Here is a 144,179-nt window from a genome sequence, read left to right on the forward strand (position 1 = left end):
CCTAGTTTCCAAATCGAGGGTGGAGTTGTACTTCTGCTTTTGCAGCATGATCAAGTCATTACGCTGACTGACTTAGTAGGCTTTAAAGTGCAGTGTGTGGTTTTTTGCTGTATTGCATAAGATTTCTTCTTTGAAACTTTGAGGTGTGCACAGAGATTAATTCTGTCCCTGTGCCGCTTTGAGGCTAACTGGAATATTTTAATGAAAAGATATTAGACCATTGGTGGTTAAAATGATGGTGAGGTCTGCAGCACTCATTGGTTTGCTGAGAGGGACAAAAAGCCAAAATGTCAACAATTTGTCCCACTCTGGTCTGTGAGGCTGCTTCTCTTCACCCTGCTCTAACATGTCTCTGCTGACCTTGGCTAACAAATGACAACGTGAGCTTTGCTGCTTGTTTTGTCTGTCTGGGAAAGGAGAAGGAGAGAGAGAGGGTAGCTTTGAGCCCCTTTTTGGCAGTTTCCTTTGGGAGGGAGTTTATATTTCTGTATTATTTCTAATGTGTATATAATGGTAAATACTTGTAAATATATTGCTTATATATTCTTGTTGATTTAGCTTCGCTGTAAATGCAGCTTCATCTTACTGCCAAGCTGTCGAGCTAGTCTGGTAAACTCCAGTAGTGGAGAGGAGAAAGTTTGTAGCCCATCACAGTCCCTCACTGGGTCTTACTCTCATGTGAACCACTCCAAATATTATATAATAGATTATAGTAATGGAGCATGATTATAAGCAGCTGCCTACCCCACCTGATTTGGGCTGGGGCCCCTCCTGCACAGTTGATGGAGCTCAGCCTGGTGTGCAGGTGTGGGAGCATAGTGTGATAAGAAGAATAACAAACAAGTGTTGGCCTTGATTTTCCACCTGGCTACCCTATCTGAAGAAAGGACAGATAGTGGACATCTTGTTAATGAGAAAAACAGGGTGGAGTTTATGCAGAGGACTGGGTTGTCCTTGCCTAATTATGACAATGTGCAGGTGTGTGCTCTATGCTCAAAGACCATATAATGAGAGTCAGAACAACCAATAGAGTCTCTGGCATAATTCTCATTGAGTTGGTCTGGAGTCTCTGTGGCATTGCTCTTGATCACACTAACTTCTGTGTAAGCTGTGGCCACGTTCCTGCAGCAACCAGATAGCTGCAACATGCAGGCACTTGAGGTCTCTGTCCAGATTGAGGAACGTGGCTGCTGCTTTCCCAGCTGCAGGCTCAACCCAAAGAGACATCGTGCACATTGCTGTCACACAGCCACATGGCCACGCACACAGAGGAGGCTTGGTATTGTACAGGGTTAACCCTCCAGGGGGAGTGACCTTGAACCTGACCCTAGGTGGTCTTGACCCCTCCCCAGAGGTGGGTCTGAACACCACCAGGTGATTCATGGTTAGCCCACTCCCCCTTCCTGTCTAAAGCTCTATAAAAGCAGGGGGACTTCCTGTTCTTGCTCTCTCTCTGTGCTCCCTACCTCCATGCCTCCCAGCATCACCATCCTGCTCCTGCTTCTCTTTTGTTTTACCATCTGGCCATCACCCACGAGGCTGACAAAACCTCTTACCATCAAAATCTGGTTGTATTTGCACATTCTGTATTTCCCCCCCCTTCCCTATACCTTTGTATCTTCCCTACTTCAGATACCTTTTAAATTCATTGTTAAACTTTTCTTCTTTTAAACTTCCACATCACAGTGAGATTATTTATTTGTCTGTGTTTACCTTTCATCTCTCTACATCTAATTTTCTTTCTTTGGGGTAAGAAGAGGGGAGAGGGAAGGGCACTCTAAAAAGTTGTTATTGGTTCTATCAAATACATTTGAGTCTCTGGGAATATAAATTAGAACTGAGACACTCACATTGCTGTCGCCCCTCACAGAAGATTCACAGAACAAAAAACACAGACAGCCCAAACCACTGCTCCTCCTCCTCCTCTGCTAACAAAGCAGAAGGACACTGGTGCAGCACACGTGGGATGCTCTGCAAGTTCGCAAGCACACACACGTCTGCAGATGCCCCCCAAACTGGCACTGCCCCTCTGCCTACCCAGCATGTTTACCACAATCCAGGGCCCTCTTGCCAGCCCTCAGGGTCTCTGGCTTGCTGGCTACTCCATCTCAATGTTCACTGCAAACCTACAGCACTTGCACCATGGCCTTCCACATTCATGGACCCCCCTTGGCACACCAGCTCACACCACATCTTCTGCCTGCCTTAAAAGTCACTCCTTACCCAAGGTCTCCTACTTGCTGACTGCTCCAATTTGAAGTTTGCTACTGATTACAGACACCCAATGCACACAGGGCTGGAGAGAACAGACACCACTCCAGCAGCTGGCATCAGGCACAAAATGCTGTGACCTGTGGTCCTGATCCAGCAGCTGGTGCTGAGCCCCTCATTTGTCTCACTCATCCTGGTGACCTGAAGAAGCTGCTGGCACTGAATCACAGAATCACAGAATCATGCAGGTTGCAAAATACAGTCACAGAATGGTTTATGTTGAAGGGACCTCAAAGACCATCCAGTTCCAACCTCCTGCCATAGGCAGGGACACCTTCCACTAGAACAGGTCATTCAAGGACTCATCCAACTTGGTCTTGAACATCTCCAGGGAGGGAGCAGCCACAACCTCCCTGGGAAATCTGTGTCACTGTTTCACCACCCTCACTGTAAAGAACTTCTTCCTAACATTTAGTTTAAATTTCCCCTCTTCCAGTTTAAACCCATTACTCCTCATCCTGTCATTACAAGAGCTTGTCAATAGTCCCTCCCCAGCCTTCCTTTAGACCCCCTTTAGATACTGGAAGGCTACTCCAAGGTCTCCTGGAAGCCTTCACTTCTCCAACTGTTTAAGATCACTGAGTCCATCCATAAATCTAACTCTGCTAAGTCAACCACTAAACCATGTCTTTAAGTCATGCATGGACACATCATTCTAAATACCTCCAGGACTCAACCATTTCCTTGGGCATCCTGTTCCAATGCTTTGCAACCCTTCTGGCAAATACATTTTTCCTAATATGCAATCTAAACCTCCCCTGCTGCAACTTGAGTCTGTTTCCTCTCATCACTGTTATTTGGGAAAAGAGATCCAACTGTCATCTCACTACAGCCTCCTCTTGGGTAGGTAGCTGTAGAGTGTGACTGGGACCCCACACTCACTCCAGCAGCTGACAACACAGGCCAGAGAAGCCCACGGCCCTGGTGTGACTATAGCAGTTAGCATCAAGCCCTTGTAAAACCTCCTGGCACCTGTCACCGAGTCCTTGCAGCACTCACACACACTGGATAGACAGTGAGGATACACAGATAAGTAGTTAGGAAAATCTTTTAATGAGGAATGAGAACAGACTGTGGTGATCAGTCACAGGGCTCAGCCAGACAAGCACACTGGCCAGCCACAGTCTATAGACGACCAGCCCCTTTTCTACCTCTCATTTCTTCCTCTCCGGCACACTGCCTCATCAGGTTGGACAGTCCTATCCAGATTCCCCTCCAACAACAGGACTCTCAGCTCTGCACTCTCATCAGCTGCAAAGTCCATTTTCTTGATAGCTGGTTTAGACAGTGTGACTGTTGAGGCTGGCTTCTTGTCATTGTCTCCAGGATGATATGCCTGTCAGGTTCATGTCTCCATATACATTATCTCCCCCTTTTCCCTTAGCATTCCATTTTACAGGACTTCTGATCAGATTACCTTAACAGAATACACGTTATTCCTACACCCTACCTATCCTTACCAATTAGTGTGACTGATAGTTTTAGCTCTTGTGGCTGCCTCCCTCACAATCTGTTGGTCGAGTTCATGTCTCTCTGTGTCCTTGTTTATGGCTTCATCCTTTCCTTAGTATCCCCTTTTGCGTTGAGACCAGAGACTGCAAAGAAGCAGGCAACCTCCTTCCATATATTCTTACGATGAGCATGTCATTGAAAAACATTCACAACTGTGTTACAAAAGAATCTGGAAAAGAGTATATATATTAAAAAACACAACCTTTTTTTTTTTTTATTATTATTTTACAGTTATACAAATAAAAAAACCGATCCCCATAACTGTACTCGAAATAACAGTTTCAAACATGACAATCCTGGTAGAGCACATCGTCGATAATTCAGACCACAGAAACAGTGTTACATATGCTCAGTAGCTGCTGTACTGTGCAGGAATGAAGCTCTCTGCGAACGCTCTTCCTTTAATTCATCTGCAGTTAGAACAGTTGTGCTTTTCCCTACATGAAGTAACAGTACTTGTAAATAAATAACGTGCCATTTCAGAGTCACATCCAGAAATTAGGTTAAGTCTAGATCCCCCACTACATCCTGGATGCCCCCTCCAGGAAAGTCGATGTAAAGAGTGCTCAGCACTTTGCTAACCCAACAATAAAAAAAAGGTACTGAACACGCTCCCCCTGCTCTCTTCCAAACTGCAGTCAGTCAGAGAACAGTCGCCAACGTCACGCACGTGTTGCTTGTGGCTTAATAAAAGAGGAGCACAGTCTTTAGTATACATCAAATTGTGTAAACCAGATGAGGTTTGAAAGATCTGGGAGATGTTGTATCTGCAGAGTGGCTCAGAGCTATGGGAGAAAAAGCTGCCCTGGAGCTGAAAATCTGACAATCAAATGTACTTATCTGTAGTTTTCCGTGAAATATGAAAGGCTGCCACAGAAACAGTAACATCTTGTTAACAAGCAACATACAATTAACTACAGCTCAACGACATTGAGTTGTTCAATTGAGAGGTGTCACAGCATTCAGGCAAACACACAGACTGCTGTCTTCATTTTCTTGTAACTTATGTTTAGGAACCACAGGTGCCAACTGTTACGACCTACGTGAGGGCGAATTTGAGGAACACTCAGCTGGTAGGCATTCTTCAGTTGTTCCTCACAAAGGCAGATAAAATTGCAGCATTAGGAATCCTTCTTCTTATCCTATCTACTTTGCATTAGTTGTCGATAATGTTGGATGATGAAAGCAGTCATTACAGTAAAGCCTGTTTATCTTTCCTCTGTTGTAGGCAGCATGGGACATGTGAATGTGTATGAAAAACAGAAAGTACCCAAGGCAACTATGGAGCCTTGAGGTGCTGACTGCCATCCTGTCAACTATCTGGAGGTGAAAATTACTCCCCTGTAAAGTCCTTGTACAGCAGCTAAGCCTTTGGTACTATGCCCTGGGTCACCTTATGTGAAAAAAAAAAGTCACACAGTGGATGTAGTTTGTCTTTCTTCATTCAAGGTCTAGAGTGCTTTAATGAAAAAAACAGAGATTCCCAGGGCAAAAGATAGCCAAGAGGTATAAGGGAAAGGTTAGGAAGCATCTCTGGAATGAGCCAGTAGTAAGAAGGCTAGCAACAGAGGCCATGTAACCTAACAGGAAAAGCTCTGGGCATCTTCCAGCTCAGGTAGCCCTACAGTAACCAGTAGCTGCTGCTCACCAACCATCTAAAACCAGACAATGTGCATCACAACAAACTGCACACTGGAGAGCCCTAGAATCTTTGGGCTCCATGTGCACACAGATCAAGAGAGACAAAGAGCAACAGAGTAAAATGACTCCCAGTGTTTGCAAAAAGCTTCAAAGATTACAACTGCTATTTGCTTCAGAGGGCGGTTTGAAATCTACCACTCACCACATTACACTTTGGCTCAGAATGAAGCTGAAGTGGGTGAGATGGGCTGGTAAAGAGTCCTGTGCTTCCAGTAGGAAGGCACACCTGGGTGCCTGCTTGAGGGGATAATTGCAATGAGAAGGAAGAGTATGGATGATGGCAGAGAGCCAAGAGAGCATGGCTCATGGTGCTAGAAGTGCACAGTATGGAAGGTGGAACATCTAGAAGACAGGAGGTTAAGGCCAAGTTTGAGAAGGTATGGGCAAACTCTTTTTAAGAAGTGAGTGCTACTGTCATGTCTTGAAGTCGAGCCAACTGGGACAAGCCTTGCCCTGTATCACTCTGCTTTATCAGATTCAGTGATAGGGACTCCACGGCTTGTGTACTAAAACTAACCTCACTTGCACAGAATCAAATGTAAAGCCTCCAAAACAGAGTAAAAAATACTGCTGCTGACTTCTAAAGGCAAACTTTCTCATCGGTCTTCCTCTCTACAGGTCATTGTTTTCATTTACTCAGTTACTCAAGTAATACATATACATGTATTTAATTATCACAGGAATTAGATTGTCTCCATCTAGTCTGCTGTCAGAGAAACACCCAACTGGTGTGCTAAAACCTTTCTTGAAATAAAAACATTGCCTGTCAGTTAATGCTTTAATTTACTTGAGTTCCTTTTTGTGTTGATGGCCTGATACTAGAAAGAAGAAAAGACATTCCCTGAAGGAAAGGTGAACTGATGGTTCTCTGGGCTTCTGTGTGGCTGGCACCTTTATCTCAACAGAAATTCTGTCACTGCATATAAAATATGTTTTAGAAGATCAAGCAGCAGCAAAAGCCTAAGAGAAAGATCAGGAATATTCCCACCTTTCAAAGAAACGACCTTGTCTAAAACTACAAGTTTACACAGTGTACAAATAACACCTTCTGGCTTAGCAACAACAAGTCAGACACATCCCACTCTGCACTGTTGCTTAGTTCCTTGTGATGCCTTGGTTTCAGCTGGAACCACATTAGAACCACATCCCACACCTTGACATACAGCCAAAATAAACTACCCTGGGTAGGACAGGCTGGTGAATAAGGAAAGAAACTGCTGTATTCTGGATAGAGCAGAATGACTTCCAATTTTCCTTAAAATCTGGGGGGGAAAAAAACCCTCTCTGCTGCTAAACTTTCAGCTGCTAAATTAACATCATCACAGACATCTAGTCATGCAGGACAAAATACTTGTGAACTCAGGCAGAAAAATGGGTAATTAAAGTCACTTTCAGCTAGTAAAAGTTTGTCAGTGTTGTGCTACATACCAAGCTGCTCAAGCTAGATCAAAACCTGATGGATACAGTGCATGTATCATATTTGCATGTGGAGAAGCCATGTAGAGCTGAAGATAACAAGGGAACACTCATACACTGCATCCACATGCCTTGTCCTCAGCCTTGCCAGACACGAGAACGGTGGAACCACAGCCTTATTTATCTACCCGCTCCACTAGTGCTAAAGCTTAATACATGCAGACAGGTCCTGTATCTTAGTATTTGCTGAACTAATATGCCACTCCTACCGACCTTCCTGTAATTTCTTGTTCTCTCTTTTTTCCAAAGTAGAGAGTGAAAGAATTCTTGGTTTCACAGGTAAAAAAAGAACACTGCTTAGAAAAGTCACTGAGATAATGCAGCTCTCAGTTATTTTTTCAGTCATCACGCACCAGAGTATCAAGCTCATATAAAAGAGGTATTTTAGAGATTGTCCAACACCACCAATGGAAATGACAATTTTCAGAAGAGCTGTTTAATCTGCAGTTGTTTTCCATTTAATTGGTGAGGTCGTTCTTTTCTTCAGACGTGTTCCAGTGTCACCTGAGATTCTTTAGACCTTGTATTCTCCTTTCAGTCGGGCATAACAACTGTGTGTTGGTATTTGTATGTATGAAACAGTGTATTTACTCCTGCAGAGTCCATAGAGAGGCTTTGCTTTGAGATTCTTAATTTAAAACATCTAAGTAACCTAAGGAATATGTCCCTTCAGCATAAAAGAAACACACTACTAAATTTACACTGTTTCTTTAAGGAAAGGAAAAAAAACCCAAGTAATCTTTGGTACCAAAAATAAGAGACCTTTCCCATGTATCTTCAAATCTGAGCATGACAGAAAAAAAAACACCTTTAAAAATGGATCAAAGTGACCTCTGAGTAGTCCATGTAGTGGGCACTGACAGTGGTAGCTAGAAAAGCAACTGGGACATGAAGGGTTGTGTGACAGCAGGATACAGCACACCAATGACTGGTAAAGTATTTCATGTTTCCCACCACCCTCTCACTCTTACAAATCCTTCTCCTAGGACAGTTACATCAGATGTACACTTTTAATTACTCATAACATCCTCAAAATCCTTTAAGGGCTCCAGTATTTAAAAGCAACAAAACTTAACCAACAGTAAGAAAAAACAGCAACAAGAGCTGAGGTTATAATGCAAGATCAGAAGCTGTCCTCTGACTGAAGGCATTAACTGATTTGCTCAATCTTATGGACTTCACTTTCTCTACTCAATTCCATCACAACCTTTCTTGTCAAAGCCTTGTTTTCAGTTTGCTCACAGAAGTAGACCTCTCGTGGGGATTTCTTTTGTGGGCTGACCACAGTGGCAAGTCAGCAGGTTGTAATTTTTCTTCTTTAATTCAAGATATGTTTGTCATTGGGTCCTGTAAACACTACTGAGTATACATTCAAGCTTTGTTCTTAGAGAAAGTGGCACTTACTTGAGCCCTCGCAATCAGCTCATCTTAGTTACAGAGCACTTTGCAGGTCTAACAGCTGGTTATGTACTTCTGATAAAATTCCTTTTTCCTGATGGCTTAGTGGATAGGAAAACATATCCTCACCAGGATCTCAATGCCATTCCACAACATCCTCATGACCAAGCCTGTATCCTGCACTTCTTATCATACTTCACATGTGCTTTATTGCTTTATGCATGTCCCCGTTGTTAATTTCAGCGCTCCTTTGCTGTGTAATACATACAACGTCTTAAACTCTAATGGCATCCTGTGAGGACTGGAGTTAGAAAAGTAGCGATACTTCAGGTCGTCGTAATAGTGATACTTGACTGGTTTTCCACGTAAATCCTTTGGGAATGGCCAAAATCCATACAGGTGTATTTCATCACAGAATCTGGTGGCAAGCGTATACATAAGCAGGCCTGTGCTGGGTCGTTTGATGCGGACCTTGTTTGTCAGCCAATAGCTGCAAATAAACAGAAAGTGCATTAGGAGACTACTCACACTTCACAGGAATAAATCCTGCAAGCCTTCTTTTCCCTGTTATGCAATCACTTTACCCTATTACACAACAACGACAACAAAAAAAGGCAGCAAAACTTTCTTTCTTATCTCTTGAGATCACAAATGGTGACACTGTTTTGGCACATCTCGACTCCACCTAGAAGAAAAGCAGTATCTTAATTCAGCAGGGTGCTGGAGAAAAGATTACCAACCAATTCAGTCTTCAACCCTAACAAGAGATCAGTTAACTGACCCTCAGACAGATCAGATAAGAGTCTCCTGATAGACACTTCGACCTCTTGCAGTACCCAGTTCGCCTTATCAAGTCAGCCTTAAAACTAATACTTGATAGGCCTAATGGTTACCTCACAGCTTATTTGTCTAAAGAGAAAGTAAATGGGAATAATAAACAGATCAAGTTAAGAATATAACTGTCAGAAGTAAACAGAAGTGAAACTCTAATTTCTTTGCTTTGTATTAAATCACAGGATCACAGGGTGTTAGGGGTTGGAAGGTACCCAAAGAGATCATCAAGTCCAACCCCCCCTGCCAGAGCAGGAACATACAACCTAGCTCAAGTCACAGAGGAATGTATCCAGACAGGCCTTGAAAGTCTCCAGAGAAGGAGACTCCACAACCTCTCTGGGGAGCCTGTTGCAGTGTTCTGTGACCCTCACAGTAAAAAAGTTTATCCTTGTGTTGAGGTGGAACCTCCTGTGCTGCATCTTATATCCATAGCTCCTTGTCCTATTACAAGGAGCAAGGGAGAAGAGTCTGTTCCCCTACTCCTGACAATCTTGCTGCCTGCTAATGGTAGTGTGGTGGAGGGGCAGCAGCCCCAAAGCTGAGGCTTCACCATGCCTCTACATGCCCGGACATGTTCTTCTGCCAGGACCCACGAGGCAGCAAACAGATTGTGTAACACACACATGTCCAGCCCGTGTGCCCCTGAGGTCCAGGCAGGTAATCCCCTATTGGGAGGTCCAGACATGTCTCTACTGCCTACTGGGGCAAGGTTTGGCTTATGGCCAACCTGATTGGTCATTTTAGATGTCCAACGAGCCACGAATCTCGGCCCAGAGCCTATAAAGAGGGGTGCATAGCAGCACCACGTGGTCAGACCGTCCAGAGGTTCAAACCGTTCAGAAGCTCAGAGCATTTAGACTCAGCTCTGATCCACAGCAGCACCCTGCTGCCCTGACCTGCTTGCATGGCCTAGACACAGGATCAGGCCTTACTCACTTGCAAGCATTACAGAGGCTCAGACCTCATGCATTGATCTCAAGGCGCAGCCAAGCTACGTGTGAATCCTTTGAGAAGCAGAGCACATTCATGCCTGCACCATACGTATATGGGGAGCCGAGAACCCCCTGCCTAAGCCTAGAGCTATCTTGATTAATCTACGGAGCTCGTCTCCATGCAGCACGGCATAGACCCTGCTTGCCCGGCATAGATATTGCTTGCCAGCTATTCTGTAACTCTGGAAAGACCCAGGGCCAGCAGACCCCTTTCCAGATGGTCTGCAAACCTGCAAACACAGCCTGCTAGCTGCCAGATCGTGTAAGAGGCTACATGGACAAATCCTTCTCCTGCACCTGGAATTCCTGCCAGCTGATCATCCCTGGACACACACAGCATCCAGAAGCCGCAGCACCGAGGCAGAGCCCACTTCACCCCAGGAGAGAAGGTTGGAGAAATACTGTTACCCCAGAGACTGGGAAACTTTATCATCCCTTGCAAGCCAGGACAGACTCCAGCTGCAAAGACCCCAATACTGGGCACACGCTGAGACAGAATCCCGGGAGGGTGATTAATAATTAATACTCAAGAGCAGCACCTAAGTAAGCTTTGATTCTTTTGTAATATAATTTGTCTCTATCTGAAGAGCACACACAGTTTCAGCCCTTGCTGGGCAAACACTAGAGTTGTTAAGAGGCATTAAGCCTAAGAAAATATTTCTCTCTGTCAATAATTGTTAATAATTTGATATTTCCACTTAACAATCAATCCCTGTAAATATATATCCCAAGCTATTTTCATAACCTTGCATAAGAACCTTGATTTCATAGTGGTTGGGGGTGGTATAAATTTGTAAATATTAATTTTAATAAATAATTTTATAAAAAATCAAAACCGCCTCAAATTAATTTCTCACCTCCCCCTAACAGGGGAGGAATAGAGAAACCCCTCCACAACAGGTAGTTTCCAGAAAAGCAAAATCTCACAGTAATAACTCTAGAAAGGTTTTGTTTTCTACTCACCCATTCACAAATCTGACTGAAACTATGAGACAAATTAAGCCATGTCTGGTTGGGAGTTTAGAAGTCACAGAGGGTGACAGGTGCAAGTGGTGTGTCTATACAGAAGGGACATGGGAACTGAACTTCATCCCAGCATGTTGTGCTGGTTTGAGCCTAGCTGGGATATTTTAGTGAGAGGAATTAGACTATAGGCTGGGCAAAGGAAACAATAGTGATGTCTACTTCACTCATAGGCTTGCTGAGATGTATAAAAACAAGAACACAAACACAGATGACAGAGCTGCTCTCTGGCTCTGGCTGCATGCACTTCTCTCCCTAAGCTGCTGTATGTGTAACTAATCCTTCTGCTTCCTAACCCTCCTGGCCAATTCTCCAAATTCACCTTGCATGTAAGGCAAAGTCTGGGATAAGGTAGAGGGGTGGAAAGAAGGTGGAAGTGTAGTTGGGAGCCCCTCCTGGGGACTCAGGTTTCTGGAAGGGCTGTTGTGTTCCTGTATTCCTTTTTTTACATGCATATTTCTGTCTGTAGCTGTATATGATATGTTGTAAATACCTGCTTGTATATTGTGCTAAGCTGTGAATATAAAGCTTCAGTCTAATTTCCATCTCGGCTGAATCTATCACAGTATCACAGTATCATCAGGGTTGGAAGAGACCTCACAGATCATCAAGTCCAACCCTTTACCACAGAGCTCAAGGCTAGACCATGGCACCAAGTGCCACGTCCAACCTTGCCTTGAAGTGCCCCAGGGATGGCGTGATTTTCACAACAGTGGTGGAGGGGGGGTGAGTAACACCCAAACTGTCCCACATGTACTTCACATTGGTCCCTTGAAAATCTATTACCATTTCTTTATATCCCTAGTCTTTAAAAAAAACAAACACCTTCATTACAATAGTGCCATCTTATTACTGTCAAAATGCTTCTTAGAATCATAGAATCAGTCAGGGTTGGAAGAGACCACAAGGATCATACAGTACCAACTGCTCTGCCATGGGCAGGGACAACCTACCCTAGATCAGGCTGGCCACAGCCTCATCCAGCCTGGCCTTAAACACCTCCAGGGATGGGGCCTCAACCACCTCCCTGGGCAACCCATTCCAGCCTCTCACCACTCTCATGCTCAACAACTTCCTCCTCACGTCCAGGCTGAATCTCCCCACCTCCAGCTTTGTTCCATTCCCCCCAGTCCTGTCACTCCCTGAGAGCCTAGTGAAAGCGATGTCACAAGTGATGCTTGTCTAAGTGGCATTTGTCTCTTCAAAACACACAGTTGGGCTACATTCAGTATTAGATAATTACACACACTAATCTGCAATGCAGTATCTACAGATCCCACAGGATTTCTAAGTAGAAATGACATTAGAATATGACTGTGTATATGTCAATGGATTTTACTCCCTTTCTCTGCACAGCATGGAGTCTGAGGAAACACATTATAAACCCGAGTAACTCTGCCGACTATACACCAATCTGAGCAGCAAGTTTACGTCTAAGTAAACCCACTCCTACACACCTGTCTGTCGCTGAAATTCTGTCCTTTCTGCAACCATCACATGGAGAGAGCACTTCTAGAAAGAGTTTTCTGAGAAATCTTGCATGGTATCTGAAAAGCTAAAACACTAGCATTAACAGCAAGGTGGGGGAAAAGAACTGCGACAAAGAAAACAAAACATTCCGGTGTTAGGAGCAACTGCGTCAGTGGAAGAAGTCAGAGGATGTATGTCACAGTATCACAGTATCACCAAGGTTGGAAGAGACCTCACAGATCATCAAGTCCAACCCTTTACCACAGAGCTCAAGGCCAGACCATGGCACCAAGTGCCACGTCCAATCCTGCCTTGAACAGCTCCAGGGACGGCGACTCCACCACCTCCCTGGGCAGCCCATTCCAGTGTCCAATGACTCTCTCAGTGAAGAACTTTCTCCTCACCTCCAGCCTACATCTCCCCTGGTGCAGCTTGAGGCTGTGTCCTCTTGTTCTGGTGCTGGCCACCTGAGAGAAGAGAGCAACCTCCTCCTGGCCACAACCACCCCTCAGGTAGTTGTAGACAGCAATAAGGTCACCCCTGAGCCTCCTCTTCTCCAGGCTAAACAATCCCAGCTCCCTCAGCCTCTCCTCATAGGGCTGTGCTCAAGGCCTCTCACCAGCCTCGTTGCCCTTCTCTGGACATGCTCAAGCATCTCAATGTCCCTCCTAAACTGAGGGGCCCAGAACTGAACACAGCACTCAAGGTGTGGTCTAACCAGTGCAGAGTACAGGGGCAGAATGACCTCCCTGCTCCTGCTGACCACACCATTCCTGATGCAGGACAGGATGTCACTGGCTCTCTTGGCCACCTGGGCACACTGCTGGCTCATCTTCAGGTGGGTATCAATCAGCACCCCCAGATCCCTCTGTGTTTGGCTGCTCTCCAGCCACTCCGACCCCAGCCTGTATCTCTGCATGGGGTTGTTGTGGCCAAAGTGCAGCACCCTGCACTTGGAGCTATTGAATGCCATCCCCTTGGACTCTGCCCATCTGTCCAGGCGGTCAAGGTTCCGCTGCAGAGCCCTTCTGCCCTCCAACCCAGTCACATCTGCCCCCAGCTTAGTGTCATCTGCAAACTTGCTGATGACTGACTCCATGCCCTCATCCAGATCATCTATGAAGATGTTAAAGAGGATGGGGCCCAGGACTGATCCTTGTGTCCTTTCAGTTGCAATCAAAGTATACTGTAGAGCAGGGACAAGACACAGAGAAACATGACAGAGGCTGACAGAAGAATAAAGTAATTCCATATGAGAAAAGACTAAACAGAGAAGCTTGAGAAAAAGAGGGATATGGCAGAAAGCTCCCAAATCATGTTGTGTGTAAAGAAGGCAAGTGGGAATTTAGTGGCTACTTTAACATGAGCAGTGTGACATAAAGGATATGGACATGGTGGAGTTGTTCAGTAACAGGTCTAACACAAATGGATGGAAGTACTTCTTTACACACAGTGGAACTGATTCCACCAGTGTTTTGGATGGCAATAGCCAACTGACTATGATGTAGCATGAGATACCTGCGTGAGTGATGCTTAGAATTCTTGACAACTACTGTGGGAACTCTGGGGGAGAGTTGTGCTGATTAATGCCCTTCTTATAATGGTGATCTTGGGCCACAGGTAATTTGTTGCAACATCAATGCTAAAAAAAATTGTTTTTTTTTCTACATCCAGTTGGCAGCTGTCACTAGTGGTGTTCCCCAAGGATCAGTGTTGGGCCTGGGCCTGTTCAACATCTTTATTGATGATCTGGATGAAGAGATTGAGTCCAGCATCAGTAAGTTTGCAGATGACACCAAGCTAGGAGCAGGTGTCCATTTGCTGGAGGGTAGGAGAGCCCTGCAGAGGGATCTAGACAGGCTGGATGGGTGGGCAGAGGTCAATGGGATGAGATTGAATATGGCCAAGTGCAGGGTTCCACATTTTGACTGCAACAACCCCAAGCAGTGCTACAGGCTGGGGACAGAGTGGCTGCAGAGAAGCCAGGAAGAAAGAGACCTGGGGGTACTGGTAGATAGTAGCTGAAGATGAGCCAGCAGTGTGCCCAGATGGCCAAGAGAGCCAATGGCATCCTGGCCTGCATCAGGAACAGTGTGGCCAGTAGGACAAGGGAGGTTATTCTGCCCCTGTACTCAGCACTGGTCAGACCACACCTTGAGTACTGTGTCCAACTCTGGGCCACTCAATTCAAGAGAGATGTTGAGGTGCTGGAATGTGTCCAGAGAAGGGCAACGAAGCTGGTGAGGGGCCTGGAGCACAAACCATATGAGGAGAGGCTGAGGGAGCTGGGGGTGTTTAGCCTAGAGGAGAGGAGGCTCAGGGGTGACCTCATTGCTGTCTACAACTACCTGAAGGGAGGCTGTAGCCAGGTGGGGTTGGTCTCTTCTGCCAGGCAACCAGCAACAGAACAAGGAGACACAGTCTCAAGCTGTGCCAGGGGAGGTCTAGGCTGGATGTTAGGAGGAAGTTGTTGGCAGAGAGAGTGATTGGCATTGGAATGGGCTGCCCAGGGAGGTGGTGGAGTCGCCGTCCCTGGAGGTGTTTAAGAAAAGCCTGGATGAGGCACTTAGTGCCATGGTCTGGTTGATTATGATTGGACAGGGCCAAGTGCTAGATTGGATTGGATGATCTTGGAGGTCTCTTCCAACCTGGTTGATTCTATGAGTCTGTGATTCTATTCCTTTAATATAATTATCAGAAATCCCTACTATGCTTCCACTCTGAACAGAATGCACTCCAACGTTACCAGAGCTTGTTCTCCTGATTGTTTGCTGTACCCAGCTAAAAGAATTAAACTGCATCAATACACCCCAATAGGTGTGTTCAACTACCTCAGCAGAAGCCCTCCATCAAAAAAGCTGGTAGCTTAGCAGCAGTTTTTATGATAGCCAGATAAAGTAGCTGCAAAATAGTGAATTTTCTTTGGGAATTTACCCAAGCAGTAAGAGAAGGAGAGATTGAGAGGCTTGGGTCTATTTAGCTTGGATAAAGAGCTGCCTGAGAGGGGATCTGATTAATCCTGACTGACATCTAAAGTGTGACAGTCAAGAGGATGGGGCCAGACTCTTTTCAGTGGTTCCAAGTGACAGGCAATGGGCACAAACTGGAACCCAGGAGGTTCCACCTAAATATAAGGAAAAACTCCTTTCCTGTAATGGTGCGGGTTCCCTGGAGGAGGCTGCCCAGAGAGCTTGTGGAGTGTCTCTCTGGAGAGATAACAAACCTGTCAGGACACTGTGATCCTGGGCCATCTGCCATGGTGGCCCTACTTTAGGATGGAGGTTGGATTTGATGATCTCTGAGGTCCCTTCCAACTCCCACTTCTCTGTGATTCTGTGTTTCTGTGGCTTCATAAAATGTGTTAAATAGGAGCCGTCAGTTGACCAGTAGTAGTATTGACTAAAAGACACAAACTGTTAAAGTTCACTAACAAAGGAGAGCAGTTGAAGCACCTTCTTAAGCGTTTGCTAAGCTGCTAACCATGGGAGCACATGCCACAGGGTAAACACTTGACATCTCCTCTGACTTTTCTTCTAAGCCTCTACGTAGGCACCTGGCACTGTTAAGACCACAAGCTAGGCAAGAGGGATCTAATTAAAAAGACACTTTTATGGTCTGAGACTCAGCATCCCCTTTCTCTAGATGCTAGCTAACATAAATTGCCCAGACTCAGAAGGAATGAAGCCTTTGCTCAGGCTTTCACATCTTCACTGGGATTACATCAATAACACGAACAACTCTTCAACTGACTTCCTCAATTTATGTGAGTGTACTGATTAAATATGCATTCTTTGTCCTCTTCTTACTGAGATAGACCCTGGTCAGGAGGCTGCACAAGGAACTGGGAGTGCAAAAGAAAGCGCGAACAGTAACACTGGGAGAGTGAAAGCAAGTGTGAAAACACTGCTGTGTGTTTGCACAAGATCTGCTTTACAGCTTTCAACAAACGACATTTTCAAGTAGCACTTTGCACTTCCCCTTACTCTCTTGAGCATGCATACTGAATTTAAAACAGCTCTCTCTCTCTACAGTGAAATCCAGAAAGAAATTCACTGATGGCTAGTTAGTAGGCACTGACATTAGGCATAGTCTATTTATTTGACTGTATCAATATTTGCTGTGAATTACAACTGCTGTGCTAGCTTCGTGGAATCACCACTCACCACCCAGCACCCTTTCCTGTGCAGAAGTGGAGTAAAGCAGGTATCTTGACTGTGTGTGTCAGCTGGTGTCTGCACAATAGGGAAAGAATACAGATTTGGTACAACATTTTTGCAGATGACACCAAGCTGGGGGCAGATGTGGCTGGGTTGGAGGGCAGAAGGGCTCTGCAGCGGGACCTTGACCACCTGGACAGATGGGCAGAGTCCAAGGGGATGGCATTCAATAGCTCCAAGTGCAGGGTGCTGCACTTTGGCCACAACAACCCCATGCAGAGATACAGGCTGGGGTCGGAGTGGCTGGAGAGCAGCCAGACAGAGAGGGATCTGGGGGTGCTGATTGATACCTGCCTGAACATGAGCCAGCAGTGTGCCCAGGTGGCCAAGAGAGCCAGTGGCATCCTGGCCTGCATCAGGAATGGTGTGGTCAGCAGGAGCAGGGAGGTCATTCTGCCCCTGTACTCTGCACTGGTTAGACCACACCTTGAGTGCTGTGTTCAGTTCTGGGCCCCCCAGTTTAGGAGGGACATTGAGATGCTTGAGCGTGTCCAGAGAAGGGCGACGAGGCTGGTGAGAGGCCTTGAGCACAGCCCTACGAGGAGAGGCTGAGGGAGCTGGGATTGGTTAGCCTGGAGAAGAGGAGGCTCAGGGGTGACCTTATTGCTGTTTACAACTACCTGAGGGGTGGTTGTGGCCAGGGGGAGGTTGCTCTCTTCTCTCAGGTGGCCAGCACCAGAACAAGAGGACACAGCCTCAGGCTGCGCCGGGGAGATTTAGGCTGGAGGTGAGGAGAAAGTTCTTCACTGAGAGAGTCATTGGACACTGGAATGGGCTGCCCGGGGAGGTGGTGGAGTCGCCGTCCCTGGGGCTGTTCAAGGCAGGATTGGACGTGGCACTTGGTGCCATGGTCTGGCCTTGAGCTCTGTGGTAAAGGGTTGGACTTGATGATCTGTGGGGTCTCTTCCAACTTTGGTGATACTGTGATACTGTGATTTTCAGCAACCCAGAGGGGGCAGACATAGAGCCCTGCCTGAATTATCTTGCTCCTCCCCACACAGGAGAGGTGGGATGAGCAGCAGGACAATCAGACTCCAGCACGCACCAAACTGTTGCCTGGGGACTCCTCCAGGTCCTCTCCACTGTCAGACAGCAAACAATCTGAGGTTGCAATGCATGAAAGAGATATCTGTATGGGAATAATCTAAGAGTGAGCAGTTGATTTATTTTTTTGGTAAGAGACACTTCTACAGTAGTCATGGACTAAAAGAAGTAGCCTTTCACTTCTGCTGACAGGGGTTTGGAACTGAGTGTATGAAACTGCTGTGACACACAGACATATGATGAAAGAAGGCATCTTTAGCCTTTCTTACAGTGGATTAGAGCTGAGTGTGTGAAAATGGGAGTGAAAGTGACTCCCTAACACTAGTAATACAGGAACAACTATGTCTAGTGTGATTGTTCCCTGTTAAAATGCATCTTGGAGAACTGAACTAAGTTTGGGGGAGATCTAATGATTAAAGATAAAATGAAGGTATACTGTAACTAGTGGAGGCTGAACTAAAAATTAGACAATGGCTGGCTCTGTCTGGAAAATGGAACTCCACTTACTAGTGACAGGACAAGAGGGTATGGTCTGAAGCTGTGCCAGAGAAGGTTTAGTTTGGATATTAGGAAGCACTTCCTCATGGAAAGGGTGATTAGGCACTGGAATGGACTGCCCAGGGAGGTGGTGCAGTTGCCATCCCTGGAGGTCTTTAAGAAAAGACTGGATGTGGCACTTGGTGGTATGGCTCAGCTGATGACGTGGTGTTGGGTCACAGGCTGCACTTGGTGATCTCAGAGGTGCTTTCCACCCTCGGTGATCCTGCGATTTACAATTCAATGCTATGTTATAACTGATGTTGTCTTGCTGCTGACATGAAAAATGTGATGAAGTTCTGTGTGTTGATGTTTTCATGACTTGGCAAAAACATGTTCAGTAAAAGTGTGTAATAAGAGGGGATATGTAAACCCCATGTATTGAAGAGACACGGATGTGGATGAGCAGGAAGGTGTACAGATCATAGAGTCACAGAGTTATTTTGCTTGGAAAACATTTGTGCATCTGAGAACCTGTATCAGAATTCCTCAGGCCCATTCAACACTCCTTCAACAGCTTCCAGAGACCAAGGTCACTTTTCATAGAACCATAGAATCAATCAGGTTGGAAGAGACCTCCAAGATCATCCAGTCCAAAGCAGCACCCAGCCCTATCCAGTCAACCAGACCATGGCACTAAGTGCCTTATCCAGGCTTCTCTTGAACACCTCCAGGAACAGCAACTCCACCACCTCCCTGGGCAGCCCATTCCAATGCCAATCACTCTCCCTGGTAACAGCTTCCTCCTAATATCCAGCCTAGACTTTCCCCGGCACAACTTGAGCCTGTGTCCCCTTGTTCTGTTGCTAGTTGCCTGGCAGAAGAAACCAACCCCCAACTGGCCACAATGTCCCTTCAGGTAGTTGTAGACAGCAATGAGGTCACCCTGAGCCTCCTCTTCTCCAGGCTGCACACCCCCAGCTCCCTCAGCCTCTCCTCACAGGGTTTGTGTTCCAGGCCCCTCACCAGCTTTGTTGCCCTTCTCTGGACACCTTCCAGCACCTCAACATCTCTCTTGAATTGAGGAGCCCAGAACTGGACACAGGACTCAAGGTGTGGCCTGACCAGCGCTGAGTACAGGGGAAGGATTACCTTCCTTGTCCTACTTTTTATTTGGTCACTTCTATTATTTATTTTTGATAGAGGGGCTTTATTTCCACTGCTTTTTCTTGGTCTTTGTGAACATTTATCCACTGTCAACCATGACCAGCCACATGGTAATTTCTTTCAGCAGCCAAGGAAGATGCATCTTCTGTTTTATTCTCATGGTACTCTCACCCTGCAAGCCGCATTCACGTCAACTTTGCTTGACACTGATGAGCAAAACTTTCCGTGACATCTGCAGGACACCTCAGCCTTCAGCTTGTGCTTAACTGCTCAACATTCCCACAGAAGAATCTGAACGGGGCTTTCACTCCCTCCTTTCTCAAAGTGTGAGCTTTGGGGAAACTTGAATCACTTCTCTTTTCACTGTGCCTTTTAAGCCACATGAATGAGTTACTGATGCAAGCCTGAGGAGAGGTACACCTGCACTTGCTACTTCTACAACAACTCATCATCTCTGTATCTGCCCTGACACCCCCACAACCAGTATGCAAATCATAGAAAAACAGAATGCATTGGGTTGGAAGGGACCTTTAAAGGTCACCTAGTCCAACTCCCCTGCAGTAAACAGGAACATCCCAAACTAGACCAGAGCCCACTCACAGCCTGACCTTGCTCACAGCCCCTTCAAGCCTGACCTTGCATGTCTCAAAGGATGGGGCCTCCACCATCTCCCTGGACAACCTGTTCTAATGTTCCACCACACTCGAAGTAAAGAAGTTCTTCCTAATGGCCACCATCTCAATCTACTCTGGAGAATATGAACAGGAAGAAGATGAAGGAACAACTATAGGCTGGATGTTTGGAGGAAGTTCCTCGCAGAGGACATTCCCTAATGCTCCTACCATACTAACTTTGCCAAGACTGTTTTTTATCCTCCAACCCTCAAAACACCTCAAACACACTAATACACTACTCGGGTAGTTAGAAACAAAATTGTGACACACCACGCTCAGGAGAGAAAGGGAAAGTAGAAGGTACTTTCTTATGTAGCTACTGAAAACTGCAAACAGTATCCACAAATGTATTTCTAAAGGCATTTAAGTCATTAGGAAGCAGTTCACATCACAAAGAGTGCTGAACTCTTCACAGCAAACTGTTAGCCTTCTGTTGCACAGGAACAGTGGCCAGTAGGACAAGGGAGGTTATTCTGCCCCTGTACTCAGCACTGGTCAGGCCACACCTTGAGTTCTGTGTCCAGTTCTGGGATCCTCAATTCAAGAGAGATGTTGAGATACTGGAACGTGTCCAGAGAAGGGCAATGAAGCTGGTGAGGGGCCTGGAGCACAGCCCTGTGAGGAGAGGCTGAGGGAGCTGGGAGTGTGCAGCCTGGAGAAGAGGAGGCTCAGGGGTGACCTCACTGCTGTCTACAACTACCTGAAGGGAGGCTGTAGCCAATCTGGGAGATGGTCTCTTCTGCCAGGCAACCAGCAACAGGACAAGGGGACACAGTCTCAAGTTGTGCCAGGGTAGGTCTAGGCTGGATGTTAGGAGGAAGTTCTTCCCAGAGACAGTGATTGGCATTGGAATGGGCTGCCCAGGGAGGTGGTGGAGTCACTGTCCCTGGAGGTGTTCAAGAAAAGCCTGTCTGAGGCACTTAGTGCCATGGTCTGGTTGACTGAACAGGGCTGGGTGCTAGGTTGGACTGGATGATCTTGGAGGTCTCCTCCAATCTGGTTGATTCTATGATTCTATGACTCAAACATTTTTCATTGGTTCAGAGTCATGGAAGTAATCAGTTGACACTCATGCTGGATGTGTTCCTCTGTGATCTGGATGTGTTCTGGGTGCTAGCAAAGCACATGCCTCTGCTGAAAAGTGTCACTCAGTCAACTCATGCACAAACCCATTTTTAGGAGTGAAACACTTCTTCATTTTAAAAGTCAGAAATAATTTATGTGGAGGTCACAGGTGTGCTAGATGTGCTTATGGGCATTTTACAGAGAAAGCTAACAGATGAACTTCTGGAGAAAATGTTTTCCTCTCTGGCAAAGCAGCTCCTTTCTGAGTTCTGACAGAAACAGGTATCACTCAGTGAGGTGTTCCAAGTCTACCTTATTTCTGTAACATCACAGAATCACAGAATGTCAGGGGCTAGAAGGGGCCTCAAAAGACCATCTAGTCCAATCCCCCTGCCAGAGCAGGATCACCTATACCAGAAGTGAATCACAGAATCAAGACCAAGTTTCTGAAAGTGTGTGTTATGGCTTAGACAGCCAAAGCCCTGTCCATGGCACCACTGCCTCAGCCATTTATTGATTTTCCCATTTCTGCCAGCCCTTTCAGTCCCTTTCCCCTTAACTGGGAGAATTAATGAAAAGGCAGCCTGTGCTTCCAAATCCTTCACTGCTGCTCCCAGTGCTTGCAGTCTCTCCTGATGTTCTTTGGGTTGCTGTGTCATTGCTGCCCGAGTGGAACAGCAGCAGTGGCTGTCAGCAGTCAGCGGGATGTACAAGGTCTGGCAACTTCCCTACTGCATCCCTGATGTCAGCCCCTGGTAAGCAGCACACTGCTCTAGATGGCGAGTTGGGAAGGCAAACGTGCCTCTGTGCTCCTCAGCAGGGTCACCCACTACTATCACCTGTCCCTGTTTCTTGGTGGCTGCAGTAGTTACATGACAGGGAGTTGGTGTGACCCTCTTGCTTGGGTCACCAACTCCATGTTCACCTTAATCTTGCATTACACACTTTGTCAGACTGTGCCCTGGGGTCCTGACTTCTTCTGGGCTTGGTGAAGGCATGACACAAAGTTCATTAAGGATTATCACATGCAAAGCTATCTCCCACGTCAAAGAGGGGCTAATGGGCTTCTCTGGGAAAGCCATGGCAAATTAGAACAGGGAAAAATCTTCAGTTTGAACACTGGCAACGATTCAGCTAAAGGCTACTAGGGCAAAAAGCACAATGTAGTCTCATTGAGAAGTTGTAATCACAGTAAAGAGCAGCAGACTTGAAGACATTGCCAAGTCCTTTGAAAAACACATGTGACTTTGCCTCTAATTGAAAACATGCACTTCAAAAACCCCTAAGGAAGTCTTACTGGTTTATGAAAATACTGCTACCATTTACAACTGATCAGTCTTTTTCCCATGAAAACTGCAAGAAAATACTACTGGAATAGTGTCATTAAAGTTAATAACTCGCACTAACGTAAAGCTTTCACCATTAGCTCTCCTCTTTCCTACGGATCACCAGATCACAGAATGGCTGTGGTTGGAAGGGACCTTAAAGACCATCTAGTTCCAACTGCCCTGCTACCGCCCACTAGACTGCTGGAATGGTACAGATACTGGAATTTGAAACACTGGAACATAAGCCATGGACAGGTGAGAGTGCACGAGCTCAGAAGTGCTGAGTTAAGATAAAATAGAGGGTTGGGATGACCTCAGAGGATGGTGTAACAAATATATCACAGTATCACAGCATCACCAAGGTTGGAAGAGACCTCATAGGTCATCAAGTCCAACCCTTTACCACAGAGCTCAAGGCTAGACCATGGCACCAAGTGCCACGTCCAATCCTGCCTTGAACAGCTCCAGGGACAGTGACTCCACCACCTCCCCGGGCAGCCCATTCCAGTGTCCAATGACTCTCTCAGGGAAGAACTTTCTCCTCACCTCCAGCCTAAATTTCCCCTGGTGTAACTTGAGGCTGTGTCCTCTCATTATGGTGCTGGCCACCTGAGAGAAGAGAGCAACCTCCCCCTGGCCACAACCACCCCTCAGGTAGTTGTAGACAGCAATAAGGTCACCCCTGAGCCTCCTCTTCTCCAGGCTAACCAATCCCAGCTCCCTCAGCCTCTCCTCGTAGGGCTGTGCTCGAGGCCTCTCCCCAGCCTCGTCGCCCTTCTCTGGACACGCTCAAGCATCTCAATGTCCCTCCTAAACTAGGGGGGCCCAGAACTGAACACAGGACTCAAGGTGTGGTCTAACCAGTGCAGAGTACAGGGGCAGAATGACCTCCCTGCTCCTGCTGACCACACCATTCCTGATGCAGGCCAGGATGCCATTGGCTCTCTTGGCCACCTGAGCACACTGCTGGCTCATGTTCAGGTGGGTATCAATCAGCACCCCCAGATCCCTCTCTGTCTGGCTGCTCTCAGCCACTCCGACCCCAGCCTGTATCTCTGCATGGGGTTGTTGAGGCCAAAGTGCAGCACCCAGCACTGTAAGGGCTGGAGCCTGTGGTTTTCACCTATCTCTGCGGACTTAGATTGCTTAGACACAATGTAGGTGTCGTTGAGAGACTATGATGAATTTCTACATCAATTAGTATGTAATTTCTAACACAAGCACATGTAACCAATTGTAGTTTGATACAGTTTGTAGCCTTCTGATGAAAGGTATAAAAACACGTTTGGAATGCAATAAACGGGTTGGATTGGCTTGCATCAAGTGTCTCCCTGTCTCTTCTGATGCCTGTGGCATCGCAGCCTGTGGCACTAGAGCAGGTTACTCAAAGACTCATCCAGCTTGGTCTCGCATACTTCCAGGGATTAGGTCTACACAACTCCTCTGGGCAACCAAGAGTCTCACCACCCTCGTAGCTAAGAACTTCTTCCCGATGTCTAAAGTAAACCTACCCTGCTCTGGTTTAAAACTACTGCTTCATGTCCTACCGCACCACATGCCCTTTTAAAAAGTCCCTGTGCTAGTTTGAAGCTAATTCTTCCCACCAAAATATTCTAGCTAGCTTCAAACCAGCACAGTCCCTCCCCAGCTCCTCCGTAGGCCCCCCTCGGGTACCGAAAAGCAGCTACACAGTCTCTCCAGAGCTCTGTCCTCTTCACGTGGAGCACACTCGACTTGCTCAGCCTGTCTTTAAAATGAATCTGAGCAACTTAATCAGACCTAAAAGCTATTGATTTTACCATAATAAATCCCACAGCTGCCGCTGAACAAAGAGAAAAAATGGGCTTCATACAAATAAAAAGTAAACCACTTCAGTAAAATGAGGAGGCAGCATATAAATAAAAGCAATCTACTTCAGTCAAATGGGGAAGATCCCTATTACACAAAATCTTTTAGTGCTTAAAAAGCATTCACTGAAGCAAGTGCAAGCATGTGTTGAAGAGACTGATCAGGAGCAATCTGCTACATCACAGCTTAAGGTAAAGCTCAAAAGCAAGAGATTCCCTTATGAAGTCCACTAAACTGTGAAACGATCAATTAACAATACACAGGAGTCCACACCCGAACAACTGTCGCTCACTTCTCACATCCTGTTCAGCTCTAGTTTCACTGCAAACAACGACAACAAAAAGGCCAATTAGAGCAAAGGGAGTCCTGCCAAGCCCACCAACTGGTTTCACAAGGACAGACCAAGAAATGGCTGTTTTCAGTCACTGCTACGCATGGGCAGAAATAAATGTACGATACCCATGTGAAAGGCTGGAGATCCCACAACTGGCAGTAACTTCCCAGCAGAAATTCCTGTCATTTTCAAGTGTGGATGTGTTTCTTCCAGACAGACTTCGTGTCTTTACATTGCTTTTCTGATACGACATCCTGCTGCATCAATTTCTCTTTCCTACTACCTATTTCATAAAGGAGTATGTAGAAATATGACAGAAGATTCTCAGGATTGACTAGTATTTGCTAAAAGCAGAGATGTGTCCTCTCCATTGTACAACCTGTTTTGTTTTGTTTCCATAGGTTTCATGCACTTTTAAACATATCAGTGGAGGCATCTACAGCAGGTAAAGGTCTGCTGCAGATATCAATCCAAGAAACAATAAAGGAATTATGACAAATCATTTAGCAAATTCACAGAATGACAGAATTGCCCAGGTTGGAAAAGCCCTTCGAGATCATTGAGTCCAACCTATCACCTAACATCTTCTAATTAACTAAACCACGGCACTAAGTGCCCCATCCAGTCTCCTTTTGAATACCTCCATGGATGGTAACTCCACCACCTCCCTGGGCAGCCTATTCCAATGCCAGTCAGTCTTGCTGTGAAGAACTCCTTCCTAACATCCAGCCTAAACCTGCCCTGGTGCAGCTTGAGGTTGTGTCTTCTTGTTCTGTTGCTGGGTGCCTGGCAGAAGAGACCAACCCCACCTTTCAGGTGGTTGTAGAGAGCAATAAGGTCACCCCTGAGCCTCCTCTTCTTCAGGCTGCACACCCCCAGCTCCCTCAGCCTCTCCTCACAGGGCTGTGCTCCAGCCCCCTCAATAGCCTTGGTGGCCTTTTCTGGACATGTTCAAGAACCTTTCTGAAATTGAGGGGCCAAAACTGGACAGAAGACTCAAGGTGTGACCTGACCAGTGCTGAGTACAGGGGCAGAAGGACTTCCCTTGTCCTACTTGCCACACTATTCCTGATACAGGCCAGGATGCCATTTGCCTCCTTGTCCACCTGGGTGCTCAGCTGCCAACCAGTACCCCCCAGTCCCTCTTTACCTGGCTGCTCTGCAGCCACTTTGTCCCCAGCCTGTAGTGCTGCATGGGGTTGTTGTGGCCAAAGGACAGAACATGGCACTTGGACTTGTTAAATCTCATGGCAGTGGACTGTGCCCATCTATCCAGCAAGTCCAGGTCCCTCTGTAGTGCCCACCCACCCTCTAACAGATCAACATATGCTTCTAACTTGGTGTAATCTTCAAACTTACTGATGGTGGACTCAATTCCCTCATCCAGATCATCAGTAAAGACATTAAACAGGATATAAACCAGAAAGATATAAACCAAAAGAAACAGAAAGCAAATTAAAAAATGCTCTACATATGAAAAAGAAAGGAAATACTTTTTACTTTCCCAGTTAAGGCTTTTAAGCCTGTGCTAGTTTGAAGCAAGCTGGAATGTTTTGGTAGAAGAACTAGATAACAGGCAGTGAAATCAAAACAATTGATGTCAACTTCTCTCACAGTTACGCTGAGAACTCTGGGAAGAAGAAAGACTTTTTCTCCATTTTGTTTCTCACTCTTGCTTTTGCCTTAGACCTGGTCACATCTCATTAACCCTGCTCCTACTAACCTTGCTCCCTAACCTCTTGGCTGCACCTCTCTTCTTCCTGAGAACTGGGGTAAGGTTGAGAGGGCCGGGGGGAGGTGTTGGGGTGGTTTGAGAGCCCCTCCTGGGGACTCAGGTTTCTGGGAGGGGAGTTGTGCTTTTGTATTGTTTATCCTTTGTATATTTCTGTATATATTGTAAATAGCTGCTTGTAAATTCTGCTAGCTGTAAATAAATTGCTTCATCTATATTCCCAGGGTCCGTCTGAGTTAGCTGGGGCAAGTACAAAGTGTGGGGGGGCGGGGTAACCCCCAAACCTTCACAAAGCCAAAGCTGGACTGTCTCAGTGTCAGTTATTACTATGCTAAAAATCATGGTATATTGCTTTACTCACTTACTGGCGATGTATATAATTCACTGCAATCTGAAGTCAGATCTTCAGTCTGAATTCAAGCTACTCAACTCCAAGCCATCAGTGCTATAGAAATGAAGTGTACTTACAGGTTGGCACATTTCCCAGATATTTCCTGGAGGGGACTTGCTTTACACAAACAAGTTTATAGAAATGACAGACAAAGCCAGAAAGAAGTATTTCCACTTTTCCTTCTCATCGGCTTCACAGGATGATCACAGCATCAAAATAGCAAACAGCGGCAAAGGCTTAGCAATCCTGTAAATTCAAAATCTCAGGGAATAGAAATCACAGCTTTCACTGATGGTCTTTAAGGCCAAGCCCTGTGGGATTTTTTGCAGTACCAGCTTACAGGGATCTCCTGCACCATCTCAGCACCATCTCCACAGCACAGCTTGGCTCAGATATGCTTCTGAAGTTTCACGAAGCCAGGCAGTGTCCCAGCTGATGCTGGCATGCATTTAAACCTTATGGTTAAAAGGAGAACACAGTGTAATGCTGAGATAGGGGGCTTCCTCCTCAATCCCATCTTTGCCAGCCCTCAGGGTTTTGCTTTAGCTATTTAAAAACGACTGCTAACTCAGCAAAGAAAGACAAAAAGGAAACACTGATGTGATTTTCTGAAAGCCTCCCCTCACCGTGAGCTATGTTCTGTAGTCTACCTTCTCTCTGTTGCCTCTCTGTTCCTTAGAGACTAAAGGTGAGAAAGCCCTTATCTGGGATGTTCCTGCCAAACATGAATCTTTTAAATGCTTTGCAAAGCCCAAGGATGGATTTTACATCATAGGAGCAGTCTAGGAGAAACAGGATACTGCCCCCTTAGCCTTTCTGTGTGTTACATTTCACTGGAAGCTGAGGCTTTTGATACGAGCGTAAGAGCTCTGCCATCTCTTGGTTTCAGTATGACTGAAACACTCACTGCCTTCTCTCTGACAGTACTTCCCTTGAGGGTGCCCACACTTACTCGACTATGGAAAAACCAAAAAAAACCCCACATAAGCCTCCAAAATGTCCTGAAACCATCAGTTGCACTTGTTCTCATCTGGGTCTGACCTCAGATGCTTTGCAAGTTTCCTTTGCTTGCAAGTGGCAAGAGAAAACCATCACTCATTCTGGTTGGAAACTCCCCTGTATTACCAGGTGAGTTAGTAAGGTGCAAGTCAAATTTGAAATGAAAAAGCAAGTTCTAGCAGTAAGTTTCTCTATTTGAGTACGTCACTAAGACTGTGCTTCAAAAAAATGGATATGATGACCTGTGTCGATTAAATGCAGATCAGAAAATGCAAATAAAGCTGTCACCACAGCACTCATGAGGTGTTATTTCAATGCATAAATATGGTGGTTTGTGGGTTTATTTTTTTTAAGTTAAAAATAAAAGTAATGGGTTTTTTTTATATTTTAGAAGTAGTGGATCTTTTCTTAATTTTTGCTGTGGCATTTGCTTAAGATTGAAGGAAAAAAAAATCTCAAGAAAAGGACTTTTGATGTAGCAGCCTAGCATTGAACTCATACATGCAATGTTAAGCTCCCACAGGTATCACAGTATCACAGTATCATCAGGGTTGGAAGAGACCTCACAGATCATCAAGTCCAACCCTTTACCACAGAGCTCAAGGCTAGACCATGGCACCAAGTGCCACGTCCAACTTTGCCTTTAAGTGCCCCAGGGACAGCGACTCCACCACATCCCCGGGCAGCCCATTCCAGTGGCCAACGACAGATATGTCCTCATGTTTACACATAAGGACAGCAGGACACCTGAGAACATGACTGACAGGAATAACCTCTGCTGAAAGGGATGTGTAAGACAGCACCGAGTGCCACAGACTTCAGTCTAGCCTGAGAAGCAAATGAGGACTGGTAAGAGATTCAGATCTCTTGCACAGGCACCTAGCAGCTATCTCAGTTGTGGTGTAACACCACGGAATCCAGACCTGTCACCTGATTACTTAGAGATTTTCTTTAAAAACGTGTTCTGTGCTTAAAATACCTGCACTGATCTAAACAGCTGACCTCTTTATCTCCCACGTGTCCGAAACATGGCAATGTTCACCATTTGTCTCACTTTCTAACAGTCTCTTAATTCTTTGATGCAAACTAAACAGATTTGCAGGTGTCCTTTAGCCTCTGCAAAGCTTATACTTGGTTGGCTGATGCATCAAACACACAAATACCTTTCCTCACGTGGTGGATTGACCATGGCCAGCAGCTAAGTATCCATGCAGCTGCTCTTTCACTCCTTGCTCCCTTCTTGATGGGACAATGGAAAGAGCAGGAAGAGCAAATGTATGAAAACTCTTGATCAAGACAGGTTATTAGGTGAATGAAAGGGAGAAAAGGCAGTTAGTCACCACCATTGACTTGCAGATTGAGGACCACCTCATCAGCCAGCAAGGGCCACCTTGGAGCATAACTCCCTTAGAATCACAGAATCAGCCAGGTTGGAAGAGACCTCCAAGATCATCCAGTCCAATCTAGCACCCAGCCCTAGACAATCAACCAGACCATGGCACTAAGTGCCTCAGCCAGGCTTTTCCTGAACACCTCCAGGGACGGTGACTCCACCACCTCCCTGGGCAGCCCATTCCAATGCCAATCACTCTCTCCGGGAAGAACTTCCTCCTAACATCCAGCCTAGACCTCCCCTGGCACAACTTGAGACTGTGTCCCCTTGTTCTGTTGCTGGTTGCCTGGGAGAAGAAACCAAACTCCACCTGTCTACAGCCTCCCTTCAGGTAGTTGTAGACAGCAATGAGGTCACTCCTGAGCCTCCTCTTCTGCAGGCTGAACAACCCCAGCTCCTTCAGCCTCTCCTCACAGGGCTGTGCTCCAGGCCCCTCACCAGCTTCGTTGCCCTTCTCTGGACACGTTCCAGTATCTCTCTTGAATTGAGGAGCTCAGAACTGGACACAGGACTCAAGGTGTGGCCTGACTAATGATGAGTAGAGAGGAAGAATAACCTCCCCTCCTCCTTCCTCTTCTGCTACCGCAGTACAATTGCTTGCTGAGCCTGATGCTGCATGGTATGGCACTTTCTTTGGCCAGTCCATGTCAGCTGCCTGGGCTGTATCCATTCCTAGTTTTTTTTCCCACTATTAGCCTACTAACTGGTGGGGAGAGTGAGACATAGAGAAGGCTTTGACAATGTGTAAGCACTGTTCAGCAAGAATCAGAACAGTGACATGCTACTGAAATGCAGCATCTGTATTTTGACACAGGCTGCCATGACCAAAGTTAGCTCCATCCTATCCAGATCCACGACACATCAGAAAGAGACACAAACAGAAGCTTTTCTCCTACTCGGCAGAGTACTCAAAACCCTGTATTCCTTGTGTGAAAGGAATGGATGGACTGATTCCTCACAAGCTGTGTTTGTAAGGAAGGCAGCTGTTAGCCTTAGCATTTGGCAACTTCAGACACAAAACACCCAAATGCTACTCGGTACTTCCGAGTGGAAGCACTAAAGTCTTTCTCCTTGATACACAATCAACAACCCTGGGACATCAATCAAACCATTAAAATATTCTTGAAGGAACTTGTGAGCACTAAAATGCAAGGCTACAGAAGATATTAAGGCAAACTGCTCCTTCCTATCCTGATAGCATTGCAAGGACCCTGCTCTGGCAGGGGGGTTGGACTGGAAGATCTTGGAGGTCTCTTCCAACCTGGCTGATTCCATGATTCTATGCTTCTAGATGATCTTTTGAGGTCCCTCAAAGGTCCCCTTTGACTGTCCCAATGTATTCTTTCAAGGAAGTACTGGACTATTCATTCACTTTCACAAACAACCCGGTGACTTTGGACTGTGAAGCAACTGACTGCACCTTGTGCCATCATCTTTTCAAGTACTGTGTAGCAGCTAGGGTTGCAACACAGATTTCCAAAAGGAATAAGAACAAGCATGTGTATGCATTTCTGTCTTAGCCCTTTTGATTTGTTTTGGGCTTTTGGTTTCCATTCCAAACAGGTAACAAAGATCCAAGCAGAAAAAAAGAGCTCAGTCTTTGAAAATAACAAACCTATTTTTATAACAACTATTCTTATTACTTTTTTTTTCCAGACAAAGGGATCAGTTTGGAAAAAAGACTCATAAGTATATTTAGAAATGGTTAAATTTGTCATGTTATCATAAGTTCACATGCAAAGGCATTATTGGCCAGACAGTAGCAGGCAAAAACCTGAGAAGGGTTGGTCACAGCTGGGACAGTTCATTGACCAAAAGGAAATGCCACACCATACTGTGTATAAAGTTCTAACTTTGTTTGCTTATTTCCACATTACTTTAGTCATTAACTAAGTATGTGGAGAAATCTATTAGTGGCTGGATGCTCAATACAACTGCTCCTCATCATGAGTTAAATAGACATAGAATCATAGAATCAACCAGGTTGGAAGAGACCTCCAAGATCATTCAGTCCAACCTAGCACTCAGTCCTGTGCAATCAACTAGACCATGGCACTAAGTGTCCCATCCAGTCTTTTCTTGAACACCTCCAGGGATGGCGACTCCACCACCTCCCTGGGCAGCCTATTCCAATGCCAAATCATAGAATCAAAGAATCATAGAATCAATCAGGGTTGGAAGGGACCACAAGGATCATCCAGTTCCAACCTCCCTCCCATGGGCAGGGATACCCTACCCTAGATGAGGCTGTCCAGAGCCTCACCCAGCCTGGCCTTAAACACTTCTAGGGATGGGGCCTCAACCACCTCTCTGGGAAACCCATTCCAGGGTCTCACCACTATCATGGTGAAGAACTTCCTTCTAACATCCTTATCATACTCTCTGTGAAGAACTTCCTCCTAACATCCAGCCTAGACCTCCCCCAGTGCAACTTGAGACTGTGTCCCCTTATTCTGTTGCTAGTTGCCTGGGAGAAGAGACTGACCGCACCCGGCTACAACCTCCCTTCAGGTAGCTGTAGACAGCAATGAGGTCACCCCTTCAGGTAGTACAATTAAAAACAACTAAAAAAAAAAAACAAACAAAAAAAAAAGAGCCATCAGAACTGTTGCTTTGCCTTCAAAACAGCACAAAGGAAGGAAACCCAACAGCACTTCCCTGTTATCATGAACGCTTGTTATCATACAGAATCAATCGACAGCTCACCTCGTGCCAACAAGAAAAGAGAAGCTACCCTCCATCTGAAATATTACCTGCCTAACATGCCTCTAGATGGACTCCAGTTCTAAGTACTTTGGTCCACAAAAACAAACCACAAGAACTGTTTCTGGTTTGTCTCTTGGTTGCACGGAAGCATTTTGTGTTACAGGAGTACGACACAGTCAAATGAGACTTAACGGACTCCACCCACTTTTTTAGTGTTCAGAAACACAGAAAAGTAACAGACTTCATGCAAGGGAAGATAAAATAACTGTAATCAAAAAGAAAATGGAAGAATATTGATAATAGACTAGCAAAATAATAAATCTGTAAATATACTGCAGGATTAAACTCTCTTGTATTTATTGTCTGCTTAGCTGTGTACAGTCACTAGCATTAGATACTGCTGCTGCTCATGGTAGATAAGCTAAGAGGCAAACCCTGAAAATTTGTTATTCCATTGCTATTTTTCTTATGATTAATTCCGTTGCTTTCCTCTAATTGAAACCTAAAACTCAGCTTTAGAACAGCAGGTTTCACAAGTTGCTCGCAATCAGGAAAAAAGCAGCTGGCACAGCAAAAGGGACAAGCGCCCTCTCCTCCCCCCAAATGCCAAACCAAACACAGAGAAATTTATTATCAAAAGCAAATAGAAATAAGGATAATGGTTCCCTCCCCAGAGCTGTAACCAAGCTTTTCATGACTTACTTGGCAGAAGGAAAATAATGAACCCCAGATAGTTTAGTGCACGTTCAGTTTCCCCTTTCTGTTGTCCTCTGATCAATGGAGCAAATACAGCCCCCACTGAGAAAGCCCTCCTTGCTCTCAAAAAGTGATGTATCTCTGTAAGACCCTGCTGAACCTTTTAAAAGAGAGTATCTTGTGCAAAGGAAGTTAAAAGGTCATTGTGAGAAAATCTGAACCAAATGATGAGGCACCCTAAAGAGGTGCACAGGCTCTGCAGCTGGTAATTAGCTGTTAGGCTAATGATCAATCCCAGAGTCTCAGATTTAGGAACAGGAGCATCACCTCCTATTCACCTGTTAGGACTATGTCTCAGGATCCAAAGAACAATGCACAGTAGATTAAGTTCTGGAAATCCAAACTAAATGGCATGCCAGTCCTACCAGCCTGTTCACAGTGGGGCAAAGAATCACAGAATCAAGTAGGTTGGAAGAGACCTCCAAGATCATCCAGTCCAACCTAGCACCCAGCCCTAGCCAGTCAACTAGACCATGGCACTAAGTGCCTCATCCAGGCTTTTCTTGAACACCTCCAGGGACAGCGACTCCACCACCTCCCTGGGCAGCCCATTCCAATGCAAATCACTCTCTCTGTGAGTACAGAGGAAGGATAACTTCCCTTGTCCTACTGGCCACACTGTTCCTGATCCAGGCCAGGATGCCATTGGCTCTCCTAGCCATCTGGACACACTGCTGGCTCCTGTTCAGCTGCTATCTACCAGTACCCTCAGGTCCCTCTCTGCCTGCCTGCTCTCCAGCGACTCTGTCCCCAGCCTGTAGTGCTGCTTGGGGTTGTTGTGGACAAAGTGCAGAACTCTGCACTTGGCCTTGTTCAATCTCATCCCATTGGCCTCTGCCCACCCATCCAGCCTGTCCAGGTCCCTCTGCAGGGCTCTCCTACCCTCCAACAGATCCACACCTGCTTCTAGCTTGGCATCATCTGCAAACTTACTGATGCTGGACTCAGTCCCCTCATCGAGGTCATCAATAACATATTGAATAGGACTGGGCCCAGCACTGATCCTTGGGGAACACCACTAGTGACAGCTGCCAACTGCATGTGGCACCATTCACCACCACTCTGTGCCTGGCCCTCCAGATGTCCTACTTTAACATCCACATATATGAAAAATGGGATTGCATCTAGTAAAAAGATGGAAACCTGACTTTTCTCCCCCTAATACATTGCATACTTGTACGACATGATGCAAAAGGCACAATCATTTTATATGTAGTATCACACTTCAGTCTAGTGACCATTTAAAAAATACTTTGCTTTCTGCAGTGATTATTTACTCATCCATGTGCTACACAGTGCCTTAGAAATCACAGAATAACAGAACCTAAGAGGCTGGAAGGGACCTCCAGAGATCATCAAGTCCAGTCTCCCTGCCAAGGCAGAATGCCCCTAGGGTAGTTTGCAGAGGAAGGCATCCAGGTGGGTTTGGAAAGTCTCTGGAGAAGGAGACTCCACAACCTCTCTGGGCAGCCTGTTCCACTGTAAAGAAATGTATGCTATCAGGACAGTCTGTTAGCAATAAAGGAAGAAACAGAAGTGTTTACAACGTACACTGCTCCTAGCAATTGTTACAAGCACAGGGCACAGAGAACTATTTGAGTTCTGAATGTTTCTCTTTCTCCGAGTAATTTATCTGTAATTACCACCGCAAAGGACGCTGGAGCTACAGTGAAGGTGCATACAAGGTCACCTACATTCAAACAACTGTCTGCTTTCACTAATACAGGATGCAGACTCTGCACTGAAAAGTGAACTTTACATGGGTGAAAGCACACAGAGATTTCAGTGGGAATTCTGCCATGTTCAACACAAGATCAACCCTACAGCTTTCACAGGCAATATCAAGGAGGAAATAAGCTGAGCATAGGCAAATCCCACAGGATGTCCAAGCAATCACTCCATAGCCAAAAGATAGGAAGGAATCTTATGTGAAGCAATTGCAGTGACACTGCTGCTGACTAATAGTTTATGGGATGGGTCCAAAAAAAGAAAAAAAAAACCACAAAAAAGGCCAAGAAGACATTCTTACTCATGCAGATGAGCATGAGAACTTTGTTCTGTGGAGTTGGAGAGGAAGAAAACACAAGAAAAAAACTTCCCAGGAAATCACTGCATTGTTTAAGACTGTATAGCTTGGTGGGGTTGCTTGATGGTTCTTAAATTAACAAACACCCCCCTCCCCCCCCCCCTCAAAAAAAAAAGACCCAAACAAACCCAGAAAAAAATCCCACCCAGCAGTTGCATCCCCGAAGAATAAGAAGAAAAAAAGGAAAGTCAGGAAATGAATTAAACAGCAAAGTTTGAAGTGGAGGACGCAAGATTTAGAGGACAGGTTCAACAGCTTGACAAACCTGTGCAGCTGTTATCAGGTGACGCTGTTAGGTAGAATGTGAAGTTTTACACCAGTTCTGATGGCAGAGCTTTTGCTGCCTTTCTTTCAGAGACAACGCAGGGGCTAACTGCATTTTCTAAACAAAGCCCCCCGGCAGGTCCTCTGTGGTCTAACTGAAAGACTGCACACTCTGAGTTGCTACTCACTTCTATACTTTTGCCCAGATTTTGCAGAGAGCAGCTGTTTGCAAACTGGAAGTTCATAGAATCCTAGAATCAGTCAGGGGTGGAAGGGACCACAAAGATCATCCAGTTCCAACCCCCCTGCCATGGGCAGGGACACCCTACCCTAAATCAGGCTGCCCACAGCCTCAGCCAGCCTGGCCTTAAACACCTCCAGGCAAGGGGCCACAACCACCTCCCTGGGAAACCCATTCCAGGTTCTCACCACTCTCATGCTGAACAACTTCCTCCTCACATCCAGTCTCAATCTCTCCAACTTTGTTCCATTCCCCCAAGTCCTGTCTACCTGAGACCTTAAAAAGTCCCTCCCCAGCATTTTTGGAGGCCCCCTTCAGATATTGGAAAGACACAGGAAGGTCACCTCGGAACCTCCTCTTCTCCAGACTGCACGGCCCCAACTCTTTCAGTCTGTCCTCATAGCAGAGCTGCTGCAGCCCTCTGAGCATCCTCCTGGCCCTGCTCTGGACACACTCCAGCATCTCCACATCCCTCTTGTCCCAGGGGCTCCAGAACTGGATGCAGTACTCCAGGTGTGGTCTCAGCAGAGCAGAGTAGAGAGGGAGAATCACCTCCCTCGACCTGCTGGCCACACTTCTCCTGATGCAGCTCAGGGTCTGATTGTCTTTCTGGGCTGCAAGTGCACACTGCTGGCTCATGTTGAGCTTCTTGTCCACCAGCACCCACAAGTCTCTCTCCTCAGGGCTGCTCTCCAGCCACTCACTGCCCAGCCTGGATTTGTGCTTGGCATTGGCTTGACCCAGATGCAGGACCTTGCACTTGGTCTTGTTGAACTTCCTGAGGCTGGCTTGTGCCCACCTTTCCATCCTGTCCAGGTCCCTCTAGATGGATCTCTGCCCTCCAGCGTGTCTGCTGCACCACACAGCTTGGTGTTGTCAGCAAACTTGCTGAGGGTGCACTCAATGCCTCTGTCCACAGCACCCACAAATACGTTGAACAAGACTGGTCCCAGGACTGATCCCTGAGGGACTCTGCTTGTCACTGGCCTCCACTTGGACATGAGTTAATCTCATCTATTCAATTTGTACACATGCACACAAAAACCCCACTACACCTATCCAGGTGTTACAGGCATTTTCAAATACTCGAAAATTCAACACAACCAGGGCTCACAAACAGATGAAGTATAGCTGCATAACAAAACATCTACCCAAGCAATTGCAGAAGATGAGCAGTTCAGTGAAAAACTAAAGGACTCCCAAATTGCAAAGGCAACACACTAATTTTTTTCAGTGCCACAGGTGGAAACGTGGCATATAGCAGAAGGAGGACGTACTCAAAAGTTCTGATATGCTGAAGAACAACATATTTCTAAGCTTTATTCTCACAGTGTCACACTAAATTAGGATAGAAGTTAGGCCTCATGATGCCAACAGTTATCTCTCATCATGCCTTATGATCTCAACTCTGCTGCTGTTAATAGTAATACTTTTGAGGCAGATACTGATGTGTAAGCAAATGCCAGTACCTTATTGCATCTCCCAAACCTCCCAGACAGAAAGCACAGTTCAAGGAACTCAAGCATCAATAGACATGGCATTTCCATTGTCTTCTCAATGCCTTGTATGCACAGTCCTACACACTCAGTAACGAAGACAGTGAAGGCTTCACCTGGCACTGTTGTTTAATTATGGGGTTAAAAAGGCTTCGCATAACACAGGAGTACCTATTTCTTCAGCAACTGGTTAATATTTTCAGTGATTCTGATCAATGGTTTTGAATTGCTCAAGCACCTTGCCAAACCCAGAACTACAAAAGCCTACACATTTTAGAATGGAGCTCACAATTTTCAGACTTGGTATCTGAATGGTAATTTTTTATCTCCATAGTCTTGCACAAAAGAAGACATAGAATCATAGAATCATAGAATCAACCAGGTTGGAAGAGACCTCCAAGATCATCCAGTCCAACCTATCACCCAGACCTATCCAATCAACTAGACCATGGCACTAAGTGCCTCATCCAGTCTTTTCTTGAAGACCCCCAGGGACGGTGCCTCCACCACCTCCCTGGGCAGCCCATTCCAGTGGGAAATCACTCTCTCTGTGAAGAACTTCTTCCTAACATCCAGCCTATACCTAACCCGGCACAACTTGAGACTGTGTCCCCTTGTTCTATTGCTGTTTACCTGGGAGAAAAGGCCACCCCCCACCTGGCTACAATGCCCTTTCAGGTAGTTGTAGACAGTAATAAGATCACCCCTGAGCCTCCTCTTCTCCAGGCATTCCCCTGATCTCATAATTCATAGATATCCTCTGAATTCAGAGTATTTTTTTCATTAATTTATCACTGTAATGATCATAAAAAAGTTGCTGTGCATAAAAGTGAAAGCCAAACGTTATTGTGTGGCACATTTCAATTGTTTGCACTAGAGCAGGCTAAATGAGTGGGTGACATACACAGACAAACTTCTTTTATCACAAATGCAATGCCTTACAACAGCAATAAACTCCTTTTAACATTTCACAAGAGCTTTTTTTTCTGCCTGGCAGTAACTCTAGATATGAGCTTCATTGTGCCAAAGATAGACCAGTCTTTTCCAGACACTTACCCTCTGACAGCATGAATAAGTCTCAGTGATGGATAGGCCGTTTGCACTTTCAATTTGTTCTTAAGGATTAATGCATTAACCCACTCCACATGCTTCTCTCCACCTTTTACCATGAAAGCAGGGATCCAAAGGACACTGTCATTCAGCATGGATAGCCTGCGCACAAATCTTTCTCTGTCACTCTCCTTCCGAAAGCCTCCAAACGCTCTTTGTACAACTGAGGGGTTCATGGTAATGAAATCAGACTTAGTTCCCACATCGTCGGCAAACTCCACCACAGGAGCCAGATTGCACCTGAGAAGATCAAAGGAGAAGTGAAAATAAACATGAAACTCAGAGACACATTTGCAGGGAGGGAAAGCTGAAAACAAGCACGCAAGCCCACTTCAATCTATCACCAGAAAGAAGTACCAGCATCACAGAACCTTAGAGGACCTCCAGAGATCATCGAGTCCAACCCCCCTGCCAAGGCAGGATACCCTGGGTAATTTGCACAGGAACACATCCAGGCAGGTTTGGAAAGCCTCCAGAGAAGAAGACTCCACACTCTCTCTGGTTCCAGGGCTCCATCACCCTCACTGTAAAGAAGTTTCTCATGTTGAGCTGAATGAAACCTTCTCTGTTCCAGTTTGTAGATGTTGCTCCTTGGCTTATTGCTGCTGACCACCAATAAGAGATTGGCCCCAGCCACCTGACACCCACCCCTCAGATATTTGTACACATGGATCAGATCTCTTAGTCTTCTCTTTTCCAGACTAAACAGCCCCAGGGCTCTCAGTCTCTCTTTGTAGAGGAGATGCTCAAGTCCCAAATCATACTCATGGCTCTCCACTGGACTCTCACCAGCAGGTCCCTGTCTTTCCTGATCTGGGTAACCCAAAACTGGACACAATACTCTATGTGTGGTCTCCCCAGGGCAGAGTAGAGGGAAAGAAGAACCTCCCCAGACCTGCTGGACACACTTTTCCTGATGCAGCCCAGGATGCCATTGGCTTTCCTGGCCACAAGTGCACACTGCTGATGCAGAACTTGCTGCCCACCAGCACTCCAAGGTCTTTCCAGCAGGGCAGCTCCGGGCTATACTGGTGCTTGTTGTTATTCCTCTCCAGATACAGGACCCTGCACTTGTCCTTGTTGAACTTCCTGTGCTTTGCCTTCATCTAGCACTCAGCCTGTCCAGGTCTCATTGGATGGCAGCACAGCCTGAGAGGTGTCAGCCACCCCCCCAGTTTTGTAACATCAGTGAACTTGCTGAGGGTGCAACTCAGTGCCCTCATCCAAGTCGTTGGTAAAGATATTGAACAAAACTGGACCCAGTACTGATCCCTGGGGATCACACAAATGGAAGACTAGCTGACTGAGTTTCCTCTTCCTCACATGCCACATTACTGACACCTTGCAACAATAAAATTCCTAAAAACTGGACTTCAAAACACAATTTTTTTTTGCAATACACCATCAGATTTCACCCATTCACAAACTTCATTGCTGCCTTCCTATTAGTCAACCTGCAAGTAAGTTGGCTGCAGTCAAAGCTGAGCAGGATGCGCTTGCTGTGAGACTGCTAACACTTAGAATACGAGAACAAGTTGTAATTAGCTGTCACAGATAGCACTGAAGGTGGACTTGAGCCATGAAGCAGAGAGCTGTAAACATGAGCATGGAGAATATACCTCCTTATCCTGAGCCCAAACTACTGAGTGCTTCCAGGGCAAATTAAGAAAGGCAGCTTGCCTCAGCAACAACAATTTTACACAACAATGGATTTCATTATTTTCATTAGCTCCTTAGGTTTCTTTATTTTTCCCCCATAAAAATTCACTGTAAGTGTATTTTTAAAAGCTAACAAGCATATGGCTACCTTGTGTTATTATTTTACTTAATCAGAAGCTCTAGCTCCTTGTTTTTCCCCTTGACCTAAACTAGCAATTAATTATGAGTCATCATTTGGTCTCCTGCTTCTTTTAAGCACTACCTACTATAGAAGTGTGCAGAAACTGAACGCTCATTGGAGTTACAGTGTTGGTAATTCTCACAGAACCACAGAATCAGTCAGGGTTGGAAGGGACCACAAAGATCATCCAGTTCCAACTCCCCTGCCATGGGCAGGGACACCCTATGCTAGATCAGGATGGCCACAGCCTCATCCAGCCTGGCCTTAAACACCTCCAGGCATGGGGCCTCAACCACCTCCCTGGGCAACCCATTCCAGCCTCTCACCACTCTCATGCTGAAGAACTTCCTCCTCACCTCCAGTCTCAATCTCCCCACCTCCTGCTCTGTTCCATTCCCCCTAGTCCTGTCCCTCCCTGAGGGCCTAAAAAGTCCCTCCCCAGCTTTTTTGTAGCCCCCTTCAGATACTGTAAAGCCACAAGGTCACCTGGGAGCCTCCTCTTCTCCAGACTGATCAGCCCCAACTCTTTCAGTCTGTCCTCATAGCAGAGCTGCCACAGTCCTTTGAGCATCTTTGTGGTCCTTCTCTAGACACCCTCCAGCATCTCCACATCCCTCTTGTAATGGGGGCTCCAGAAATGGATACAGTACTCCAGATGGGGTCTCAGCAGAGCAGAGTAATGTTGTGATTGGTAGTGTCATAGGCAATAACACAACAAAGTAACCTCAAATTAATACTACAGGTCCTGCTAACCTCATGACACCAGCCCAGATAACATCCAAATCCTCAGTGCAGCCATGTCTGTGAAGTAGCTGGCCTAAGCCTCCTGTCACCTATCCATTTACATGACTTAGGTAACCAGTGTGTTTCCATGGCCACCTAATTTACACAGCACTTGTGTTGCGTTGTGATATGGAAAGGCAAATAAGTCTATAAAATATGCAGAGAGAGAATGCAGATGTTCCACACAAGAGCTTTCAGTGTGACAGCAGAGCCTTTTCAGCAGGTACACAGGCTGCAGTGCTACCACTGAAAGGTTATCTGGCATAAAAGGCAAGAAAAACAGTTCAGGTCTGAAGTACCACACAGTACTGAGGGAGCTGCAGAGTAACTGAGATCCTAAGGTACACAGACCAAAATATTTCAGTGGCTGAAATCTAATTTCTTCCACAACTGTCTACTGTTTGTGTCAGTTACAGTAGGACATAACCATGAAAAATGTCCATGAGATGTGGACATGAAAAAAGTGGGCAAAACCAAAACCCACCAATGTCTGGAGGTACATTCCATGAGAAAAGAGTGGAAAGTGAAGTGCTGCTGTGCCACACCTACACCCATGTAACACAGCCTTGTGAGGAGAGGCTGAGGGAGCTGGGGGTGTTTAGCCTGGAGAAGAGGAGGCTCAGGGCAGAGCTCATTGCTGTCTACAGCTCCCTGAAGGGAGGCTGTAGCCAGGTGGGGTTTGGTCTTTTCTGCCAGGCAACCAGTAACAGGACAAGAGGACACAGTCTCAAGTTGTGCCAGGGGAGGTCTAGGCAGGATGTTATTATCTGACTCTAGTTTAGGAGCCTACATTTAAAGACTTTTCACAATTCTAATTACTGTAGCAACATTCTTTGAGAAGTATCTTTACACAGAACTGAGCATGCTAGAACTTCTCAAAGGAAGATGGACAGTTATTAGTGACTCTGGATGCATTTCAAAGGCACTAACTGATAGTCTCAAACTATGCCATCTACTGACATTCTTCTTTACCCTTACTAAAACCAGACACACAATGCCAGACATCGATGAAGGCATAGACTCTGCTCAGCAAGTTTGCTGATGATACCAAACTGGGAGGCTTGGCAGAGACACCTGGAGGCTGTGCAGCCATTCAGTGAGACTTGGACAGACTGTGAGCTGGGCAGAGAGGAACCTAATGAGGGTCAACAATGAGGAGTTCAGAGTCCTACACCTGGGAAGGAACAATAAACTGCACCAGTACAGGCTGGAAGGTGATTTTCTGGCAAGCAGCCCTGTGGAGAAGGACCTGGGAGTGCTGGTGGACAAGAAGCTGTCCATGGCACAGCAATGTGCCCTTGTGGCCAAGAAAGCCAATGGGATCATGAGGGGAATTAAGAGAAGTGGGCCAGCAGGCCACAGGCCTCAATACCATGGGTATCACAAGAGATGGGGAGAAGGCTTAACATAAGCAAGTTCCAAATCCAAATCTGTTTATTGCATTCCAAACATGGGCTTATATACTTTCTATCAGAAGGCTACATAGCCTTCTGATAAGCCCTTGAAAACAAAGGGGTCCAGGAAGGTTGGACCTACTTCAGGCAAGAACTCCTGAAGGCACAGGAGCAGCTGTGCCATTGTGCCAGAAGATGAGCTGAGGGAGGCAGCCAGACTGGATGGGCAGGGAGCTGCTGAAGGCATTAATGATAAAAAAGAGAGTGTATCACCTTTGGAAAAGAGGGGAGGTGTCCCAGGAAGAGTTCAAGGAAGTTGCTAGGTCTTGTAGACGAAAAATTAGAGAGGCAAAAGCCCACTTGGAGCTTAGGCTGGGCACTGCTGGTAAGGAGACTAAAAAATGTCTCTGTAAATATCTGAATGGCAAGAGAAGGGCCAAGGACAACCTCCAGTCCTTGTTAGATAGAGAGGGGAATATAGTGACAAAGGATGAGGAAAAGGCAGAGGTGCTTAACACCTTCTTTGCCTCAATCTTCACTAGTGGGACAGGTTGTCTGGACTCCTGAGCTGGCAGATGGAGTCAGGGACCAGTACAGTCCCCCTCTAATCTATCTATGATAGCAGGGTTACAAATCACATTAGACTCTGATTGGTTACATACATTTAGAACAATAGAATCATAGAATCAACCAGGTTGGAAGAGACCTTCAAGATCATCCAGTCCAACCTATCGACCACCCTGTCCAACCAACTGGACCATGGCATTAAGTGCCTCATCCAATCTTTTTCTTAACACCTCCAGGAACAGCAACTCCATCACCTCCCTGGGCAGCCCATTCTCAAAAAAATCCTTGTTCTGAAAAAAATTATGGCCAGAAAGCATTACCAAGGACATTATAACTTCACCATTGCTGACCAAGACTCTCATCCTGACTAGGAGCCTGAAAAAAACACAAAAAGCCTATCTTCAGATTTTTACCATGAAGAGTTTTCCAAAACACCACCTGTCCAGTGTAACATCACTGAGTCACCATTTTAACATGGAGCAATTCCAATTTGAGCTTGACTGGAAAATATTTTAAAATCAGTGTTAAAATATTAAAATAATTAATACTATCACAGTTCCAGAGAGATAAACTCCATTTTAGCAAAAAAAAAACCAACCCAAAAAACCAAGACATCAAAAGACATCAAGTGAAAACCTGCTACAGAAATTTCCATAGGAATTAAGAGAAAAAAAAATTAGTGCATTTAAACTTCTAAAATCTAATTGTGAAGACAGAGCAGCCAGTTTCATTTAGATGGATATTTTCCAGTGGGCCCTGAAAGGGAGTGGATAATTTTGAATTCATATTTCTCCTTCAAAAAACTCACAGTATTTAGATATTACAAGAAAAAGTCACTTGTATTTTAAGTAATTGTCTGTGTAAAGGCATTATACTGACTGGCTTCCATGGCTCTATCTTTGCTTCTTTCAAATCTGAAGAATGAATACAAGAAAAAGCTAAAGTGTTTAGAGAATTCAGATTAAGCTCTCACCTTCTCTCTTTCTATGATGTCCAGAAGCCTACCTGGAGTAGCACAGAGTGTATTACAGCCTAGCACAGAGTGTATTACAGCCTTGCATCACCTGACAAATTGAATGGCCTCTTTGTGTACCTCCATACATCACAACAGGCCTTATACAAGTCCTGTACGCAAATTTGTGTTAGACTGTGCTAGGATTACACAGGAATTAGCATAGACATTCTTCATATTCTCTCAGAAACACATATATTGTGTCTAAACCTGGAGAAGAGGAGGCTCAGGGGTGACCTTATTGCTGTCTACAACTACCTGAGGGGTGGTTGTGGCCAGGAGGAGGTTGCTCTCTTCTCTCAGGTGGCCAGCACCAGAACAAGAGGACACAGCCTCAAGCTGCGCCAGGGGAGATTTAGGCTGGAGGTGAGGAGAAAGTTCTTCACTGAGAGAGTCATTGGACACTGGAATGGGCTGCCCGGGGAGGTGGTGGAGTCGCCGTCCCTGGAGCTGTTCAAGGCAGGATTGGACGTGGCACTTGGTGCCATGGTCTGGCCTTGAGCTCTGTGGTAAAGGGTTGGACTTGATGATCTATGAGGTCTCTTCCAACCTTGGTGATACTGTGATACTGTAAGCAGAGATAGGAGAAAACCACAGGCTCCAGCCTTACATTTGTTTAGATTTGTTACACCATTCCCTAAGGTCATTCCAACCTTCCACTTTATCTCTAACTCAGCACTTACTGAGCTCATGCACTCTTGCCTGTCCATGGCTTATGTTCCACTCTATAATATTCCAATAGCTGTACCACAGGCAGACAATTCTATAAAATCACTGCATTTAATATTACTATACCCAACACCCCACCCCCTCTACTCTGCCCTGGAGAGACCTTATCTGGAATACTGCCTTCAGTTTTGGGCTCCTCAGTTCAAGAACAGGGATATACTTGAAAGAGTCCAATGAAGGTCTACAATGATGATGATGGGCCTGGAGCATTGCCTAATGTGGAGAGGCTGAGGGACCTGTGGCTGTTTAGTCTGGAGAGGAGAAGGTTGAGAAGGAATCTAACCAATATTTAGAAATATTTGAGGGCTGGGAGTCAAGAGGGAGGGGACAAACTCTCCTTAGTTTTGCCCTGTGATAGGACAAGGAGCAATGGGTATAAAGCACAGCACAGGAGGTTCCACCTCAACATGACGAAGAACTTCTTTACTGTAAGGGTGACAGAGCACTGGAACAGGCTGCCCAGAGAGGCTGTGGAGTCTCCTTCTCTTGAGACTTTCAAGGCCCATCTAAAAGTGTTCCTGTGAGACCTGAGCTGGACTGTATGGTCCTACTCTGGCAGGGGGGCTGGATTCGATGATCTATGGAAGTCCCTTCCAGCCCCCAAGATCCTGTGATCCAGTTATTATTAACATACTTATGCCACGTTTACAGGAGAAGTAGAATTCAGAACACTGAGGGGTTTGCAATGTAATGCAAATATTAAGATATGCCTGTTTTGTCCTCTGCACTTTCACAGATCTTCGCTCTCAGTTTTATGATGAAATTAAGAGTATCACAGGTGTTACTATCCCTGCTCTAAGAAACAGCTCAAGAACACACACTTTTGTTTCCAATCTGAGAAAGAAAAAAGCAGCTGGGTAACATATTTAACTGGACTAGTATGACACACTTGTCACAGTGCATAAGCATAATGCACTCACTGCCAAGAGGTTCTGCAAAAATACTGTTTATCAGCCTATTCACCTAGCTGCATAGAGTACAAGCAGTAACTGCTTTTCAGAAAACCATCAGGTGGCAAGCAGAATGGGTTCATTTTATTTCTGGAGAAATCAGTTTAAAGCAAAGAGAGTAACACAGGATCAAGGCATATTTTAATACCACAATCCGAATGGAAATAGAAGTGAGAGGCTACCAAGTGTGGCAGCATCATCAGGTCACAGGACTACGTATTATGGTGCATTCAACTTTGTAAAAGAGAGGTGGAACAAGGAAGGGAACTGTAACTGGAGGACACTTTGGCTTCAATTAAAAATATAGAATCATAGAATCATAGAATCAACCAGGTTGGAAGAGACCTCCAAGATCATCCAGTCCAACCTAGCACCCAGCCCTAACTAATCAACCAGACCATGGCACTAAGTGCCTCATCCAGGCTTTTCTTGAAGACCCCCAGGGACGGTGCCTCCACCACCTCCCTGGGCAGCCCATTCCAATGCCAATCACTCTCTCTGGGAAGAACTTCTTCCTAACATCCAGCCTATACCTACCCTGGCACAACTTGAGACTGTGTCCCCTTGTTCTATTGCTGGTTGCCTGGGAGAAGAGACCATCCACACCTGGCTACAGCCTCCCTTCAGGTACTTGTAGACAGTAATAAGATCACCCCTGAGCCTCCTCTTCTCCAGGCTAAACAGGCCCAGCTCCCTCAACCTCTCCTCATAGGATTTGTGCTCCAGGCCCCTCACCAGCTTTGTTGCCCTTCTCTGGACATGTTCCAGCACCTCAACATCTCTCTTGAATTGAGGAGCCCAGAACTGGACACAGCACTCAAGGTGTGGCCTGACCAGTGCTGAGTACAGGAGAAGAATAACCTCCCTTGTCCTACTGGCCACACTGTTCCTGACCCAGGCCAGGATGCCATTGGCTCCCCTGCCCACCTGGGCACACTGCTGGCTCATCTTCAGCTTACTATCTATCAGTACCCCCAGGTCCCTTTCCTCCTGGCTGCTCTCCAGCCACTCAGTCCCCAGCCTATAGCACTGCTTGGGGTTGTTGTGGCCAAACACATTAATTACTATTTACTTTAAAGAGATCTTATAAACATATGCACCACCTGTCCAGGTCACACATAAATACGTATCACACACTTTAACATATGAGATAATCTGTGAACTTCTAGAGTCTTTCAACCTTGATCTGCAAATCCAAAAATTCCACAGTACTAATCTTCCCCACAGGCTGCAGAGTCAATTACTCTTTTCCTGGGACCTTAAAGACTATTGATCATAGCACTGTCAGACTAACTAGCTGCTATATTGATCACTTTGCTAGCCACATGAGATATCTCTCCAGTGTAAATAACTGGTCAGCAGCAACAGCTTCCTGGTGTTTCTACTGAGCTTCACCATTCTTCCTTTTTACCCTTCCTTATTTTTCCTTTCTCTGCAATAGAGCAGTAAATCCCCCTTTGTTATGCAGCATTCCACATCCCTTCTTCCCACCCCCCCCCCCCCCCCCCCCCCCCCCCCCCCCCGCTCCATCTCCAGAAGTTTGAATGGGGGAAGAAGAAGGTACACAATATTGCTTTCCCTACGCCCCTTGTGGGCTTGAGGAGGGAAGAGCAAAAGGCACCTTTGCCACTCGTGTACTGACTCATGGGAAAGCCCACGCTGGGACTGGCTGCATTCTTCACACCCAGTATACATATGGCAACAGACACAATGTGTAGGAAGCTTATAAATAGAGTGAAGAAAACAGCGTGGCCTCTGCTCTTGCACCGTTCTGTGCAGCTCCACTCCAGTCTTGCTTTTGCACTGTTCTGTGCAGTTCCACTCCAGTCTCACTCTTGCACAGTCCGTGCTGCTCCCTCACAAGTCTGCAAGTTCAGCAAGTCCTTAGGTCCATTCAAGAGAGAGCTGCCAGCGGCACCCGGACCTGGCTTCTCTCGGACCGCTGCATCCTGACTTCCTGCTCGCTGCCCTGAGCTGGGGAACTCAGCAGCAGTTTGGCTCTTTCCCTGTGCTGCTAAGACAGTGCCTCTCCATGATCTTTGCCTCGTGGAAGCTGTGTCTGAGACACTTTGACAGGATTTTATTTGCATTGGACTTATTGCCGCATGGATCCATGATTGGACACAGCTTGCAGTCTCAGAGGCTGCTGCTGAGAAATCCAGCAGGGATCATCTCTAAAATCTTACTTCACCCCTGTGAGTAAAATCTGCTGTTCCCTAGGTTCTCTGCTCAGTCTGATTTATAAGTTGAGTAAAGCTGTCTTGCAGCTTAGCCATTTCCACTTCCTGACTTTCCTAAATCACTAAATTGCCCATAAGCATCCTTGTGAAGATTTCCCAACCAAATTAGAACCTGGAAATAAACCTTAACCTGTTCTGTATATACCTCAGTATTTTATGGAGTTATCCATAAAATAAAATAATTCTACTTTTCTAATTCCTGGCTGGGCCAATTAATCCCCAACCAAATCAACCTTATCTCAACTAACAGCTGTGCCTCCCTGGCCCCTCCCCACCCCTGAGAAGGGGGAAGGAGGGTGTGGGGGAGGTGTGTGTGTGAGAGTGAGCTGTGTTAACCCAATGCACATACACACATTTTTCTTGTTGTATTTAAAGACTACATTGCCTGAATCAGTTAAAATCTCCTATGAGACATCATCACCTAGTGTCATAGATGGTTAAAAGATGGAGAAGAGCATAGATATGACTGCTAAGACATTCAGCACACGCTTTAGTGAAAGCATTCACCTTGCCTTCTCAAAGCAAGTTTTTGCCAGGAAAATTTAGTATCTAAATTTTTTGTCAGTCCTGCTCAATGAATCACACCTAATCTCTGAGAGTATGTAAAAGCATGCCATGGGCTAAATGTGGTTTTAAGATGTGGTATTTATTTTTTGATTCCTTATGCAGTGAGAATGTTAACTCGAAAGACTAGTGGGAAAGGGAAAATAAATGAGGAAGATGAAAGATTGGTGTGTTACTGTTTCAGCTGCCACTTGCTGATACACCTCTCAAACAAAATATGTGTATCTTGTTTTGGGTTATGTACTGGGAAACATTAATTTTTCTGTTACATATCTTTTCTTTTGACATCATGTTTCTTTGAGGTGAGAAAAGGCAAATAATCTGCAATGGCAACTTCTATATTGCTTTCTGTCACCACTTGTCTGTTTTATTCCCTTTCATCCTTCTCAAACCAAACCAAATATAACTTTTGCTTCAAAAGCAAAAGCGATGATCTCTTGCCAGGCCTTCTGTAAATGTATGTAATGCCAGACTGCCAAATGAGGTCAGCTATTCCTCTTTATTCTCTATTCATATGTCAAGTCCAAAGCTATTCTACTTTGTCTGTTTGAAGAACGAATTAAAAGTGAAGCATATCAACATTTTGTCTAACCTGCAGAGACACATTTTTAGGGCAATGTTAAGGGACTGATATGCCTGACTTCCACTTACCTTAGTGGCAGACATCTGCTTGAACATAGAACATAGAATCAACCAGATTGGAGGAGACCTCCAAGATCATCCAGTCCAACCTAGCACCCAGCCCTAGCCAATCAACCAGACCGTGGCACTAAGTGCCTCAGGCAGTCGGCTCTTGAACACCTCCAGGGATGGTGCCTCCACCACCTCCCTGGGCAGCCCATTCCAATGCCAATCACTCTCTCTGACAACAACTTCCTCCTAACATCCAGCCTAGACCTCCCCTGGCACAACTTGAGACTGTGTCCCCTTGTTCTGTTGCTGGTTGCCTGGCAGAAGAGACAAACCCCACCTGGCTACAGCCTCCCTTCAGGTAGTTGTAGACAGCAATGAGGTCCCCCCTGAGCCTCCTCTTCTCCAGGCTGCACACCCCCAGCTCCCTCAGCCTCTCCTCATAGGGTTTGTGTTCCAGGCCCCTCACCAGCTTTGTTGCCCTTCTCTGGACACTTTCCAGCACCTCAACATCTCTCTTGAATTGAGGAGCCCAGAACTGGACACAGCACTCAAGAAGTGGCCTGATAAGTGCCACAGGTTATCAGAATAACCTCCCTCATCCTACTGGCCACACTGTTCCTGATGCAGGCCAGGATGCCATTGGCTCTCTTGGCCACCTGGGCACACTGCTGGCTCATCTTCAGTTGCTATCTACCAGTACCCCTAGGTCCCTTTCTTCCTGGCTGCTCTCCAGCCACTCTGTCCCCAGCCTGTAGTGCTGCTTGGGGTTGTTGTGGCCAACAACTGCTTCAACACCAGTACACCACACTGAAATTTTATTCCATGCTGCACACAGTTAATGTAGCAATTTACAACAGGCCATCTTTATTGGCCAAGAAAGAGTATTTTTGAAAGAGAAAGCATTTTGCACTTACTCAAAAGAGACCTCCAAAAGAATGTTTTCTCTGGAATAAATACAATATACAGCAAAAATAACTACCACAGACCTCTGTCCTGAGTTACACTTTCACTGTAGATCTAATCTTCTTGGCAACGAGAGGGACACACATTTAAACCTGGGGAATCACACAGTGAAGGATGCCATTTCTGATCAATTTCAGAGGACACTTGCAGTCTGTTTCACAGATTGAAACACTTCTCCTAGCTCTTCTCCAAGAAATATAGCAGGTGGTGCCTTCAACACCAGATGAAAACTCACCTTATTACAAAGTCATGGCCATCAATCTCTTTGCCACATCCACTGTCCAGAAGGATGCCAGAGTTCCCAACAACTGCACAGGTTTTAAATCGTCGATTCTTCATTGGGGAAACTTCAGGAAGAAGACTGTGCAAATCCCGAGAAATGTTTAGGGTGCGACGTCTGTCCAGTACGTAATGGATTACATCTCCTGGCTTGAAGCTGCTTTTAATCACTGAGACATCTCTTTCAGCATCCAAAAATCGAAGAATGTTCTTTCTGGGTTGACAGAAAAAGGGACAGATAAAATCCAGCGCTCACCGCTCACAAGCAGTCATCTAACCTATATCTAACCTGTATAGACTCTACAGACTCTACATACAGACGAGAGTAATGGACTATGGTAATTTCCAATTCTCTGGGATGGAGTTGGAGCAAAACTGTTAGGAGAGAGTTCAGATATTGATTACACTGTAGCACAAGTACTACAGCAATAGAGCTGAATCACAGAACAGAATCACAGAACTTTAGAGGTGGGAAGGGACCCACCATCATGGAGTCCGACCTCCCTGCCAAGGCAGGATCCCCTAGAGTAGTTCACACAGGAATGCATTTAGTCAGCTTCTCTCTCCACAAAAGGAGACTCCACAACCTCTCTGGGCAGCCTGTCCATCATCCTCACAGTAAAGAAGTTACTCCTCACATTATGCTGAAACCTTCTCTGTTCCAGTTCGTACCTCTTGCTCCTTGTCTTATTGCTGCTGAACACCAAAAAGAGATTGGCCCCAGGCACTTGACACCCACCCTTCAGATATTTGTACACACTGATCAGATCTCCTCTCAGTCTTCTTTTCTCCAGTCTAAACAGCCCCAGGGCTCTCAGTCTTTCCCTGTAGGAGAGATGCTCCAGGATGACGAGTCCCCCAGTCATCCTCGTAGCTCTCCACTGGACTCTTTCCAGCAGGTCCCTGTCTCTCTTGAACTGGGGAGCCTAAAACTGGACACAGTATTCCAGGTGTGGTCTCACCAGGGCAGAACAGAGGAGAAGAATCTCCCTAGGCCTGCTGGACACACTTTTCTTGATATGGCCCAGGCTGCCTTTGTCTCTCTTGGCCACAAGGGCACATTGCCGGCCCATGCAGAACTTGCTGCTCACCAACACTTCAAGTTCTTTCTCTGTGGAGCTGCTTTCCACCAGGACAGCCTCAACCTGTAGCAGAACAATCCCCCAACCTGTATGATTTTATGCAGATAAGGCACTGACAGACCAGGAGAAGATGACTCTGGAAATTCTTCTGTATTTTAGAGATCATAGCAGTAAATGCATCTTTGAAAAAGAACCAAGACAGTTATTTTTCACAGAAACAATGTATAAGGTATTTATAATTTAGGAAATAAGTTATTCACCACAACCTCTCACAAATAACCTTCGTTCAAGAATAGGCATAGTTTTTAATACACTCTTATTCTGCCCTAAGAACAATGTTTGGTTTAGTATAAGCTTGCTCCTAATTAATTCAAGTCCAGTCAATATTATGCTCATTAACTTAAAATAAGAATGCTCACAGCCTTTTGTACCAATTTAAACAAAATCAGCTTAAAAAAGACATTGCAAATTAAACTACTGAAGTTCAGGCTCTAGTGAAGCTATCAGCTGAAGTCAGAGAAACACTTACAGAACCTCTTGTCACTTTAAACGAGGTCAATCCAAACCTTTATTTTGCTTCTCTGCAATTAACTGTTGTAACTATTAGCTGGGTTCAGACACACAAAATTAGCAAAGCCCTACAAGCTTCTGTCCAACCCTGCTCTGCAAATGTTAGATGTTTGCAAGGAGGCCAAATCTGAACTTAAGTTCACACTTCAGTACAATATATTTCTGGCCAGACAGCGAATGCTAAATTGGGGCAGAGTATTCACTAGTTGATAATACAGATAGAAACTTCTGCCTCTGCAACTTCAGTGAGACAAGAAAGAATCCCAGTGACTTCATACTTTTCACTGTTGACAGCAGGTAAGGTGGCATTTAATACAGAACAGGTATTTTGTTGAGTAAGAGAATGCTATTTTTACATTGCAGCTTTCTAGAGCAGAACTTCCTCTGAGCAGATCAAAACAGGAAAAGATAACTAGAGATGCCACCCCAGCAGTTGCAACGCCCACTCAGAGATAAGAAGGGGAAACAACTCCCCCCAAAACGAAAAGGGATGAGCACCATGATTACCAGCCAGCCCTTCTGTGACTGCATGAAGAGAGAAGAATATGCCTGAACCTTGCAACCAGTGACACAAAACACTCACCCTGAAACTGAGTTTAACAGCCACAGTGGAAGTGAAACATGATAAAAATAAAAAAATGTTTCCTCTCATTTCTTAAACTAGGACACACCAAAAAAAAAGGCAAGAATATCTTGGGCTGTCTGTTACAGCTGTGATGTACAAAAGAGCATCAGAACACAACCAGCTCGTGCTGAGGCATGTAAGGGACTCAGAATGTAGAAGCAAGATAGACAAAGATAAAATCCAGAGTGCTGGAAGCTTTTGGTAAGGTCAGGCAAGGTATTTCTGTAAGAGGAAGATGAAGGCAGCCTTTAAGCTGAGTGGATTTCATATCTCTCCATAGGCTTGATAACTTTCATTTTGTGGGCACTCTACAAGAGATTTAAAAACTGCTACACAATGAAAAAGAGCAGGAAAGAGGGCAGTTCCCAATCCAGCAGCATTAAAAATGACTGAAATATTTCATTATCTAAGAACTCAGCTACCAGATCTGTGGTTTTAAAAGATGAGGTCATCAAAACTCAACAACAGCATTAGGCAAAGCTATCCAGAGATTGATTTCACGTGCACTTTGACGTGAGAAGCAGTGACCACAAGTGAGCCTTATAAACCAAAAGAAATGGTGTGAAATACATCCAGAATCTTAAGGGTCTGAAAGTCATCTGTAATCACCAGTGGTGTGTGCTTTAAATTACTAATCACTTCAGCAATTTAAAGCGCACACCCCTGATGTCTAGAATGAACGGGCCTAAAATTGTTCTGTTAGCAAACAATTGGCAGCATTAGTGCATGAACAGGGCATCTTGTGTGTTATTTTAAATAATCAAAGTATGCAACAGTGTCAAAAAAATCAAAAGCACCTTCGCTTCCAATATGAAGTTGATTACTAAAGGTCAAAGCATATTTATCTACGTGCTTAGAGATGCTCCCAGAAGCCCTCCAAAGGCTTTGGAGTGTACCTGAATCAGATTCAGATAATGTGACTAATAATGCAGAGTTTGTGTTCGTGTTTTCAGTTACTCTGTGCTACTGACTCATTTGTAGCACGGGGACAGTAGTACTTTCGATTTTCACAGAAGTGCTAAGAGAAAAAAAATTACTATGAGCAGCAAGCTCTGCATGGGCCAGCAATGTGCTCTTGTGGCCAAGGGAGACAAAGGCAGCCTGGGCCATATCAAGACAAGTGTGTCCAGCAGGCCTAGGGAGATTCTTCTCCTCCTCTGTTCTGTCCTGGTGAGACCACACCTGGAATACTGTGTCCGGTTTTAGGCTCCCCAGTTCAAGAGAGACAGGGACCTGCTGGAAAGAGTCCAGTGGAGAGCTACGAGGATGACTGGGGGACTCAAGCATCTCCCCTACAAAAAGAGATTGAGAACCCTGGGGCTGTTTAGACTGGAGAAAAGAAGACTGAGAGGAGATCTGATCAGTGTGTACAAATATCTGAGGGGTGGGGGTCAAGTGCCTGGGGCCAATCTCTTTTCAGTCAGCAGCAATAAGCCAAGGAGCAAGAGCTACAAACTGAAACACAGACGGCTTCAGCTCAACGTGAGGAGAAACTTTACTGTGAGGGTTGTGGAGCCCTGGAACAGGCTGCCCAGAGAGGTTGTGGAGTCTTCTTCTCTGGAGACTTTCAAGCGCTGTCTGGATGCATTCCTGTATGAACTACTCTAGGGGATCCTGCCTTGGCAGGGAGGCTGGACTTGATGATCTCTGGAGGTCCCTTCCCACCTCTAAAGTTCTGTGGTTCTGTGATATGGCAACAACTGAAAAGTACATACTTAAGTGTGTCAGTCTTGGTGCTGGACAACAGTAAGAAATTGTTTAAACCTCTCTTCTCTCCCAGAAAGAGCACTGAAAATAGCACATGTTTACTCTGACTAAACAGATATGATTATTCTAAGTAAGTGCTAATCCACATCCTGCTGCACAAAAAAAAAAAAAATCAAGATAAATCAGTTAGAGGAAGGAAAAAAACCAGCATTTTTTTCAGTAAACTTTGGAGCTTCAGCCTTAAGCTGATGTCTGTAAAGAAACGCTTAATTGAGGTGGTCTTCAAATTTGTTTGGATAAACAAAGCTTGTACCTGAGGTGTGGTCTCAGCTGTTTACAGGAAGGCAAGGCAGAAGTGGCTCACTATTATCTGAAGCCAAGCATCTGTTTATGATATGACCTCATCCCAACATGACACATTTACTTGTCTAGATTTGTTAAAAACACACTTAACTGCACCTCACAGGATCACAGAATGTTAGATCAAAGAATTCTTTACATTTTGAATGTCTTAGTCCTTTTTTTCCTGCTGGCCACAGAAGAGTATTCACACAAGAGTCTCGAGTTGTGCCAGAGGAAGTGCAGGCTGGATGTTAGGAGGAAGTTCTTCAGAGGGAGAGTGACTGGCATTGGAATGGGCTGCCCAGGAAGGTGGTGAAGGCACCGTCCCTGGGGATATTCAAGAAAAGGCTGGATGAGGCACTTAGTGCCATGGTCTGGTTGACTGGATAGGGCTGGGTGCTAGGTTGGACTGGATGATCTTGGAGGTCTCTTCCAACCTGGTTGATTCTATGATTCTATGACATGTAGAAATGCATTGGCTGGGAGGAGAGGGCAGGTTAAGTGCACCAGCATAGCCAAAAACATAGAATCAAAGAATCAACCAGGTTGCAAGAGACCTCCAAGATCATCCAGTCCAACCTAGCACCCAGCCCTAGCCAGTCAACCAGACCATGGCACTAAGTGCCTCAGCCAGGCTTTGTTTCAACACCTCCAGGGACAGTGACTCCACCACCTTCCTGGGCAGCCCATTCCAATGCCAATCACTCTCTCTGCCAACAACTTCCTCCTAACATCCAGCCTGTACTTCCCACGGCACAACTTGAGACTGTGTCCCCTTGTTCTATTGCTGGTTGCCTGGCAGAAGAGACCAACCCTACCTGGCTATGTCCTCCTCCCTTCAGGTAGTTGTAGACAGCAATGAGGTCACCCCTGAGCCTCCTCTTCTCCAGGCTGCACACCCCCAGCTCCCTCAGCCTCTCCTCATAGGGTTTGTGTTCTAGGCCACTCACCAGCTTTGTTGCCCTTCTCTGGACACCTTCCAGCACCTCAACATATCTGTTGAATTGAGGAGCCCAGAACGGGACACAGTACTCAAGGTGTGGCCATGGGAATGGTAAGGAGCATATTGAAACAGTGGCTTCAGTTAATGCGTACTGAAGAATGGAGACAGAAATTCAAGGTCTGTTTTACTTTAAAGTGAAAAGGGAACATACCAATGTTACAGTTCCAGGTTTTAACTTCAAAGTAAAAAAATACTGAAATGACAAAGAACTAAGTCTTGCAGTTGTAACTGATTAAAATGAGTCACAGGATCACAGGATATTAGGGCCTGGAAGGGACCCAAGGAGATCACAGAGTCCAAGCCCACTGCCAGAGCATGGTAATACTGTCTAACACAGATCACAGAGGAGCACATCCAGACAGGCCTTGAAAGTCTCCAGGGAAAGAGACCACGAAGAACCACACAAATAGAAATGCCATATTATAGGAAGCTGCTGTTTGGCTCTGTCTATTCTATTCCTTCCTGTGCCCCTTTAGGGCATCCCATTCTCCCTGGATCAAAAAGGTCACTTAAATAGCTGAAGCACACGCTATAATTGGGCATAAATCTCCAGTCAGCATGCAAAAGGAAGACAGCTTTTAAGTAAAGTGTGACTCAGCTACTGCTAACCATATGAAGGCCAGCCATGTCACCTTTTCATGAAGTCAAGCATGTCAAGAGTTAAAAGAAAGGAGCAGAAGGAGTTAAAAATCCCATCTGACAGCGAACACGGACTTTTTGGTAGAGAGAAGCAGGGAGACTTACAGTTAGAAACTTTCCCAGTAGTTAAGAGAAATTACCCTCTAGACTTCTAGATAAAAATAACAATGAGGCCCTGAGCAGGCTAGAGCAAGGAAGATGGCACAGCTGCAGAGAACAAATGGGTTAAAACAATAAGGAGTCACACACTAGGCAGTTGGCCAGAACATCAACAAGAGACTGTAATATTGTTGGAGGGTCAGAAACTGTCATCTGACACTGAGAAGTAAAAAGACTTTATCTATTTAAATGACTGCATGCATATGCAGACAGTTTCCCAGAAATGCAGTGAATATGTATTGCTGCAAGTCTATATAAAGCACGTGGAAAGCATTTTTGGTTATGAGAACTGCAAGGGCTATCCCTTCCCATCTGGCGTGGTGAATGTCTACAACATTGCTGTCCACAACTACCTGAAGGGAGGCTGTAGCCAGGTGGGGGTTGGCCTCTTCTGCCAGGTAACCAGCAACAGAACAAGGGGACACAGTCTCAAGTTGTGCCAGGGGAGGTCTAGGCTGGATGTTAGGAGGAAGTTCTTCAGAGAGAGAGTGATTGGCATTGGAATGGGCTGCCCAGGGAGGTGGTGGAGGCACCGTCCCTGGAAGTGTTCAAGAAAAGCCTGGATGAGGCACTTAGTGCCATGGTCTGGTTGACTGGCTAGGGCTGGGTGCTAGGTTGGACTGGATGATCTTGGAGGTCTCTTCCAACCTGGTTGATTCTATGATTCTATGAAGGCAATACCTGGCTTAGGTTTAGCTACAGGCTATTAGGTTCTGATTGATCTCCCCGTGTAGGAGGCACACACACGTGAAGGTTTATTGTGATCTAAAGACTGAGAAGCTCCAGTTTGCATGTCTTAAGACACAGAAGATCTGACTGAAACAGCGCTGCTGGCCCCAAAACGTTGCTCCAAAAGCTTCAGAGACATTATGCTGTTTCATTGCTATTTCAGAATTTACTGCTTATATTTCAGGGGCTTAGAACTGCTTCATACTAACCTGAATAATAAACAATAATAATAACCTAAACCTTTCTAAGGAGGAAGTTGCCTTTTTTTTTCTTTTCACTTTCTTTCTCATGAGGCTGTTAACATCTTACATATGCTTTTCTGACTGGAAATTTCCACTAATCATGTTCTCTGTCACATGGCAAAAAGACAAATACATCCTCAACTTTTTTTTTTTTTAATCTTTTTTAATTTCCTTTTTTTTTTTCTTGTCCCTGCAATTCAAAACCTTCATCTCCTTCTTCCAACATCTAATAAAAAATAAGGGGAAGAAGAAAGTCGTGCACTAAGATGTCAGAGTATACTTCATTTCACACAGGTCACAGAAATGTTGGCATCAGTCCTGTGCAGAAAGCTTCCCCTGATAGATTCATGCCATGAAGTGTCTTTATACTGTACTCCAATGGTTTCACAATTGTTTTTCCCACTGCTAAACTCCAGCAATGTTTATATATTATTCAACAGTTGCTAACATTCTTTCTTTGTTTTTTTATTACTATTATAGAATCATAGAATCAACCAGGTTGGAAGAGACCTCCAAGATCATCCAGTCCAACCTATCCCCCAGTCCTATCCAGTCAACTAGACCATGGTACTAAGTGTCTCATCCAGGCTTTTCTTCCTGGGCAGCCCATTCCAATGCCAGTCTCTCTCTCTGGCAACAACTTTCTCCTGACATCCAGCTTAGACCTCCCCTGGCACAACTTGAGACTGTGTCCTCTTGTCCTGTTACTGGTTGCCTGGCAGAAGAGACCAACCCCACCTGGCTACAGCCTCCCTACAGCTGTAGACAGCAATGACCTCTGCCCTGAGCCTCCTCTTCTGCAGCCTAAACACCCCCAGCTCCCTCAGCCTCTCCTCACAGGGCCTGTGTTACATGGGTGTAGGTGTGGCACAGCAGCACTTACTTCGCTTTCCACTCTTTTCTCATGGAATGTACCTCCAGACATTGGTGGGTTTTGGTTTGCCCACTTTTTTCATGCCCATATCTCATAGACATTTTTCATGGTTATGTCCTACTGTAACTGACACAAACAGTAGACAGTTGTGGAAGAAATTAGATTTCAGCCACTGAAATATTTTGGTCTGTGTACCTTAGGATCTCAGTTACTCTGCAGCTCCCTCAGTACTGTGTGGTACTTCAGACCTGAACTGTTTTTCTTGCCTTTTATGCCAGATAACCTTTCAGTGGTAGCATTGCAGCCTGTGTACCTGCTGAAAAGGCTCTGCTGTCACACTGAAAGCTCTTGTGTGGAACATCTGCATTCTCTCTCTGCATATTTTATAGACTTATTTGCCTTTCCATATCACAACGCAACACAAGTGCTGTGTAAATTAGGTGGCCATGGAAACACACTGGTTACCTAAGTCATGTAAATGGATAGGTGACAGGAGGCTTAGGCCAGCTACTTCACAGACATGGCTGCACTGAGGATTTGGATGTTATCTGGGCTGGTGTCATGAGGTTAGCAGGACCTGTAGTATTAATTTGAGGTTACTTTGTTGTGTTATTGCCTATGACACTACCAATCACAACATTACTCTGCCCTGGTGAGACCCCTGGCTAAGGAAACTTTCATCACTTAAGACCACCACTGTTCACATTACCTGTTGCACTAATAGCATATTAATCATCTTCGCAGCTTACACAGTGCAGTCAATATACTTTGGAAGGCTGAACAGTTAGTTTAACCATGAGAACACTTCAGGTGCTAGATACATTTGAAGTTAGTCCTCATAGGTCCAGAAGTGTAAAAATATTTCACAAAATCACATAATTAACCAGGTTGGAAAAGACCTTCAAGATCATTGAGTCAAACTTATCATCTAAAACCTTGTAATTAACTAAACTATGGCACTTAAGTGCCCCTCATCCAGTCTCTTTTTAAACATCTCCACCACCTCCCTGGGCAGCCCCTTTCAATGCCAATCACTCTTGTTGTGAAAAACTTCATAACATCCTGCCTAAACCTGCCCTGGTGCAGCTTGAGGCTGTGTCCCCTTGTTCTGCCACTGGTTGCCTGGCCAAGTGAGACCTACCCCCACCTGGCTACAACCTCCTTTCAGGTTGTTGTAGAGAGGAATAGGGACTGCTGTGAGCCTCTTCTCCAGGCTGCACACCCCCAGCTCCCTAAGCCTCTCCTCACAGGGCTGTGGTCCAGCCCTGTGACGGTTTGGGTGTTCCCTGCCTCCCCACACTTTGGAAATTACCCAGACTAGACTCAGACAGCTCTGGAAATTGAATGAAGCTATTTATTTACAGCCAGCACAATATACAAGCAGATATTTATAGTATATACAGTTATGGACTGAAATATATAAGGTATAAAGGTAACACAGAAACACAACTCCCCTCCCAGAAACCTGAGTCTCCAGGAAGGGCTCCCAACTGCCCCTTCACCTTCCCCCTACCCCTTCTCAGCCTTACCCCAGTCCCAGGGAAGAATGGAGGCTGGCCAGGAGGTTAGGAAGCAAAGTGGATTGGTCAAAGAAATGGAAGGTATGGTTAGAGAGATGCAGCTCAGAGCTCCCCAGCAGCAGAAGAGAGTGCCTTATCTGTGTTTTGATTCTTATTTTTATACACCTCAGCAAGCTACTGACTGAGGCAGATAACAGCCTTGTTTTCTTTCCACAGCCTACAATCTAGTTCTTACCAAAACATTCTATCTATGCTCCAAGTAGCATGAGCTCACTCACCAGCCTTGCTGCCCTTCTCTGGACACCTCTTTCTGAAACTGAGGGGCCCAGAACTGGACACAGTACTCAAGGTGTGGCCTAACCAGTGCTGTGTACACAGGCACAAGGACTTCCCTGGTCCTGCTGGCCACACCATTCCTGACACAGCCAAATAAGATGCTTTTGACTGCTGTGTCCAGAAGGAAAGGTGTATAGAAAACTGCCTGTAAAAGTGAAAGAAGAGTGCACATTATTCAGTCAAAATTAGAGTGGAGCACATATCAAAGCAGCTGCATGTGGCTTCCTCAGGGAAAAGCATGTCAAACTTCCTTCCCTCACAGCTGAGTACCATAACTGGATATGCTATGAATGTCAGCAAAAGGCATTTCTGGAAAGAATACGACAGTCTGGTAGCACTAATTCATCTCATGTATTTCATGCCCAATCTTGATGTAAAACTTTCACTGCTCAAATCAGTGTACAAGATGCTTTAAAAAAAATAAATTCTGCTATTGAGACCACAAAAAGAAAAATCCTTCCCTGTAAAATTTCCTTTAAAAACACTACATAATAACAATATGCTTTTAAAATGCATATTAATAATTTATAAAACTTCCCCTGCCTTAGCTAACAGTGAGGAAAAAACTGATTTTGAAACTCATAATTATAGCTGATTGAGATGACACATGCAGCAGCAGGCTTAGGGAAAAAAAAATCTAAAGCCTTCTCTACTGTTTTACCTCTTTATAAGTGATGTATTTTGCTTCTGAAGCAGGTGGAAAATGAGCATAACCTGTGCTTCATTTTGTCTCCTAATTTTAATCAAAAAGCCATTTCAATATTTCTACTTGTTTGGCTTGAGTAGCAATGTGCATGTGTGAACTGGCACTGAAGTATGACACTTAATTCTTCAATGAAATGACCAGAGAAAAGTGCCCTCTCTCTAATTAACGCCCGATGGTTTCAGAATCAGTCTGTTTCACAAGTGAAACAGTGCAGCATTGTCAAAACCATAGCCTATTATTTGGAATTTCAACAGCATTCTTCTGAAATCACTCCAGCAATAAGCAATGGGCTATATGCATACAAATTTAAAATACTGGAATACTGTTACAGGTAGAGAAATTCTGCTTATCTTTCCAAGACTACTTTACAGCAAAACTTAGCCTTCACACAGAACAAACTTACAGTAGCATCTAAATAGGCAGCATCTAATCAGACTGGAGAGCTGGGCACAGAGGAACCTAGTGAGGTTCAACAAGGACAAGTGCAGAGTCCTGCACCTGGGGAGGAATAATAAACTGCAGCAGTACAGGTTGGGAGGTGATCTGCTGGAGAGCAGCCCTGTGGAGAGGGACCTGGGGGTCCTGATGGATAACAAGTTGTCTCTGGCACAGCAATGTGCCCTTGTGGCCAAGAAGGCCAACGGGATCCTGTGGTGCATTAAGAAGAGTGTGTCCAGCAGATCCAGGGAGGTTCTCCTCCACCTATGCTCTGCGCTGGTGAGACCTCATCCGGAGTACTGTGTTCAGTTTTGGGCTCCCCAGTTTAAGAGGGACAGAGATCTACTGGAGAGGGTCCAGTGGAGGGCTACAGGGACGATTAGGAGACTGGAACACTGACAGAGACTGAGGGACCTGGGGCTTTTTAGTCTGGAGAAGACTGAGAGGGGATTTAATACATGTTTATAAATATCTGAAGGCTAGGGGTCAGGAGGGAGGGACAGGCTCTGCTCACTTGCTCCCTGGGACAGGATAAGGAGCAATGGATGTAAGCTGAAGCACAGGAGGTTCCCCCTCACACAAGAGGGAACTTCTTTACTGTACGGGTCACAGAGCACTGGAACAGGCTCCCCAGGGAGGTTGTGGACTCTCCTCTGGAGACTTTCAAGGCCTGTCTGGATGTGTTTGTGTGTGACCTGAGCTAGATTGTATGGTCCTGCTCTGGCAGGGGGGGATGGACTCGATGATCTATGGAAGTCCCTTCCAATCCTTAACATCCTGTGATCCTGTGACAATCCTGGAAAAAACTCCACTCCTCAGTTGCATGTCAGCTGCATTTTAGGTCTTCACCAGTAGAGAAAACGAGTGCCTAGGGAGCATCCAACTGTCTGAGTCTTGGTCTAGGCAAGGAGGGAATGGGGACTCCACAGAGCTCCAAACAGCACTCGCCAGGCAGCTGACACACAGCTACAGGCTCCACAGTATTAATTTGATGCCTGCTCAAATCCTGCCATTTTTCCATCTCTGATGACATCTCAGCTTTCACACTGGGCTTGTGATGTCCATCATACCACAAGTCCTTCCAGAACATTTCTGAGCTACTCATATCTTAGGATCATAGAATCAACCAGGTTGGAAGAGACCTCCAAGATCATCCAGTCCAACCTAGCACCCAGCCCTATCCAGTCAACTAGACCATGGCACTAAGTGTCTCATCCAGGCTTTGCTTGAAGACCCCCAGGGACGGTGCCTCCACCACCTCCCTGGGCAGCCCATTCCAATGCCAATCACTCTCTCTGGGAAGAACTTCCTCCTAACATCCAGCCTAGACCTCCCCTGGCACAACTTGAGACTGTGTCCCCTTGTTCTGTTGCTGGTTGCCTAGCAGAAGAGGCCAACCCCCACCTGGCTACAGCCTCCCTTCAGGTAGTTGTAGACAGCAATGAGATCACCCCTGAGCCTCCTCTTCTGCAGGCTAAACATGTTATGGACATAATGTAGTTGTCTGAGTTTTTTTAAAGACTGGTAATTCTTTATTCAGAGAAGCCATGCTTCTGCACACGGAAACACTGACTGCTTATGGGTTTTGTAAGCTGCCCTTTAACTAACAAAAGTAGAATGAGAAATGAGACAGTGACCACGCTGTAATCAAATCAAATACCTGTTCAAAATCTTAACATTCAGGAAGTCAACTCTACCCTTGTTATGTGATTGGTGCTACAAACATTTTCCATCACTTTTCACAGCATGTGACACTGAGTCCTTCCCACTGCCAGCCCATTCTCCATACACTCCTCTCACCAGCCACCACCCCAATTAAGACAGGAAAGACATGAGGACTACACAACCATTATTACAGGTCTTCTCTCAATCTCCGAGGTGAACAGACCCACTACAGCTACAGACACATCAACATTGTTACTTACTTTAACTCCACCACTGTGTTTTGATCTTTCAGCATGAGCCCAAGGCTCTTTTTTGGCCTCTCTCACTTAAGATAAGGGTCTTGTCAACATACCACCTTGTGATTTGGACCAGACACAGACTGGGTTGGATTCAAAACACTTCACATACTAGCAGCTTCACTCCTGTCTCTAAGTTGTCTACACAAGCTCCCTTTGCAGTTAAGAGAGAAAAACTGGCATGTTCAGGGCATTTCCATCTGTTTCATTTCAGGGTTTTGGATTAGAGGAAATCAAGTCCTAAAAGTGTCAGTTTCCCAACACTGATTGGAAAAGACTTCTGAGCAAGCAGCTCAACTATGGACATGCAGAACACTGAACTGACTGCACAGGTCTGGCTGACAATCACATGAAAAAAAAATACTTATGAAGGATGATGACTTCACTTTGGAATCTAATGTAATTTAGTTGCATTTAGCAGTGAATGTAATATGTACAGTTATAAACAGCCACCTGCAACTGTAAATCAAATCACTGTTTTCCAGAACAGAAGAATTACAAGTAATTAACTGCTTTTCATGTAAGACACTTACCTTATTTCCAGTACCAAAGAAGAATTGATTTTCCAACCTTCTACAGCATGATGGAAGATAGAGGAGCTGCCCTTCCGAATTATCTTATCAGAGCTATTGATCATCGATCTACTCAAACTCAGTTCAACATCTCTGCAATGCAATACAGAAAACACACAATTACATTAAGGCTAACCCTAGCTTTGAGTAATTTATGTCACAATCATCAATGGTATTTCCTTTTATTGACAATAAAACCAAGCAATTATCTCTCTGCTTGACAAAGCAAATAAACTGTACCTGTAACAAATCCACCAGACACTCATATCAAATACTTTAACATGGAATTTAAGAGCTTAAATATGTTTACACTTGTAATTAAACAGCTATTAAAAAAATGGAAATATACTCAAAATTGCAACCCTGGACTAAAGTTTATTGTGTTTATGAGGTAGATTTGTCACCTCCATGTTCCACATTTCCAGTACTAAACTAAGAATTGTTAAGTTTCAAGTCTTCACTCAGCAATTGCTCATGTTCTAAAACAACTGCCTCATAGACTCACTTTGCCTCCTTTTGATACTAAAAGAATTTCATGCACAGAATTCTGGAATTTAAGGGCACATGTGCCACAAAATTTCCTCAAGAATTCCTGAAACCTTTGTATGTACATGTCCAAACAACCCCAGCTGTCTCCCATCAGTCTTATCATAATCATAAAATTTGGAAAAGTAACCTTAAAAAACAAAGAAAGAAAAAAAATGTAGTAAGCTGTCACAGATAACCACTGAACATCTGATGAGGTATCATATTAGCTGTTGAGTAATATTAGTCAATAGGTTCACACAAAATGTGACAGAGAAGCTAAAACACCACAAGCACAACTTAAGGTGCTAGGTCTAAAATCTGGGGTTATCTCCTCACGCTTGCATTATCTTCCAGAGTGTTTCCACTTGGGCACCAAAACAGCACTCCTTGAAGTTCAAATATAACTGTTAATTACAAATACATCAGACTTGTCAGATACAAGGCATTCTGCATTGTAGAACGTTCTATCTAAGGAGCACCTGTAACAGGAACCAAAATCTCTCAGAAGTAAGCATGCTCTGAATACTCGCAACAGCAATGACCTCATCTAGCTTTCAAGCACAATTTTCAACCACTTTCAACCAACAAACCAGAAAGAATGTGATACTGTAAGCTTTCTAGGGAGTAGCTTATTCTTCTTTTTCCTGTGGCTTTAAGTTCTTAAAACAAGTGCTTCCTGGCCCTTAGCAAGAGCTGTCAACACAACTGTTGTATGTTTGTATTAATATTTGGCAAATTACATGGCAGATTAGACTCAAACTAACGTGCAACGGGACGTGACTTGAGTAACAAAACTGGCAAACATGCAGTAATTTGCAAAAGCCCCTGTAACTAATAAACAAGTACTACACACTTCACCAAATCCAGCCCAGCATTATTAGCAACATTCTCTCTCCCTTATGCCCCTGAAGCCCAAAGGTGCAGCACCGATGTTGCCCTGGCTTATAGGTCTGACTGCCACCTACTGAAAAACACAGCAGTTGTGTAGGTACAGGACCTGTGAGCAAACGACTAAGATTATGGTAACCTGAGAGGATGCTGCAGAAGTCCCTAAGTTAGAACATAAGTACTACTTCTACGTATTTAGAAATATTTTATCCTCTATGTTATCCATAATGGCTGCAAATGTATTTATTACATCTGTTTTCCCACATGCATTTTACAGATGCATGGAGCTGACGCATCTAAAGGCAAATCAACAAAATACTAGGCAAAATACAGAGTATTAAAGTACTTCAGAGATGTTTCTAGTTTGTGCTAGGTTAAACATTATCCAGCACACACAGCTGACAAAACTCAGCCCCCCCAGTTTAGGAGGGACATTGAGATGCTTGAGCGTGTCCAGAGAAGGGCGACGAGGCTGGGGAGAGGCCTTGAGCACAGCCCTATGAGGAGAGGCTGAGGGAGCTGGGATTGGTTAGCCTGGAGAAGAGGAGGCTCAGGGGTGACCTCATTGCTGTCTACAACTACCTGAGGGGAGGTTGTGGCCAGGAGGAGGTTGCTCTCTTCTCTCAGGTGGCCAGCACCAGAATGAGAGGACACAGCCTCAAGCCTCGCCATGGGAAATTTAGGCTGGAGGTGAGGAGAAAGTTCTTCACTGAGTCATTGGGCACTGGAATGGGCTGCCCGGGGAGGTGGTGGAGTCGCCGTCCCTGGGGCTGTTCAAGGCAGGATTGGACGTGGCACTTGGTGCCATGGTCTAGCCTTGAGCTCTGTGGTAAAGGGTTGGACTTGATGATCTATGAGGTCTCTTCCAACCTTGGTGATACTGTGATATTGTTGCCACCACCTAAAGCACCATAGCATTTGAAACGTCTTCCACACTGAGAATTTACATCTGCAGTGAGCTACACAAAAACAATGTTAAATTATGCTCTCGTGAGATAAAAGGCCCTCTGTGTTAATGTTCTAATAAGAATATAGAGGCATTCACTCACAAGCCCCTTGCCCTTTCATTAGTATTGTTTTATTCACATTTCCCTTGAAGTAGTGTTAAATAAACTAAAGTATATTGGGTTTGTTCCAGAAAACTCCTCACTGCGTAAACAAGCACGAAATAAATTTAGGCTATTTTGTCTTCAAGAACTGCTGCAAATACTCTCTGAATTAAAGGAAACACCTGCTCTGTCGTGACAACACAACATCTGTTGTGACAACAACTTGTAGCTACTAGTGTCAATGTTCACTCTTCATTGCCTTGCCTTGGTGAGCAATTAGACCAGTATGATAAACTCTCTGTTCTCCAGCAGGATGTTCCCTAAATCTAAGTGTCTTCAAGCATATCAGCAGAAGAAACACTGCATTTCACAAAATACACATGCTTCATGACTTCCTTAAGTAATATGGAGACATCACCATTAAGAAGGGCATGCTTTTGCAATCCCTGTTCTAGAAAACTCTGCTATGAGAACAGAGATGATTTAAGGCTTACTGTATGCTTCAGAACTGCTAATTTTGGAATGCTTGGGATTTACCTGCCGTGTCACTAGTAATAAAACGGGCCACCTTGCACATTCACAGTTCTGCATTAGTAGTAGCTCCATCAGTAAAACATTACGTGGAAAACTGATCTTGCTTCCCCATGGTGGCCAGCAAAAAACTACCAGACAGCATGACCTTTCCTTCAGGATGATGGCAAATGTAATGTCAACAGTGGCAACAGATACCACTAGTTCTCTTTGGGGTTATTGTTTCTTTCTTTGTGGGGTTTTCTTGGGCGTGTTTGTTTGGTTTTTTTTTTTTCCCCCTGTTTCACATGGTAACAGATGGGACAGCTGGCTGGGAAAAGAAACTGCATTCCAACATCCTTAGCAAAAGTGAGCAGCACCATGCGGCACAAGAAGTCTCGCTAATAACAAAGAGACAGAAGTGTCACTAAATGACCTGGCAAAATTACATTCCTTCTGATTTTTAAAGGACACACATATTTAGACTAAATATACTTATTTCCTATCATTTCATATGAAATAATCAACTAATTTTAGCATCTTTTAGTGCACGTCAAATACTGTATTGCAAGCTGGAAGGGGCAAAAAACTGCATACACAGATTCTATCAGCTAATTTCTGAAGCATTTTAACAGCTACCTTCGGTCTGACAGAAACGAATACACATTAAAAAAAACCCTTGAGAACCTTTAATGCTAATTCTCGTGTGCACATTTGCTTTCCTGTACATTTTCTGCACACCTACAACCCTAGAACGTTAAACTTTTGTACGTCTCCTAAGTATGCTCACACTACAGGATCGTGGCAGAATCTGGGCTTACACCAGGACTGAAAAAGAGGAAAAGCTACCACTAAGTTGTGAAAATCTTTAATGCCAAGGGAAGCAAAGATCAGGTCAGTAACCACACACACACAAACAGGCGAGGCCTCCTGGGAGGTGCCGGGGCCACTGCAGCCCAGCTGCACCCAGCTGCGTCCCACCCGTACTGGCTTTCCTGAACAAGAGCCGGGGAAGACGGACGCCCTTTCTGCCTTTAACTCTGGGACCGAGGGGACGAAGAGGCACTGATTTGTAATTGCTCCACTAGGCTGTAATTGCTCCAGTTTCCTTTCGGCTCCCGTGGACATTTACAGCCTCTCCTCCTCAAAATACGGCAAAGCCATAGCCTGAAGGACGAAAACAGCATCTGACCCCCTCCATCGATTTGCACAGAGTGCGAGACTCTATCCCACGCCTTTCCTGATTTCACTTACGCCACAGAGGCGTTTATGCATCCCTCCTGTGAAAACAATGAATTATACTCCTCCAGGGAAAAAGAGACTTGGCTGAAAACCCAACATCTTCACAGGGCAACTGCAAGCCAGGATAAAAAGGAAGAATACAGGGACAAACGCATTCGAGACAAAGAGAAAGCAGAGATGCAAACAGCAAAAATGGCAAGGGGCTTTTCGCCTTTTAATTTCAATTTAAGACAATCAGGAGAAAAATATGTTAACAGGTCTCAGCGAGGAAGCAGTTTCCAGCGAAGGAGCCTCGGGATATCCAACACATCTGCAGAGCAAGCATCCTTTGAGAGCGCTGAAGTTAAGCACAGCCCCAGGCAAACTTCAAGGACGGGAGGCAGAAGCCAACCTGAGCTGTCGGCGGCCGCATACCCCAGCACAATCAATTCTGAAGGACTCCCAAAGCAGGAAACCAAGACACAACGCGTTCCGGCGAACGTCACCTCCTCCATCTCCAGCCACTTCAGCGTGGCGGAAACACCCGTGGAGTGGCGAACTTGCCCAGGAGTCCTTGTTACTGAGGCTCGGTGGGAGCAGCATCTGCTGCAACCTTGACACCGGGCAACTCACTGCTTGTCCCAGCCCGCGGCCACTGAGCTGCCAAATCCGCTTGTAACGCGTCCCGCGACTGTACCCTCGGCCCGCATACGCCCCCTTTACTCTCCCGCCCCTTCCCTCCGCCGACCAGCCAAGGCGCCAAATTGAGAAGACACGGTTGGGGTCAGTCACGGTGCGGGGAGTGCCGGAGGACGCAGGTGAGATCACGGAGAGGACCTCACGCAGCGACATCGCCGAGGCGCCCCCTCGGAGAGCCCTCCCTCCGCGGCGCCCCCACAATTACCCTGCGAGAGGTGCCTCTTGACGGTCCTCGCTCCGCGCAATTTCTTTCGTCTTGTAAAAGATGAGGAGGAGGCTTATGGTGCATACAGTCCATCTCTTCTTGACTGAACGCATGTCTTCTACGAAACGCAGTCCCCCTCCCCCTTTTCCTTTGTTTGTCAGGGGTATGCGGAAAACAACTCCATACGCGGCACAAATTGCCAACAACACAGTAACTGAGGTTTTTCCCTCGAAATTGTTTTAAAGGAAGCAGGCGGACCCAGACGCTGGAGATCGCTCGGTGTTTGGGCTTGTCTTTCTTTCACCCTGCTTCCCCTCGCCCGTAAGCCGGGTTCGCAGGCGGCGGCCGGGTAGACAAGCCCGTGATGCCGGCACGCCGCGTCTGCGGAGCCACGCTTCGCCCTTCGCTCTCCGCTCTAACCCCCGCTCCGCTGCGGCCCCGTTGGAATAGCGGCAGCAACAGCCCGGGCAGTCGCTGGCACCTCCCTCCCCGCGGCGGGGCGGTGGCAGGAGGAGCGCGGCCAATGGGCGCCGCGCGGGGGCAGGCGCCCGGCGACGGGTAACGGTAAGGAGCCGCGGGTGGAGCGGGCGAGGGCCTGCGGAGGCCTGCGGTGGCGGGAAGTGCGGGCAGACGGACAGGAGCGTATGGGAGGCACCCGCTGGACGCAGGCGGAGGGCTCCTCCTTTTGTAGCCCTGCCGCGTTGAGGAAGAGGGTGCCTTCTCTCCTTAAGCACGTCGACGGTGTGTCGGAAAGTTTGAGTGAGGAGTTCTAGTGTCGCTAGAAGGAAACTACACACACTTGCTTTTCTGGGAAGGTTAACACTTTTGTTAATTTCTAGTGTCTCCCCTGGTGGAGCGTTCTCAGTTTCGGAGTGCCGCCTCGGCTCTGCTCCAGCTGCGGCGTAAGCGAGAGAACGCAGAGGGCCGGGGAGCAGAGAGACGCAGCGCAGGGACCTCTGCCCTCTCGCTGGGAGGTTAAGCCCTCTCCACCTCCTAACCCCGCTCCCTCGGTGTCCTGTTTAATCTACACGGTCGCAACACGGATCTGACTTGACGATTTCTGCTAGGACCGCCGTGAAACGTATTAAAATTCCCACCCAAAACAAACTGTGAAATGCATCGGTGAAAACGAGATAATGAGCTGTATATATCGACTTAGCTCAGTGTCGTCTTCATGCCTCGACTGTCCTGGACCACCTTTATGCTGCGTGACGGGGATCTGTCGACGTGCATCTGTCCGTAGCCCTTAAGTTTTCAGTTATGGAGCAAGTTTAAACACCATAGGAATCCGGGAAGGGTTTGTGGCAAATCTAAGTGTGACTCCCCTTAGGTTAAGAGCAGGAGCTCAAGGGATAACAGGACCCGCAATGGATCAATATTTGGTCTGATGTGCTCTTTCCAAAACCATTCGGTAACAGACATTTCACAGCAAGGCACAATCAAATTTGGAGATAAGGACGGATTTTTCTTTCCCAGGGGAGTATTGCCTGACAGGAGTTAGAACTGAAGAAAGGTTGAAGAAAGCCTTGAGAATGTCAGGGCTGTTAGTAGTTGCTAGGCTGTAAAAATAATATTTCTTTTTAATAGGAAAGTTTTAATTCAGCCTAGACGAAATGGAAACTTTGCAATTTCCTTCCACACAAGCCAGATCAGGCTGGTTTTTGTTTTTTTTTTTTGTGTGTGTGTGTGATTTTGTGCTGTGCCTCTGATAACCCAGTCTGTAAAAGTGACCTTTAAATACCATCAGCAGCAAAAGAAGAAGAAGAAAAAAACCCCATTCTATCTGTGTGAACTTCAAATTTTACTTAGTATAATTAATGTCAGAAAGTCTCTTCTGCAAAAAAAAAAAAAAAAAAGCAACATTCAATGCAAACCTCTATTTAATACCATGGTAAAAACTGCAGCAGTTGTTCACCTTAAAAGTTAGTCTTCCATCAGTCTTATCAGCCCTGTTGAGTGTTTGCAGTAGTCTCTTTTATAAATTATATTATTTCTGTATATCAGATTATACTTAGATGAACTCATCAGCAACAAATACTGAAAGTTTGTGCAAAGGATTTGAAATTCACTCAGTGGTTTTACTCAGTTCCACCTGCAACTACCAAGAGCAGCTTGTACTGTCAGCCACAGTAGCTCTTGGTTTCATGCCAGGCCAAGTGCACTATTGCTGCCCTCTATCCCCATATCACAGTATTATCAGGGTTGGAAGAGACCTCACAGATCATCAAGTCCAACCCTTTACCACAGAGCTCAAGGCTAGACCATGGCACCAAGTGCCACGTCCAATCCTGCCTTGAACAGCTCCAGGGACGGCGACTCCAACACCTCCCCGGGCAGCCCATTCCAGTGTCCAATGACTCTCTCAGTGAAGAACTTTCTCCTCACTTCCAGCCTAAATCTCCCCTGGTGCAGCCTGAGGCTATGTCCTCTCATTCTGGTGCTGGCCACCTGAGAGAAGAGAGCAACCTCCTCCTGGCCACAACCTCCCCTCAGGTAGTTGCAGACAGCAATAAGGTCACCCCTGAGCCTCCTCTTCTCCAGGCTAACCAATCCCAGCTCCCTCAGCCTCTCCTCGTAGGGCTGTGCTCAAGGCCTCTCACCAGCCTCGTTGCCCTTCTCTGGACACGCTCAAGCATCTCAATGTCCCTCCTAAACTGGGGGGCCCAGAACTGAACACAGGACTCAAGGTGTGGTCTAACCAGTGCAGAGTACAGGGGCAGAATGACCTCCCTGCTCCTGCTGACCACACCATTCCTGATGCAGGCCAGGGTGCCACTGGCTCTCTTGGCCACCTGGGCACACTGCTGGCTCATGTTCAGGCGGGTATCAATCAGCACCCCCAGATCCCTCTCTGTCTGGCTGCTCTCCAGCCACTCCGACCCCAGCCTGTATCTCTGCATGGGGTTGTTGTGGCCAAAGTGCAGCACCCTGCACTTGGAGCTATTGAATGCCATCCCCTTGGACTCTGCCCATCTGTCCAGGTGGTCAAGGTCCCGCTGCAGAGCCCTTCTGCCCTCCAACCCAGCCACATCTGCCCCCAGCTTAGTGTCATCTGCAAACTTGCTGATGACTGACTCCATGCCCTCATCCAGATCATCTATGAAGATGTTAAAGAGGATGGGGCCCAGCACTGATCCCTGAGGGACACCACTAGTGACAGCTGCCAGCTGGATGTGGCACCATTCACCACCACTCTCTGGGTCCGGCCCTCCAGCCAGTTCCTAACCCAGCACAGAGTGTTGCCATCCAAGCCATGGGCTGACAGCTTAGCCAGCAGTTTGCTGTGGGGGACAGTGTCAAAGGCCTTGCTGAAGTCCAGATAGACCACATCCACAGGCCTCCCCACATCCACCAAGCGGGTCACCTGATCATAGAAGGAGATCAGGTTGGAGAGGCAGGATCTGCCCTTCCTAAACCCATGCTGGCTGGACCTGAGCCCTTTGCCATCCCTCAGGTGTGCTCTTATCACCCCCAAGATAACCTGCTCCATCAGTTTCCTTGGCACTGAGGTCAGGCTGACAGGTCTGTAGTTCCCAGGTTCCTCCATCCGACCCTTCTTGTGGATGGGGACCACGTTGGCAGTTTCCAGTCTCCTGGGACCTCTCCAGTGAGCCAGGACTGCTGGAAAATGATGGAGAGCAGCTTGGCCACCCAGCTGCCAGCTCTCTCAGCACCCTGCTACAACTCCTTCCTTCCTCCTCCTGAAGCTTGAAACCCAGCTTTCCTGATGCTTCATGCGGACTAATCCTCAATTCTCATTCCATATAAGGAGGCTTTACTTGCCTCCAGAGACTTGAGGACAGATGTTGATGGGTGTCATGATGTGCCTTGTCTGGCAATGCACATTTCTCTCTGTGCTCTTCAGTCTGCTTGTAACAAGGCTGACTGAAACTGACCTCTGCCACCTGGAAGAGGCCGTAAAAGTTGTCTGCAAACTGACTATATGCAGATAGCCACAGTACCCTTGTCCAGGCAAGTGAGCACTTTTGGGTTTTTTTATGATTACCTGTTTTTTTATACCATCAGTAGTATCAGCATGCACTTTATGATACTCCCAGGACTCTTGACAAACCTATCTAATGCTGTAACTACAGGCTTTAAATCATCAAGACTCAAAACATCTATTCAGTTGTGCAAATGTAAAACTACGAATCTTGAGTAAAATATGAAGAAAAAAAAACATTAAATTCAGTCTATTCCTGTGCCTGTCATTCTGCTGCCACTGTGTCCAAAGCAGGCTATAGGAGTCTGAAAAGTAATCTAACACATTCCCTGTCACAGAGCAGGATTTGTTGTATCACTCATTAACTTGATCTGTATCAACTTACTTGTTCTTGAAGGCTGATCTGACCCTGCAGTGATTCACTGTCTTTGCCTTAGGATCATAGAATCATAGAATCAACCAGGTTGGAAGAGACCTCCAACAGCATCCAGTCCAACCTAGCACCCAGCCCTGTCCAGTCAACCAGACCATGGCACTAAGTGCCTCATCCAGGCTTTTCTTGAACACCTCCAGGAATGGTGCCTCCACCACCTCCCTGGGCAGCCCATTCCAATGCCAATCACTCTCTCTGACAACAACTTCCTTCTAACATCCAGCCTAGACCTACCCTGGCACAGCTTGAGACTGTGTCGTCCCCTTGTTCTGTTGCTGGTTGCCTGGCAGAAGAGACCAACCCCCACCTGGCTAGAAATGTCCCTTCAGGTAGTTGAAGACAGCAATGAGGTCACCCCTGAGCCTCCTCTTCTCCAGGCTAAACAGCCCCAGCTCCCTCAGCCTCTCCTCATAGGCTTTGTGTTCCAGGCCCCTCAACCAGCTTTGTTGCCCTTCTCTGGACACCTTCCAGCACCTCAACATCTCTCTTGAATTGAGGGGCCCAGAACTGGACACAGCACTCAAGGTGTGGCCTGACCAGTGCTGAGTACAGGGGAAGAATAACCTCCCTTGTCCTTCTGTACATGCTCTCATGAGATCTGAGGTTATTTCTGTAGCAGGGGGACAGACTCAGAGGAGTTGCTTAAAGGCTGATACAGGGCAGGTGCAGAACTTGTTCAGTGCTCTCCTAAATCAGTTGTGATCTTTATTTCAGAAATAGCCTTACAACTGCTTCTACAGCGAGGAAGATCGCCTTTCATACCTGTTAGGACCAGATTTCCCTCCTAATATAATCTTATTTGAGCTGCCTCAGAAGTGGTTGGTGCTGACGCACAGCTTTCCCTGGCATTTCCTGAGTGCTGGGCTGGACGTTCAAAGTGAGGGTTTCCTCTACACACCCTGCAATGATGGCATGTAGAGAAAGTGACTCGTACTGAGAACACAACAGACTGGAATAGGGAGCTCTAGCTAGCTCCCTGAATCTTGGAAATGACCACAGAGTGGCCAGTGGGCAAAGATTTCAGGCTATTGCTAGAGGAGAAGGAGATGGTAATGTGCTGAAGATGCCCCAACATTTAACAGCCAGCCCACATAATGAAAAGTTGTATGCCCTATGGACATAATGGGTTCTGTGATATGGGAAAACATGGAAGACTGCTGCATGATGAGTCACTGAAGATGCTGAAGGAACTGGTGAGTGAAGATTATTTCCCCCCTCTATTCACCACTTGTGAGGCTACATTTGGAGTGTCTCATCTAATTTAGAACTTTCTTGTACAAAGAAAAAAAGTATTGTTCTACTGGAGTGCATCTAGCAAAGAGCATCAAATGTTCAGGAGACTGGGAAATGTAAAGTGCAAGGAGGGGCTAAGTCCAGTAGTTTTTGTCTGAACTTTAAAAATAGAAAAGTGAGATATTAATCTGGATGATCTTGGAGGTCTCTTCCAACCTGCTTGATTCTATGATTCTGTGTCATTTCTCTTCCCCAGTATAATTTGTGTCATTCTGCTACAGAGTATTTTTGCTGTTTCTTCTTGTCTTGTAAGCATTTTGATCCCCGTACATCCCTTATTTTATCTGTTTTTTAATAGGTTCATATTTTCCCATTTTCTGCCTTTTCTCAATGCATCTGGCACCTTTGAACTGTAAGTTCAGTGCAAAAGACAGGCATTTCTGATGGCAACTTTAATCACTACTAAATATCAATCAGATTTTCCAGTTGGTCTGTCAAATGCAACCTGTCATTTCAAGTCTACTGACCATAGCAGGACACTACATTTTGAAATGAAACAATCTGGCAAATTAAAATTGAAAAAAAAACCAAACCCAAAACCTAGCAAAGATTGAGATGCACAATCAATAGGCAAGAACCACTGCAAGTGGATTCATCAATCTCACTGATTTTAGGTGCTTTTTTTTCTGTGTCTATTTAGCCATGGTAAACAAAACATGAGAATTGGCTTCTTATATTACTAAGTTTTATTGACCAAGTGGTAAGTGAAAAATGAAGTTACAAACATTTGAAAGAAAGCTTGTTGAGGATGCCCCTGCTGACTGCAGACAGGGTTGGACTGGATGAGCTTTGGAGGTCATAGAATCATCATAGAATCAACCAGGTTGGAAGAGACCTCCAAGATCATCCAGTCCAACCTAGCACCCAGCCATCTCCAGTCAACTAGACCATGGCACCAAGTGCCTCATCCAGGCTTTTCTTGAACACCTTCCAACCCAGACCATTCTGTTTTCTCTTAGGTTGGCACTGAGATCTGATCTGGTCCTAAAAAGTAGCATCCATGTTTCTAGTCACATTTACTGTCATAAAAGTTGAGGTACTGGAACATGCCCAGAGAAAGGCAACAAAGCTGATGAGGGGCCAGGAACACAAGCCCTATAAGCAGACACTGAGGGAGCTGGGCGTGTTTGGCCTTGTGAAGAGGAAACTCAGGAGTGACCTCATTGCTCTCTACAACTACTTGAAGAGAGGCTGTAGCCAGGTGGCGTTGGTCTTTTCTGCCATGCAACCAGCAACAGAACAAGGGGACTGTCCTGGAGTCCTGTATACCGCTAAATTCCTCTCCCTCTGTGGCTTGAATGGGAAAGGAAAAGCCGCCTGTTTCCCCCCCTCCCCAGCCTTGCCCTGGAGGCGTGAAGGGGGAGAGCAAGGGGCCCTACTGGCACAAGAGGTGCCCATGCAGTGCCCGCGCTGGCATCGGGCTGGGATTGGCTGTGCCCTTCGCGACTAGGCAGTGGTAACTCTGCTCTTTGTCTAGAGAGGGTATAAATATTGGGGGACCTCCCGCCTTTGGGGTTCCCACCTTAGAGGTCGTGCCTGCCTGAGCGTTCCTGCCTGCCTGAGAGTTCTGCCCCCCGTGCCTGGATAGATTCTGCAGCAGGAGCCCCTGGCGCTCTGTTCCAAAGGACTGCTTCACCCATCAACACCTTTTGTGCAGACCTGAATACCTCTTGTACGGCTTCAGAAGAGAGAGGGAGAGGACAGGCCACTGGACCAAGTCAGCCTGACCGTGGGTGATTTTGGCTCAGCTTTATTAAGTGGGAAACGCTATTCATTGAATAGCTCAAGCCTTTTCCAACTTCTGATTTCCAAAATAGTCAGATTATCGATGGCATCCTGTAGATCTTCTCAAATGAACTGAATCTGATAATTAAAACTGAATTAATTTCTATATATAGTTTTGGGGGTGGGCTTTTGGGAAAATAAAATAACTCTATTTTTCTATAACATTCCTGACTCGGCCACATTAATTCCCTGCCTCCACAACAGGGACACAGTCTGAAGTTGTGCTAGGGAATGTCTAGGCTGGATGTTAGGAGGAAGTTATTGCCAGAGAGAGTGATTGGCATTGGGATGGGCTGCCCAGAGAGGTGATGGGGTGGCCATCCCTAGAGGTCTTCAAGAAAAGTCTGGCTGAGGCACTGAGAGAGCCAAGTCAGACAACAGGACTCATTTTTGAAGCAGCTGTTGGAAGGACAAATATTGGAAATATGCTAGCTCAGGTTCTGAACCAGTGCAACTGGGTGAAGGCTCAGCTGTCTGTGTTGTGATGGGATCAAAAAGGAATGTTGGCTGTTGCTGGGCATGGCCCTGACATTCCTTTTTGTCCTGCTTGCCTCTTTCTAAAATCCATCTCTTTCAGAATTTCCCACTGACTTCATGCAACGTTTTAAACTGGCACAGCTGGCAGAATTGCTGTGGATAACCTTCTGCAGAAAGGTAAGTGTGCCCCATCCCAGGAAGGGGTGGAATGCACCCCAAGATTTTGGATGTATGAGGGAAGTAGAGGAATAGGAAAGGGAACTGAACAATATAGAAGTAAAAATGTAATTAAAAAAGGAAATGGAAATGGTAAGGGGGTAATTTGTGTAATTTGTGCTGTTGGGAGCTTGTTCATCCTTTGCACAAAAGGAAGTCAACACTGTGGGATCAGACTGCACATGTGGAATTTACATCTCTATTGTCAGAGAGTGAGTTTTGGGACAGAGGCATGGGGCAGAATGGAAGCAGGAGTAGATGCTCTTTCCAGTAGTTTTTCAAAACTGCTATCTGTGTCTGAGAAATGGTCTGGGACACAGAAGAATTGGCTGCAAGGCAGATTAGATAAATTGTTTTATCAGCTCTCACAAGGTTATCTCCTTAGTTTAGTCCAGCACATCTGTAAAGTGCTAAACTGTGAGGATCCCGAGGCATGGAAGGGACACAATTGGCATGATAATGATCTGGAGGAAGAATCTGACCCTGCCTCTGAACCAGTACAGGTTCAGCCGTTAATTAAAACTGAAACTGCTGATCATGGGGATAGGGAAGCTTACACTGCTGTCTCATCATCTCCCTCTACAACTACCTGAAGGAAATGAGGAAAGGATCAGCCTCTTTTCCTGGATCTCAAGCCACAGGACTGGGGCTCACTGGAGAGGTCCCTGGAGACTGGAAGCTGCCAATGTGATGCCCTTCCAAAAGAAGGGGCAAGGGAGGAACAGGGAAATTCCAGACCTGTCAGCCGGACCTCAGTGCCCGGCAAGGTCATGGAACAGATCATCTTGAGTGCCATCACAAAACACCTACAGGAAGGCCAAGGGATCAGGCCCAGCCAGCATGGGTTTAGGAAGGGCAGTTCCTGCCTGACCAGGAGATCAAACTTTTGTGATCAGGTTACCTTCCTGGTGAATGTGGGGCAGGCTGTGGATGTAGTCTACCTGGACTTCAGCAAAGCCTTTGACACTGTCTGCCACAAGAAGCTCCTAGCCAAGCTGGCAGCTCATGGCTTGGACAGATTCACTCTGTGCTGGGTCAAGAACTGTCTGGATGGCAGAGCCCAGAGAGTGGTGGTGAATGGTGCCACATGCAGTTGGCAGCTGTCACTAGTGGTGTTCCCCAGGGGTCATTGCTGAGCCCAGTCCTGTTCAACATCTTTACTGATGATCTGGATGAGGGGATTGAGTCCAGCATCAGTAAGTTTGCAGATGATACCAAGCTAGGAGCAGGTGTGGAGCTGTTGGAGGTTAGAAGAGCCCTGCAGAGAGACCTTGACAGCCTGGATGGGTGGGCAGAGGCCAGTGGGATGAGATTTATCAATGCCAAGTGCAGGGTTCTGCACTTTGGCCACAACAACCCCAAGCAGCACTACAGGCTGGGGACAGAGTGGCTGGAGAGCAGCCAGGAAGAAAGGGACCTGGGAGTGCTGGGAGAGAGGAGCTGAAGATGAGCCAGCAGTGTGCCCAGGTGGCCAAGAGAGCCAATGGCATCCTGGCCTGCATCAGGAACAGTGTGGCCAGTAGGACAAGGGAGGTTATTCTTCTCCTGTACTCAGCACTGGTGAGGCCACACCTTGAGTGCTGTGTCCAGTTCTGGGCCCCTCAATTCAAGAGAGATGTTGAGGTGCTGGAATGTGTCCAAGAAGGGCAACAAGGCTGGTGAGGGGCTTGGAACATAAACCCTGTGAGGAGAGGCTGAGGGAGCTGGGGGTGTTTAGCCTGGAGAGGAGGAGGCTCAGGGGTGACCTCATTGCAGTCTACAACTACCTGAAGGGAGGCTGTAGCCAGGTGGGGGTTGGTCTCTTCTGCCAGGCAACCAGCAATAGAACAAGGGGACACAGTCTCAAGTTGTGCTGGAGGAGGTCTAGGCTGGATGTTAGGAGGAAGTTGTTGTCAGAGAGAGTGATTGGCATTGGAATGGGCTGCCCAGGGAGGTGGTGGAGTTGCTGTCTCTGAAGGTGTTCAGGAAAAGAGTGGACAAGGCACTTAGTGCCATGGTCTGGTTGATTGTCTAGGGCTGGGTGCTAGGTTGGACTGGATGATCTCAGAGGTCTCTTCCAACTTGGTTGATTCTGTGATTCTGTATGTAGGTGATATAGAGTGACCTGTGTTTGGCTAAGATGGGGTTAATGTCTCACAGGAGGCTTGGAAGTGACACACTTTGGACAGCTAACTAAACCAGCCAGTGTGATATTACATACTCCATTGATTTCCTCCCTGCTACATAAAGGGAAGGCTGACCCAAGCAGGTGCTGCTGGTTTTGATGAAAGTGGCATTTCATTTGCTGATTGTTTCATGTCACTCATTCCATGTATTACTTTAATTAGTAACAATTACTGCTATTGTTATTCCTGGTGGTTTCCTCCTCTCCCTTTTTTCTTGTGTCTTTGGTAGTGGTCTATTAAATTCTTCTCATGTCAGCCTAGTGGGTTTAACATGTCCCCATTTTCCTTCCCAGTGCACCAGCAAGTCGGGGTGGGGCGACACAACTCTATGAGTGGCTGTGTGGGACTCACCTCCCGGATGGGTTTAAACCATGGTGATAAGTACATGGTGTATGTATACATATATATATATATATATATATATATATATATATATATATAAAACATAATTGAGCCATATGGTAGTTCCATTTGCATTCACAAAGGTTATTATAACACAAAATTAGTTTTTTGTGTATAGAGAATTTAAATGTTCGTATCTAAGCACTTCACCAATTCCTCTTTTTGCATGCACCATCAACAGTGCTTCACAACTCTAACAAGCTATCTAAATTATGCCTTGAAATTATTTCCTCTTTCTCACGTAATCTAATGATATTTTAATCATGAACACAGTTTATATCAAAGAATATGGCTCACTTAATAGGAGTTAAAGGAGTGGTGTAGCTCTGTGAACCCAGAAACACGTTCAGTAAATCTTACTTCATGATAGCTGGTGATGACAGTGAAAACTCTATCATGAAGGCTACTGGAAGAGCAAAAATATGAGTAATACAAGTAATCATGCCTTTAAACATTACTTATTTCAGAGTGTTAATTAGTCACTACTCAAAGAGTTCTTGAAAGGCTACATTTCATACTGAGAAATGTGGCTAGAATTTCACAGAATCATAGAACTCCTTAGGTTGCAAGAGACCTTAGAAATCGTCTACTCCAACCTCCCCACCTTGGGCAGGGATACTTCTCAGCTGGACTCAGCTGCTCAGGGCCCATCCAAACTGGCCTTGAACACCCCCAGGGAGGAGACATCCACAACCTCCCTGGGCAGTCTGTTCCACTCTTCCACCTCTCCCTTGTCTTAAAAACATTCCCTCTTGTCCTATTACTAGATGCCCTTAGGAAAAGTCCTTCTTCAGCCTTCCTGGAGGGTCCCTTCAGGTGTTGCAAGGCACCCTTGGAGTGTTCTTTTTTCTAGGCTGAACAACCCCAGATCCCTCAGCCTATCCTCATAGCAGATCTGTTCCAGCCTTTAGATCATCTTTGTGGTCCTCTTCTGGACTTGCTGCAACAGCTCTGTGTGCTTCTTGTGATGGGTACAACAGAACTGGACACAGTACTCGAGGTAGGGTGTCACAAGAGCAGAGTACAGGGGAAAAATCACCTCTCTTATCCTGCTGTCCACACTCCTCTTGATACAGCTTAGGATGCAGTTTGCCTTCTGAGCAACATGAGCTCACTGCTGGCTCATGTTGAGCTTCTCATCAATCTCAAGTCTCTCTCTTCAGAGCTACTGTCAACCTGCTATGAACTCATCCTGTATTTGTGCCTGGGATTTGCCCAACCCAGGTGCAGGACCTTGAACTTTGACTTCTTGAACCTCATGCAGTTGGCACTGGCCCACTTCTCAAGCCTCTCAAGATCTTTCTGGAGGGCATCCCTTCAGATGGCCACATCACAAAGCTTGGTGTCACCTCCAAACTTGCTGAGGGTGCACTTGATGCCACTGCCCGTGTGACTGACAGAGATGTTAAAAAGCACTAGACTCAGTACAGATCTCTGGAGAACTCCACTTGTCTCCACCTGGACACGGAGACATTAATCACAGCCCTGTGATTTTCCTTGCACCTTAGCACAGTTACAAGGAAGATCTGCTCCATGATCTTACCTGGCACAGAGGTGAGACTGCCTGGTCTGTAGTTCTTGTTTTTTTTAATTTGCTGTGACAGTTTGGGTGTTCCCTGCCCCCTCCCTGCCCCCCGCCCCCCCCCACTTTTAGAAATCACCCAGACTAGACTCAGCCTGCTCTGGAAATATGAATGAAGCTATTTATTCACAGCTAGCACAATACACAAGCAGATATTTACAGTATATACAGCTATAGACAGAAATAGACAAGGTAAAAGGTAACACAGAAACACAACTCCCCTCCCAGAAACCTGAGTCCCCAGTGGAGCTCTCAACCACTCCTGCACCTTCCCCCTGCCCCTCTCAACCTTACCCCAGTCCCAAGGAAGAAATTGAGGCTCAGCCAGAGGTTAAGAAGCAAAGTGGGTTAGTCCAAATGGAAGGTGAGGTTAGAGAGTAAGATGTTGCTCAGCCAGCAGCCCAAGCCAGAGTGAGTGAAAATGGCCAGAGTGTTATCTGATGTTTTCATTTCTTATTCCCATGCTCCTCAGCGAGACTGTGAGGGAAGTAGCCATCACCATTGCTTTCCTTTCACAGCCTGTGATCTAGTTCTTCTCACCAAAACACTCTAGCTAGCTTCAAACCAGCACATTTGCCTTGAAATCTCTCACAGAGAGAGTGATTTCCCATTGGAATGGGCTGCCCAGGGAGGTGGTGGAGGCACTGTCCCTGGGGGTGTTCAAGAAAAGACTGGATGAGGCACTTATTGCCATGGTCTAGTTGACTGGATAGGGCTGGGTGCTAGGTTGGACTGGATGATCTTGGAGGTCTCTTCCAACCTGGTTGATTCTATGATTCTATGATTCTAAATATCTATGTTTGTTAAAACCTATTACCGTATAAAGTCCTTTTTGCATTAAGTATTTCATGTCGCGTGTGGTGCCCAGAAATATCTTCTGACTTAATTCTGCCCTTTTTATCACCAAGAATGCAGAAACACAAGAAGAGCTTGCCTGGGGAAGTTGTCGTGTTTCCATCACTAGATGTCCTTAGGTCCATGAATCTCTTGATTCTCAAAGGATGAATGAGGTCACTTTTTCAAGTTCCTTCTAATTGTCTTTTAAATATGTAATTGCTCAATTTAGAGCAAGTAGTGTTTTCTGATGCCTTTAACAGAACACTCAGTACTGTAGAAAGGTTCTGTGCTTCTGTTTCAGGAACAGGTCTGACTGGTGCCTCATTCTTGCATTTCATTAGCACCTTTAACTCTGGTGTATTCCTATGCACTTTGTTTAATAGCATTATATATTCAACTTTTGTTGCAAAAAAAAAAAAAAAAAGAGGGAGACATCAGTTAAAATAATGAATGGTTCTTTGAGCAGTTTCTAAGTACAGCTAACACTTAGATCTGTTTTTGTGCAGATGTCAGTACCCTTCACTATTTTTGTTAATGGCTCAAGCAAAGACACCAGACATCTCCATCATTTGTGCATATTAACATGCATAGAGCACTAATACTTTGGAGAAGTTCTCTGACAGCCAAGATTTTAATATCTTCTCTGCTTCTATTTGTCATCATCCACACATGCTTTCATTAAAATGCCTTCCTCTTTGAAATGTAATCTGCTTACTGTAGTAGTAGAAGTATAGTCATGTATTAAATTATTTACCATTTAAATATGTCAGCTTTATCATGCAACAGCTTTTTGAAAGGCAGAAGTACAGAAGATGCAGTGAACTGCAGTTTTCTGTAATCATACTGTATGGGACTCAAGGTTTGACTTGGTGGTGCTCAAATTTCCCTTGCTGTTTGGAGAATCCAGGATCCATATTCAGATTCACCTCCTTTTTGTGACTAGTGTGCAACAATGATTTAGTGTTTGCAGATGCCTTGTAGGACAACCACAGGGTCAGTAACAAGGAGACGGTTGCAATAAGCCTACCTGGATCTCTCAGGTGAGTTTATTGCCGGCAGGAAGGATATATTAGTGTGGATGATTGGGAGAGAACATCTTTTTCTCTATGAGAAATGCTACAGTAATTCCTTGAAATCCCAATGCAGCCATGTTCTCTGGTATACATTCTTTTGTGCAGAGGTCCTCAGCTGAACTTGCAGTGTAACTGCAAGGGAGGATGTTTAATTTAGGGACACACAGTGCTGCATTACAGACTTCCCTGATCCATACACACTTCTATATAGTAGTAAGAAATATAAACTGTGTCAAGTTCTGGGCCCCTCAATTCAAGAGAGATTTTGAGGTGCTGGAACATGTCCAGAGAAGGTTGACAAAGCTGGTGAGGGGCCTGGAACACAAACCCTATGAGGAGAGGCTGAGGGAGCTGGGGGTGTTTTGCCTGGAGAAGAGGAGGCTCAGGGGTGACTTCATTGCTGTCTACAACTACAGGAAGGGAGGCTGTAGCCAGGTGGGGGGTGGCCTCTTCTCCCAGGCAACCAGCAACAGAACAAGGGGACACAGTCTCAAGTTGTGCCAGGGGGGAAGTACAGGCTGGATGTTAGGAGGAAGTTGTTGCCAGAGAGAGTGATTGGCATTGGAATGGGCTGTCCAGGAAGGTGGTGGAGTCACTGTCCCTGGAGGTGTTCAAGAAAAGCCTGGATGAGGCACTTAGTGCCATGATCTAGTTGACTGGCTAGGGCTGGGTGCTAGGTTGGACTGGATGATCTTGGAGGTCTCTTCCAACCTGGTTGATTCTATGATTCTATGATTCTATTAATGTTTCCAGGACAATTATCAGATAGAGGCCAGTCTAAAAGAAGACATTGTCAGTTATCATCCTGATATGACATGGGAAATTGCAACCGTTCCATACATGGAGATTGTAAATATGTAGATCTGCTACTTCAAAAGGGTTATCAGCTGTCATGCCTTTCAAGAAGGCTAAAACCTCACTGCTTTAGATCAGAATGGCTACCACATTCCTAGAGGCTATATGCATGAATTTTGATGATGGTGATCTGCACAACTTCTACCCTTAGGGAAAATAATCATCCTATGTTTTTAATAACTTAAGTGAGCAGAAAAAATGGGGGGAAAGAAACAGCAGTTAGAGAACACCAGGAAACATACAGAAGGGGAATAAAGAGGAGGAAACAGGTATATAAGGATGGGTTTAGAGATTAGTATTAGATTTGTAGCCACTGAGAATCTTCTTAGCCTTAGAAGTGGCATTTCCATGTATTTAGCCCTGAATAGGTGCCCCCTGTGGGATAATTGCTGAAATTGCAAGGAGGTTTCCCGAGGTGAAGTTTTTGTGGTTATTTGTACCGAAGTTTCCACAAGGTCACACCTGCCTAATACAATTATGCCTTCTACCTATTACATATTCATAGAGTATGATTCATTGAAGCATTTGGACATCTGTCCCCACACAGACAGCCTACCCCCCCTTTCACAAGGCCTCTTCACAGTATCAAACAGTATCACAGTATCACAGTATTATTAGGATTGGAAGAGACCTCACAGATCATCAAGTCCAACCCTTTACCACAGAGCTCAAGGCTAGACCATGGCACCAAGTGCCACGTCCAATCCTGCCTTGAACAGCTCCAGGGACGGCGACTCCACCACCTCCCCGGGCAGCCCATTCCAGTGCCCAATGACTCTCTCAGGGAAGAACTTTCACCTCACCTCGAGCCTAAATCTCCCCTGGCACAGCCTGAGGCTGTGTCCTCTCGTTCTGGTGCTGGCCACCTGAGAGAAGAGAGCAACCTCCCCCTGGCCACAACCACCCCTCAGGTAGTTGTAGACAGCAATAAGGTCACCCCTAAGCCTCCTCTTCTCCAGGCTAAACAATCCCAGCTCCCTCAGCCTCTCCTCGTAGGGCTGTGCTCAAGGCCTCTCCCCAGCCTCGTCGCCCTTCTCTGGACACGCTCAAGCATCTCAATGTCCCTCCTAAACTGGGGGGCCCAGAACTGAACACAGGACTCAAGGTGTGGTCTAACCAGTGCAGAGTACAGGGGCAGAATGACCTCCCTGCTCCTGCTGTCCACACCATTCCTGATACAGGCCAGGATGCCACTGGCTCTCTTGGCCACCTGGGCACACTGCTTAAGACTATATCTCTCTCTCTCTTATCTGTGTTAAACTCACACATGAACTGAAGAAAAAAGCTTGAAAGTAGCACATGAAAGAAATACACAACTTGTGAGAATAGATATTCTAGGTATTCCAAAGCAAGAAAGAAAATAAGAGAGCCATCTGAAATAGCCAGAGCTTTTGAAAGGGAAAGGAAAAGGAAAGGAAGGGAAGGGAAGGAGAGGAAAGGGAAAGCAAGGCAAGGCAAAACCAAAAGCCTTCGAACTACAAACTCAGAGTAATAAAACAGGCTTCTAGCCTGTTGTCAGGGTTGACTGCATTAAATTTGTTCTGTTTTCAAGTGGCTTCAGATCAGTGATCTCAGCAGAGTCCCTTGTTATATGGGACATCAGGAAGACCCCAGACTATCTGCCCAGTATTAGTCCTACAATGTTTCCAGTGCATCTCTGTTGCAAGCTGTCTTTAGAGGAAGGATTCAGAGAAGGTTCTTTGGGGATACCTAAGGAGTGAGGTAAGGCAAAGTGACACTGAAATAGATGGAGTAATTACAGATGTTTCAATTACGTGTTCATGCAGATCACTGTGATCATGAAGTGCTTCTTAAAGCAGGCAATGTGATTACTTTGTGTGTGCCAGAGAGAGAGAGAAGTCAGATAAGATCTGCTGGCCAAAGAATCTGTAGGACAAAGCCCCAGAGAGAAGTGGGGAGTGGGGGGAAGGACAGCTGGTCCTCATTCAAGGATCACCTTCTCTGTGCCTAGGTGTGTCGACAAAGAGGAAGGCAGGAAAGAATGTTAGAAGACCTAAGCAAGATGCTCCTGGACAAAAAGAAACTGTGAAAGGTGTGGAAGACAGGAGACTTAGTATGGGTGGGATATAAGGAGGCTGTCTGAGCAGCAGGAGAGCTGGTTAGAAAAAGCTAAAGCCCAGTTAGAATTAAATCCAGCCAGAGAGATCAAGGGGAATAGCAGAAGTTTCTATAGGTGGATTAATGGCAAAAGGAAGACTAAGGAAGGTGTGAGCCCCCTCAGAAAGGAAACAGGAGAACTGGTGACAAGTGATGTGGAGAAGGCTAAGGTTCTCAACTATGCTTTACCTCAGTCTTCACTGGCTAGGGCTCCAGGCACACTCCTGAAATCACAGAAGAAAATGACAGAGGTTGGAAGAAAAAACTGCCCACTGTGAGTGAAGATGAGGTTTGTGACCACCTGAAGAACTTGAGAGCATACAAATCCATGGGGCCTGATGGGGTAAACTGACAGGTACTGAGGAACCAGCAGATGAGGTCACTGAACTGCTCTCTGTTATATTCCATAAGGCCTGGAAATCTGGGGAAGTCCTCCCTGACTGGGACAGGGGAAACATAACCTCCATTTTCAAAAAGGGAAAGGATGAACAGAGGAACTATGGAAAGGGCCATGAGGATGATCAGAGTTTAGCCAAGTCATTTTAGGGGTGCCTACTCATAGTGTTGTGGTGGTCACAGAATCATAGAATCAGCCAGGTTAGAAGAGACCTCCAAGATCATCCAGTCCAACCTAGCACCCAGCCCTATCCAGTCAACTAGACCATGGCACTAAGTGCCTCATGATGAAGTTTCATACTGTTGTCTGTAAGGAGAAAGTCACCACAACAAAATGTCCAGAACAGGAAACATGTGTGCTGCCAATGTGTGGCACAGAGCCACAGAGGAGCTTTGAACTATTTCCTGAACAGTCAGAAAATAAGCAGTAGTGTTGCTGCCTATTAAAGCTGGTAAAAATATAACAACCCCCTCCCCCCCCGCCCCTGTAGGGACTAGGTAAAATAAAGTTATGAGCCCAGTGTTAAGAGGGGATGATAAAAACACCTCAGCATCCACTAGAAAATGAGTAAACCACAGTATCATGTGTGCAGAAATATACAGAAAGCACATGCACTAAAGCAGAAAAATATTCACAATCTTCAGATAAATGCAAATACAAAAAGAATTCCAAGAACAGGGAGGTGTTTGCAAAAGGGCAGGATAATATAAACCAGTAAACCCAGGTTCCCCCTCTCCCAGCATCATGCACAGCACAGACAGGTAGCCCATGAGTAGCCTACGTGGAACTGAGGATGAGCAGAGCATTGGCTTGTCAGATGACCTCTCTATGTCTGTGTCTGCTGCACTCTGGGAGCACAGTTGAGTGACAGCAGGAGGGCAGAGGACAAACCAACTGCAGAGCAGAGAGCACTCCCAATATTCTGAGTGACTACTGCTTCACCTCTTTTTGCACGCAGTTGTGAAAGTGGCAGCAACTGCCTGGAGTTGTCAGAGCTGTAGGCACCTAAGCAGTGTCTGAACCACAACATCCTGTTCCTGGGGCTGACTGTGTGGCAGGTACAAACTGCACCCCAATGAGCACCAAGGGCTGAGGCTTGCTAGGAGGTGATAAAGATCAACTCAAGGACCCCAGACATTAGCTGGTGTCTCTGGGCCCAGAAGTTCCTTCCTTGTGGTCCTCAGACTCATAAAGAAGTTGACCAACAGATACACAACTTCAAGAGTATAAATGGTGTCCTGCTATGGAGAGGGTTCTCTCCACACAGAGGCAGCTTGGCAGTCAGATCATCTTTCCTCAGAACTAGACTTTGCCTAAGGAGTTCTCAGGCCCATCTTGGTGAGTGTATATGTGTATCTTCTGGGTACCTGTGGGCAGGTTTTCCTTTTCTAAGTGAGTGTGTGCACATTTTGCTTCATCTCTCCCTACACAGTTTTGCAGCAGTGTATTCCCAACTGGTGTCTGACTCTGTGATTTTATTGTGTTGGAAGGAGAGCAGATTAATTGTAGCAAATCCACAGTCTTCAGGTGGCAGTTCCTGCCTGTTTTGTGGGTGCCTGTGTGACAGACTGTCACTGTTGCTCAAATACCAAGAAAGGGGAGCAGTTTTTTTACAGAAATATAGCTCCCCTGGCTTCCAAATACTGGAAGTGAGACCAGACTCAGGCTGATCATCTATGTTCTTGCATGCTCATTCAACATGACAAAAATTTTCTATCTGGTTTAGAACAAGCTCATTATTTGTCTTCTGTTCTTATGATTTAGGCAAGCTTCCAGAGCTGAAACACCTGGAATCACTGCAAAGTGATTCTTAGGCTTCCACACAGCCCAGATCCTTGCACAAAATACAGTACCAAGTTATTTATTCAGAAACCAAGTTAATTGAGTCTGCTTGAAATGGTAGGTTCTGCATAGCAGGCAAACACAAGACAGAGAGCAGTGTATTTAATTGTAGGTAAGACATGTCAGCACATCTACTACCAGACTGTGGTGGCTAGGGAGTTGCTTTTCCTCCCCACCAACTTCAAATCACCAGGCTAACTCAAGACAGCTAGAAGTTAAAATGAAGCTATATTTACAGCACAGCACATATTTACGAGCGTGTATACACAATATTTACAATTACATACAAGTTAGAAATAGTACAGAACTTCAAACCCCTTCCTGAACAGCCAGACTTCCCAGGACAGTTCCCAATCAACTCCCCTTCTGTCAAGGTCCAGAGAACAGAGATAACAATATCTCTGTCCAGAGGAGCAAGATCTATTCTTACAGATTTCTGTGTTGTCAAATTAAGGTGCAAGCAAGACCATAGATCACCACAAAATTATTTATTAAAGGGTAAAGTTTAACAGAGCAGAGGGAGAGAGAGAAAGGGGGAGAGAGAGAGGGAAGAACAGAGAAAAAGTGAAGAAGCAGGGAAGGAATCGAGCAGGGATTATATTACCATCAGCTGAAGATGGTGGGGGCAGAGTGGGGAGACAGAGAGGTGTGTGTGGCCCAGGGATGTTCTTCTGTTCTTCTGTGGAATTTGTCAGGTGTTCTTCTGGAGTTGTTCTGTGGGAGTTGTTTCTGAAATTATTCTGGTGGAGGTGTTCTGGTGGAGGTGCTTGCCCTGGCAGGCATTGCTCATGTCTTTTTATGCAGTTTTTCAGATCAGTGTCCAGGTGCAGCTCCCCAGGAAATCTTCTTGTGTATTCATGCATTTGCAGGTGTCCAGTGGCAGCACCAGAGAGGGCCTCCACCCCTTCCCTGTGCTGTTTACCTGTCCATACCTTGAATACACATAAGCCTTTTCTCTTTGGGGTAGCTGATGTAAGGTGTGGGCATCCTGGGCATTCAAGCCAGGCTGAGGTCCAGGAAGTCCACAAAGGCACTGTCTGTTGATTTGCATCCTGAGCTTTCAGCCAGGAATTTGGGCTGAGTCTGGGGAGTCCCCAAAGGTGCTGTATTTCTGTTGATTTGCATCCCTGAGCTTTTGGCCAGGAAGCTGAGCTGAGTCCAGGAAGTCCACACGGGCACTGTATCTCTGCTGATTTGCATCCCTGAGCTTTCAGCCAGGCACCTTGGCTGAGCCCGGGAGTGTAAAAAGACAACCTTTATCTGTGTTGATAAATAAGGGAGAGACGATTTAGACTCTCACACCTTCTCCTTCCCACTCTTTGTTATCTCAGAAATAACTAAATAAGCCCTCATTGAGTGCTTATGTGATTGATCTATGCAGATAAGCAGGGGTGAGATGCCAGAGCCAGTAAAGGGTTAGAAGGAAATTATTAGATCCAGTTAAGTAGGTTTTCAAGCGAAGAAGTGAAGGCAAGATGCAGTCAGGCACACAGACTGAAGAGTGAACAACGTAGTTATTGTTATGACTATTTATACCTCTCAGCAAAACCAGTGACTGATATAGACATCACTATCATTTTCTCTTCACAGCCAATGCTCCGATGTCTCTCTTTAAAATACTCCAGTTAGTCTCAAACCAGCACACAGACCCAGACTACTCTTCATTTTTTACTGCAGAAAAGGTGGTTAAGAAATGGTGTAACAATCTGAATGACATAATAATACTTGCTTTGCATTTGTTAATGAGGGGCTTGCATCTTGATTTTATTTTTAAAGAGCAATCACAGATATAAAAGCAAAGGAGATGCAACATTACTCTACTTTCATTTGAAAATCTGTGCTTCAGCTTCATTTGTTTGTAACACTTCATAACTCCTTACTGCATGCAGGACATTTACTAAACATGTTGTAATGACAGTATGAGAGATAGCTGCATGAAATGTCTGTAACTGAGAAATAAAGATTTTCTGAGAAGCTATGTGGTGGATTTGTTGGGTTTTACTGTATTTTGATAACAGTGAATGGCCTCTCACTGAGAAACACCATTTAACTAATAGTTCCCAGCAGGATATCCACCTATCTGTTTGGAGGTGGGTAAAGAAGCTTTTTGTCTGAATCCAAAGCACAGCAGGAGCGTGCAGAAATCAAATCTTTCAGAACTAATTCCCATTTTTATCATTTCACTTAATTCAATGATGGTTAAACTGTCTACAGACAGATGCTACAAAATTGCCTGACTTCTTTGTTTTGTGTGAAATAAAGTCACACAAAAGAGCATCCCATATACATTCAACTGTATTTTTAAATCTATCTCTCTTTGACAGTAACACTTTGAGGCTGGTACCAAGACTACAGATTTTTTTTTTTCTTTTTTTCTTCTATTTTGAAAGCTGTAGTTCATGGAATCATAGAATCAACCAGGGTGGAAGAGACCTCTGAGATCATCCAGTCCAACCTAGCACCCAGCCCTAGCCAACCAACTAGACCATGGCACTAAGTGCCTCATCCAGGCTTTGCTTGAACACTTCCAGGGACGGTGCCTCCACCACCTCCCTGGGCAGCCCATTCCAATGCCAATCACTCTCTCTGTGAAGAACTTCCTCCTAACATCCAGCCTAGACCTCCCCTGGCACAACTTGAGACTGTGTCACCTTGTTCTGTTGCTGGTTGTCTGGGAGAAGAGACCAACCCCCACCTGGCTACAGCCTCCCTTCAGGTAGTTGTAGACTGCAATGAGGTCACCCCTGAGCCTTCTCTTCTTCAGGCTGCACACCCCCAGCTCCCTCAGCCTCTCCTCATAGGGTTTGTGTTCCAGGCCCCTCACCAGCCTTGTTGCCCTTCTCTGGACACATTCCAGCACCTCAACATCTCTCTTGAATTGAGGGGCCCAGAACAGCACTCAAGGTGTGGCCTGACCAGTGCTGAGTACAGGGGCAGAATAACCTCCCTTGTCCTACTGGCCACACTGTTCCTGATGCAGGCCAGGATGCCATTGGCTCTCCTGGCCACCTGGGCACACTGCTGGCTCATCTTCAGCTACTATCTGCCAGCACCCTCACGTTCCTCTCCCTGGCTGCTCTCCAGCCACTCTGTCCCCAGCCTGTAGCACTGCTTGGGGTTGTTGTGGCCAAAGTGCAGAACCCTGCACTTGGTCTTGTTCAGTCTCATCCCATTGGCCTCTGCCCACCCATTCAGCCTGTCCAGGTCCCTCTGCAGGGTTCTCCTACTCTCCAACAGATCCACACCTGCTCCTAGCTTGGTGTCATCTGCAAACTTACTGATGCTGGACTCAATCCCCTCATCCAGATCATCAGAAAAGATGTTGAATAGGACTGGGCCCAGTACTGATCTTTGAGTATTCATCAACATTTTGTGGCATCTTTCTAAGTTTCAGCTAAAGGAATCTCTGTGTCCCAAACGGAATTTCTGGTCAGCAGGACAGGAGAGGCCTAACAGTCATTTACTCTGTTCTGCGCTCACTTGGCATATAAAAGATGTGAACTCAAATACCTGTCAGAGAAATTTTTGGCAGTCTTCAGCAACAGCTTATAGACTTTATTATGGGCAACTGAACAAGCACGCCCCTTTTGTTGATAGTTAAGGGACATCAGTGTGGTCTCACTCGTGCTGCAGACAAAATAATTTCTGCAAACTCTTAGTGTATACCAGAAGACATAGTATACCCTCTGATGTGGTAACTTGCTTGTGATGCTCTACTCAGCCTGCATTGCTACGATCAAGGGTGTTTTTCATGACAGTTTTGTATTATGAGTGAGAAAATGAAGCATACACCATTGGCCATTGCTTAAAACAGGAAGCCTGTCTGCCATCTTCCAAGCAAGGTCACAGAATGTGAGGGGCTGGAAGTGACCTTGAAAACTCATGCAGTCCAACCCCCCTCTGCCAGAGCAGGATCACATATACCAGATCTCATAGGAACACATCCAGGCAGGTTTTGACTATCTCGAGATGGAGACTCCACAACCCCCCTGGGCAGCCTCTTCCTGTCTTTTGTCACCGTCACGGCAAAAAAATTCCACCTAATGTTTACATGGAACTTCCTATGCCTCAGCTTCCAACCAGTGCCTCTTGTCCTGTCGTTGATTGTCACCCAGCAGAGCCTGGCTCCATCCTCCTGGCACTCACCCTTTACATATTGATAAACATGAATGAGGTCACCTCTCAGTCTCCTCCTCTACAGAGCTCTAGCTCCCTCAATCTCTCCTCATAAGAGAGATGTTCCATTCCTTTATTTATCTTTGTGATTCTGTGTTGGACTCTCTCAAGCAGTTCTGTGTCCTTCTTGAACTGAGCAGGGGGGTAGAACTTGATGAGATATTTCAGTGTTAACCTCTTCGTGACATGCTGCTCTCAAAAATGCAATCATAAACTTTCCAACCTTTCCCTTCTTTTTTATCCCCCCCCCCCCCCCCCCCCCCCCCCCACTTTGAAAAGTAGCTCTTTGCATTTCATTCACAGATTAGCAGAGTCTTAGGTATTTAAAATACCATAGGAAAGGCCACCTGAGAGATGACTGTCCACACAGATGCATAGACCAACCAAGGTAAGAAAGACCCACAAGAAAATGGGATTTCCCATATATCAACCAGGTCAGAGGGCAGACATATGATGCAGATTTGAGGTTGAGTTTCTGACTCTGACAGAGCAGATGCTAAAACGCTGATTGCTACCTGAGGGGAGGTTGTGGCCAGGAGGAGGTTGCTCTCTTCTCTCAGGTGGCCAGCACCAGAACAAGAGGACACAGCCTCAAGCTACGCCAGGGGAAATTTAGGCTGGAGGTGAGGAGAAAGTTCTTCCCTGAGAGAGTCATTGGACACTGGAATGGGCTGCCCGGGGAGGTGGTGGAGTCGCCGTCCCTGGAGCTGTTCAAGGCAGGATTGGACGTGGCACTTGGTGCCATGGTCTGGCCTTGAGCTCTGTGGTAAAGGGTTGGACTTGATGATCTGTGAGGTCTCTTCCAACCTTGGTGATACTGTGATACTGTGACTTCAGAAGGATTAGGTTATCATTTCAGCTTTCCTACCTTCCAATCCTATGTTCAAAATAGGAAGCTGCTAAATGTAGCAATGGATCAAGAAATATATTACCTCATTTTACTTAGTGCATAGCCTATATTCAAAATAGGAAGCCAATAAATGTAGTAATGGACCAAGAAAGATCCTACCTTATTTTACTTAGTGCGTATCTGCTGAGGTTGAGCAGGGCTGAGTAACTGAACAGGCTGAGAACTGATAAGAGGTGCAGCTGCAGGGAAGTGGCCTTGGGTAGAAGCTGGGCAAGTTTAGCTGCTGTCTGTAAACAGAGCTGGGCGAGGGGGCCTCGGAGAGGGGGCAGGCTGGTCAGCTCTGGGAACAAGCAAATGTTGTGGCTAGCTGCACAGAGGGGGATTAAGGGGGGTAGTTGGTCAGGTCTGCCTCTATGTGTGTGGACAGCCCATACTCTGCTATGTAAGCCTATCAGAAGTACAGGCCCCTGTACCGAACTCCACGGTATAAGCATCACACTTAGCTTCAATAAATGGATTGACCTCCTATGTACCATGTTGGTATAAGCTTGTGTCTTTATTGCTCCCATGCAGCCAAAGTGAGGCCAGCTCAACACATAGCCTATAGTCAAAATAGGAAGCTGCTACATGTAGCAATGGATCAAGAAAGCTACTACCTCATTTTACTTAGTGCATAGCCTATATTCAAAATAGGAAGCCAGTAAAAGTAGCAATGGATCAAGAAAGATACTACCTCATTTTACTTAGTGCATAGCCTATATTCAAAATAGGAAGCCAGTAAAAGTAGCAATGGATCAAGAAAGATACTACCTCATTTTACTTAGTGCATAGCCTATATTCAAAATAGGAAGCCAGTAAAAGTAGCAATGGATCAAGAAAGATACTACCTCATTTTACTTAGTGCATAGCCTATATTCAAAATAGGAAGCCAGTAAAAGTAGCAATGGATCAAGAAAGATACTACCTCATTTTACTTAGTGCATAGCCTATATTCAAAATAGGAAGCCAGTAAAAGTAGCAATGGATCAAGAAAGATATTACCTCATTTTACATAGTGCATAGCCTATATTCAAAATAGGAAGCCAGTAAAAGTAGCAATGGATCAAGAAAGATATTACCTCATTTTACATAGTGCATAGCCTATATTCAAAATAGGAAGCCAGTAAAAGTAGCAATGGATCAAGAAAGATACTACCTCATTTTACTTAGTGCATAGCCTATATTCAAAATAGGAAGCCAGTAAAAGTAGCAATGGATCAAGAAAGATACTACCTCATTTCGCTTACTGTATTTCAATAATTATTATCTCCCAGGCAAAACAAAACAAACAAAAAAATTTCAAATGCTACAAATTTATGCCAAATAAATTGCATTAATAATCTAATCCTATTGCTTGTAGTGTGCTCAAAGATAGATTAGAGGGAAATAATTTTTTGCATATTTTAATGACTCAGGAAAAATGCAGCAGTCTAAAATGTAAAGGATTCTAAAGGATCCTAAGGAGTGTAGAAGCTGTTTAAGGTTTTTCAGTGCTAAGACTTTTTCATGTGAGACAGTAGCAACACTGTGTCAACTTCAGACACATTTTCTTATGTCTTTTGAGACTATGATTTACATTAAATCAAAAGCAGAATTTTTAGTTTCTATCTTTGCTTAGAAAACTTTATCTTTTCCTGCCTTTTAAAGGAAAACTGCATCGCAAAGTGAAAAGTCCCTTTCAATGGAAACGAATAGCACAACAGTTTTTAGAGTTCAGAGAAATGCTGTGGAAAGTAAATCTGATTTACCAGTCAAAACTGTGACAGACTATAAACCTGTAACATTAAAACAAAATAAATGCTTGAGTTTTAAATCACTGGCTCACCCCTGACAGCAGTGGAATGATGGGTGAAGAAAGGAATACATATGTATATGCATAGGCACACACACACACAGAGGTAAATGCTGCAAGTCATCAGATGTAAATATTTTCTGGTTGTAGAGGAAGGGACAAATCTGATTCTGAAGTTCTTGTACAGGAAATTGACGTCTACCTGGATAGAATTTTGAGAGCTTTTCACAGAATCACAGAAACATCCAGGTTGGAAAAGCCCCTCAGGATCACCAAGTCCAACCTATGAGCCTACTCTACAAGACTCGCCTTAAACCATATCCCTAAGAAACACATCCAAACCACCCTTAACACATCCAGAGTCGGTGACTCAGCCATCTCCCTGGGCAGCTCATTCCAGAGCCTGACCACTGTCTTTGTGAAAAGCTTTTTCCTAGTGTCCCATCTAAACCTCCCCAGTCTCAGCCTGAGTCATTCCTCTTGTTCTGTCTCCAGTTACCTGTGAGAAGAGACCAGCAGCAGCCTCTGCACAGTGCCCCTTCATGGAGCTGTAGACAGCAATGAGGTCTCCCCTCAGGCTTCTCTTTTTCAAACTAACCATCCCCAGCTCCCTCAGTCACTCCTCATAAGATTTATTCTCCAGGCTCTTCTCCAGCTTCATTGTCCTCCTGTGGACCTGTTCAAGTACCTCCACATCTCTCTTTTAATGCAGTGCCCAAAACTGAACGCAATACTCAAGGTGTGGCCTCACCAAAGACGAGTACATGTTTACTTTGGGTGACTGAAGAGTGGAAAATCTGTCTTGGTCCTAGGCTAGACAAAATTACATGATTGATATAGTTTTGTGCCCAGAAGCAGTTGATTTGAAACTAGTTTCCCCAGCTGCTGCAATGTTCTATAGTTGGGTTGTGTCATCGCAGTGGAGGATTTCCCCAGTGCTGAGCACAAGAGTGCCATGTCCAGGCTTGTTCTTTCCCTCCACATGCTTGCCTAAAAATAGGAAAATGCCAAGCAGAGGGAAGAGTAGACAGAAAAGAGCAGTAGTATTCCATCCTCTCTTGGCAAAGACTGGAAATATCTTTGAAGCCAGATCCTGCCAGCCTAAGCTGTGGTAGGTTGCACAGATAAGAAAGGGCTTAGGAAGCCCCTTTGTCTATAACAAAGAAGACTTAGTGGGGATCTAATCAATGTTTATAAATATCTAAGGGCTGGGGGTCAAGAGGGAAGGGACAAACTCTTCTCAGTTGCACCCTATGATAGGACAAGGGGCAATGGGTATGAACTACAGCACAGGAAGTTCCACCTTGACATGAAGAGTTTCTTTAGGGTCACAGAGCACTGGAACAGGTTGCCCAGAGAGGTTGTGGAGTCTCCTTCTCTGGAGACTTTCAAGACCTCTCTGGATGCATTTTGGTGTGACCTGAGCTAGATTGTATGGTCCTACTCTAGCAGGGGAGTTGGACTCAATGATCTATGGAGGTCCATCCCAGCCATAACATCCTGTGATCCTGTAATGAGCTCCAAGTGGCACTTGTTTCCCCAAAATCTTGCAGATTTTATAGTCTAATATGGAGATATCTTTCAGTATGAATGTAGTGACACTTAGGTTTCATAAGAACCTGTGATGCATTAGGATGTTTTGACCACACCATTGCAAATGGGATTTAGCAACAGCTTTCTCAGAATCTTTATCTCACCACCTTAATGCTGGATGTTCCTCAACATCTGGAATGGGTTTAAACTGGAAGAGGGGAGATTCAAACTTGATGTTAGGAAAGGATTCTTTACAGTGAGGGTAGTGAGACACTGGAACGGGTTGCCTGGGGAGGTTGTGGCTGCTCCCTCCCTGGAGGTGTTCAAGGCCAGGTTGGATGAGAACTTGAGTGACCTGTTCTAGTGGGAGGTGTCCCTGCCTATGGTGGGGAGTTGGAACTGCATGATCTTTGAGATTCCTTCCAACATAAACCATTCTATCATTCTATTATTCTATCTAGGACTTCTCTTAGTATTTCTGTCAGCAGCTCACATTGTCATAATTTGGTCTGACATTTTGCAAAGCAGTATTCTCAAGGTGATGATTTTAGAAGTTAAGCTCATGATTTTCTATAAAATGAGCTTATTTGTAGTGAGGTTTGTATGTTTATAGTCTGGGGGAAGCAATCGATTTGGTGATGAATATATGCATATTCTTGCTGCAAAAATACTCTTTGAGAGGTCAGCTTTTATGCCAGATGTGATACTCATTTGAATTCCCTGTGAAATTCACTGAATCACAGAATCATAGAATCAACCAGGTTGGAAGACATGTCCAAGATCATCCAGTCAAATCTATCCCCCAGCCCTAGCCAGTCAACTAGACCATGGCACTAAGTGCCTCATCCAGGCTTTGCTTGAACACCTCCAGGGACAGTGTGATGGTTTGGGTGTTACCTTTCCCTGCACACTTTGGAAATCACCCAGACTAGACTCAGTGGCTCTGGAAATTGAATGAAGCTTATATTTACAGCTAGCACAATATACAAGCACATATTTACAGTATATACAGAAATATACTAGGTGAGAGGTAATATAAAAACACAACACCCTCCCAGAAACCTGAGTCCCCAGGAAGGGCTCCCAACCACCCTTCCACCTTCTCCCACCCCTCAACCTTACCCCAGGTTTTGCCTTGTGCCCCAGGGAAGAATCGAGAGTTGATCAGGGGGGTTAGGAAGCAGGTGGATTAATCAGAGAGGCAGAGGGTGAGGTTAGAGAGAAAAATGCATCCCAGAGCTCAGGCAAAGAGTGATTCCCTTATCTGTGTTTGGATTCTTGTTCTTATACATCTCAGCAAGGCCATGAGTGCAGTAGACATCACCATTGTTTCTCTTTCTCAGCCTCTAATCTAGTTTTTCTCACCAAAACATTCTAGCTAGCTTCAAACAAGCACAGATGGCAACTCCACCACCTCACTAGGCAGCCCATTCCCAAGCCAGTCACTCTCTTTGTCAAGAACTTCCTCCTAACATCCAGCCTAGACCTCCCCAGCCACAGCTTGAGACTATGTCTCTTTATTCTGTTGCTGGTTGTCTGGGAGAAGAGACTGACCCCCACCTGGCTACAACCTCCTTTTGGGTAGCTGTAGACAGCAATGAGGTCAGCCCTAAGCCTTCTCTTTTCCAGGATAAACACCACAAACTCCCTCAGCCTCTTCTCATAGGGCTGTGTTCCAGGTCCCTCACCAGCTTCACTGCCCTTCTGAATGTCCAGGCTTCCCCCACCCTTCTGCTGATGATGGAAGCAAGGGCAGGAGGAAACCCCCAAGTGCAGTTTGAAGAAATTAAATCTTTCCAGATGGAATACTCCCTTTTTGTTCAGGGGTGACCTTATTGCTGTCTACAGCTACCTGGAGGGAGGCTGTAGACTTAGTGCCATGGTCTAGTTGACTGGCTAGGGCTGGGTGCTAGGTTGGACTGGATGATCTTGGAGGTCTCTTCCAACCTGGTTGATTCTATGATTCTATGATCTTTTCCTACAGTCTAACAATTCTTCTAGGTTGTGTACAGAATGTTTTTTTCCCTGTGTCCTCACACCCTAAATCTAATCAATGGTTTGTTTTGCTTTGTCTGCTGTACAGCATACAAAGTTTCCCCATTAATTCAGGTGTGTCTGTTATCTGCTTAGTTTCAACTTTAGATTTTTGCCTTTCTGTCTTCCTAAATGCTGGAAAGTATCTTGGAACTTCTACAGGATTAACTGCATCCTTTACCCTTCAAGCAAAAGTAAATTTCCATAAGGTAAAGCTTTTATAAACGTGCTGTGAGTGATACTGCTTAACAGCATTTAAGCATAGCTCACTCCTTCACCAGAGCAATGAAAGCAGAAATAAAAATGCTAAACTTTAGATTGCTTTTCAGAATTTCCCCTTTTTACCTAAATTGTGCATGTTCTATAGAGGCTGACAAGCTCATGCAAACTCTGCTGCATTTCTCACATCATTTCTAATATGTGCCAAGTAATGCCCTGGTTTGCTGTCTGTCAATGATAGACATATCAGGTACTTCCATTTCTGGATCAGAATGTATTGTTTAAACCAACTTGACCTTGTAATCATTGGATCAAAATCTTGTTCATTCTTGTCTCAAAGTTTCTTCTTGGTCCAGTCAGTTTTAAGCAGGTTTAATCTATCTGTCTGTTTTAATGAGTTGCTCATGTTTCAAATACTGTCATCTCTCTCAGGAAGTACAGGCTCTCTCAGGGGGACAGGCTCTGCTCACTGCTCCCTGGGGTAGGACAAGGAGCAATGGGTGTAAATTGCAGCAAAAGAGGTTCCGCCTCAACACAAGGGAGAACTTCTTTACTGTAAGGGTCCCAGAGCACTGGCACAGGCTGCCCAGAGAGGTTGTGGAGTTTCCTTCTCTGGAGACTTTCAAGGCCTGTCTGGATGTGCTCCTCTGTGATCTGTGTTAGACAGTATTACCATGCTCTGGCAGTGGGCTTGGACTCTGTGATCTCCTTGGGTCCCTTCCAGGTCCTAATATCCTGTGATCCTGTGATTCATTTTAATCAGTTACAACTGCAAGACTTAGTTCTTTGTCATTTCAGTATTTTTTTACTTTGAAGTTAAAACCTGGAACTGTAACATTGGTATGTTCCCTTTTCACTTTAAGTAAATCAGACCTTGAATTTCTGTCTCCATTCTTCAGTACGCATTAACTGAAGCCACTGTTTCAATATGCTCCTTACCATTCCCATGTTTTTGACTGTGCTGGTACACTTCACCTGCCCTCTCCTCCCAGCCAATGCATTTCTACATGTCTTGTGTGAACACTGGTCTGTGGCCAGTAGGAAAAAAAAGCTAGACTAAGAGATTCAAAATGTAGAGAATTCTTTGATCCATTTACAAAGAGTTGGATTCAGGGATAATTGCAACTGTGAAATTGCAAACTCATCTTCCTACGAGTCTGTAGTATAGTTGAGTCATAATCTCCCTGATGTAAAAGTTAGTGTGAGGAATGAGACTTGCTCTGAAAATCCCAACGAAAGCCTCCAAAGATAGTGAAAGCTGTGCTTACCAAATACTCTTGTTAGAAGCACCACCTAATTAAATGTGAGTATTACAGGGGGAAAGAAAATAAAACACAAAAACCCAAAAGGATAAATCACTGACTGAAAAAAATGCTCTCTGTGCAATGAAAGGGACTGCTCTCAAAAGCTAAAAGCATCGTGGAGAAAGACCTTGGAGTGCTGGTGGGGAGTAAATTCTGCATGAGCCAGCAATGTGGCCTTGCAGTCAAGAAGGCCAATGGTGTCCTGAGCTGTGTCAAGAAAAGTGTGTCCAGCAGGTTTGGGGAGGCTCTTCTCCCCCTCTACTCTGTCCTATGGAGACCACACCTGGAATACTGTGTCGAGTTTTGGACTCCCCAGTTCAGGAGAGACAGGAACCTGCTGAAAGAGTTCAGTGGAGAGCTATGAAGATGACTGACGGAGTTGAGCATCTCCCCTACAAAGGCAGACTGAGAGCCCTGGGGCTGTTTAGTCTACAGAAGAGAAGGCTGAGAGGAGATCTGATCAATGTGTACAAATATCTGAGGGGTGGGTGTTAAGTGCCTGGGGCCAATCTCTTTTCCATGGTCAGCAGCAATAAGCCAAGGAGCAACAGCTACAAACTGGAACAGAGAAGGTTTCAGCTCAACATGAGGAGAAACTTCTTTACAGTGAGGGTGATGGAGCCCTGATACAGGCTGCTCAGAGAGGTTGTGAAGTCTCCTTCTCTGGAGACTTTCCAAACCTGCCTGGATGCATTCCTGTGTGAACTACCCTAGGGGATTCTGCCGTGGCAGGGATGTTGGAGTCGATGATGTCTGGAGGTCCCTTCCAACCTCTTAAGGTTCTGTGATTCTGTGAAATGCTGAGGTGTGCAGGTCAAGAGACAACAGATTGCAAAGTCAGTAAAATCAGCATTTAAAATGTGCTATTAACACACACACACACAAAGCCACCCTCCTCCAAATTTCTGATGAAAATAGCAAAGAATTTAAGGTTGGTAGTAGTGCACCATGATTTTTTTTTTTAAGGAGTTGTTGCATATATATATAAATATATATAAAAATGCATCCTGCAGTTAACACAATTATCATAGCAAGCTATGTCACAAGAGGCAGTGTGCTAGTTTGAAGCTAGCTGGGGTATTTTATTGAGAGGAATTAGATTACAGGCTGTGAAAAGGAAACAATGGTGATGTCTACTGCAGTCACAGGCTTGCTGAGATGCATAAAAACAAGAACACCAACATAGATAACACAGTTTGCTCTCTGTCTCTGGCTGCTTCCCTTCTCTCCCTAACTTGCTGTCTAACTAATCCATCTGCTTCCTAACCCCCCCTGGCCAATTCTCCAAACTCACCTTGCATGTAAGGCAAAGTCTGGGATAAGGTAGAGGGGTGGAAGGGAGGTGGAAGGGTGGTTGGGAGCCCCTCCTGGGGACTCAGGTTTCTGGGAGGGCTGTTGTGCTTCTGTATTACTTTTTAACCTGTATATATCTGTCTGTAGCTGTATAGATTGTAAATACCTGCTTGTATATTGTGCTAAGCTGTAAATATAAAGCTTCCTTCCTTAACTTCCAGCTCAGATGAGTCTAGCCTGGGTGATTTCTTAAGTGTGTGTGGGGTGGGTAACACCCAAACCATGATAGACAGGTTTCAAATAAAGACAGTGATTAAACTGTTTGAAGACAGGCTACCCATAAGAGACTGCCCAGTCAATAGGAGAAAATGTAGATTTATGTCTTGCAAAATATTAAGGAAAAGAGGGTTCCATTCTCCTTGATTCTAAATGTGTGTTGTTCAAAAATGTTACTGTAAGTGCAGATGGGCCAGATTTAATTTACAGTTTGACTTGGAGTTCTCAGGGTTTTGCAGAGCTAAGACTTAAAGTTATCTTTTGCGTGGACATATTCTGCTTTTTTTTTTTTTTTTTTCTTGGTGGTAGGTTAAGCTGTTTTATCACTCAGGACTTCAAAATGTTCTGACATTTTAGGAAAAAAAATAGAGCTGAGTTCATTCCAATATTTTTTTACCATTGGCAGACCTAAATCAGTTTGCCATACAAAAGATAGTGGATACTACACTGTTTGAGAAGAACTTCTGTTTTAGGAGAGCACAGAATCACACTATCACAGCATCACAGTATCACCAAGGTTGGAAGAGACCTCATAGATCATCAAGTCCAACCTTTTACCACAGAGCTCAAGGCTAGACCATGGCACCAAGTGCCACGTCCAATCCTGCCTTGAACAGCCCCAGGGACGGCGACTCCACCACCTCCCCGGGCAGCCCATTCCAGTGTCCAATGACTCTCTCAGTGAAGAACTTTCTCCTCACCTCCAGCCTAAATTTCCCCTGGCGCAGCCTGAGGCTGTGTCCTCTTGTTCTGGTGCTGGCCACCTGAGAGAAGAGAGCAACCTCCTCCTGGCCACAACCACCCCTCAGGTAGTTTTAGACAGCAATAAGGTCACCCCTGAGCCTCCTCTTCTCCAGGCTAACCAATCCCAGCTCCCTCAGCCTCTCCTCGTAGGGCTGTGCTCAAGGCCTCTCCCCAGCCTTGTCGCCCTTCTCTGGACACGCTCAAGCATCTCAATGTCCCTCCTAAATTGGGGGGCCCAGAACTGAACACAGCACTCAAGGTGTGGTCTAACCAGTGCAGAGTACAGGGGCAGAATGACCTCCCTGCTCCTGCTGACCACACCATTCCTGATGCAGGCCAGGATGCCACTGGCTCTCTTGGCCACCTGGGCACACTGCTGGCTCATGTTCAGGCAGGTATCAATCAGCACCCCCAGATCCCTCTCTGTCTGGCTGCTCTCCAGCCACTCCGACCCCAGCCTGTATCTCTGCATGGGGTTGTTGTGGCCAAAGTGCAGCACCCTGCACTTGGAGCTATTGAATGCCATCCCCTTGGCCTCTGCCCATCTGTCCAGGTGGTCAAGGTCCTGCTGCAGAGCCCTTCTGCCCTCCAACCCAGCCACATCTGCCCCCAGCTTGGTGTCATCTGCAAACTTGCTGATGACTGACTCCATGCCCTCATCCAGATCATCTATGAAGATGTTAAAGAGGATGGGGCCCAGCACTGATCCCTGAGGGACACCACTAGTGACAGCTGCCAGCTGGATGTGGCACCATTCACCACCACTCTCTGGGTCCGGCCCTCCAGCTAGTTCCTAACCTAGCACAGAGTGTTGCCATCCAAGCCATGGGCTGACAGCTTAGCCAGCAGTTTGCTGTGGGGGACAGTGTCAAAGGCCTTGCTGAAGTCCAGACAGACCACATCCACAGGCCTCCCACATCCACCAAGCGGGTCACCTGATCATAGAAGGAGATCAGGTTGGAGAGGCAGGATCTGCCCTTCCTAAACCCATGCTGGCTGGACCTGAGCCCTTTGCCATCCCTCAGGTGCGCTCTTATCACCCCCAAGATAACCTGCTCCATCACTTTCCTTGGCACTGAGGTCAGGCTTCTGCTTTGAGTTAGAACAGTACTAACCCTGTTCAGTAATTTTATTTTTCAGTTAAGCCTCTTCTAAGCAGCTGCACTTCTGAAGGTAATGACATATTTTCATAGGCACATTTTTTGTCTAGAATTGATAATGCTTGATGTTGATAGTTACCAACAATGATTGGTGCGCAGAAGGGTCTTGTTTACAGTTGCTCCTATGGAGACCAAGGTCTCCATGTTGTGTAGCATGTTGAGGGTGCAGAAATTAAAAGGTTGCGCCTGTGAGGAGGATTGGATGGAACAGGTGGCCCTTGTGCTAGTTTGAAGCTAGCTAGAATGTTTTGGTGAGAAGAATGAGATTACAGGCTGTGAAAAAGAAAACAGAATGATGTCTACTTCCCCCATAGGCTTGCTAAGAGATACAAGAACAAGAATCCAAACATGGATAGGGCACCTTTTCTGGGGGAACAGACTGAGCTGCTTTTCTCTCTAGCCTCTCTGCTGTCTCCCTGACAAATCCACTTTGCTTCCTAACCCCCTGGCCAAACCTCCATTCTTTCTTGGGACTGTGGTAAGGTAGAGAGGAGGGGAAGAAGGTGGAAGGGTGGTTGGGAGCCTCTTCTGGGGACTCAGGTTTCTGGGAGGGCTGTTGTGTTTTGTATTACCTTTTAACTTGTATATTTCTGTAGATAACTGTATGTACTGTAACTATCTGCTTGTTATTGTGCTAAGCTGTAAATATAAGCTTCATTCAATTTCCAGAGCTGGCTGAGTCTAGTCTGGGTGATTTCCAAAGTGTGCAGGAGCAGGTAACATCCAGACCATCAGCCCTCAACTGACCAACAAGGTATTCTATTCTGTATACATAGTATTCAGTATAAAGTGGTGGGATCAAAAGGGTTAAGCTGCCATTTTCACTGGTAAGCATCTGAGGAGGACATTTAGCTCTGCATTCGTTCCCAGTCTGTATGTTTCAGAATCCAGGTCTGCAGCCTCTTGAATCTGCTTCCCATATATTGTTGACTCAAGTTTCAAGAGTTCCTCAGTGCCTGAACACAACATCAATTGTGAAGATAATTTAACTGCAGTCAAGGAGGTTGAGTATGATACTGATTTGCTATATACATTTAGTTTTAGTGCTACCATTTTCATTAACTGTGGTTTAGTTTCCTAATCCATAAACCTCCTATTCTCACTCCTTTTCTACAAGCACCAAGGACCCAAGCTAGCTAGGGGCTGGAGCCCACAGACATTAGCTGGTGTCTGTGGACCCAGAAGTTCCTTTGTTTGCTTGGAGAACTCAGCCCTCCACTAATTAAGAAACTGACCATCAGTACACACTTGTCAAGGGTATCAATAGAGACAGGGAGAGTTCTCTCCACACAGAAACAACGTAATGTAAAGAGTATTATTTAAATTAAGACCTATGTAATGATAGGGAAGACCTGGTCTGACTTGTATTAATCAGAAAGCAGCATATGAAGACTACTGGGTTTGTGCAATGAAGCTGACGGGTAGAAATTTCTGTTTAATTAGAATTTCTAAAGGTCAAAATAATTCACCTACAGGTGGATACTGTCAGGTTTCTTCAGGTCTTTAATTTTTACTTACTTTGGGCAAATAAGCCCTTGCAGTACATAAGTTCAAGACTCTTAAACAAAGTCTGTATGCAAGAGCTCCATCTTAGGTTTTAGCAACACTGACAGTTTTTGTTAAATGCCTTGTAGTGACAGGAAGAGATGAATAGACATATCCATGGTCTCTAATTGATTACCTAGTTTGTTTTTTCTTACTGTTAATGTTGTGTGTCATGATTTCTCTCTGTAGAGGCACTGGCAATGAAACAGATATAATTTGTTTTACAGATTACAGGCAGGCACTATGTGCATCCACGTATTAGTGAGTGTTTGTGTAGTGTCATCATAGAATTGTAGAGTCAATCAGGGTTGGAAGGGACCACAAGTATCATCTAGTTTCAAGACCCCTGCCATGGGCAGGGACACTCTACCCTAGAGCAGGCTGGCCAGAGCCTCATCCAGCCTGGCCTTAAACATCTCCAGGGATGTGGCCTCTCACCACTCTGATGCTGAAGAACTTCCTCCTCATGTCCAGTCTGAACCTACACATCTCCAGCTTTGCTCCATTCCCCCTAGTCATATCACCACCTGATATCCTAAAAAGATATCCTCTTCTCCCAGGCAACCAGCAATAGAACAAGGGGACACAGTCTCAAGTTGTGCCAGGGTAGGTATAGGCTGGATGTTAGGAAGAAGTTCTTCACAGAGAGAGTGATTGGCATTGGAATGGGCTGCCCAGGGAGGTGGTGGAGGCACCGTCCCTGGGGGTCTTCAAGAAAAGCCTGGATGAGGCACTTAGTACCATGGTCTAGTTGATTGGCTAGGGCTGGGTGATAGGTTGGACTGGATGATCTTGGAGGTCTCTTCCAACCTGCTTGATTCTATGATTCTATGATTCTAAGTCCCTCCCCATCTTTTTTGTAGGCCTCCTTCAGATACTGGAAGGCTACAAGAAGGTCACCTGGAAGCCTCCTCTTCTGCAGACTGAACTGCACCAATTCTTTCAGTCTGTCCTCATAGCAGAGGTGCTCCAGCCCTCTGAGTATCCAGTTGGCATGTAAGCACCACACCACACAGCAACTCGCTCAATCTCCCCTGCTGAGGTGGATGTTATGAAGGGGAAATTAATGTAAGATTATATTTTTTCCAAAATTAATATTGTTTATTAATGTTTATATTCAGAACTCTCACCACCCCCAGCCAGTAATTTTAATAATAATTGGTTCTTTGCATGGTCATGGAAACATTTTACAGATAATAACCAGATCTAGTAATAACAAACAAAATATATACACATCAACTGAACTGGAAGAGAAGGTTCCTGTGGTCAAATGCTGCTTGTGGTCAGCACACTGCTTGCCCACCAGATGGACTCAAGGAGCTCTTTCTGCTTATGGCAGAAGGCAATGCAGAATTGCAAAGAGGCTTTTAAGCATTTACTCATGAAATATTATCTCCCAGCTTGCAGGGCAACCTACAGCTTCAGATGTTGCCCGGACACTTTCAAGGAATTCTGTTACTCTCTTGTCAGCTGCTGAGACTTGATTCTTCCCAGGCTTCTGGGGAAAGGAGGCAGACAATCTCTGATCTTGTCTCCTGGCTCCTCTGGATGATCTGTGCATCTCCAGGACTTCTCGTCTTGGCAGGAGACTTTCAGGTGCAAGCAGGATGTCTTGCAGTCTCAGCACAATGTCACACTGGCTATGCAGGCCAATTGTGTGGAGGCATTTAGAGCTGTCCCCAGTAAACTCATGACAGTGGAGTTTCCAGGCAAACAATAAGGCAGTAAGCAATAGCAGCAGGCAACTGCAGGCATGAATAGAATGGCAGAGCATGGCAGAACGTGGCAGAGCATGTTGTTTACCTGTGTGTCTCCTTTATCAATGTGGGCCAAGAGTAATGGGCCTTTGGACACAGAATAACCAATCAGAGTGGCAGTTAGCTAAGCCTGACCATATCAGGTGAAGCCGTAGGCTTGCTTTACCCAAATCTGGGAAAAGCATAGGCCTTGCACAAGGCAGGCACAAGCTAAGTGTGTATACCTTGTTTACCACAGAGAAACAAGGCTGGGCAGTCCAGAGTCCTTAGACTCAGTGGCTCCAGGTTCTTTTGTCTTTTTTCCTGTGGTTGCTTCTCCTCTTTGTAGAAGGAGGGAAAGCAGAAAAAAATGCCTGGGCAAGCCAGGACATGCATAAGCCTATTTTGGGCCTATCAGTGGGGGAGTGAATAGAAAGAGTGAAAGTGAGAAAACTTGTGAGCTGAGATAAAGACAGTTGAATGGGTAAACCAAAAGCCATGCACATAACCCATCAGCAGGCAACACTATTTTTAGTGCAGTCCCAAAACATAGTATCATACTAGTTGCTATGAAGAAAATGAATGTTACCCCAGTTAAAACCAGCACAAATATTTATCTGCAGTCTGTGGTGGGTTGATGCTGGCCACAAACTCATGTTTGTTGCTTACTCACTTCCCACCCCCTCTACAGTAAGAAAGAAGATCTGAAGAGCAGGGAAGAAAATTTGCTGGTCAAGATAAAAATAGTTGAGTAAGGGAAGGAAAGAGGAAAGTAACAAGCAACACAAAGGAAATCACCCATCACCACTTATGAACAGACCACTCTCCTGCCAGTCTATCCTCAGTGCCCACTTCAGAATCCCAAAACTCCCCTTCTTCTTCCTCTGTCACAGGTTTCAATGGTTTCTGGCATTATATGGCAGAGAATACTCCTTTGGATCAGCTGTCCTGGATACGTCTTTTCCCAGCTCCTTGCCCAACCCTGGTGTGGTGGAGGGTAGCTCACCTGGTCTGCTCACTGGGGCATCATGCAGCATGATGGCAGAGTATGAAAAAAGACAAAGCCTTGAGGATGTACAAGGATGTACTGTTCAGCAACAGCCATAATATTTGTTGTGCTAGTTTGAAGCTAGCTAGAATGTTTTGGTGAGAAGAACTAGATTACAGGCTGTGGAAAGAAAACAGTGGTGATGTCTACTTCACTCATAGGCTTGCTGAGATGCATAAAAACATAAGTCAAAACATAGATAACACACTTGGCACCACTCTTGCTCGGGCTGTTGGCTGAGCTGCATCTCTCTAACCTCACCCTCCATTTTGGACTAATCCACTTTGCTTCCTAACCCTCTGGCCTAACCTCCATTCTTCCCTGGGACTGGCGTAAGGTTGAGAGGGGTAGGAGGAAGGTGCAGGGGTGGTTGAGAGCCCCTCCTGGGGACTCAGGTTTCTGGGAGGGGAGTTGTGTTTCTGTATTATCTCTTACCTTGTCTATTTCTGTCTATAACTGTATATACTGTATATATCCTCTTGTATATTGTGCTACCTGTAAATATAAGATTAATTCATATTTCCAGAGCCGGCTGAGTCTAGTCTGGGTGATTTCCAAAGTGTGTGGGGGGGCAGGGAACACCCAAACCATCACATTAGTGTATTTTCAGCACTGTTTTACTCACAAATACAAAGCACAGCACCTTATGAACAGCTATGGAGAAGACTATCCCAAACAGACTCATTAGTCAGTAACATTAGCAGTCTCTCGTGGATTGCTAGTCCTTAATAATAGAACCAAGTGAAGTGTTCACATGGTGTGGAGGATATTTAGGAAGAAGACTAACTAGAAACAATTTGAAAATTGCTGTGAAGTACCCAGACAGACTGGTAAAACCCTAACAAGAAAAAAAATAACAACCCATCCTCATTGACTGATATGAATGGATCAAAAATGAAAAGTAAATACAGCCCACAGAACTGCATTGCTGTAGCTAGACTACTTTAACTTGTACCTCACCCCAAATGCTAAAGGTGTGCTAAAACTAAGTTCTGTGAAGCTTTTCTATTGGAGTAAAGCCTCTTCTCTGCATTACAGAACAATAGTAACTCTGCAGCATTACACCTCTCACTCTCACTGCTCAATCCATGAGGTGTGCTGGAAAACTTTTGAGATGCATTCTCTCTGAGTACCACCAGCAGTAATTAACTACTATCGCAAAATTGAGTTAGATCTGAAATCATAAAATCATAGAATCAACCAGATTGGAAGAGACCTCCAAGATCATCCACCCCAACCTATCACCCAGCCCGGTCCAATCAACCAGACCATGGCACTAAGTGCCTCATCCTTAAACACCTCCAGGGATGGTGACTCCACCACCTCCCTGGGCTGCCCATTCCAATTCCAATCATTCTCTCTGGCAACAACTTCCTCCTAACATCCAGCCTAGACCTCCCCTGGCACAACTCGAGACTGTCCCCTTGTTCTGTTGCTGCTTGTCTGGGAGAAGAGACCAACCCCACCTGGCTACAGCTGTGCAGTGTTGTGTATGGCAGAGGGCAAGCACCTTGCTGAGTATTCAAATATTCTACAAAATACACACACAAAAAAAAAAATCCCTAGCAAACCCAAAAGATTACAGGGACAGCAATTATTTCATGCTGTAATGAATATAACCATGGGAGTCTGGATTGCCTGCTGCTAATTACTAATTTAAAATTTAAATTTTTTTTCAGAATTACCCAGGTTGGAAAAGCCCTTCAAGGTCATCAAGTCCAACCTATCACCTAACACCTTCTAATTCACTAAACCATAGCACTAAATGCCTCATCCAGCCTCCTTTTAAACAACTCCAGGGATGGTGACTCCACCATATCCCAAGGCAGCCCATTCCAATGCCAGTCACTCTTGCTGTGAAGAACTTCTTCCTAACCTTCAGCATAAACCTCCCCTATCACAGCTTGAGGCTGTGTCCTCTTGTTCTGTTCCTGGTTGTCTGGGAGAAGAGACCAACCCCTTCTGGCTACAGCCTCCCTTCCTGTAGTTGTAGACAGCAATGAGGTCTGCCCAGAGCCTTCTTTTCTCCAGGCTAAACAACCTCAGCTCCTTCATCCCCTCCTCACAGGGCTGTGCTCCAGGCCCCTCACCAGCCTTGGTAACTTTCTTTGGACACATTCAAACACCTCAACAACTTTCTGAAATTGAGGATCCCAGAACTGGACACAGTACTCAAGGTGTGGCCTAACCAGTGCTGAGTACAAGGGCAGAATTATCTCCCTGGTCCTGCTGGCTGCTCTGTTCCTGATACAGGCCAGGATGCCATTGGCCTTCTTGGCCACCTGGGCACACTGCTGATATGTTCAGCTGCCAACCAGTACCCCTAGGTCCCTCTCTGCCTGGCTGCTCTCCAGCCACTCTGTCACCAGCCTGAGGTTGTTGTGGCCAAAGTGCAGAACTTGGCACTTGGCCTTGTTAAAACTCATGGCATTGGACTGTGCCCATCTGTCCAGCCTGTCCAGGTCCTTGTGCAGAGCGCTCCTACCCTCTAACAGATTGACACATGCTCTCAAGTTGGTGTCATCTGCAAACTTACTGTGCTGCAGTCAATCTCCTCATTCAGATCATCTATTAAGATATTAAACAGAACTGATCTCTGAGCCACACCACTAGTGAGTGGCTGCCATCTGGATGTGCCTCCATTCAGCACCACTCTCTGGGCCCAGCTCTTCAGCCAGTTCTTAACCCAGCACAGAGTGTCCCTGTCCAAGCCAAGGTTCTGCCAGCTTGGCCAGGAGTTGGCTATGGCAGACAGTGTCAAAGGCCTTGCCTGAAGTCCAGTTAGACTACATCCACAGCCTTCCCCATGTCACCTGGTCATAAAAAGACATCAGGCAGGTCAAGCAGAACCTGCCCCTCCTAAGGCAATGCTGGATGGGTCTGATCCCTTGGCCATCCTGTAGGTGCTCTGTGATTGCACTCAGGGTGATCTGCTCCATCATCTTGCATGGCACGGAGGTCAGGATGGTGTCCTTAAAGCCTGTCTGCTTTCCCTTGGTAGGAACAACAGCATATTATAGGAATAATAACACTCCAGGAAACAGTATCATAAGACTATTACCCAGGCAAGAAGTTTTAATTACAGTTTAGAGATGAGAAATTAATGATCATTAGAAAAAAAAATCAAACCAAGAAGTCTTTATCTCTCTCTCTCTTTTTGAACAGAAACTTATGAAAACATATCTGGTTCCAGAATGTACAAATCCATACCTTGAAATGTATCTGGAGAAAATATGATTTGGCTTTTCATTATAGAGTTGTCAAGATTTCACAGGGGAAATTCATGTGTTATGAGCAACATCAACAAAGGACCACTGTAAAACTGGTTTGTTACAGTAATAAATCAAGTAGTATCAACAGCTAAAGCAGATCAGACAGTGTAATGAATAAATATATTTGGATTTAAAATATATTGATGATGCCACTGTTAGTAACTAAACAGGTAACTTTACTAGGCTGTGGTCACAAATGAAGAGTTGTTCAGTGAGATTGCTTTACCTTTTCACAGGCTTCTCTGAAGCTGCAGCACAGAATATATGCTGGTATTTATCCACATAATGCTTCTGAAACTGCTGTTTATCTAGTTGCGCCAGGACCTGGGGAAGAGAGATGTTGAGGTGCTGGAACATGTCCAGAGAAGGGCGACAAAGCTGGTGAGAGGCCTGGAACACAAACCCTATGAGGAGAGGCTGAGGGAGCTGGGGGTGGTTAGCCTAGAGAAGAGGAGGATCAAGGATGACCTCATTGCTGTCTACAACTACCTGAAGGGAGGCTGTAGCCAGGTGGGGTTGGTCTCTTCTCCCAGGCAACCACCAATAGAACAAGGGGACACAGTCTCAAGTTGTGCCTAGGGAAATCTAGGCTGGAGGTTAGGAGGAAGCTGCTGGCAGAGGGAGTGATTGGCATTGGAATGGGCTGCCCAGGGAGGTGGTGGAGTCACTGTCCCTGGAGGTGTTCAAGCAAAGCCTGGATGAGGCACTTAGTGCCATGGTCTAGTTGATTGGCTAGGACTGGGTGCTAGGTTGGACTGGATGATCTTGGAGGTCTCTTCCAACCTGGTTGATTCTATGATTCAAGTTAAGCCAAACCTGTCCCTTGAAAAGGTAGGGAGTTTCTGCATTTCAGTTCATCAACAATAACAATCAGGAAATTGCTCAGCTGTAGGAACGTCGTGAGGATGACTTCAACCTGGTCATGCAGGACTGTGAGGATAACTTCATAAATATGATAAAGACAGCTCTGCAATTAGTAAAAATAAGTAGCATGTGTACGCTGCTGCAATAATCTAATCAAGTGCTTCCCTGTCTGAGGCAGAGAATCTGGGAGGTGCACACCATGGCTCACCATGTGGTTTCACTCGTGTGACCATGTGGGGGGATGTGAGGAAGTGGGATGGAAAACCCACTCCAGTCCTAGCTGTGCTAGTACATTAATTACAGAGGAACTCTCCCCCAGAGGATTTCTAGTTTCTGGTTGTCCCAGGTTGAACTATAGGGTTAAAAGAATCCTCTAGGGACTAGAAGATTGTTATTTAATCCCATAATTCTGCTATCTCTTTATAAACTCACAGCAAAGCCAGCTCGTTCTCCTTTCCTTCTCCTCCTGCCCTGTGTCTGGCGGGAGCCACTTTATCAGGAAAAAACATGTAAGCAGTAGGCCTGTTTTGGGGCCTCCAGAGGCTTGAGTTTAGGCCTCTTGGATGGCAGAAGTATTGGGTGGGAGGGGGAGAGGATTGGAGCATTGGGGAGTATAGATTTAGTTTTTGGGTTGGGGGAAAATTCAAGGGGGTTTGCCAGGGATGTGATAATTGCTTTGTAATGTCTTCTCTGTACCTCCCTCCAATAAGCACCTGGCAGCAGGCCAAACCACACCAAATAAGGAAAGGGTCCATAAGTCTGGTACCCCCAAATATAGGAAGAGCATAGGTGGGCCACACGCTAAGTGCATGGGCTTATGCAACCTGTTTACATCCACCATATATAACCAGGGCAGGCCAGACTTTATGGCACCAGGGCTTATTGTGCTCCTTTTGTCCATTCAATGTATTTACCTCTGGTTTGGGCAGAAAAACACGTTTTGTTGGGAAAACATGTCCAGGCAAGCATAGGCATATGAATAAGCCTATTTGGGCTTATGTGACCCTGCACTACAAGGCCACACCTTGAGTACTGTGTCCACTTCTGGGCTCCTCAATTCAAGAGAGATGCTGAGGTGCTGGAACATGTCCAGAGAAGGTCAACGAAGCTGGTGATATGCCTGGAACACAAACCCTATGAGGAGAGGCTGAGGGAGCTGGGGGTGTGCAGCCTGGAGAAGAGGAGGCTCAGGGGTGACCTCATTGCTGTCTACAACTACCTGAAGGGAGGCTGTAGCCAGGTGGGGGGTGGCCTCTTCTGCCAGGCAACCAGCAACAGAACAAGGGGACACAGTCTCAAGTTGCACCAGGGGAGGTCTAGGCTGGATGTTAGGGGGAAGTTGTTGCCAGAGAGAGTAATTGGCATTGGAATGGGCTGCCCAGGGAGGTGGTGGAGTCACTGTCCCTGGGGGTCTTCAAGAAAAGAGTGGATGAGGCACTCGGTGCCATGGTCTAGTTGACTGGATAGGGCTGGGTGCTAGGTTGGATTGGATGACCTTGGAGGTCTCTTCCAACCTTGCTGATTGTATGATTCTGTTTGATTATGCAGGCATGGTGAGGGCAGCACAAGACAGCTGACATATGGTGCTAAGCCCTCTATCCCTCAAGGCTTTGCTCCAGGATCCACAACAGGAGGAGGAGATCCAGAGTTAAACTTACCTGGCAGGATTTATGCCCTACCAGGACAGCAGCTCAGAGAACTGTGGCAGTTTACAGCGGAGGCAGGGTCCTTCCAGCTTGGGGATAGTAAGTATGAAGCCAAGATAGGCTGGGTCTGAGGAGACCCAGGTCTGTGTGCTGCAGGCAACTCTCTTGAGTGGACCTAATGGCCTTGCTGGACTTGCAGCCTTATCAGACTTGCATGAGAGACATGAGAGCAAGCTGTGTGTGCATTTTCCTCACTCTATTTAAGATCTTTCCTAGACAATGTGTCTAGTGCTAATATATACTGGGCCTGAGGAATCCAGCCAATCACAATCCCGGATTCTAGCGTGGGCTTTCCCACGAGTCAGTACACGTGTGGGAAAAGGGCAGCTTTTGCCATTCCCTATTCAGGCCCTCAAGGTGGTGGGGAAAGCAGTTTCATGACTTCTTTTTCCTCCATTTAAACCTGCACTGATGGAGCTGAGGGGAAAGAAGTTTGGACTGCCCCACAACACACTTGGAGGGGTGGAAGGAGTCACTGGAATCAACTGCCCCAGGAGTGGAAAAACAGCCCCACCATTTGGACTGGTCCAAATGGACTGATCCAGACTGTACTGCAACAGGGTGGATCTCAGAGCATTTTCAGTGAGAAGCCTTTTGTGTACTGCAAAGCGAGGCATGATGTATGATGTATGTCGTTTGACGTTAACTGTTGCTAGGCATGACATAGATGGTACAGAATAAGGGGTGGAGAATGTCATGGGTTAAGTTGAATTTGCTGATGATATTCAATCTGCTGCTGCTATTCAATTCCATGCTGCTGAAACGTTCTGGCTGAAGCAAAGTATTATGGGGCTTGAAGTTCAGATTGTAACACGAGAGACTCCCTGTTCTGCTTGTTGCTTTTGGGTTCTGTGTTTTGGGTGTTGGCTTTCTTCCACTGAGGTGGCAGCCAGACTGGGAGGGATGAGGGTGTAGTTCTCTGGCTTGGGTCTTTAGCTTGCTTGTTTCTGCTTGCTGCTGCTTTCAGTTGTGCTTTTTCTGCAAACAGTCTAAGGTAGTTGTCATTATGTTATCACATTTATATTAAACTCTCTTTATCTCAACACAGAGGCTTTTTTGGTGTACTTCTGGTTTGGGGGGAAACAGGCAGATTAACCTGTTACAGTATGTTAGCCTGTTACAAGACCTCACTGCAACATCTGTTCAGGTAGTTGTAGGACGTGACAAGGTCTCCCCTCAGCCTCCTTTACGCTAAGAACTCCAGTTCCCTCAGCCACTTCTCATAGGACTTTTCTCCAAACTCTTCACTCTTCATAGCCCTTTTCTGGACATGCTGCAGCATCTTGATATCTTTCTTGTAGTGAAGGTCCCAAAACTGAACACAGTATTCAAAGTGTGGCCTCGCTGATGCTGAGCACAGAGGAACAATTGCTTCTTTACTTCTGCTGGCCACACTATTCCTGACACAGGCCAGCTTGGTATAGTATAGGGTTAACCCTCCAGGGGGAGTAACCCTGAACCTGACCCTAGGTGGTCTTGACCACTCCCCAGGGGTGGGTCTGAACACCACCAGGTGATGGTTAGCCCACTCCCCCTTCCTGTCCCACAAAAGCAGGGGGGCTCCCTGTTTCTCTCTCTCTGCATCATTCCCTGCTCCCTGCATGCCAGCATTACCATCTGTTTCTGGTTTCTCCTTTGTTTCACCACGTGGCCATCATCCACAAGGCAGACAAAGCCATCACCATCACAATTGGGTTGTATTTATACATTTTGTATTTTCTTTCCCTTCCCTAACCTTTTGTAACTTCCCTACCTCAGATACCTTTTAAAGTTATTGATAAACTTCCAAATTGAGTGAGGTTTCATTTATTTGGGTGTGCTTACTTCTCTCTCTCTCTCTCTCTCTCCATCTAATCCCTTTCTTTTGGGAGAGAAGGGGAAGAGGGAAGGGCACTTTATAAAATTGTTATTGGTTCTATCAAATTCATCTGAGTCTCTGGAAATTTAAATTGGAACCAAGACAGGTATTGGCTTTCTTGGCCACCTGGGTGCACTACTGGCTCATATTCATACAGCTGCCAGTTAGTACTCCTAGGACTGGGTAGCTTTCCATCCAGTCTTCCCCAGTGATGGAATACTGCATGTGTTTGCAAGACATGGCCTTGTTGAATCTCATACAATTAATCTTGGCCCATTGATTGAGCCTGTCCAGGTCTCTCTGTAGATCCTTCCTATGCTCAAACAGTTCATCAGTCCCTCCAGCTTAGTTTCATCTGCAGTCTTACTGAGGGTGCATTCAATCCCCTCATCTAGACCATTGATAGAGATATTAAAGAGAACTGTCACCAGTACTGAGCCATAGGGAACACTACTTGTGTCCAGCTGCCAGCTGCCTTTATTTCCATTCACTACCACTCTTTGGGCCAAGCCAACCAGTTCTTTACTCAGCAAAGCATCCACCCATAAAGGCCATAACCAGCCTGTTTCTGCAGAGGGAAGACAGTGCAAAAAGCTTTACTAAAGTCCAGGTAAACAAGATCTAAAGTCTTTCCCTTAAACCCTGTGTGGGTCACCTTGTTGTGGAAGGAAAATGCTCCTCACTGTTGCCTATGATCTTATCAAAATTCAAGAATTTCTTCAACTATGGCTTTTGTGATTGAGTTTTGACTAGTATATTTCAAACTAACCAATATTTCAATTCTGCTTTGGCCTGAAGTATCTACCAGACAGTTCTGGTACCTACTGATCTGTACCTTTAAAAAAAAATAAATTATCATTGTTCCTGGGGAGTTTTGAAAAAATAATCCTTTCTAATGCACTCATTCTTAAGAAACTACTTCCATTACAGTAATGAGCATTCAAATTCAGACTGGGCAGAAGTTGAATAAAAAGATGATTGGATGTCCACTGGAAAAAAGAAATCAAAAGTGATTACAGCAACAGCATCAAAAAAGAACTTTTCTCAGTTTCATTACACTTAAGGTTTCATGGCTCTGCAGCTACTCCACAAAACTTTGAAGACTTCCCTACAAATTACGTCTCCTACTTTCACTCCATTGAAATACCCACCAGACATTTTGGAGAATCAGAACTGAGTGTAAAGAACTTCAGCAAGATCTATTGGGCTAGCGTAATTACATAAAGCTTCTGTAGCATATGGCATGACCATCTCTTTAAGTTAAATTTATCTCTATTTCCCTCTCCCTTCATAGAATTAACCAGCCTGGAAAACACCTTCAAGATCATTGAGTCCAACCTATCACCTAACACCTTCTAATTAACTAAACCATGGCACTGGGTGCCTCATCTAGTCTCCTTTTACACACCTCCACTGGATGGTGACTCCACCACTTCCACAGACAGCCCATTCCAATGCCAATCACTCTTTCCATGAAGACTTTCTTCCTAACATCCAGCCTAAACCTGCCCTGGTGCAGCTTAAGGCTGTGTTCTCTTATTCTGTCCCTGGTTGCCTGGGAGAAGAGACCAACCTCACCTGGTTACGACCTCCCTTCAGATTGTTGTAGAGAGCAATAAGGTTTGACCTGAGCATTCTCCTCTCCAGGCTGAATAAAACAAAACCATAACCACCCCACCTCCTTGAAATGCATGCAGACCAGCGAGTGCTCGTTTTTCTGTCAGTAAAGTGTCTGAGATGCTGATATAGGAGAAGCTCTGCTATATGAATCTGTGTGCAAACAGGCAACAAAGATCATAGAGCACTGATGCTGGCTGTGTCCTGAGAAGCTTCCTAAACAAAGCCTTGCACAAGTTCAGGCAGGCAAGCATATCATTGTCGTTCCCTCTTCTGCAAAGCAGATGCATTCTCCTTCTAGAGGTGCATTGCAATCTATCTTCTGTGCCACCAGGCTGGATTGACATCTTAAGGACTAGCTCAGCTGAGAAGCAGTGACTTGCTTCAGTCCAGCAGTACAGCACAGAGCTGCCAATGGAAGTGTCTATGATAGATAGACCAATCTAACCACTTCATTTTGCCAGCTAAAATATATCAAAGCTTCAAGATTCCTCTGGCAGCTTGAACCCTGCCGGAGAACTAAGTGGTGCTTCTCTATTTCTCAGTATATCAACAACCTGAGTTTGGCTCACTACTGCTTTGCTTTTGGAGCTCTGCTCCCCAGGAGCACAATTATCTCACGATTATCTGAGAATTCACAAATTGGTCTGATTTTGGGATCCTCAGTTCAGGAGAGACAGGGACCTGCTGAAAGATTCCAGCAGAGAGCCATGAGGATAACTGGGCAAATTGAGCATCTCCCCTACAGTGAGACTGAGAGCCCTGGAGCTGTTTAGTCTGGAAGAGAGGAGACCTGATCAGTGTGTACACATATCTGAGGGGTGGGTGTCAAGGGCCAATCTCTCTTGGGTGGTCATCAGCAACAAGACAAAGAGCAACAGCTACAAACTGGAACAGAGAAGGTTTCAGAGCCTGACTGGGGAAGAGTGGATCTGCGAATCTGTGAGTTGCCAGCTGGAAGCCAGCTACAATGCTTTGGTGAGAAGAATTAGGTTATAGGCTGTGAAAAGGAAGCAATGGTGATGGCTACTGCACCTCTAGGCTTGCTGAGATGATGAAGAGCAAGAACATAAACACTGAGAGCACAGTCGCTCTCTGGGCTCTGTGGGCTGCCCATGGCTCTCTCCAACCTCACCTGCCCTCTCTGTGACTAATCCCTCTGCTTCCTAAGCCCCCTGGCCGCACTTCCAATCTACCTTGGGCCTAAGGCAAAGCTCTGACTCCAGCCCGCCTGGGGAAGAGAGCAGGACCGAGGCCAGCTCCGCTGACAGGGGCTCTTGCCGAGGCATTGCCCACGTTTCCCCTTCGCTCTGGGCTCTCTCCGCCGCAGACAGCCAGGAGGGGGCAGCAGGCGGCAGGCGCTGGGGCTGAGGCCGAGGGGCGGTGCCTGGCGAGCGGGCGGTGCCAGCGGGGAGCGGCGGCGGCGGCGCCGGAGCCTGGGGCGGGGCGGGAGCGGCGCCGAGGCTGCCTGCTCTGCCGAGCCCGGCCGCGGCGCGCCGGGAGAGAGCGAAACAACGGCGGCAAAAACCCCTCCACACCCACACCAGCGTCCGTCGGTGCCTCGAAGGACGGGAGGCATGGTGCAAACTCGGCCAAACCCTTACAGCACTTGTACAACTGCGGGCACGCAAACAGAGCCCACCGCAGGCACGCAGGCGTCCAGGCAACTGGCTGAGAGGAGTGCTGGAGCCTGGCACTCGAAGCCGAGGGTGGCAGAGGCAATGGCTGCATTAGGTGTGAGCAGATGAATAGTCTGCTTAACCTGGTGGCTGAACGGAAGGGCGAAGGGAAAGGCTTAGGGCTGCAAGGCAATGTGAAGGAGAGTTGGACATACGGCACCGTGCGCTGCAATCCCCCTCACCAGAGGGAGATGAACCCAGAAACCAGGGAGGATGGATGCAGCTGCCTGCCAGAAGGGGCCAGGACAACCCTTCCAGCCATCCTCACCTCCTCAGCTGCCCTTACACAACAGATAGAGGGCACTAGAGGCTGGGGGTGAGTTGGTTTGGAGCAGGCAGAAGCATCACCAGCTGGGGGGCGACCGAATGGGCAGGGAGCTGCTGAAGGTATTAAAAAAGAGAGTATATCACATTTGGAAAAAAGGGAGGATCCCAGGAAGAGTTCAAGGAAGTTGCTAGGTCTTGTAGAAAAAAATGAGAGAGGCAAAAGCCCACTTGGAGCTTAGGCTGGGCACTGCTGGTAAGGAGAATAAAAAATGTTTCTGTAAATATAGTAATGGCAAGAGAAGGGCCAAGGACAACCTCCAGTCCTTATTAGATAGAGAGGGGAACATAGTGACAAAGGATGAGGAAAAGGCAGAGGTGCTTAACACCTTCTTTGCCTCAATCTTCAATAGTGGCACAGGTTGTCTCCAGGACAGCTGGACTCCTGAAGTGGTGGATGGAGTCAGGGACCAGTACAGTCCCCCTCTAATCCATGAGGAAGCAGTAAGGGACCTGCTGAGACACTTGGATCCTCACAAGTCCATGGGACTGGATGAGACCCATCCTAGGGTGTTGAAAGAGCTGGCAGATGAGCTGGCCAAGCCACTCTCCATCATTTATCAGCAGTCCTGGCTCACTGGCGAGCTCCTCAAAGACTGGAAGCTGCCAATGTGATGCCCATCCACAAAAAGGGCTGGAAAGAGGAACCAGAAAACTACAGACCTGTGAGCCTGACCTCAGTGCCAGACAAGGTGATGGAACAGGTCATCTTGAGTGCCATCACAAAGCACCTACAGGATGGCCAAGGGATCAGGCCCAGCCAGCATGGGTTTAGGAAGGGCAGGTCCTGCCTCACCAACCTGATCTCCTTTTATGATCAGGTTCCCTGCCTGGTGAATGTGGGGCAGGCTGTGGATGGAGTCTATCTGGACTGCAGCAAAGCCTTTGACACTGCCTGCCACAAGAAGCTCCTGGCCAAGCTGGCAGCTCATGGCTTGGACAGATTCACTCTGTGCTGGGTCAAGAACTGACTGGATGGCAGAGCCCAGAGAGTGGTGGTGAATGGTGCCACATGCAGTTGGCAGCTGTCACTAGTGGTGTTCCCCAAGGATCAGTGCTGGGCCCAGTCCTGTTCAACATCTTTATTGATGATCTGGATGAGGGGATTGAGTCCAGCATCAGTAAGTTTGCAGAAGACACCAAGCTAGGAGCAGGTGTTGATCTGTTGGAAGGTAGGAGAGCCCTGCAGAGGGACCTGGACAGGCTGGATGGGTGGGCAGAGGCCAATGGGATGAGATTTAACAAGGCCAAGTGCAGGGTTCTGCACTTTGGCCACAACAACCCCAAGCAGCGCTACAGGCTGGGGACAGAGTGGCTGGAGAGCAGCCAGACAGAAAAGGACCTGGGGGTGCTGGTAGATAGTAGCTGAAGATGAGCCAGCAGTGTGCCCAGGTGGCCAAGAGAGCCAATGGCATCCTGGCCTGCATCAGGAACAGTGTGGCCAGTAGGACAAGGGAGGTTATTCTTCTCCTGTACTCAGCACTGCTCAGGCCACACCTTGAGTCCTGTGTCCAGTTCTGGGCTCCTCTATTCAAGAGAGATGTTCAGATACTGGAAGGTGTCCAGAGAAGGGCAACGAAGCTGGTGAGGGGCCTGAAGCACAGCCCTGTGAGGAGAGGCTGAGGGAGCTGGGGGTGTTTAGCCTGGAGAAGAGGAGGCTCAGGGGTGATCTTATTACTGTCTACAACTACCTGAAGGGGCATTGTAGCCAGGTGGGGGATGGCCTCTTCTCCCAGGTAACCAGCAACAGAACAAGGGGACACAGTCTCAAGTTGTGCCAGGGTAGGTATAGGCTGGATATTAGGAAGAAGTTCTTCACAGAGAGAGTGATTGGCATTGGAATGGGCTGCGCAGGGAGGTGGTGGAGGCACTGTCCTTGGAGGTGTTCAAGCAAAGCCTGGATGAGGCACTTAGTGCCATGGTCTAGTTGACTGGCTAGGGCTGGGTGCTAGGTTGGACTGGATGATCTCAGAGGTCTCTTCCAACCTGGTTGATTCTATGATTCCTTGCTGTCTACAACTACCTTAAGGGAGGCTGTAGCCTGCTAGCTTTGGTCTGTTTTCCCAGGCAACCAGCAACAGAACAAGGGGACACAGTCTCAAGTTGTGCCAGGGGAGGTGTAGGCTGGATGTTAGGAGGAAGTTGCTGCCAGAGAGAGTGATTGGCATTGGAATGGGCTGCCCAGGGAGGTGGTGGAGTTGCCATCCCTAGAAGTGTTGAAGAAAAGCCTGGATGAGACACTTAGTGCCATGGTCTAGTTGATTGTCTAAGGCTGGGTGCTAGGTTGGACTGAATGATCTCAGAGGTCTTTTCCAACCTGGTTGATTCTGTGATTCTATGACCTGGCCGATGCATCCATGAGTCCTGAAGGAACTGGCCAGTGTGGTTGCTAAGACATATTCTATCATAGTTGAAAAGTGGCATTCAGATGAAGTCTCTGCTCACTGGAAAAAGGGAAATATTGCTTCCACTTTTATAAAGGCCAGAAAGGAGAACTCTGAAAACTACCAGCCTGTCATTCCAATGCAACCTGAGCCTCAAACCCTGCGTTGAGACAGTGCTGTGCTGGATTCTGAGATCCCCTGTGGACAAACAGAGTTGAATTAAAGCACTGTGCAACTGTTTAACCCATGTGAAGATTAGAAGAAAGAGGAGGAGAGAAGGAAAAGAGAGGAAGGAGAAAACAAAAAGGAGAAAGAGACATCACCCCCCAGGCTCCAGGATCTTGCAGCATGGTCTCATATCTGGGATTCCAAGGTAATGGGGCACCATCCTGACTGGTCAACTTTGCACCTTTTGTAGTCCCATGTCTTCTGGGGTCCCAATTTGAGTGGAGTTTGCTGGGCATGTGCATTATCTCACTTTGGAGTAGTCTTCAAATGGGTCTGGGGCACTATGAAGAGAACATGTGCTGGTTTGAGGCTAATTGGAATATTTTAATGAGAGAAATTACATCATGGGCTGTGAGAAGAAAACAATACTGATGTCTGTATCACTCATTTGTGCTGCTGAGGAACATGAATAAGTCAAAATATAAGATAAGGCCCCCACTGCTCGCTTCTCCCTTTTTGGTCTGTGTGTCTAGTTGCATCTTGCCTTAACTCCTTTGCATGAAACCTATGCAACCCAATCTAATATTTTTTCCTCTAACTTCCTTGTTGGCTTTTGACATCTCACCTCAGATCTCTGAGGATTTATCACATCAGCTGTATGGAGATTTATCTGGTTGTTTCTAAGATCAGGGGTGGGGTGGAAAGGTTTGGGGGGGGTGTTGGTTGGGAGTCCTCCTGGGCAGCTGGGCAGTCTGGGGTAACTTCCAAACCACAACAAAACAGAGGACAAGAACACCTCTCATATGAAGAAAGACTGAGAGAGGTTGGATTGTTCAGACTGGGGAAGATGGATGTGATCAGTCTCTGAAATCAGCATCTGGAGCCAGTCTGTCCCTGCAGCAGTTTGGCAAAGCAGCAGCTCTGCATACAAGGTTACACATTGCAAGGTGAGCAACCTCCCATAACCATGCCATCCATTCTCAGCAGGCTATTTAAATGCCTCAGGGGTGATCAATGTACACTGCAAGCAGCTAAATAACCTGCTCAGCCTGGAGGCTGAGCTGAAAGAGAAAGCTGAAAAGCTGAGGACTATAAGGTAGTGTGAGGGAGAAATAGACATGTTGCAGCCAGACTCTGCTTCCCATTTCAGAAGAGCTTTTAAATGTCTTCCTCTCTGTTCTTCATTTAAGCTGCATTTAAAGATGCCTTGTAGTAACTGAAATAATTCACCAAACCCTCTCAGTCTGTATACTGAGTTTCCTCATTGCATTTCTGAATTTGAGAGGGCACAAAATAGTGAAACCCAAGATCATAGAAAGGAAAGAAGCAAACGTTTCTGATTGCACACTGCTTCATCCTTTGTTAGGCCAGAAAATGGAGTATTTCTCACAGGAAATACAGGTATTCTGAAAGCTGATTTAGGAAGATGGTGTCAAGCACTAACAGCTTCATTTTTTTACATTTCTTTCCACTAGTCTTGTTAGTTTAAGCAATCACCTGACAACCTGTTTTAACCACTGCAGTACCAGATTTAAACCTCCCCAGCGTGCTTCTGTGACAGCCTTCATGGCAACGTGTGCTAATGTCGAGTGTTCACAGAGGATTACTGAGAGCAGCCTTGTCATTAAGGGCTCTCATTAACACAGTTCATATGGAAGCATGAACACAAGTAGAAGGAGGAGAAGGAGAGCAAAACCTTTTCATTTATTTTTCTTTTTAATGATCTCTTCGTAAGGGATTTGGGATTAACTGCAGCAAATGTCACATTAACAATATGTGGCACAAACCCCAAGTATTTCTGCACATGGATGTGCCTTTAGACATTTAGGCACTGTCAAGGGATGGTCATAATCTTCAACGTTCAGAACCTTACAGAAACCTAAGTCAGGCTGCCAGTATTTTCTCACTTTGATAGTGGCTTCAGCTGCTACCTATAGGCCTAACTCTGTATCAGTTCAGTACAGGACTTTGTGTTTCAGATAAGCCAACCCAGAGTGGGCTGGATATATTGTTGGTGTACTGTTTGAAAAGTCTCAGTGAAAATTTGTGCTCCTCTCAGAGGCACATCCTGCAGTTTGTCTTCGTGGCTGCTGTTGCAGCAGCCTGGCTTTCCAGGCTTCTTCTGATTTTGAGTAGTGCCCTCCGGGGCAGGGCAGGAGAAGTCTCCAAGGTGTGGAAATGGCACATGGCTCACTGAGGCAGCAAGCTGGCAACCTGTTGAGTCTGTCTGAGGACAGCAGAGCACACTTGCTCCAAACACAAGGGACCTAATTAACTTGAACAAACACATTTGTCTTCGTCTGTAACAGGCGCATGTGCGGGGGACTGGGATTTTTCTTAGAGGAGACAAGAAATGATATGAAACTGCTCTTGATGCAGTCTGATTTAATAACTTCTACAGGCCACTACTGAACCCTTAACATGTTGATCCTTCAGGTGTTTCCCTCGCTGGATCCCTATAAATTAATGCTCTCTTTAAACAGTGTAAGACATTTGGTAGAGAGAAGAGCTGCCTTGGTGTGACACTCATGAAGAAATGGCATAGACCATGTTTGTTCATCTGTGGGTACCTGCGTCTCCACCAATAGGTGCAATAAATATATCGTGCTGATAATGCACTTGAATACTGTTAACAGTGGGGGTAGTGCACACAAATATTACTGGCAACCACGAAGCAGGTCAATTAAAGATGTAAGAATTGGTTATGTGGGACCCTAGACTTGGACACTGCAAACTACAATAAATAAAAGAAAATTCCCTCACTACTTTGTGTCATCTTTGCTTTTTCCTTTGCAAAGCCTTTTATTTTGTGCCAGTATTCCCTAGACAGGGAAATACTGCTAATACCTGATCTCTGTGGAGGAAGGCACAACAGAAAATTTGGAGGGAACTACAAGTGAAGAACAGGTTCTTGATGAGTATGTTGAATAACAATCTGATTCCATACAAGAACCATCCACTGTGCAGTGTGTCACAAATGTTGCGATTGTGCAAGAACAATGGAGTTCCTCACAGAGGTGTTTTTCTTCCCTTCACAAACCTCTTTTTCAAGTAAGTAGAATGTTTTGTATGTTTGATCAGACTGCTAATTACTGTTAAATTAATGCAGTTACACAAATTCTAGTTTGCCTTGAGTCCCATAACACAAAATGACATTTTAATCCTCTTTTGGCAGCGGGATGACACATTGTTCATGCAGCATTAATTGGAGAAGTAAGAGAGCTTCATCATTGTGATGGCTTCTTTCTCAGGTGGCATTTACAGTCTAGAAATAGATTTTCACACAGAAACACAGAAATATTCTGATTGGAAAAGCCCCTCTGGATCACTAAGTCCAACCAATAACCCTACTCTACAAGGTGCACCCTAAACAATATCCCCAAGTACCACATCCAAATTATTTTTGAGCACATCCAGTGTTGTTGTCTCAGCCACCTCCCTGAGCAGCCCATTCCAATGCCTGACCACCATTTCTTTGAAACTTTTTTCCTAATGTCCAGGCTAAACCCAACCAGGGCAGTTTGTGGCCATTTCCTCTTCTTCTATCACTATTTACCTGTGAGAAGAGACCAGCAGCAGCCTCTCCACAACGTCTTTTCAGGTAGCTGTAGACAGCGATTAGATCTCTCCTCATTCTCCTCTTCTTCTAACTTACCGTCCCCAGCTCCCTCACTTGCTCCTCATAAGATTTGTTCTTCAGGCCTTTCCCCAGCTTCCTTGCCCTCCTCTGCACTCAATCCAGCACCTCCACATCCCTCTTGTAATAAAGTCTCCAAAACTGAACAAGACACTCAGAGTGTGGCCTCACCAGAGTACAAGGGGCAATCACCTCCCTGCTCCTGCTGGACACAGCATTTCTAATCCCAGCCAGGATGCCAGTGGCTTTCTTTGCCACCTGGGCACACTGCTTGCTCATATTCAATTGTTTGTCTATTACAATCACCAGATCACTTTCTGGCTGTGCTAATTTGAAGCAGGCTAGAATGTTTTGGTGAAAGAAAGTAGATAATTCGCTATGAAAGGAAAACTTTGGTGATGTCTCCTTCCCTCACAGTCTTGCTGAGATGTATGGGAACAAGAAAGTAAACATTAGATAACACTTTTCGCCATTTTCTCACTCTGCTTTTGGCTTCAGACTGAGCTACATCTCCCTAACCTCACTGTCACTAACTTTGCTCCTTAACCTCTTGGCTGAACCTCTTTTTCTTCCTAGGATTTGAGGTAAGGTTGAGAGGGGCAGGGGGAAGGTGTAGGGGTGGTTGAGAGCCCCTCCTGGGAACTCAGGTTTCTGGGAGGGGAGTTGTGCTTCTGTATTACTTTTACTTTGTATATTTCTGTCTATAACTGTAAATACTGTAAATATCTGCTTGTATATTGTGCTAGCTGTAAATAAATAGCTTCATTTATATTCCCAGAGCCCGTCTGAGTTAGCTGGGGTACCTTCTAAAGTGTGGGGGGCGGGTAGCACCTAAACCACCACATCTTTTATTTGGTTTGTTACAGTAATAAATCAAGTAGTATCAACAGCTAAAGCAGATCAGACAGTGTAATGAATAAATATATTTGGATTTAAAATATATTGATGATGCCACTGTTAGTAACTAAACAGGTAACTTTACTAGGCTGTGGTCACAAATGAAGAGTTGTTCAGTGAGATTGCTTTACCTTTTCACAGGCTTCTCTGAAGCTGCAGCACAGAATATATGCTGGTATTTATCCACATAATGCTTCTGAAACTGCTGTTTATCTAGTTGCGCCAGGACCTGGGGAAGAGAGATGTTGAGGTGCTGGAACATGTCCAGAGAAGGGCGACAAAGCTGGTGAGAGGCCTGGAACACAAACCCTATGAGGAGAGGCTGAGGGAGCTGGGGGTGGTTAGCCTAGAGAAGAGGAGGATCAAGGATGACCTCATTGCTGTCTACAACTACCTGAAGGGAGGCTGTAGCCAGGTGGGGTTGGTCTCTTCTCCCAGGCAACCACCAATAGAACAAGGGGACACAGTCTCAAGTTGTGCCTAGGGAAATCTAGGCTGGAGGTTAGGAGGAAGCTGCTGGCAGAGGGAGTGATTGGCATTGGAATGGGCTGCCCAGGGAGGTGGTGGAGTCACTGTCCCTGGAGGTGTTCAAGCAAAGCCTGGATGAGGCACTTAGTGCCATGGTCTAGTTGATTGGCTAGGACTGGGTGCTAGGTTGGACTGGATGATCTTGGAGGTCTCTTCCAACCTGGTTGATTCTATGATTCAAGTTAAGCCAAACCTGTCCCTTGAAAAGGTAGGGAGTTTCTGCATTTCAGTTCATCAACAATAACAATCAGGAAATTGCTCAGCTGTAGGAACGTCGTGAGGATGACTTCAACCTGGTCATGCAGGACTGTGAGGATAACTTCATAAATATGATAAAGACAGCTCTGCAATTAGTAAAAATAAGTAGCATGTGTACGCTGCTGCAATAATCTAATCAAGTGCTTCCCTGTCTGAGGCAGAGAATCTGGGAGGTGCACACCATGGCTCACCATGTGGTTTCACTCGTGTGACCATGTGGGGGGATGTGAGGAAGTGGGATGGAAAACCCACTCCAGTCCTAGCTGTGCTAGTACATTAATTACAGAGGAACTCTCCCCCAGAGGATTTCTAGTTTCTGGTTGTCCCAGGTTGAACTATAGGGTTAAAAGAATCCTCTAGGGACTAGAAGATTGTTATTTAATCCCATAATTCTGCTATCTCTTTATAAACTCACAGCAAAGCCAGCTCGTTCTCCTTTCCTTCTCCTCCTGCCCTGTGTCTGGCGGGAGCCACTTTATCAGGAAAAAACATGTAAGCAGTAGGCCTGTTTTGGGGCCTCCAGAGGCTTGAGTTTAGGCCTCTTGGATGGCAGAAGTATTGGGTGGGAGGGGGAGAGGATTGGAGCATTGGGGAGTATAGATTTAGTTTTTGGGTTGGGGGAAAATTCAAGGGGGTTTGCCAGGGATGTGATAATTGCTTTGTAATGTCTTCTCTGTACCTCCCTCCAATAAGCACCTGGCAGCAGGCCAAACCACACCAAATAAGGAAAGGGTCCATAAGTCTGGTACCCCCAAATATAGGAAGAGCATAGGTGGGCCACACGCTAAGTGCATGGGCTTATGCAACCTGTTTACATCCACCATATATAACCAGGGCAGGCCAGACTTTATGGCACCAGGGCTTATTGTGCTCCTTTTGTCCATTCAATGTATTTACCTCTGGTTTGGGCAGAAAAACACGTTTTGTTGGGAAAACATGTCCAGGCAAGCATAGGCATATGAATAAGCCTATTTGGGCTTATGTGACCCTGCACTACAAGGCCACACCTTGAGTACTGTGTCCACTTCTGGGCTCCTCAATTCAAGAGAGATGCTGAGGTGCTGGAACATGTCCAGAGAAGGTCAACGAAGCTGGTGATATGCCTGGAACACAAACCCTATGAGGAGAGGCTGAGGGAGCTGGGGGTGTGCAGCCTGGAGAAGAGGAGGCTCAGGGGTGACCTCATTGCTGTCTACAACTACCTGAAGGGAGGCTGTAGCCAGGTGGGGGGTGGCCTCTTCTGCCAGGCAACCAGCAACAGAACAAGGGGACACAGTCTCAAGTTGCACCAGGGGAGGTCTAGGCTGGATGTTAGGGGGAAGTTGTTGCCAGAGAGAGTAATTGGCATTGGAATGGGCTGCCCAGGGAGGTGGTGGAGTCACTGTCCCTGGGGGTCTTCAAGAAAAGAGTGGATGAGGCACTCGGTGCCATGGTCTAGTTGACTGGATAGGGCTGGGTGCTAGGTTGGATTGGATGACCTTGGAGGTCTCTTCCAACCTTGCTGATTGTATGATTCTGTTTGATTATGCAGGCATGGTGAGGGCAGCACAAGACAGCTGACATATGGTGCTAAGCCCTCTATCCCTCAAGGCTTTGCTCCAGGATCCACAACAGGAGGAGGAGATCCAGAGTTAAACTTACCTGGCAGGATTTATGCCCTACCAGGACAGCAGCTCAGAGAACTGTGGCAGTTTACAGCGGAGGCAGGGTCCTTCCAGCTTGGGGATAGTAAGTATGAAGCCAAGATAGGCTGGGTCTGAGGAGACCCAGGTCTGTGTGCTGCAGGCAACTCTCTTGAGTGGACCTAATGGCCTTGCTGGACTTGCAGCCTTATCAGACTTGCATGAGAGACATGAGAGCAAGCTGTGTGTGCATTTTCCTCACTCTATTTAAGATCTTTCCTAGACAATGTGTCTAGTGCTAATATATACTGGGCCTGAGGAATCCAGCCAATCACAATCCCGGATTCTAGCGTGGGCTTTCCCACGAGTCAGTACACGTGTGGGAAAAGGGCAGCTTTTGCCATTCCCTATTCAGGCCCTCAAGGTGGTGGGGAAAGCAGTTTCATGACTTCTTTTTCCTCCATTTAAACCTGCACTGATGGAGCTGAGGGGAAAGAAGTTTGGACTGCCCCACAACACACTTGGAGGGGTGGAAGGAGTCACTGGAATCAACTGCCCCAGGAGTGGAAAAACAGCCCCACCATTTGGACTGGTCCAAATGGACTGATCCAGACTGTACTGCAACAGGGTGGATCTCAGAGCATTTTCAGTGAGAAGCCTTTTGTGTACTGCAAAGCGAGGCATGATGTATGATGTATGTCGTTTGACGTTAACTGTTGCTAGGCATGACATAGATGGTACAGAATAAGGGGTGGAGAATGTCATGGGTTAAGTTGAATTTGCTGATGATATTCAATCTGCTGCTGCTATTCAATTCCATGCTGCTGAAACGTTCTGGCTGAAGCAAAGTATTATGGGGCTTGAAGTTCAGATTGTAACACGAGAGACTCCCTGTTCTGCTTGTTGCTTTTGGGTTCTGTGTTTTGGGTGTTGGCTTTCTTCCACTGAGGTGGCAGCCAGACTGGGAGGGATGAGGGTGTAGTTCTCTGGCTTGGGTCTTTAGCTTGCTTGTTTCTGCTTGCTGCTGCTTTCAGTTGTGCTTTTTCTGCAAACAGTCTAAGGTAGTTGTCATTATGTTATCACATTTATATTAAACTCTCTTTATCTCAACACAGAGGCTTTTTTGGTGTACTTCTGGTTTGGGGGGAAACAGGCAGATTAACCTGTTACAGTATGTTAGCCTGTTACAAGACCTCACTGCAACATCTGTTCAGGTAGTTGTAGGACGTGACAAGGTCTCCCCTCAGCCTCCTTTACGCTAAGAACTCCAGTTCCCTCAGCCACTTCTCATAGGACTTTTCTCCAAACTCTTCACTCTTCATAGCCCTTTTCTGGACATGCTGCAGCATCTTGATATCTTTCTTGTAGTGAAGGTCCCAAAACTGAACACAGTATTCAAAGTGTGGCCTCGCTGATGCTGAGCACAGAGGAACAATTGCTTCTTTACTTCTGCTGGCCACACTATTCCTGACACAGGCCAGCTTGGTATAGTATAGGGTTAACCCTCCAGGGGGAGTAACCCTGAACCTGACCCTAGGTGGTCTTGACCACTCCCCAGGGGTGGGTCTGAACACCACCAGGTGATGGTTAGCCCACTCCCCCTTCCTGTCCCACAAAAGCAGGGGGGCTCCCTGTTTCTCTCTCTCTGCATCATTCCCTGCTCCCTGCATGCCAGCATTACCATCTGTTTCTGGTTTCTCCTTTGTTTCACCACGTGGCCATCATCCACAAGGCAGACAAAGCCATCACCATCACAATTGGGTTGTATTTATACATTTTGTATTTTCTTTCCCTTCCCTAACCTTTTGTAACTTCCCTACCTCAGATACCTTTTAAAGTTATTGATAAACTTCCAAATTGAGTGAGGTTTCATTTATTTGGGTGTGCTTACTTCTCTCTCTCTCTCTCTCTCTCTCTCCATCTAATCCCTTTCTTTTGGGAGAGAAGGGGAAGAGGGAAGGGCACTTTATAAAATTGTTATTGGTTCTATCAAATTCATCTGAGTCTCTGGAAATTTAAATTGGAACCAAGACAGGTATTGGCTTTCTTGGCCACCTGGGTGCACTACTGGCTCATATTCATACAGCTGCCAGTTAGTACTCCTAGGACTGGGTAGCTTTCCATCCAGTCTTCCCCAGTGATGGAATACTGCATGTGTTTGCAAGACATGGCCTTGTTGAATCTCATACAATTAATCTTGGCCCATTGATTGAGCCTGTCCAGGTCTCTCTGTAGATCCTTCCTATGCTCAAACAGTTCATCAGTCCCTCCAGCTTAGTTTCATCTGCAGTCTTACTGAGGGTGCATTCAATCCCCTCATCTAGACCATTGATAGAGATATTAAAGAGAACTGTCACCAGTACTGAGCCATAGGGAACACTACTTGTGTCCAGCTGCCAGCTGCCTTTATTTCCATTCACTACCACTCTTTGGGCCAAGCCAACCAGTTCTTTACTCAGCAAAGCATCCACCCATAAAGGCCATAACCAGCCTGTTTCTGCAGAGGGAAGACAGTGCAAAAAGCTTTACTAAAGTCCAGGTAAACAAGATCTAAAGTCTTTCCCTTAAACCCTGTGTGGGTCACCTTGTTGTGGAAGGAAAATGCTCCTCACTGTTGCCTATGATCTTATCAAAATTCAAGAATTTCTTCAACTATGGCTTTTGTGATTGAGTTTTGACTAGTATATTTCAAACTAACCAATATTTCAATTCTGCTTTGGCCTGAAGTATCTACCAGACAGTTCTGGTACCTACTGATCTGTACCTTTAAAAAAAAATAAATTATCATTGTTCCTGGGGAGTTTTGAAAAAATAATCCTTTCTAATGCACTCATTCTTAAGAAACTACTTCCATTACAGTAATGAGCATTCAAATTCAGACTGGGCAGAAGTTGAATAAAAAGATGATTGGATGTCCACTGGAAAAAAGAAATCAAAAGTGATTACAGCAACAGCATCAAAAAAGAACTTTTCTCAGTTTCATTACACTTAAGGTTTCATGGCTCTGCAGCTACTCCACAAAACTTTGAAGACTTCCCTACAAATTACGTCTCCTACTTTCACTCCATTGAAATACCCACCAGACATTTTGGAGAATCAGAACTGAGTGTAAAGAACTTCAGCAAGATCTATTGGGCTAGCGTAATTACATAAAGCTTCTGTAGCATATGGCATGACCATCTCTTTAAGTTAAATTTATCTCTATTTCCCTCTCCCTTCATAGAATTAACCAGCCTGGAAAACACCTTCAAGATCATTGAGTCCAACCTATCACCTAACACCTTCTAATTAACTAAACCATGGCACTGGGTGCCTCATCTAGTCTCCTTTTACACACCTCCACTGGATGGTGACTCCACCACTTCCACAGACAGCCCATTCCAATGCCAATCACTCTTTCCATGAAGACTTTCTTCCTAACATCCAGCCTAAACCTGCCCTGGTGCAGCTTAAGGCTGTGTTCTCTTATTCTGTCCCTGGTTGCCTGGGAGAAGAGACCAACCTCACCTGGTTACGACCTCCCTTCAGATTGTTGTAGAGAGCAATAAGGTTTGACCTGAGCATTCTCCTCTCCAGGCTGAATAAAACAAAACCATAACCACCCCACCTCCTTGAAATGCATGCAGACCAGCGAGTGCTCGTTTTTCTGTCAGTAAAGTGTCTGAGATGCTGATATAGGAGAAGCTCTGCTATATGAATCTGTGTGCAAACAGGCAACAAAGATCATAGAGCACTGATGCTGGCTGTGTCCTGAGAAGCTTCCTAAACAAAGCCTTGCACAAGTTCAGGCAGGCAAGCATATCATTGTCGTTCCCTCTTCTGCAAAGCAGATGCATTCTCCTTCTAGAGGTGCATTGCAATCTATCTTCTGTGCCACCAGGCTGGATTGACATCTTAAGGACTAGCTCAGCTGAGAAGCAGTGACTTGCTTCAGTCCAGCAGTACAGCACAGAGCTGCCAATGGAAGTGTCTATGATAGATAGACCAATCTAACCACTTCATTTTGCCAGCTAAAATATATCAAAGCTTCAAGATTCCTCTGGCAGCTTGAACCCTGCCGGAGAACTAAGTGGTGCTTCTCTATTTCTCAGTATATCAACAACCTGAGTTTGGCTCACTACTGCTTTGCTTTTGGAGCTCTGCTCCCCAGGAGCACAATTATCTCACGATTATCTGAGAATTCACAAATTGGTCTGATTTTGGGATCCTCAGTTCAGGAGAGACAGGGACCTGCTGAAAGATTCCAGCAGAGAGCCATGAGGATAACTGGGCAAATTGAGCATCTCCCCTACAGTGAGACTGAGAGCCCTGGAGCTGTTTAGTCTGGAAGAGAGGAGACCTGATCAGTGTGTACACATATCTGAGGGGTGGGTGTCAAGGGCCAATCTCTCTTGGGTGGTCATCAGCAACAAGACAAAGAGCAACAGCTACAAACTGGAACAGAGAAGGTTTCAGAGCCTGACTGGGGAAGAGTGGATCTGCGAATCTGTGAGTTGCCAGCTGGAAGCCAGCTACAATGCTTTGGTGAGAAGAATTAGGTTATAGGCTGTGAAAAGGAAGCAATGGTGATGGCTACTGCACCTCTAGGCTTGCTGAGATGATGAAGAGCAAGAACATAAACACTGAGAGCACAGTCGCTCTCTGGGCTCTGTGGGCTGCCCATGGCTCTCTCCAACCTCACCTGCCCTCTCTGTGACTAATCCCTCTGCTTCCTAAGCCCCCTGGCCGCACTTCCAATCTACCTTGGGCCTAAGGCAAAGCTCTGACTCCAGCCCGCCTGGGGAAGAGAGCAGGACCGAGGCCAGCTCCGCTGACAGGGGCTCTTGCCGAGGCATTGCCCACGTTTCCCCTTCGCTCTGGGCTCTCTCCGCCGCAGACAGCCAGGAGGGGGCAGCAGGCGGCAGGCGCTGGGGCTGAGGCCGAGGGGCGGTGCCTGGCGAGCGGGCGGTGCCAGCGGGGAGCGGCGGCGGCGGCGCCGGAGCCTGGGGCGGGGCGGGAGCGGCGCCGAGGCTGCCTGCTCTGCCGAGCCCGGCCGCGGCGCGCCGGGAGAGAGCGAAACAACGGCGGCAAAAACCCCTCCACACCCACACCAGCGTCCGTCGGTGCCTCGAAGGACGGGAGGCATGGTGCAAACTCGGCCAAACCCTTACAGCACTTGTACAACTGCGGGCACGCAAACAGAGCCCACCGCAGGCACGCAGGCGTCCAGGCAACTGGCTGAGAGGAGTGCTGGAGCCTGGCACTCGAAGCCGAGGGTGGCAGAGGCAATGGCTGCATTAGGTGTGAGCAGATGAATAGTCTGCTTAACCTGGTGGCTGAACGGAAGGGCGAAGGGAAAGGCTTAGGGCTGCAAGGCAATGTGAAGGAGAGTTGGACATACGGCACCGTGCGCTGCAATCCCCCTCACCAGAGGGAGATGAACCCAGAAACCAGGGAGGATGGATGCAGCTGCCTGCCAGAAGGGGCCAGGACAACCCTTCCAGCCATCCTCACCTCCTCAGCTGCCCTTACACAACAGATAGAGGGCACTAGAGGCTGGGGGTGAGTTGGTTTGGAGCAGGCAGAAGCATCACCAGCTGGGGGGCGACCGAATGGGCAGGGAGCTGCTGAAGGTATTAAAAAAGAGAGTATATCACATTTGGAAAAAAGGGAGGATCCCAGGAAGAGTTCAAGGAAGTTGCTAGGTCTTGTAGAAAAAAATGAGAGAGGCAAAAGCCCACTTGGAGCTTAGGCTGGGCACTGCTGGTAAGGAGAATAAAAAATGTTTCTGTAAATATAGTAATGGCAAGAGAAGGGCCAAGGACAACCTCCAGTCCTTATTAGATAGAGAGGGGAACATAGTGACAAAGGATGAGGAAAAGGCAGAGGTGCTTAACACCTTCTTTGCCTCAATCTTCAATAGTGGCACAGGTTGTCTCCAGGACAGCTGGACTCCTGAAGTGGTGGATGGAGTCAGGGACCAGTACAGTCCCCCTCTAATCCATGAGGAAGCAGTAAGGGACCTGCTGAGACACTTGGATCCTCACAAGTCCATGGGACTGGATGAGACCCATCCTAGGGTGTTGAAAGAGCTGGCAGATGAGCTGGCCAAGCCACTCTCCATCATTTATCAGCAGTCCTGGCTCACTGGCGAGCTCCTCAAAGACTGGAAGCTGCCAATGTGATGCCCATCCACAAAAAGGGCTGGAAAGAGGAACCAGAAAACTACAGACCTGTGAGCCTGACCTCAGTGCCAGACAAGGTGATGGAACAGGTCATCTTGAGTGCCATCACAAAGCACCTACAGGATGGCCAAGGGATCAGGCCCAGCCAGCATGGGTTTAGGAAGGGCAGGTCCTGCCTCACCAACCTGATCTCCTTTTATGATCAGGTTCCCTGCCTGGTGAATGTGGGGCAGGCTGTGGATGGAGTCTATCTGGACTGCAGCAAAGCCTTTGACACTGCCTGCCACAAGAAGCTCCTGGCCAAGCTGGCAGCTCATGGCTTGGACAGATTCACTCTGTGCTGGGTCAAGAACTGACTGGATGGCAGAGCCCAGAGAGTGGTGGTGAATGGTGCCACATGCAGTTGGCAGCTGTCACTAGTGGTGTTCCCCAAGGATCAGTGCTGGGCCCAGTCCTGTTCAACATCTTTATTGATGATCTGGATGAGGGGATTGAGTCCAGCATCAGTAAGTTTGCAGAAGACACCAAGCTAGGAGCAGGTGTTGATCTGTTGGAAGGTAGGAGAGCCCTGCAGAGGGACCTGGACAGGCTGGATGGGTGGGCAGAGGCCAATGGGATGAGATTTAACAAGGCCAAGTGCAGGGTTCTGCACTTTGGCCACAACAACCCCAAGCAGCGCTACAGGCTGGGGACAGAGTGGCTGGAGAGCAGCCAGACAGAAAAGGACCTGGGGGTGCTGGTAGATAGTAGCTGAAGATGAGCCAGCAGTGTGCCCAGGTGGCCAAGAGAGCCAATGGCATCCTGGCCTGCATCAGGAACAGTGTGGCCAGTAGGACAAGGGAGGTTATTCTTCTCCTGTACTCAGCACTGCTCAGGCCACACCTTGAGTCCTGTGTCCAGTTCTGGGCTCCTCTATTCAAGAGAGATGTTCAGATACTGGAAGGTGTCCAGAGAAGGGCAACGAAGCTGGTGAGGGGCCTGAAGCACAGCCCTGTGAGGAGAGGCTGAGGGAGCTGGGGGTGTTTAGCCTGGAGAAGAGGAGGCTCAGGGGTGATCTTATTACTGTCTACAACTACCTGAAGGGGCATTGTAGCCAGGTGGGGGATGGCCTCTTCTCCCAGGTAACCAGCAACAGAACAAGGGGACACAGTCTCAAGTTGTGCCAGGGTAGGTATAGGCTGGATATTAGGAAGAAGTTCTTCACAGAGAGAGTGATTGGCATTGGAATGGGCTGCGCAGGGAGGTGGTGGAGGCACTGTCCTTGGAGGTGTTCAAGCAAAGCCTGGATGAGGCACTTAGTGCCATGGTCTAGTTGACTGGCTAGGGCTGGGTGCTAGGTTGGACTGGATGATCTCAGAGGTCTCTTCCAACCTGGTTGATTCTATGATTCCTTGCTGTCTACAACTACCTTAAGGGAGGCTGTAGCCTGCTAGCTTTGGTCTGTTTTCCCAGGCAACCAGCAACAGAACAAGGGGACACAGTCTCAAGTTGTGCCAGGGGAGGTGTAGGCTGGATGTTAGGAGGAAGTTGCTGCCAGAGAGAGTGATTGGCATTGGAATGGGCTGCCCAGGGAGGTGGTGGAGTTGCCATCCCTAGAAGTGTTGAAGAAAAGCCTGGATGAGACACTTAGTGCCATGGTCTAGTTGATTGTCTAAGGCTGGGTGCTAGGTTGGACTGAATGATCTCAGAGGTCTTTTCCAACCTGGTTGATTCTGTGATTCTATGACCTGGCCGATGCATCCATGAGTCCTGAAGGAACTGGCCAGTGTGGTTGCTAAGACATATTCTATCATAGTTGAAAAGTGGCATTCAGATGAAGTCTCTGCTCACTGGAAAAAGGGAAATATTGCTTCCACTTTTATAAAGGCCAGAAAGGAGAACTCTGAAAACTACCAGCCTGTCATTCCAATGCAACCTGAGCCTCAAACCCTGCGTTGAGACAGTGCTGTGCTGGATTCTGAGATCCCCTGTGGACAAACAGAGTTGAATTAAAGCACTGTGCAACTGTTTAACCCATGTGAAGATTAGAAGAAAGAGGAGGAGAGAAGGAAAAGAGAGGAAGGAGAAAACAAAAAGGAGAAAGAGACATCACCCCCCAGGCTCCAGGATCTTGCAGCATGGTCTCATATCTGGGATTCCAAGGTAATGGGGCACCATCCTGACTGGTCAACTTTGCACCTTTTGTAGTCCCATGTCTTCTGGGGTCCCAATTTGAGTGGAGTTTGCTGGGCATGTGCATTATCTCACTTTGGAGTAGTCTTCAAATGGGTCTGGGGCACTATGAAGAGAACATGTGCTGGTTTGAGGCTAATTGGAATATTTTAATGAGAGAAATTACATCATGGGCTGTGAGAAGAAAACAATACTGATGTCTGTATCACTCATTTGTGCTGCTGAGGAACATGAATAAGTCAAAATATAAGATAAGGCCCCCACTGCTCGCTTCTCCCTTTTTGGTCTGTGTGTCTAGTTGCATCTTGCCTTAACTCCTTTGCATGAAACCTATGCAACCCAATCTAATATTTTTTCCTCTAACTTCCTTGTTGGCTTTTGACATCTCACCTCAGATCTCTGAGGATTTATCACATCAGCTGTATGGAGATTTATCTGGTTGTTTCTAAGATCAGGGGTGGGGTGGAAAGGTTTGGGGGGGGTGTTGGTTGGGAGTCCTCCTGGGCAGCTGGGCAGTCTGGGGTAACTTCCAAACCACAACAAAACAGAGGACAAGAACACCTCTCATATGAAGAAAGACTGAGAGAGGTTGGATTGTTCAGACTGGGGAAGATGGATGTGATCAGTCTCTGAAATCAGCATCTGGAGCCAGTCTGTCCCTGCAGCAGTTTGGCAAAGCAGCAGCTCTGCATACAAGGTTACACATTGCAAGGTGAGCAACCTCCCATAACCATGCCATCCATTCTCAGCAGGCTATTTAAATGCCTCAGGGGTGATCAATGTACACTGCAAGCAGCTAAATAACCTGCTCAGCCTGGAGGCTGAGCTGAAAGAGAAAGCTGAAAAGCTGAGGACTATAAGGTAGTGTGAGGGAGAAATAGACATGTTGCAGCCAGACTCTGCTTCCCATTTCAGAAGAGCTTTTAAATGTCTTCCTCTCTGTTCTTCATTTAAGCTGCATTTAAAGATGCCTTGTAGTAACTGAAATAATTCACCAAACCCTCTCAGTCTGTATACTGAGTTTCCTCATTGCATTTCTGAATTTGAGAGGGCACAAAATAGTGAAACCCAAGATCATAGAAAGGAAAGAAGCAAACGTATCTGATTGCACACTGCTTCATCCTTTGTTAGGCCAGAAAATGGAGTATTTCTCACAGGAAATACAGGTATTCTGAAAGCTGATTTAGGAAGATGGTGTCAAGCACTAACAGCTTCATTTTTTTACATTTCTTTCCACTAGTCTTGTTAGTTTAAGCAATCACCTGACAACCTGTTTTAACCACTGCAGTACCAGATTTAAACCTCCCCAGCGTGCTTCTGTGACAGCCTTCATGGCAACGTGTGCTAATGTCGAGTGTTCACAGAGGATTACTGAGAGCAGCCTTGTCATTAAGGGCTCTCATTAACACAGTTCATATGGAAGCATGAACACAAGTAGAAGGAGGAGAAGGAGAGCAAAACCTTTTCATTTATTTTTCTTTTTAATGATCTCTTCGTAAGGGATTTGGGATTAACTGCAGCAAATGTCACATTAACAATATGTGGCACAAACCCCAAGTATTTCTGCACATGGATGTGCCTTTAGACATTTAGGCACTGTCAAGGGATGGTCATAATCTTCAACGTTCAGAACCTTACAGAAACCTAAGTCAGGCTGCCAGTATTTTCTCACTTTGATAGTGGCTTCAGCTGCTACCTATAGGCCTAACTCTGTATCAGTTCAGTACAGGACTTTGTGTTTCAGATAAGCCAACCCAGAGTGGGCTGGATATATTGTTGGTGTACTGTTTGAAAAGTCTCAGTGAAAATTTGTGCTCCTCTCAGAGGCACATCCTGCAGTTTGTCTTCGTGGCTGCTGTTGCAGCAGCCTGGCTTTCCAGGCTTCTTCTGATTTTGAGTAGTGCCCTCCGGGGCAGGGCAGGAGAAGTCTCCAAGGTGTGGAAATGGCACATGGCTCACTGAGGCAGCAAGCTGGCAACCTGTTGAGTCTGTCTGAGGACAGCAGAGCACACTTGCTCCAAACACAAGGGACCTAATTAACTTGAACAAACACATTTGTCTTCGTCTGTAACAGGCGCATGTGCGGGGGACTGGGATTTTTCTTAGAGGAGACAAGAAATGATATGAAACTGCTCTTGATGCAGTCTGATTTAATAACTTCTACAGGCCACTACTGAACCCTTAACATGTTGATCCTTCAGGTGTTTCCCTCGCTGGATCCCTATAAATTAATGCTCTCTTTAAACAGTGTAAGACATTTGGTAGAGAGAAGAGCTGCCTTGGTGTGACACTCATGAAGAAATGGCATAGACCATGTTTGTTCATCTGTGGGTACCTGCGTCTCCACCAATAGGTGCAATAAATATATCGTGCTGATAATGCACTTGAATACTGTTAACAGTGGGGGTAGTGCACACAAATATTACTGGCAACCACGAAGCAGGTCAATTAAAGATGTAAGAATTGGTTATGTGGGACCCTAGACTTGGACACTGCAAACTACAATAAATAAAAGAAAATTCCCTCACTACTTTGTGTCATCTTTGCTTTTTCCTTTGCAAAGCCTTTTATTTTGTGCCAGTATTCCCTAGACAGGGAAATACTGCTAATACCTGATCTCTGTGGAGGAAGGCACAACAGAAAATTTGGAGGGAACTACAAGTGAAGAACAGGTTCTTGATGAGTATGTTGAATAACAATCTGATTCCATACAAGAACCATCCACTGTGCAGTGTGTCACAAATGTTGCGATTGTGCAAGAACAATGGAGTTCCTCACAGAGGTGTTTTTCTTCCCTTCACAAACCTCTTTTTCAAGTAAGTAGAATGTTTTGTATGTTTGATCAGACTGCTAATTACTGTTAAATTAATGCAGTTACACAAATTCTAGTTTGCCTTGAGTCCCATAACACAAAATGACATTTTAATCCTCTTTTGGCAGCGGGATGACACATTGTTCATGCAGCATTAATTGGAGAAGTAAGAGAGCTTCATCATTGTGATGGCTTCTTTCTCAGGTGGCATTTACAGTCTAGAAATAGATTTTCACACAGAAACACAGAAATATTCTGATTGGAAAAGCCCCTCTGGATCACTAAGTCCAACCAATAACCCTACTCTACAAGGTGCACCCTAAACAATATCCCCAAGTACCACATCCAAATTATTTTTGAGCACATCCAGTGTTGTTGTCTCAGCCACCTCCCTGAGCAGCCCATTCCAATGCCTGACCACCATTTCTTTGAAACTTTTTTCCTAATGTCCAGGCTAAACCCAACCAGGGCAGTTTGTGGCCATTTCCTCTTCTTCTATCACTATTTACCTGTGAGAAGAGACCAGCAGCAGCCTCTCCACAACGTCTTTTCAGGTAGCTGTAGACAGCGATTAGATCTCTCCTCATTCTCCTCTTCTTCTAACTTACCGTCCCCAGCTCCCTCACTTGCTCCTCATAAGATTTGTTCTTCAGGCCTTTCCCCAGCTTCCTTGCCCTCCTCTGCACTCAATCCAGCACCTCCACATCCCTCTTGTAATAAAGTCTCCAAAACTGAACAAGACACTCAGAGTGTGGCCTCACCAGAGTACAAGGGGCAATCACCTCCCTGCTCCTGCTGGACACAGCATTTCTAATCCCAGCCAGGATGCCAGTGGCTTTCTTTGCCACCTGGGCACACTGCTTGCTCATATTCAATTGTTTGTCTATTACAATCACCAGATCACTTTCTGGCTGTGCTAATTTGAAGCAGGCTAGAATGTTTTGGTGAAAGAAAGTAGATAATTCGCTATGAAAGGAAAACTTTGGTGATGTCTCCTTCCCTCACAGTCTTGCTGAGATGTATGGGAACAAGAAAGTAAACATTAGATAACACTTTTCGCCATTTTCTCACTCTGCTTTTGGCTTCAGACTGAGCTACATCTCCCTAACCTCACTGTCACTAACTTTGCTCCTTAACCTCTTGGCTGAACCTCTTTTTCTTCCTAGGATTTGAGGTAAGGTTGAGAGGGGCAGGGGGAAGGTGTAGGGGTGGTTGAGAGCCCCTCCTGGGAACTCAGGTTTCTGGGAGGGGAGTTGTGCTTCTGTATTACTTTTACTTTGTATATTTCTGTCTATAACTGTAAATACTGTAAATATCTGCTTGTATATTGTGCTAGCTGTAAATAAATAGCTTCATTTATATTCCCAGAGCCCGTCTGAGTTAGCTGGGGTACCTTCTAAAGTGTGGGGGGCGGGTAGCACCTAAACCACCACATCTTTTATTTGGTGCCCAGTGTGGGACGCCAAAATTAATAGATGTGGTGGTTTGGCTGCTATCCACCCCTCCACACTTTAAGAAATGCCCCAGCTAACTCAGATGGGCTCTGGGAATATAAATGAAGCTATTTATTTACAGCAGCACAATATACAAGCAGATATTTACAGTATTTACAGTTATAGACAGAAATATACAAGGTAAAAGTAATACAGAAACACAACTCCCCTCCCAGAAACCTGAGTTCCCAGGAGGGGCTCTCAACCACCTCTGCACCTCCCCCCTGCCCCTCTCAACCTTACCCCAGTTCTCAGGAAGAAAACAGGTGCAGCCAAGAGGTTGAGGAGCAAGGTTAGTGACAGTGAGGTTAGGGAGATGTAGCTCAGTCTGAAGCCAAAAGCAGAGTGAGAAAATGGCAAAAAGTGTTACCTAATGTTTTCCTTCTTGTTCCCATACATCTCAGCGAGACTGTGAGGGAAGGAGACATCACCAAAGTTTTCCTTTCATAGCGAATTATCTACTTTTTCTTACCAAAACATTCTACCCTGCTTCAAACTAGCACACTGGCTTTCCATCCAGCTTTCCAGCCACAGTGCCCCAAGCTTGTAGCATTGCTTGGGGTTGTTGTGGCTCAAGTACAGGACCTAGCATTTGGCTTGATTGAAGCTCATCCTGTCAATATTCACCACGGATCTAGTCTATCCAAGTCCCTCTGTAAAGCCTACATACCCTCTCCTGGAGATCAACACTGCCACACAACTTGGTGACATCTGCTGCTGACACGTTCTGTGTCTCCATCAAGGTTATCAATAAGGGTGTTAAAGAGAAGTGGTCCCAGCACTGAGCCCTGGGGGACACCACTTGTGATCATCTGCCAGCTGGATTTAACTCCATTGACCACCAACCTTTTGGGCCCTTTTATCCAGCAGTGCTTTGTCCAGCAGAGGTGTGCTTGTCCAAGCCACAAGCAACCAGTTTGTCCACAAGAATTCTGTGGGTCACAGTGTCAAAGGGTTTTTGGAAGTCTAAGTAAAGAATATCCACAGCCTTTCCCTCATCCAATAACTGGGTTAGGATCTTGTCATAGGAGGAGATCAGGTTCATTAGGCAGGACTTGCCTTTCATAAACACATGCTGGCTGGGCCTGATTCACTGGTTGTTCCCTGTGTGCTGTTGTCGTGGAGGGCCCATAGGCCCAAAAATAGGCTTATTTATGACTTACCTTGCCTGGACATGTTTTTCTGCTCACACCAGGGGTAAACATATTAAACAAGCACAAAGGGGCACAACAGACCTGGTGCCATAAAGTCTGGCCTGCCCAGGACCCTTGATTGTGTAAGCCCCCACATGCCCAGCTCGTGCCTGCTTAGTGTAAGGCCCATGATTCCCATATTTGGAAGGTCCAGGCCTGTGGCTTTTGCCTATTATGGTAAGGTTTGGCTGACTGCCAACCTGATTGGTCATTCTAGTGGCCAAGGGGCCATTAATCTCAGCCCACATTTAATAAATGGGGTACACAGGTAAAAACATGCTTGCTCCCACACATTGCTTGCCTGCCTGCGTACTCACTTGCAGAGCTCACTTATGCCTGCCTTTGCGGAGCTCAGACTCCCTTGCAGTTGTGCATCTTATTGCACGTCCACTGCCTTATGATTACCTGGTGTGCGCCATTGCCACAAGTTGCCAGGAGCAGACCCACTTGTCTGCACACAATCGGCCTGAGTAGCCAGCATTACATCGTGCTGAGACAGCACAGCATCCTGCCTCTGCACCTGAAGATCCTGCCTAAGAATCCCTGGACAGAGCATCCAGAAGAAACCAGCAGCACAAGGTCAGAGACTATTTCCCCTGAAGCTGGAGGATTCCAGCCTCAAAGTCCACAGGCAGAGACCCTGAAGAATTGGACACTCGTATAGGCTGTGACATAGCCCTGGAGGGTGTTTATTGATTAATCAGAATTGTGAGTAAATGCTTTAATGCCTCTGTAATTTCTATTCCCTCCTGCCATAGAGCAGAAAGAGCTTTCAGCCCACCCTGCTGGGCAAGCAGTATACTGACCCCAAGCAGCATTAAGCCACGGGGAAAGTCCTCTCTCTGTTAATAGTTTGAATGTATGCTAGTTATTATAATAGTTAATGTTTGATATATTCCTATAATGTCTTCATAACCGTGTAGAATGAATATTAATATTAAAAATTCAGTGGTAGGGGGTGGCAAGAGTTCAAAATATTTAAGTTAATAAATATATATTTTTATAGAATATTTTCTTGCACCAATTAATTTCTCCCCTCCACCACAATCAGCGTAGGCAGCAGAACACCCCTCCGCGACAGCTGTTTAACAGTGCTTGAGATGCTCTGCTTCAGGACCTTCCCTAGTATCCTGGTCTATAGTTTCCTGGATCCTCCTTTCTTCCTTTCTTGTAGGTGAGTGTTACATTTGCTACCCTTCATTGGCACCTCCCCAGTTAACCAGGACTTCAGGTAAATAATGGAGAGCAGCTTGGCAAGCCTATCTGCCAGCTCCTGCAGCACCCAAGTTTGAGACCTGGGCAGCCCAATCTAGTTGGAAGTGTCCCTGCTAACTGCAGAGGGAGTTAAACAAGATGACCCTTGAGAGGCACTTCCAAGCCGGTGCAACTTACAAATCTGTGAGAAGAGAAGGCAGTGGAGAGACCTTATAGTAGCCTGTTAGCACTTAAAATGGGCCTGTAAGAAAGATAGAGATGTTTTTTAGCAGGGCCTGTAATGACAGCATGAGGGATTACCAGTGTAATCTAAAACAGGGTAGATTTGGAGCAGACAAAAAGAAGAAATATTTTACAATGGAAGTGGTGAAAGCTACCCAGGGAGGTGGTAGATGGCCTATCTGTGGAGACATTGGGGGTGATCTTGGATAGTGTTCCAAACAACATGGTCTAGTTAAACACATCCCTGGTGATTGCAAGTGGGTTGAACTACTTGACCTCTAATGGCCCATTCCAGTCCAAATCATTCTATGATTCTATGACTTCTCAAAGTCACTTGAGAGTGGAAAGTGAAAACTGTAACAA

At 46.0% G+C, this 144,179-nt stretch overlaps 1 protein-coding gene across 1 annotated transcript; it reads right to left on the bottom strand.

Moving 5' to 3' along the window:
- Positions 1–3,967: 3,967 nt before the first annotated feature.
- ST8SIA4 (ST8 alpha-N-acetyl-neuraminide alpha-2,8-sialyltransferase 4) lies at positions 3,968–69,101 on the bottom strand. Its single transcript, XM_064140175.1, has 5 exons — positions 68,565–69,101; positions 63,426–63,557; positions 49,916–50,173; positions 37,952–38,245; positions 3,968–8,848 (listed from the first exon to the last, which is right to left on the bottom strand). Exons 1-5 carry the CDS (start codon positions 68,675–68,677, stop codon positions 8,566–8,568), a joined length of 1,080 nt encoding a protein of 359 aa, XP_063996245.1. The 5' UTR covers positions 68,678–69,101; the 3' UTR covers positions 3,968–8,565.
- Between the last annotated feature and the right edge of the window lie 75,078 nt (positions 69,102–144,179).

Source organism: Pogoniulus pusillus, chromosome Z (assembly GCF_015220805.1).
Source record: "Pogoniulus pusillus isolate bPogPus1 chromosome Z, bPogPus1.pri, whole genome shotgun sequence".
Taxonomy (NCBI): Eukaryota; Metazoa; Chordata; class Aves; order Piciformes; family Lybiidae; genus Pogoniulus; species Pogoniulus pusillus.

What these genes read in the sequence shown, in the direction of transcription:
- ST8SIA4 (XM_064140175.1), bottom strand. Translation starts at nt 68,677, where the DNA reads ATGCGTTCAGTCAAGAAGAGATGGACTGTATGCACCATAAGCCTCCTC. An exon ending in TCTTTGGTACTGGAAATAAG is followed by an intron (nt 50,174 to 63,425) that starts GTAAGTGTCTTA and finishes CTGTCAACCCAG; the next exon opens with AAAGAACATTCTTCGATTTT. An exon ending in GGCCATGACTTTGTAATAAG is followed by an intron (nt 38,246 to 49,915) that starts GTGAGTTTTCAT and finishes TGATCTTCTCAG; the next exon opens with GTGCAATCTGGCTCCTGTGG.